The 124,955-nt window shown below is 38.1% G+C and overlaps 4 protein-coding genes across 6 annotated transcripts; 3 read left to right on the top strand and 1 right to left on the bottom strand.

Moving 5' to 3' along the window:
* Positions 1 to 3,452: 3,452 nt before the first annotated feature.
* On the bottom strand, positions 3,453 to 4,457 carry LOC114042572 (olfactory receptor 6-like). Its single transcript, XM_027861254.1, has one exon. The coding sequence runs from the start codon at positions 4,455 to 4,457 to the stop codon at positions 3,453 to 3,455; it is 1,005 nt and encodes a 334-aa protein (XP_027717055.1).
* Positions 4,458 to 27,821: 23,364 nt separating this feature from the next.
* LOC114042576 (scavenger receptor cysteine-rich domain-containing protein SCART1-like) lies at positions 27,822 to 80,892 on the top strand. 3 transcript variants are annotated; one of them, XM_027861260.1, is made up of 14 exons: positions 27,822 to 27,947; positions 39,729 to 40,049; positions 40,866 to 41,162; positions 42,771 to 43,085; positions 60,721 to 61,026; positions 67,248 to 67,556; positions 67,633 to 67,947; positions 68,468 to 68,785; positions 69,596 to 69,625; positions 69,756 to 70,070; positions 70,312 to 70,347; positions 70,834 to 70,962; positions 76,610 to 76,807; positions 80,278 to 80,892. In XM_027861260.1, exons 1-14 carry the CDS (start codon positions 27,881 to 27,883, stop codon positions 80,388 to 80,390), a joined length of 3,069 nt encoding a protein of 1,022 aa, XP_027717061.1. In that variant the 5' UTR covers positions 27,822 to 27,880; the 3' UTR covers positions 80,391 to 80,892. The 3 variants fall into 3 exon arrangements, with proteins under 3 accessions (XP_027717061.1, XP_027717060.1, XP_027717062.1); XM_027861259.1 differs by having other exon boundaries at positions 69,596 to 69,664; XM_027861261.1 differs by lacking the exon at positions 68,468 to 68,785 and having other exon boundaries at positions 69,596 to 69,664.
* A 27,354-nt stretch (positions 80,893 to 108,246) lies between these two features.
* Positions 108,247 to 109,176, top strand: LOC114042574 (olfactory receptor 13A1-like). Its single transcript, XM_027861256.1, has one exon. The coding sequence runs from the start codon at positions 108,247 to 108,249 to the stop codon at positions 109,174 to 109,176; it is 930 nt and encodes a 309-aa protein (XP_027717057.1).
* A 14,436-nt stretch (positions 109,177 to 123,612) lies between these two features.
* On the top strand, positions 123,613 to 124,542 carry LOC114042581 (olfactory receptor 13A1-like). The gene has a single exon (XM_027861266.1). The coding sequence runs from the start codon at positions 123,613 to 123,615 to the stop codon at positions 124,540 to 124,542; it is 930 nt and encodes a 309-aa protein (XP_027717067.1).
* The last annotated feature ends 413 nt before the right edge of the window (positions 124,543 to 124,955 follow it).

Genomic DNA, 124,955 nt, shown 5'->3' with positions numbered 1-124,955 from the left:
CACACACACACACACACACACACACACACACACACACACACACACACGCACACGCACACGCACACGCACACAGACACAGACACAGACACAGACACAGGCACACCCATTACTAGAATAAAAGTCAGAATGTGATAAGTGTGTAGAAGTCAGATAGAAATGAACTGAGAATCTAAGAGGGTGAGGCCATTTCTAGGGAGAAGGTCAAAGAAATTTTAGGAGGAGGTAATACCTGATCTGAGCCCTGAAGGCAAGAATTTCAAGAGGTAGAGCTCCAGGATTGTGTCTGAGCCAGGGGTCTTAGTGGGCATTCTCAAATGCATGGAGGCTGGAGAGGAGAAGCAGAAGGGAAATGAGCAAATATTTACTAAGCACCGAATATGTCCCAGGCACAGTCCTAAGCACTTTATGATTATTGTTTAATTTGATCCTTCTAACCACCCAAGGAGGTAGGTGCTGTTATGATCCCTATTTTACAGTTCAGGAACCTGAAAAAGACAGAGGTTAAGTGACCTGCACAGGGTCACATAGCTAGAAAGTGTCTGAGACTAGGTCTGGACTCTGGCCTCTTTGACTCTAGGTCCAGCACTCTATCCACTATGTAACTTAGATGAAAATAATATGATATGGATGGACTGTGGAATGCATGAAGGAGAAGTAGATAAACAGGTCTGAAAAGCTAGTTTGGAGTGCCAATGTGGAGGGCTTTGAATACCTGGATAAGGAAGTGGTATTTTATTCTGGAGGCACTGGGGAACCATTGAATGATTTTAGCAGTGGAATGATATGATCAGACTCATGCATTAATAGGAGTAGCAAGGGGAAGGATGGATTGGAAAATAAGCCAGTGGAGAAAGGGCAATCGGTAAGGAGATCATTTTAATAGTCAGACGTAGACATGCTTGCAGAAGAAGTAGAAAGGAGGGAATGAACATAAATCTACTATGGAAAGAGATAGATAGCTGATGGGATGTGGGCTTGGCCACATATTTGGTAAACACATAATCTATGTCATTGGTTTAAAAAAGTATTGAACAGCACAGATCCAAGGATAGATTTCTGGGATACTGTATTAGAGACTCTCATCAAGGGTGGTATCCGTTACATACACACACACACACACACTTTTTTTTTAAGCTTTGAGTTCCAAATTCTATCCTTCCCTCCCCTATATTTAAAATAATTTTTATTGAAGTTTTCTTTAAATGGATCAACCTAATGTTATCCTTTTAACAGTCTTAAGAGCACAAAAGAGGATTTTAGTGCTTCTATTTTTTTCCATCTAAGAATACTGTTTCTTGTCACTATCTGATTCACTTCCTTGACATGACCTCCATGTTCCCAGCTAGGGAACACTTTCAGATTCACCTATTAAAACTATCACCACAACCACCACCACCACTACCGCTACCACCAATTCTAGGTATAAAAGTTTTTTCTCATGAATGTCCTAAAACATACCCAGTAACTTGTTAAATACCATATATCTTAATTGAGTCAGGGTGGTAAAGTGGACTGAAATTATAAACTTGGGAAAGCTATTTCAATTCTCCTAAATCTTGGCTATGGGCAGCTAGGTGGCATAGTAGATAGAGTGCCTGGCCTGGAATCAGAAAGACCTGAGTTCAAATCTAGCCTCAGACACTTACTAGCTGTGTGACCCTGGGCAAGTCACTTAACCTTGTTTGCCTCAGTTTCCTCCTCTGTAAAATGAGCTGGAGAAGGAAATGGCAAACCACTCCAATATCTTTGCCAAGAAAACCCAAAATGGGATCACGAAGAGTCTGAAAAAACAACAGCAGCAAGAGCAAAATCTCAGTTTTTCTGTAAAATGGGGGTAAAAAGACTCCTAGTTCCTGCTTCTCAGGATTGTTGTGGGCATCAAATGAGATAAGGTCTGTGAAAGTGCTTTTGAAGAATAAAATACTTTTCTTTTGCCTACAGTGATACATAAAGTATGATATAGTACTGGGAGGAAACAACTAGTACAACTCTTATTTAACATTTGAGGAAACTGAGGCCTAGAGAAGTGATGTGACTTGCCTTTGGTCAGTCAAGTAGCAAGAGGCAGAGCTGGGATTTGAACCCAGGTCCTCTAACTTCAAATCCAATGCCCGCAGCTGTTTCATATATGTGTATTGAAGATCTGAGGACCACTTTCGCCTCCTCTTCTTACCATCCATGTGACCTTCAGCATGTCATTCAAATTCTCTAGCCTTAGTTACTTCATCTGTACAAAGGGGATAATAATAAAATGTGTTTCGTATTGTTAATAAAAATCCAACGACATAACGTATGTTCTTTGAAGGCAGAGACCTTGTCCGATTTATTTTTATTCTGCCTTCAGTGTCTAACATTGATCCTGGTATACAACAGGAGCACTTTAACAAGGCTTAGTCAGTTGGTAAGAAAGGGAACGAATGGGGAAGGTCCTCTGAAAACTGTAAAGCATCTACGAACACCACCATGACTAGGAACAAGTGGCTTGAGAGCTAGAAGGCACTGTGGAGGCCAGGTAGTTCAATTCCCTCATTTTATCGATGAAGAAATCGAGGCCCGGAGAGGTTTAGTTGCCCATGGTCACACAGGTAATTAGTGCCAAAGCTGTCATTTGAACAAGGATCTTCTAATTCCAAATCTAACATTCTCTCCACTGTAGTGTCCTTCTTGTCCCCTTCCTCCCTCTTTTTCTTACCCTCCTCTACCTGTTCTTTATTCCTCTCTTCCTCATTTTCTTTCTCTTTTTCCTCTATCAGCTATTCCGGCCTCTAGTCCCTTTCCTTCTCTTTCTCCTTCCTCTTCTTCTTTTCCCTCTTCTCTTCTTCCCCCTTTTCTTTCCTTTCTTCTTCCCTCCCCTCCTCCTAAAAATTGTTCATCTAGGCTAAGTATCACAAACTCAGGCCCAGACAAGTGGCGCGAAGTACTTTCTCAGTTGAGGGGAGTAGGGCGGGAGAGGTGGGAGACAGAGACCCCTGTGTGAGGTTGAACCTAGAGAGGCCATCACATGGTGGGGGAGGGGCAAGGTGGGACAGGAGAGTAGCTCATTCCAATCACCATCTGGTAGTTTCTGATTGTAACTAATTATTATTCTTGCTAACTTGGTGCTAAGCTCAGTGTTGTCTAATTGATGAAGGACTCAAAGTGCTCTATACCATGTCATTTGAGCCTCACAAGAACCCTGTGAGGTAAGAACTGCAGATATTTTGATCCCTAATTTAGAGATGGGGAGAGTGAGGATGTTAGAAGTTAAAGAGTTGGGGCAGCTAGGTGGTGCAGTGGATAAAGCACCTGCCCTGGAGTCAGGAGGACCTGAGTTCAAATTCGGCCTCAGACACATAACACTCACTAGTTATGTGATTCTGGGCAAATCACTTAACCCTGATTGCCTAGCCAAAAAAAAAAAAAAGAAGTTGAAGAGTCACTGAACTGCTTAGTGACAGAGGTGGGATTCAAACTCAGGTCATCTGGAAGTGGGATGACAACTCCCTGAGCCCTCCTGAATCCTTGGAGACAGAGTCCATCTTCTGTGACATCCTCTGCACTGTCTTCTTCAGGGCAACCTTCACCTCTGTGTTCCTCAGACAATAGATAATGGGGTTGAGGAGTGGGGTGAGCACAGTATAGACTACTGACACCAGCTTATTATAGTCAAAAGAGTAGAGGGCCCGGGGCCGGGCATAGATGAAGAGTGAGGCTGAGTAGAAGATGACCACTACAGCCAAGTGAGAGGCACACGTGGAGAAGGCCTTCTGTTGGCCTGAGGCAGAGGGGATCTTCAGGACAGTGGAGATGATGGAGACATAGGAGAAGATGGTAACTAGGAGGGGAACAATCAGGATGAGCAATGCCAGGAGAAAGTCAATGAGCTCGGCCATGGACATGTCGGTGCAGGCCAGGTTCAGCAGTGGGGACACGTCACAGAAGAAATGATTCATGAGATTGGGTCCACAGTAGCCAAGGCGTGAGATGAAAAAGACCTTTCCTAGCGATACGGTAAAACCACTGAGCCAGGAGCTGGTGGCCAGACGGAGACAGAGACCAGGGCCCATTATGGCCGGGTAGCGGAGTGGGTTACAGATAGCTACATAGCGGTCATATGCCATGACACCCAAGAGTGCACACTCAGTGCAGGCCAGTCCTAGAAAGAAGTAGAGTTGGGCCATACAACCCATGAAGGAAATGCGCCCAAATTCAGGTGCCAGGAAGGTAAGCAGCATTTTAGGCACAGTGACAGAGATGTACCACAACTCTAGGAAGGACAGGTTACTGAGGAAGAGGTACATAGGCTTGTGAAGCGAAGGGTTGACTCTGATCAGAGTGATGATAATGATATTTTCAATGATAGTCAAAGAGTAGACCAGCAGGAACAACAGAAAGAGGAACAGATGGAGCCCCACAGAGCCAGGGAAGCCCAGGAGGATAAACTCAGTTACCTGTGTGTAGTTGTCCCATGTAAACATGGCTGCCACAGAAATGTTCAATCTAAAAAAGGACCAAAGACAGCGAAGGTTAGACAAGTGGAGTATTAGGCAAAAAAGAACAGTAATGACAGTCCCCCTGGCCCACCTGAAGCCATGGGATTGGCACCTTGTATAATCTGGCTTCAACATTCATTATCTCCTTTTCTTGGAATCAGAGAGCTGGTTTCAAGACCTACAGCACAACAAGGCTTCACACACTCTTTGCTAGTAGAATGGAAGCTTCTTGAGGGCAAGGGCTATTTTAATTTTTATTTATTCTTTCTGGCATTTAACCATGGTGCCCTGCTGGCAATAGGTGCTTATTAAATCCTTGCACAATTGAATTGAGAATGCTGTGGACAGAGAATACTAGTTGTCAACTGCCCTTACGTTTCATGCATTCTGGCCTTCGTGCCTTTCCTCAAACCTTTCCATACACTTTTAATCACCCTAATCTCCCTTCCTCCAGCCAATAATTGCAATTTTATCCCTACCCATTTGAGGCAGCTAAGTGGTACAGAGGATAGAGCACTGGATCTGTAGTCAGGAAGACCTGAGTTCAATCTGACCTCAGACAGTTACTAGATTTGTGACCCTGCAGATGGCACTTAACCCGTCTGTCTAGTTTCCTTATCCGTAAAATGAGGATAATAGTATCTACCTCCAAGGGTTGTTTTGGGGATCAAATGAGATAATATTTGTGATTTGTGCAAATCTTAAAAGCTTCACTTCTCCCTTCTACTGTGCAAAAAATTGTAACCTGTGTGCTATTGTCTGTTACAGACTTTCAGACTTTGACAGCATATATGACTTGATTTATCACAAAAACACTTAGACATTCTAGAACCATAGAATTGTAAACTTGCAAGGGACCTCATAGGACAACTAGTACAAGCTCTGACTGAGCAATGGTATCCCTCAGATCACTCTGACAAGTCTCCAATTGAAGAGCTCCAGCTCTGGACATAATCCAGTGTGTCAATCATGGTTTGTCATTACTTTGCATTAACCATCATTCTGGGTCAGTAAGATATTCAAACTTCTTTATTTTGTACTGAAACTCAAGAAGACCCATGATTTAATTGTTGAGAGAATCATAGGATCATAAACCTAGAGATGGAAGGAGACCCATGGGCCATCCTTCTAGTGAAGTGATGTGCCCAGGCACTCCTATTCCTAGAATGTTCTCTCCTTAAAGTGTGCTTTCCAGTGTACTGAGCTACCTTGGTTTCCTAACAGAGGACACTCCTTCTTCTGATTTATTTTTCCCTTTTCCATAGATCACAACTCCCTCCATGAATTAGTAGATGATCATTGTGAGTTGCTGTGCATGCCCCAACCCCAAAAACTATCCTTTGGTGGCTGGCCATCTATTGATGAACCTCTCTGGACTTGGCCAAAGTGGCCCTTGAAGAATGTATGGAGTCGGACTTGTGCTTTGCTTAGCATCTGAGCTGAACTTTAAAGACGGTGAAAACTTCAATAAATCTAGAGAGGGAGGGCAGAAATTCCAGGGTTAGTAATAATAATATTTATAGCAACAATATCAATGAAAACCTTGTCTCTGGAGTTGGAGGCTCTGGATTAAAATCCCATCATTGACACTACCTGTGTGAAATTAGACAAGTCACTTTTCCTTCTTGGGTAGGTTTCAGTTTCCTCATCTATAAACTGAGAAGTTTGGCCTAGTAGGACCCTAAGACCCCTTTGTAGCTCTAAAGCTGTAATCCTCCCATTGTATGACAGTTCACATTCCTTTATTGCTTTAAGGTTATAAATCACTTTACTCACATTCCTTGAGTTACGTATCATGGGTATCATTGTTCCTCATCTGACAGATGGGGAAACTGAGGTTCAGAGACATGAAATGATTTGCCCAGCATAACAAAGGTCGTAAATGTCAGAATTGGGGCTCAATACCAGCTCTTCAGAATCCAAGAGGGGGTAAGCCTACAGGATGGGTGGAGACCAGAGAGAAGGCTAGTTTGGCTGGAGCAGAGATGCCTTGGGAGGAGGACTTGTAACACTCTCTGTTTTTTCTGGATGACTGACAAAGCCTTGGAAAATGCAGGTCCATCTCCATGAGACATTCTTGTCTGATATTCAAGGCCCTTCACAAAATTTGACACCTCTCTTCCGTGCCAGTTATATTCATTTTTCTCCCCTCTCCTGTATAGAATGCTTTAGACAAACTGGGTTGCTTTCTAACCCCCAAATATGACTTGGTATTTCTTATCTCAGGGCTTTTGCCCATGCTATGCTATATGCTTTAAATATCATCTCTTACTCTCTTTTGTTGAATTTCCACCTGTCCTTCAAAGCCCAACTCAAATGCCACCTTCCCCAGAAAGCTTTCATTGACTGTCCCATCATCCATCAGTGATGATCACCCTTTTGGACCTCATAGATTAATTTCTTTTATGCATTGATCTTTTTATTGCCTCTTTTTGTATCCCTAGTGCTTAGCAAAATACCTGGCATACAGTAAGTAGGCACTTAATCAATGCTTATTCCTTTCCTTTCCCTTTATCATTCAACATTATGTATTATAATTGTCTATGTCTGTGTCTGACTTCTTTACTACATTGGAAGTTCTATGAGGGAACCTTATCTTATCTTGATTTTGTTTTTCCCCAGCACCTTGTACTGGGCTTAGCACCATATAGGTGCTTAATAAGTGTTTTCAAATTAAATGAATACATTTTATAATCCCTGTTCCCTTTGTTCATTACATTTGCTCAAGTCCTCTTCTTTCCCTTCCTACCTTCGTCTTCCTTTTCATATTAATAAATATTGAATGGAGGAAGAAACGGTGCTTAGTAATGAAGAAAAGATCAAGGGTAGCCCACTTAGGAACTCAGGGGAGTTTTAAGGTCATTGAATGGCTATTTCTCACATCTGTATACAGATGTGTTTTGGGAGAACTTCTATTTTTCCAAAAACTGTTACTGCTGAATGTGGGGCTGAAAGTGGGGGTCTTATATTTGGATCTAGTACATGGGCAGAAATTCCTCAGGAAGTTAACCCTCAGAAACGACTAGGATTCCTTATGCTCCAAGATCATTTTACAAAGGGAATATTAAAGGAGGTAGTGGAATGTTGAGACCTTCATATCTAGCTGACCCAGACCTACCACTGATCTCTCTTGTCATCTTCATTCCATATTACTTGAGGGTACCTCTCCCTTCCCTTCCCTTGCAACTGAGGGAAGAGTAATTAAATCAATGCTACCATTGGTAGAGAGGATGTGTCAATCAATTGTCTCTTGGTTTGATTTGCCCCCCTTATGCCTTCCCAGGCCTGAAACATTGTAAATGTTCAATAAATGCTTTATCATTCATTCATTAATCCATTCATTCCATAATGACCTAAATACTCATGGATATAGAAGAATTTAAGTCATCCTGCCTAAAGATTGGGGGATGAACTGAATATCTTGGGGCCTTTTTCGCTCCCTCCCCCAAATTTTTATTAAAACATGATTTTATTAAAGCAAAGCACTGAAAGGCATGTCAGCATTTGTGTGGTTAGATACTCTTTTGACATCTAAACACACCCAACCTGTCTATCCTCTCGGCAGAACACCTGGGTTCCATGTTTTGCTCTGAAAAACAGTCACCTCATGGTACTTTGCCACTATCCAACAATCTGAAGCCAAAGGTCACAGAGCATATTGCCAGATTCATTTGTTAAGGGGAGATGAGAAGAATAAGAGAGGTCCCTTTGTGGTTATTGTTTCTAAAATGAATTTTAGGAAATGAAATATTTCAGCTTCCATCTACCTGTAGCATTTCATTGCTTTAGGGAAGGTACAGAAACAATTGAGAAAAACATGTTGAAATGCAGAGAACTTGCTATGACAACTTTAATGCCAAGGGTCAGTGGTTTCAGTTGCAGCAAGAGGTTAGACATGAAAGAGCACCCAACCCAATGTGCTGGAAGCCTTCCTTTATGTATGTTAGCATTACAGGGGGAAAGTGTCCCATGCAACATTCAGGCTGTCCAATTGTTATTCTTTATTGTTGCTGTATGACCTCTGGAAAAGTTCACAGATCCATTGATTTATTTATGAAAGAGCCCAGGACTTGGGACCAAGAGCTGAGTTCTAATGTCTCTCGTGCTTCCTACCTATGTAACCAAGAGTAATTCACTTAATCTCCCTGAGCCTTAGTGTCCCCAGTTGGGATATGGGATGTAGGATAATAACAGCAAAGAAATGTGATAATAACAGCTATGGGCATTTCTTATAGGATTTTTTTTTGTTTTTAGGATCAAAAGAAATAATGAATGAAAAAGTACTTTATAAACCTCTAAGTGCCTACCTAAATGTTAACTGTCATGCTTATTTGTGGTATGGTCATTTAGTAGGTGGATGATCTTTTGCATCACCTAGCTTTTGGGGCCTTGGTTTCTTCTTCTCTAAAATGGGGACAATAATCTCTGCTCTGCCTTCCTTACAGGACTATTTGGAGAGCAAAATAAGATAATGGGTATGAAAATGGTCTGGGAACTAGAAAATTTTGTGGAAATGAAAGGGATAGCCACATGGAAGAAGGCATCATCTAGAGAGGTCGCAGGCTATCCTCAGGAGACAGTTAAAATCTTAGAATCACAGAATGTTAGAGCTGCAAGGTATCTCTGAGATCTGTTGGCCAAGCCAGAGAAGCACAGTCACAGTCTGAGACTGGTAAGGGACTTCAAAGAGAGACAGTGTAACTCATATCTGGACACCAGCTTACTCTACAGTGTCCTCCATCAGGAAGTCACCATCCTTTGCTTGAAGACCTCCAGGATGGGAGAGGATTTCTCATTCTGCTTTTAGACACCTACAGTTTTAATAGCTGGCAACTTACTAATCCCTTTGCAACTTAGTAATGATACTTATAATGGCTCGCATTTATATAGTACTTTAGGGTTTGCAAGTGATTTACAAATATCTCATTTCATCCTCACAGTACTTCTGAAAGGCAGGTGGTATTACTGCCCCCATTTCACAGAAGAGGAAATCTCTCTCTCTCTCTCTCTCTCTCTCTCTCTCTCTCTCTCTCTCTCTCTCTCTCTCTCCCTCTCCCCCCCCCCCCCCCCCTCTCTCTGTCTTTCTGTCTCTGTCAGTCTGTCTGTCTGTCTCTCCGACTGTGTTTCTCTCTATCTCTCTCTGTCTCTCTCTCTGTCTCTGTCTCTGTCTCTCTCACTTTCTGTCTGTACCAGGCAGCCAACTATGCTATGAGACAGTATATTTTGGCCTCTGCACATAAAAAATACAGAAGAAAATTCAGAATATTGGACTTTCCAAGTTTCTCTTATGATAACTGGCAGACCATTGAGAGAGACAAGGACCACAAGGTATCTTAGGAAATTTAGTCCAATGCTGCCCAATAATTGGTAATAATAATAATAATAATAATAATAATAATAATAATAATAATAATAATAACTAGCCTTTCCATAGTAATTTAAGGTTTGCAAAGCATTTTACATACTTTACATATGTTATCTCATTTACTCCTCACGGCAACCTTGCAAGGTGTATTTCCCTTCATATTTCCTTTTTACAGATAAGGAAAGTGGGACCAAGAGAGGTTAAGTGACTTGCCCATAGACACACGACTAATAAATATTTGAGGCAGGATTTGGACCTGGGTCTTCCTGACTCAAGTCCAGCACTCTACCCGTGGTACCACCCTGATGCCTTGTGTTAAAAAGCTGGTGCTGTCTCTTTATGGAGGACCATGTAAAATGTGCCCTCTGCTCAGAGAAAGGAATTCAAAGGTTATTTGGTCTCTGCTTCTTTGTTTTTGGCAAGGCAGTTGGGGTTAAGTGACTTGCCTAGGGTCACACAGATAGTAAGTATCAAGTATCTGAGGCTGGATTTGAACTCAGGACCTCCTGACTCCAGAGCCAGTGCTTTATCCACTGTGCCATCTACCTGCCCCTGTCTGCTTATTTCAAGTCCTTGGTTTCCCTAGTTATGAAATGGTCAGCAATACTTGAATCATGAGGTCTGGCATGGTAAGGAGATACTAAGCCTAGCTCTGATCCTTCTTTTCTCCCTTGCCACCATTGATGGGGACCAGAGTGGTTCATCTGAAAAGCTACATTGAGACAAGTTGCTCATGCTTTCCCCACACTGGCTAACGGTTCTAGTGATTGCATAATAATATGTGTACTTTCTAGCTCTAGAAAAGAACTGAGGAAATGTTGGGAAGGGAGTTGGGAAGAAAGCTACTGAAGTAGCACACAGTAATATTATATTCTCCGAAGGCACTGTATTGCTCCTTTTCTCTCTTACCTTCCTCTTTCCATCCTGTTCCCCTTGAAGTACCATGTCCATCTCCTGAAGTTCATGCTAGGAGGGTGGCTGCAGTAAGGCCTGGGTGGTTATGTGTCTCTGTATGGCTTACCACTTAGAACAATGAGGCAAGAGGGTGAGAGGGAGTCTCCCTCTTCAATGCCCAGGGAAGGACATGGCTAGCACCAACCCAATGCCACAAACCTGGGAAAGAGACAAGAACCTCAAAGAAGAGCTTTGAGTACCATTACGAAAAAGGCTCAATCGCCATAAAGTTCCATTATACTTATTAATGACAATAACAAGAATAAAATAATAGCAAAAAAGAAATGCATTTATGTAGTGCTTCATATTTACAATGCACTTTAGAAGCAGTATCTCATTGGATTTTCATTTGATTACTCTCTTGTAGGTATTACTCTATTTTGTACACAAGGAAACTGAGGCTTGTAGGAGTGGAATTCCACTTTGTTCAAAGTCCCATAGTGATTAATGAAGTGAATAATGAAGTGATAATGAAGAGACTGACCATAAGCCCAGAGCTTTTTCTCTTTTCAATACACCATAGTTCTTTTCTTGAACAGCAATCCTCAAATTATTATGGAGACAGTCTCTCAAAATCTTTACCGTACTGCATGGAATGCCTATCCCTAAGTCAATCATTTAAACTTTGAGTCTCAGTTTCCCATCTATGAAGTGGGGACAATAATAGCTCTAGTATAGCTCACAGGATTATTGTGAAATCCAAATTAGTTAATGTATATAAATTATTTTGTCAACTTTAAAGTGCTACATAAATATTATCCATTATTATTGTTATGTAAATATTATTATTATTATTGAGATGCCAGTTAATATCACTAATATCACTATTATTGCCATCACGGCTTGCCCCCGTCTCTAATTTTCAATATAAATCAACTCTTTTTAGTGACTCATACAGGCATTGATATTAGTAATATATGACCCATAATAGCTGAATATATTACTGCTGATCAACTCCATTAATGAATTAGTGAAGCACATCGCATCAAATTAAGTATCCACTCATGTCCCCTCCCCCCCTCCCCCGATACATTAGGTTATAAACTAGAAATTATAGGGGAACAGGAATGGAGCTTTTAAAAACTCCCAAATAAGAGATGGGGTGAGGAAGACCACTCTACAAAGAAACATTCTAGAGGGACGTCTGGCTCGCATCACAAAGGAGCTCTCCTGAATGTTTGATTTTCTAGGAGTTAAGAGATAGGATTTAGGCACCGCTTAATGGAATCAAGAGGAGATATCTCTTTTCAGTCATTTGGGTGTCCTAAGAGATTCAAGGTCCCTTTCTAAGTCACTTCAAATCAAGAAGCTATCATTGGACGTCTCCCTAAAACATAGCTGTTTTCAGCATTAGGAGACAAGTTGGGCATTCTAATTACTTACATGAGTGATGCAGAAAGAGAAGCTTTGTGATCAGTACATAGTGTTGCTCTGTTTATTTCTAAGCATTTCATTGAGAGAGAGAGGGATAAAGAGGGTGAGAGAATGAGAAAAAAGAGAGAAAGATAGAGACAGAGAGATCGAACCCTCAAATTACTGGAAAAAATTACTGATACTCCTATTCATTCACTCTTCAAATTAAAAAAATGGAGAAGAAAAAGAACAAATTTGTTGAGAAAATGTATATGAAAAAGAAAACAGCTGTAGGAGGGGAGTTCTTAGTTACAAAATCCCCTCCCCTTAAGCTGGGGAGGAAAATGAGAGTTCCTTCACTTCCCTTTAGTCCTGAAGGCTAACTAGCAGAGGGCAGTCTTAGTCACTCCTATTTCTTGCCTTCCCAAAGGTGCTCAATGGGAGGAATGCAGGGATGGGTTCGGGAGGGAATGCTGGGGGAAGACTCCAGAGACCTTCACATCTCTGTCCAGGAACTTAGAATTCCTGTGTTGTCTGATGGGACAAAATGGAAGGAGACTAAGAGAACCCCAAATTACAAAGACAGCCCACATGAAAAAAGCGACCTTTGAAAATAACCCCCATTGGTTGGAGGGGTTTAGGTGTGTTCTGAATACCATGTGGATGTTGGAATGTGCATCATTACCTACTGAAAATGTAGGTTTCTGGAAGGCAGGTGAAGAATATAATATAGACAGATCACATGAACAGATATCATTGAGACATGAGGGGAATGGCCTCTATACTGGAAACCTACTTGTGACTGCTATTCCCTGGCTCCTTTCCCTAATCATCAGCAAATGCTTCCCTCATACCTGTATGGCTCAAATATTATGTTCATTTTCTACTTAGGAAGTAAGGTGGCACCTCCTAAGGAAAGTCTTTCCTGATCCCTCTATTTGTTAGAGGGGCAGCTAGGTGGTGCAGTGGATAAAATGCTGGGCCTCGAATCAGGAAGAACTAAGTTCAAATCTGGCTATGGACATGAGCTGTGTGACCCTGGGCAAGTCATTTAACCTGTTTGCCTCAGTTTCCTCATCTGTAAAATGAGGTGGAGAAGAAAATGTTAAACCACTCCACTATCTTTGCCAAGAAAACCCCAAGATGGGTCATGAAGAGTCAGACATGATTGAAAACAGCTAAACAACAACAAACTTGCTAGGGTTTTTTCTCTCTCCTTAAATCATCTTGAATTTACCTGCCTGCATAACGCAACAAGCATTTATTAAGTGCTTACTGTGTGGTAGATAGACACTGGGGAAACAATAATAAATGTCATAGTTTCTGCCCCCAAGGAGCTTACATTCTACACACACACACTCACACACACACACACACACACACACACACACACACACACACACACCAAAGTATTTTTTTAATAGAATGGGCAAAAGTTTTTGTTGATGGTGGGGAGAGAAGACTCAGGAAAGGCTTTGTCTCCAGTAAAATGTAAGCTCCCTCAGGGCAGATTTTTTTTTTGTCTTTGTATCTTTTTTTGCTTGGCATAGTGCTTTGCACATAGTAGGTCTTAATAAATGCTTTCATTGAACTGAAATGTAAGAGGACAGATGGCAAACAATATCTCTCCTAGGACCAGACTTACTTAGTTGAGTTCTAGCCTTTGGGGTTACACCTTCTGACAAACCTGCCCTTTCTGATTTCTGACCTTTGTTCACCTTGTTTCCTCCTTCCTATTTTTGTCTCCTCTATCTTCTGGTTTCGCTGGACCACCATGGTCTCTGGAATGCTGCTACCCTAAACTCTTCACTTTGACCTATTCATTTGTGAGCCTTATGTTATAGTGAACCTCTTCCTAACTCATGTCCAGGTCCTGACCCTTACTGCACCAGATAGGTCCTGCTATTAGCCATTTCCCCAGAAGGATGCTTTACCTGATATTGAAACTCAAGGCAACTCATAGAGGTCAAGGTTTGGTGGGAACATGGCTAGGGGAGGCACCCTTCTGATTAGGCATAGAAAACCAACAAGCCCCCCTGAAGTAGCTCGAGATCAGATCCCTGACCACTGAACACTTTCCTCTTCTGTAGAGTCAGACGGCATCTATTCAGCCTTTTGGGTAAGTCATGGTCCAATCCCTCTTGAAGCTTACAGTCTGTCAGGATGATATAGCTCACACAAGTGGCTCAATATAAAATAACACATGATTAAAGTGTAAGAAGATACAAAGTGCTATGTGAGGTCTGCCCAAGGTGGAAAAGGTCATTACTAACCTAGGGCTTGGGAGATCCAAGAAGGTTTCCTATAGGAGGTGGCATTTGAATTGGGCTTTGGTGTGACCTAGTCTAAACAACATTGGTTTGGAGTCAGAAGAACTGGGTTAAAGTCCCGGCTTTGCCAGTAAGTACTATATGACCACAAACAAGTCACTTAACCTCATCTATTTCCTCGTCTGAGACTTAAGGAGGTTAAATTAGATAAATCTAATCTCCCTTCAACAGCAACATTCTGTGAGTCAATCTGTAGGCATGAACTGAACATCTGGAAGTGGCTGACGGGCACTCCTGCTGTAAGGAATAGCATGAGCAGTCATGGAAGTGAGGAAACACAAGACGTGTGCGGGGAGGAGTGAATCAGCTAGTTTGGCTGGATTGTAGAGTAAGTGAAGACTAGTACCAAATGGAGATAAAGTACCAAAATGGTGGATCCATAATAAAGGTCTGTTCAACTGAATTAAATTAAGGTGTTCAAACAGGATCACTTCTCTTTATACTTCAATTTCCGCAGAACAAAGTTGAGGACTGAGTTATGTCACCAAATTTAATGAATAGGGCAGAATCCTTATGTTTATCTCTTGGCCTTGAAAGTCTCAGCTATCTCCCTGCACCTGCGATGACAGCGACTAGATTTTTAAAACTCTGAAGCAGATTGGGAAACCACAACTTGTGTGGTTCCTCTGCTTGGGGCCCCTAATCCCCCATCATTCTTGCTGAGCAAGTAAAAAGACTGTTTCCCCGCCCTACCTCTTTTCTCTCAATGGCACTTTGTCCTCTCTTTAGGAGGCCTTCCAGTTATCTGAGTCTTTTTAAAAAGGGAAGTGGGCACATGGTAATAGGGCCTGTATCACTATGACCTACTTTTAGTTTTACTAAGTCCCCTGTGGGCCATGGAAGTATACTAAGAGTCCTTTCCCCAATTCCTCTCAGCCATGATGAGTAGAATCATTGAATGTTAGTGCTGGAAGGAACCTAAGAGACTAGTCAAAGTGTCATAAGCTCATAGAAGTAGGGCTAATCAGAACCATGAAAATCATCTAATCATAAAATTTGAGATTCCTGTGATATTCAGACCTGAAAGGAACCTCAGAGGACATTTAGCCCAATCTCTACCTGAATAAGAATTCTCTCCATTACACTGCTGACCAGTGGTCATTGAGCCTTTGAAGACCTCTAGTTGTGGGGGAACTGACAACCTCCTAGGGATATTCCCTAGCCAATTCCCCTTTTGGATAGCTCTGAATGTTAGTAAGTTTTCCTTATTTTAAGCCTAAGCTTGCCTGTCTGCTAATTTCACCCATTATTCCTAGTTCTATGTGGGACTAAGCATAACAATCTAATTTCTCTTCTACCAGATAGATAGCCCTTCAAATACTTGCAAATAGATATCATTTCCTTGTCTCAAGTATTCTTTTTTTCTTTCTATTCCAAGTATTTTTTTCCTCCAGGCTAAATGTCTCTATTTCCTTCAATTGAGGCCTTTGTGTCATGATCTCCAAGCACTTAACCATCCATGAACACTCACTGTCCATGTTTTACCTAAAATGTGGTTCCCAGAACTGCTCTTGATGTGATCTGGTCAGTGTAGAATATAGAAGCACTTTCTGTTCCCCTAGTTCTGGGTATTAGGCCTCTCTTAATGTAGCCCAAGAGCACAGTAACTTTTGTAGCTACCATATCATAGCATTGATTCTTACTGAATTTGTCTGTCGATAAAGTATCTTTTTTATATGAATTTTACTGGTAGAGAATCTGAGGCAAAGAGAGGAGAAGTGATTTGTCCAAAGGCAGAAGTAGTAGTAAGTAGAAGACAGACTAAAATCTGGATCTTTTAACTTCAAATTTAGTGTTCTTCCTGCTAGCCAGGATAGGCAACTAGGTGGCACAGTGGATAGAGCACTGGGCTTGGACTTAGGAAGACATTTTCATGAGTTCAAATCCAGCTTCAGACACTTATTGACCAGGTGATCCTGAGCAGATAAATAATATTGCCCTATCTTCCTTATTGGGTAGTTTTAAAAGTAAAATGAAATATTATAGGTGAATGTACTTTATAAAGCATAAGGCACTATACAAATGCAAGGGATTGTTATTATAGTTTTTATTGTTCATTCCATAAGCACATACTATCTTTTTCTTCTCATTCTTTTTTGAGAGAGTTCATAGAGAGATTTCTGGGACAAAGCACTTTCCTGTTATTATTCTTCTATGTTTAATATTCTACTAGTCACATATTATGCAGGTAAATTCAATGACTGACTTTTTTGGGGAAATGAATAAATGTATTGAGATGTCAGCTCCTCAAGGATAGCCGTTCTGTAAATTCTGGTAGCAATGACTTTGTCTTGTACCTTTGTTGTAACTTCTCAGCATAGGAGACTGAGAAGGAGTTGTCATCCAGGTAGGAGGAGAATCAGGAGGAAAGAGTACCCAGGAGAAGAGGCTGATCAACAGCATCAGTCTATAGAAAAGTCAAGAAGTCTGAGGACTGAGAAGAGACCATCAGATTTGACAATTAAGAGATCATTGGAAACTTTGGGGAGTCTACTCTTCCTTGAATGATGAAGTCAGAAGCTTAAGGTTGCAGAGGGTTTAGAAGAGACTGGTAGGAAAAGAATTGGAGGCAATGAGTGTAAAGGTCCTTTTCAAAGAATTTGAGAAAGTGATGGAATGTATTATGAACCTTAGCTAATAATGTGCACGCTGGATCAAGTAAAGGCTTTTCGGGATGAGGGAGGTGGGCATGTTTGTAGGCAGCAAGGAAGGAACCAGAAGACAATGAGATATTGAAGATCAGAAAGTGGGGTGGGCTGCGGGTAATCTGCTGAATAATGCAAGGAGATAGAATCCAGAGTATATGTAGAAGAGTTGTTCTTAGTGAGGATAAGATTCACCTCTTTATTAGAGACTGGATTAAAGTCTCCGGATTAAGAGGGGGCTTACGTGCAGCCATTAAATAAGAGAAGGGAAAGCTTGGAGCAAATGGTTTTGATTTACTTGGCAAAGTATGAAATGGGATCCTTGGTTGAAAGGGTAGGGGGCGGGAGTGCCTTGCGGCATGAAGAGAGAAGAGAAGGCTTGGAATACCTATGGTAGTAAGTTTACATGATTTCATCCAGCTTCATTCAGTGTCTGAATAGAACTAAAAGAGGTGGGTTGAAGCAGAAATCCAGAGTTGGATTTAGGTGATGTGTGAGTCTTATATGTGGGTGGTTGTGAGCAATAATTTTGGTTGTAGGAATGCCATCATTTTAAAAGTTGACTAAATTCTGGGGCAGCTAAGTGGTGCAGTGGATAGAGCATTGGTCCTGGATTCAAGAGGACCTGAGTTAAAATCCGGTCTCAGACACATAACAATCACTAGCTGTGTGACTCTGGGCAAGTCACTTAACCCCAATTGCCTCACCAAAAAAAAAGTTTACTAAATTCTCAAGGATATTTTGGACTTTGTATTTTTAACAGAGAGATTGATCATCTTTTCATTTATAAAAGATAGCAAGCTTTTGGTATATAATTCTAACCATCTGACCATATCTCTCTAAGAAGCCGGGAGATGTTGAATTTTTTCAGCCTTTAGCAATGTGGCGTTCTTTTTCTTCCATTTCTTTGCATCATCTGCTTCCATCAATAAGCCAAGGGTCCTTAGGGATAACCTTTTTATAATTTCTTGTGGCAATGACCTGATCATGAATTACGGTCATAAACACCTCCATTTCTGGAAACAAATACACAAACCTCAGCCATTTGTTGAACATATCATTGCCAACACAATGTTGGTTGAATTCACATAGTTGTCATTTACCTTTTGATTGACTTCTCGGATCTTTGCCATTTCATAGCCTCTGTATAAACTGTTTTTAGTTATGTCTGACAAATTCGGTGGCACATGTCCGTTGTTGGTCTTTACTATTATTTTGTGAATTAAGGTTTGTTTGTCCTAATAGCATTTATATACATTTTGACCTATTTATTATGTTTTATGAAATATCTATGAATCATCTTTTTCTTTTCTGACAATGAGCTGTTTATCTTTCTATAGATGTCTTGGGGTGATAAACTCCACATTTTATTAACATTACATAGTTCTTTGTTTGGACACTTTCCAGATCCATTTATTTATATGTCATCATACTAAAGATACATATTAAGACTGGTATAATGGAGGTGTTACTGTTCTAAATGTGTTGTCATTATTTTTTAACTCCAAGATGCTAGTCAGTTAGGCATAGCTTCAGCTTTCTTCTTCTTGATAGCCTTATGGTCAATGTATTTTGCCTGGAAAGAACCAGGGTATTTGTAAGTATTGCCATAATCCACTGCCATAATTGAGTCCAACTGTCATTTTGATATCTAGAGGTATAAAATAGACACATCAGGAGGCTGTGAGCTCCTTGAGAACAGGGACTGTTTTTTTTTTTAACTTTCTGTATCACCAGAACTTAGAACTGGCACATAGTAGGAATTTAATAAATTATTTTTGATTTGATGTTACTGGAGAAAGTTTCCATGACAGAAATGTCTAATGTGTTGCTCAGTAAAACCATTTCACTTGAAATCACCTAGTGTTCATCAAATGATAAATATATTGTATTGGTATCAGTCCCCTTTGGCTTGGAAGCCATACTCAGTTCTATTCAAAACTTGTGATAATGAATTTAAAGGTAGGCAGAACCATGGCAGGCTTAAACGATTTTTTTTTTTAAAAAGTCACTAAGTTCAATTGCTTCTTCATTTTGTTTTATTTTAAATATAGGTTATACATGTGTAGTAATGCAAAACATATTGATAATAGTCATGTTATGAAAGAAAACATAGACCAAAAAAACCTTAAGAAAAATAAAGTTAAAAAAAGTATACTTCAATCTGTATTCAGACACCATCAGTTCTTTCTCTGGGAATGGATAGCATTTTTCATCATAAGTCCTTCAGAGTTGTCTTGGATCACTGTATCGCTGAGAATAGCTAAGTTATTCACAGCTAATCATCTTACAATATTTCTGTTACTTTGTATACAGCATATTTCACTTTGCATCAGCTCATGCAAGTCTTTCCAGGTTTTTCTGGGAGCATCCTGCTCATTATTTCTTAGAGTACAATAGTATTCCATAATAATCACATACCACAACTTGTTCAGCCATTCCCCAATTGACAGACATCCCCTCAATATCTAATTCTTTGCTTCCAAAAAAGAGCTGCTATAAATATTTTTTGCAAGTATAGGTCCTTTTCCTTTTTGTTTTCTATCTCTTTTGGGATACAGACCTAGTAGTGGTAATTGCTTGGTTTTGTAACCTTTTGGGCATAGTTCCAAATTGTTCTATAGAATGGTTGAATCGGTTCACAACTCCACCAACAGTGCATTAATGTCTCATTTTTCCCACATCCTCTCCAACATTTGTCATTTTCCTTTTCTGTCAGTTTAACCAGTTTAATAGGTATGAGGTGGTACCTCAGAATTGTTTTGATTTGCCTTTCTCCAATCAAAATGATTGTATTCTCCAATTAAACTTATTATATCTTTTGATCATTTATCAATTGGGGAATGATTTTTATTTTTATAAATTTGACTCAGTTCCCTATATGTTTGAGAAATGAGGCCTTTATCAGAGAAACTTGCTTCAAAATTTTTTTCACAGTTACTATTGCTAACTGTATTTCCTTCCTTCCTATTCTGCCACCCTCATTTATTCTATTCTCTTCTCTTTTCACCTCCTCCCTCCTCAGAAGTATTTTTCTTATGGCTACTTCCTCTCCCAATCTGTCCTCCCTTCTATCACCACCCCCACCCCTTTCTGTTATCCCCTTTCTTTCCTACTTTCCTGTAGGGTAAGATAGATTTCTATACCCAATTGAATGTATATGTTATTGTTTGAGCCAATTCTGATGAGACTGAGGTTCACTCACTTTCCTTCCTCTTCTCCTCCATTGTCAAAGCTTTTTCTTTTCTCTTTTATGTAAGGTAATTTACCCCATTCTACTTCTCCCTTTTTCTTTTTCTCAGTACTTTTCTCTCACCCCTTAATTTTATTTTTTTTAGATAACTTCCCTTTATACTCAACTCACATCTGTGCCTTCTGTCTATACATACTCCTAGCTACCTTAATAATGAGAGAGGTCTTATGAGTTACAAATATCAACTTCCTATGTAGGAGTATAAACTGTTTAAACTTATTAAGTACTTTATAGTTTTCCTTTCCTGTTTACCTTGTTATGCTTCTCTTGAGTCTTATATTTGAAAGTTAGATCTTCTATTCAGCTCTGGTCTTTTCATCAAGAATGTTTGAAAGTCCTCTATCTCATTAAATAAACATTTTCCCCCTGAAAGATTATACTCAGTTTTGCTGAGTAGGTGATTCTTGGTTGTAATCCCAGCCCCTTTGCATTTCAGAATATCATATTCCAAGCCCTCAAATCCTTTAGTGTAGTAAGTGCTAAATCTTGTGTTATCTTGACTTTGGCTCCACCTTACATGAATTGTTTCTTTCTGACTGCTTGCAGTATTTTCTCCTTAACTTGAGAACTCCGGGGTTTGTCTATAACATTCCTGGGAGTTTTCATTTTGGGATCTCTTTCAGAAGGTGATTGGTGGATTCTTTCAATTTCTATTTTAGCCTCTGGTTCTAGAATATCAAAACAGTTTTCCTTGATAATTTCTTGAAAGATGATGTCTAAGCTCTTTTTGGATCATGGCTTTCAGGTAGTCCCACAATTTAAAAATTATCTCTCCTGGATCTATTTTCTAGGTCAGGTTTTTTTCCAATGAGATATTTCACATTGTCTTCTTTTTTTCCTTTCTTTTGGTTTTGTTTTATTGTTTCTTAATTTCTTATAAAGTCATTAGCTTCCATTTGCTCCATTTTAATTTTTAAGGAATTATTTTCATCAGTGAGCTTTGGACCTCCTTTTCTATTTCGTTAATTCTTCTTTTTAAGGCATTCTTCTCCTCATTGGCTTTTTGCACTTCTTTTGCCATTTGACCTAGTCTGTTTTTTAAGGTGTTATTTTCTTCAGTAATGTTTTTATGTCTCCTTAACAAGCTGTTGACCCTTTCCTCATGATTTTCTTGCACCACTCTCATTTCTCTTCTTAATTTTTCCTCTACCTCTCTTACCTGATTTTCAAAATCCTTTTTGAGCTCTTCCATGGCCTGAGACCAATTCATATTTTTCTTGGAGGCTTTGGATGTAGGAACTTTGACTTTGTAGTCTTCTTCTGAGTGTGTGTTTTGATCTTCCTTGTCACCATGATAACTTTATATAGTGAATTTTCCCCCATTGTTTATTCATTTCCCCAGCTTAATAATTGACTTTTAAGTCTTTCTTAAGGTAGAGCTCTGCTTCCAGGTTGGAGGGTAAACTGTCTCAAGCTTCAACGATTTTGTGGAGTTGTTTTCAGAGATACTTCTAGGGACTTGTAAGGTTTCAGTTCTTCCAAGGTGGTATGATCTAAGGAGATGTTTTTATTACTCTCTTGGCCTGTGCCCTGGTCTTTGAGTGACCACAAGCCCTGGAATTGTGAGGAAGGTCCTCTTTCTACTGTGGCCACAAGCTCTGGTACGCTAATGTTCCTCCTTGCCCTGAGACTGCCACCCAGGACTGCAACCCGAATCCAAGTACGGGCAAAACAACAGAGTCCTGCCTCAATGCTAGTAAAGAGACCCTGTAATCTTCTTCTGAATTGTTCGACCCCTTTACTGTCTATGGGCTGAGCGCTCTGGAAGCCCCTGCTGTGGCTGTTGCTGGAGTGGGGCTATGCTGGTGGGGCCGGGGCTGTGCTGGTGCAGTCTGTGCTAGGCTACGTTCCACTTTCACCCTGGTGTGACGAACCTTTCCTGCTGACCTTCGAAGTTGTCTTTGGTGTCTGCAGGCTGAGAGGTCTGGAAACTGCCACTGCTGCCACTGATTCAATTGCCGTAAAGCCTGCTCCAGGTTTGCTAGGGCCCAGTTTGTGCTGGTAGCCTGTGCTGGACCATACTCCTCTCTCACCCTGATGCAACAGAACTTTCCTGCTGACCTTCCAAGTTGTCTTGGTCTGGAAACTTATTTCGGTTCATCTTTGTGTGGGTTCTGCTGCTCTAGAATTTGTTTAGAGTCATTTACAAAGGTATTTGGCGGGGTTTGGGGGAGAGCTCAGGCAAGTCTCTTGCCTTTATTCTGCCATCTTGGCTCCAATCTGTTTAAATGATTTTTCTGGAAGATCTCATGTTCTTCATCAATTATTCTTGATAATATTGTGTTGCTTGTATCTCTTAAATAGAGAACAATTTTGCATGTGATCATTAACTACTCTAACGCCATCATTAGAGTATTAACAATAACATGGTGCCTACTTTAAAATAGATTTTGCTCTTTGGTTTATTGTGTATACTGAAAGTACAGGAAAATAAAAGCCACTCAGATTGTCCAGATGATGAAGAGGGACTTTTTATATGTTCACAGCAGATGACTAAGCCGTGAATGTAGAACTGAATGAAAAATCTTTGTGCTACTCAATAAAGGAAACAAATGTTGCAATGTTTTCAGGATTATTATTCAATAATTATCAAATCAACATTGAATTGCTCTTTGCATACCAGGGACTTTTTGGTAGATTCGTTTTAGTCCTCAAACAACCTATTACTTTCTTGTATCTATAGATTTTTGAGTAATGCAAATTGTGAATACTTTCTGTAAAGTACATAAGCACCCAGTTGGTCTATTTTTCAGGGATCACTGTTGTTCTCATCTACAGTAATTATTATGTGATGCTTTCAGTTAAGGAAGATGGGATCAAGTTTTAGTGACAAGAGAAGCTGGTAAAGTGCTTTTTAAGCAATTCATGCACCATTGTGAGGCATCTGAGACAATAATTGAAGGACATTACCTCGCTCTCCTATTTTCAATATTTTTCCCAGAGAAGTTAAAGTTTTAGTCACCTCCCTTGATGTAACTTCTGTTGTTCATTATGTTGACAATCTACAAGCTTTCTGTTTCATGTTCGACCCAACTTATGATTTTGTGGTGTTAGACTTCTTTTAATCATGTGGATGGCCAGAAATTTTCTACATCCTCATTCATAGGCTCTCTTTCTTCTCTAATTTCTTTTTGCTTTTTGTGCTTCTATGATACAGTTTTTGATTGTAAATTATTTTTTTCTTCATTCTGCTTTGATTCCTCTTATTGCTTTAAACTTTTGTCTTTCATTTTAAATTATTGATGAAGAATATCAGTGATTTACAATATATCTTATTTTCTTTATTGCATTCTCTATTTTTCTTTTTCTTTTTCTAGCCTTTAATCAGTTGATATGATATTCAAGTTTTCTACTGCATGCTAGTTAGATATTAATGTCATCTCCTAATGTGTTTCCACAGGTCCTCAATAGTTTTCTCAAGTTGCTTCTCTGCTGGTAGTGTTTGACTTTCACCCCTAGAATTAATCCTGAATAGCTTGCCCATGATTAGTACCATGGCAATGGCTGCAACATATTCTGTCATATGCAAGTCCTGAAATGATTTTATACTCTCTGTCAAATATGTGTGAGAATGCCTTCATTTCATGTAGTAGTAGATAGTAGATAGTAATGTTTAAAATGTTCCTTTTTTGGTATAGTTCAAATATTCATTGGATTTGTGTCATTAAACTAAAAAAGAGGGGGCAGCTAGGTGGCACAGTGGATAGAGCACTAGCACTGAAGTCAGGAGGACCAGAGTTCAAATCTGACCTCAGACCAAACACTTGACACTAGCTATGTGACCCTGGGCAAGTCACTTAACCCCAATTGCCAAAAAAAAAAAACCAAGAAAAAAACCCCCAAAACCAACAAACAAACCCAAAAAAACAAACAAACTAAAAAAGAACTCTTTAATGTTACATTCCAAATCTGTTAATTTCATTTCTGAAACTATTTGAAACATAGGCATTATTTTTACTTTCTGTTTCACCATTATGTATTCACTTCTGGAGTTAGTATTAAGTAGAGATTTTCTATGCCTTCAGGTTCTTCATCTTTTCTCTCTTTAACTTTAAGAAACTCCTTAGTTCCTGCTCTTGTTCTATTTAATATGGATTTAGAAATGAAGTTATTTCTATGATTGTCCTACATTGATATGAAATGCGAAACTTAGAGCTGAGGTATAGCTGATAAAAATTGTATGAAGCTTTTGTCTATAACTGGGAAGAGCTGTTTCTTTTATTATAACACAATACTGGTACATAATAAAAGCATTCCATCTTCGGTACATTTCATGTATACTCCTGGTTTGCTCAACATAGTGGTCAGTGTCATATTCACCAAAATATCTCCACAAAGTCAAGTATTGGTATTTATCATTTGTTTGCATGTATCTTACCTTCTTTGGGCACTAGAATAGGAAAGAATATCACTTACTTTGCTGCTTTCCACATTAAGTTGATTATCATGATGGTTTCAAGTAGGGCCACCTTACAACCTGATGCCATTTCATCTACTTCTTAGATTCATGAGAACAGTTAAGCCAATAAAGGCAATAACCTAATAAGTGGTATTACCAGAACTCAATTGTCTTTCAAGGTTTCTTACAGGCCTTCATGACTACTACAAAGGTCTCGGAGCTCAGAGGACCTGCTATCCATTACCCTGTCTGATATTCATGTACTTTGACATTCTTCGTCCCCAAGACCTGTAACGGGTTGGACTTAGAAGAGGTTATTGTTGTTGTTGTTATTATTGTTTCATTGTAATCTTCTTTAATGAGAATCAGAAAGAATTGGCCTCAGGACAAATTGCTATCCTGCTAGCATTCTTTTTTGGGTTGTTGTTGAATGTTCCATGGCCTTTTGCACAAATGGATAAAGTACTTTTGTACCTGAATAAAATTATTAGTCTAGATCATAAACTCATCTGTTTCCATCAACAGATATGCACAATAGTCACTTTTTCTATGCTACTTTGCTGACCTAATAGTGGTTGAGTTCATGTAGATGTTTCATATTTGAGTCTTTCCTTGGATCTTAGTCATTTTTTAAAGGCTCTATCAGGAGATGAATAAATAGTGCAGTACCTTGCACATAGTAGGTGTTTAATAAATGTTCATTGACTCCCTGATTATGTATGCTCATTGACCAGCTCTTATGATTGTTTTGTAAAGTGATATCTGTTTATTTCAAAAATATTTCTGTAAGTTTTTGACCTGTTCTTCATATTCTCTAAAAATGTCTATCAATCCCCTTCCTTCTTTTGGTGAGGAAAAATTTTCATCTTATTGTAGTTGCCTTAGAAGAGTGGACTCTATGTTTTGTTAATATCGTATAAATTTTCTTTAGGATAGTTTCCATGTCTATTACAATCCATTTTACAGTCTGATAATATATGTGAAGTTGATTATTATATGAGGACTAATTATTTAAAATATATTTTCCTATTCAACTTTGATTTCAGGATGCCCAAGTCTCTCATATTCAGTAACTGCCTTTTCTTTAATGTTTTTATATTTGATATGTTTTGCCTGGAAGAAACAAAATTATTTATAGATATTGCCTTCATCCATGGATTCAATATGACCTTGCATTCTAGTCTTAAGTCTCCATCTTTCGTTGGTGTATGTCAGAGACCTTATGGTCAAGTCCAAATGACTTTTAAAGATCATTTGAAAAAAAATTCCACGAGATAAAAAACTTTTAATGTGTGTTTTTTCCCCCATATTGGAGCCATATGACTTTGTGGCTTCCATATATATTAAGTAATTAATATGATGTATTAATTTCATTTCCTCTTTACTTTGGAAGTCATACTTAGTTCTATTTAGAAAGATGATAATGGATTTAAGGCTACACAGAACCACAATGGGCTTAAACCATCTCCCTGAAAAATATCACATTTTATATTAATTATTCTTGACATTTTTGTGTTAGTGCAATAGCTTTCTCTATGGAAATCAAATACTTTATTATTCTCATTCTACTTGGACATATTTTATTTATTTACAATATATGAATAAGTCACGAGTGAGGAACTGAATCAACAGCTTTGTGATAATCAACAAAGGAAGTATAAGTATTATAGCTGCTTTTGGGTAGCTTATTCAATAATTATTGAATTCATTAGTTGTTCTTTATTCTTGGCATACCTTTTCCCCTCCTCATCCAATATATTGTTTTATTTAAATATTTATTATTTATATTGTTATTATGCATATCATAAGTAACATCATATATAATAATATTATTTAAAATAGCAACAATAATATTATAATTTTTCTCTTGTATCCTTCATAGCACCTAGGATGATACTTGGACCCAATAGACATTGAGTCAATGTCTCAAGATTGAAATTCTCTAAAATGTGCATTTTCTTGTAGAATGACAGTGTTAACGAATGAAGAAAACATGAGAACCATAGGAGGTAAAGGTAAGGTCTTAATGAATGTCACACAGGTATTCATTGGCAGAACCTGGATTTAAACACAGGTTCTTTGGTTCCAAATTTCGTATTTTCTCTAGTGATAGTATGTTCTGTAGCTAAGATGTTTGGGCAATGGATGCTTCCTTTTCCTTTTGAATGTGTTGATAGGTAGATACAACTCGTATCAACAATGTCCACTATTGGTTGGATTGTAGTTTTCTGGTTAGATATGAAAAAGAAATGATATTGACATGGTATATAGGAAATAGTTTCTGAAAAAAAGTAAAGATGAATGACCACATATCAAGGCCATTTTAGACAGGATTGATGCTTTGAATAAGTCTTGAGATAGATGAACTATAGTTCATAGAGGATCACTATATTGAGAATGGGAAAGAAACTTGGAGATCATCTAGCCTATTCCTCTCATTTTACAAATATGGAAACTAAGGTCTATTGAGAAGTGATTCCCTCACAGGTAGTAAATGTCAAAGTAAAGATATAATTAGTAGTTTTAATTGTACAATTGTGTGAATCTGTGAATAAGAGAGGGAACAAAAGATGGAGACTGAATAGAATCAAAGTAAGGGATTAGATAGTTAATTTTATTACATTATGATTAGCATGAAAAAATACTACCCTGGTTAGAGATGTGATTCAAGTTATGTGCCTTTATTTTCCCATGTGATTTTTGCCATCATTTTATAAAACATTTGCTAATAATGTTCCTTAGATAGGTATGTTTTTTTGAGAAGGATCTGTGGAGAGAACCTATAAGAATGGAATATGTGTGTAACTGTTTAGCCCCCAGTCAGTGGGTTATCAGTGTGTAGAGGAAACCCACAATAACAGGGCCTCTTTACTCATATATGGTGCTATTTGGGGCTGATGATCCCATTGGCTGTTTGGCTGCACTAATGACAGATGAAACCGTCTGATAATTTCTGTAAAGGGAATTGGGGTTTCCAATGGCCTCTACTGTGAAGCCGTTGTTAGTATTTGTATCTGTGCATTTGTTTCCCAGAATGTAATTTTCACTCATCACCCCCAGTGAAGTCTGTTAGAATCTGACAAAGTAAACAGAGTAGGTCAGGTGGGCCATGAAAGTGGTTCTCCATATGCTGGGACTTGGGCCTTTCCTCCTTGCTCTCTGGAGAGTTTCTGTTGGTAAGTGTCTTCTTTATGGAGCATGTTGTTTATACCTCTTGAATCCCTTTTTTGTGTATTTTTATGTTTTATAGCTATTTGTGTATGGAGTCTATCCCCTTACAAGTTGGGAGACTTGTTAGAGTAGGGATTCAGTCTTATTTATTGCATATCATTCTCAGACCCCCACCTCCCCACCTAATATTATCTGGTGGTAAATGCTTAATTCATATTTGTTGAATTGAATGGAATTCACTGGTTCCAGTTCTATTTCCAGCATTCTTGTTGAGATCCAAAGGATACCTTGCAGAAATCTAAAAAGCAGTCTCTGAACACATTCTGCATTTTCTTTCTTCTGAGTCTTTGATCTTGAAGTCTCTTCCCATGAAATTGATACTAAAGTTCTGCTGATCTTGTTTTGCATTGCTTTGTATGTATTTTTCCATATTTCCTTGTATTCTTCTTGTCACTCCTAAAATATTTCCTTACTTTAATATACTACTACTTACTCAACTCCTTGCCTACTCTTGGACATAAAATCTATTTCTTGTCTTTCACCATCAAAAATAAACTCTGAGTATATATAAATATATACATTTTTTTATGATATCTTTAGAATAAAATCCCACATTGGTTTCTATGATCGTAAGCTGTTACAGCTGAAATGGAACCTTATACATCATCTAGTATAACTGTACTTTATAGATAAAGAAAACAAGGCCCAGAGGAGTTAAAAGACTTGTCCAAGGTCTTGCAGGTAGTGATGGAGGTAGGATTTGAACTCAGGTCTTTGACTGCAAGAGTATTTATTTTATTATATATCTTTGTGATTCTAATTGCACACTGCCAGATTGTGCTTTAAAGAGTAAATATTAGTCTATAGTCCCACCAACAATATTATACATAATCTGTATTCCCATAGCTCCACCTACATTGGATTTTATTTTTGTTTTTAAATTTGTTCTTTTGGCTAAATTAGTGAAATATAATATCTTAATCAAGTCTTATTCCAGTGTCTCATGGTGGCTTGGAGGTGAACCTATGTTCTTGAAGATTATGATAGTGGATTTCATTTTGGCAGACCCTACCAAACTACAAAGACCTTCAGTGTGGGCTTGATGGTGGACAATATGTACATTAATTATCTGAGGATCAGAATAGCTAAGTTCTAAGAAGGTCATTACCAGTTTGCCTACAGAGTTATACATTTTTTTTCCATAACAGCAACTTATGAAGATTACCTCAGTATTGAAAAGCTGTGTTCTTTTTCAGTGAAAGGAAGACCTGATCCAACAAAATCCTTGATACTTTAAGTACTGATATATAAGGGGCATCTTAGGATTACCTTATTTTTTCTGATTATTAGAGAATTTAAACATTTTAAAAACTATTTATTACCAATTTGTACTTTATTTAAATAATTACATATTTATACCCCTTGACTATTTTTTCCCTTTCGAGGGTATGGGAATGGGAGAGAGATGCCAGGCCTTTAAATATTTTGCCAGATGCTTAATGCCAGACCATTAAATATTTTTCCCCAATATGTTTTTTCTCCTTATTTCAAATATTTTCTTTTTGTCATGGAAAATTCCATGTCTTTCCAAAAATGGAATTTAGTCGTTTTGTCATCAAGAATTTCTTCTTTTGGTCCATGATAAACATTTTTTCCATAACAAAATCAAATATATCATTCTCTTTTTTTCTTTATGTGTTATTGTTTTGTATTAGATCACTGGTTGAGTTTTAATTTGTTGTAACCTAAGTGTGAAATATAGATTTAAACCCACATTTTACTATAGAGCTATCCAATTTTCCCCTAATTTCAGTCCCCGTTGTGTTGTAGTCATGAATTTATCAAACTCTGGACTCCCATACGTTAAAGTCAATTGGCATACTTTCATTGTGCTAGTTCTCTATTTTTTTTACCCTATATAATAAAAATTTAAAAATTTACTGCTTTATGATAACATTTGGATATCTGGTCAAGAGAGTACTCCTTCAAAAATATTCTTCAGAGTCCTTGATATTCTTTCCTTTCTAATTTTCCTTTTGAATTTAGTGATGATTTTGTTCAATTGAATGAAATAGCCTATCAGTATTTTTATTGGTATTCCATTAAATTTATCAACTAACTTGGTGAGTGTTAACATATTCCCCCTATGTTTGCTTGACCTAACTATTCCCTCCATTTGTTAAGTTCTTTTTTTGGTTTTTGCCACAATTGTTTGGGAATTGTTTTTGTAGAAGTCTTGCATATCTCTTGATTAGCTAGCACCCAAATATTAAATTTTGTTGTTTTTGCAAAAAGAAAAGCTCCAGAGATCTTTCATGGATTTTTGATGGAAAATCAGAGGACTTTACATTCATAAAATTGCTTATATATGAATTAGTTTTTTCCTGAGTGCCTTGAGTTTTCTGGTTATAGAATCATGTTATTTTAAAGTGAGTGTATTTTATCTCGGCTGTCCATGTTTATTGCTTTAATTTCCTCTGATTCCTATGCCGATTCCACTTTGACCATTTCTTCTAATATGGGTGGTAGTACTGGATAGCCCTACTTTAAACTTGAATTTAGTAAAATGCTTCTAATATTTCTCACTTTTAAGTAATTTTAGCTCATAATTTTAAATGTATAATTCTTATCATATTAAGGAGAACTCTTTCTTTTCCTATTTTTTTTAAACATAAATGAGCACATATTTTATCAAGGACTTTTGTTGTATCTAATAATATTTTCATGTGCACTGTTTTTCTTCTGCTTGATTTTTTTATATCATTCCTTTTTCTGATTTTAAACAAATGCTTCCCTAGTACTTACACAGTGCTTGGGATGTAATGAATACTTAATAAATGCTTTTTTTTTGGCTGACTGACTCTTACATTACTCTTTGTCATAATTAGTATTTTGAGGGGATTGGAGTACAATTTTATGTTATTTATAAGCACTTTATTTAGTATCTTTGCATGGTTCAAATGCAAGATATTTCTACCTACATGACCTTTGGCAGCTCATTTTTTTTTCATTGCTTAGTAAAATGTCTAACACATAGTAAGGGGTTGTTATTCAGTCATTTCCAGTAATGTTCAATTCTTCACAACCCCATTTGGGGTTTAATTGGAGTGGTTTGCCATTTCCTTCTCCAGTTCATTTCACAGATGAGAAAACTGAGGTAAACAGGGTTAAATGACTTGCCCAGAGTCATACAGCTTGTAAATGTTTGAGGCTAGATTTGAACTGAGGTCTTTCTGGTTCCAGGCTGGGCACTCTATCCACTGTACCACCTACCTGCTCCAAACAAGGGTTTACCAAGTGCTTATTGAGTGATTGATTAAAACAAATAGAATCTATTTGTGGATTTATCTGATCCTGGTGCATTTTTATAGGATTGATCTTAAATAGCCTGGTATTTATCCTTCTGAGACTAGTCTATTTATGTTTTCCACTTTTTGGTTTTATAACTTTTTAAACTAACCTATAAATGATCAATCGTTTCTTTTAGATTCTAAAATTTATTAGTGGAAAATAGGTAGAAATCTTTGATAACTTTTAAAAAATGACTTTTGCCCTTGTGATCATAACTTTCTCATTCCCAAACTTGGTAATATGGATTTTATTTAATTTTAACTAGCTTTTCTTACTAGATCTTGCTTTTATTTACCACTTCAATTGTTTTCTTAATTTAAATCATATTAGTCTCAGGTATTATCTGAGGTAGAAGCAGGCAAGTGACACAATGAATAGAATGCTGAATTTGGCATTAAGCTCTTATTAATTGTGTGACTCTGGGCAAGTCATTTAACATTCTTCCTGCCTTAGTTGCTTTATTTGTAAAATGGGAATGACAATAGCCTTAGCACCCAAGGCTATAGTGAGATTATACTTGGAAGGTACTTTGCAAATCTTAAAGTGATATATGAATGTTAGCTATTATGATTATTATTTTCATCTTTTTCTCTTTTTCTGTTGTTGCTTTATTCCTTTCTTAAGTTTTTACAATGAAAAATCAAGTTATTGATTTTAAAAGACCATATAGGATTCTCTGCTGTAAAATTACCTCTAAGTATTGCCTTGATTTCATCCTACAGATTTGGAAATGTAGCTCATCTATTTTCATTGTCTTTGATTTAATCTCCTATATTTATAATTTATTTTTTCACCCAGGAATTATTTAATTAATTGTTCTTTTAGGATTTTTTTACTGGTTTTTTTCTTTTACTCATGATATTATTTACTACCAACTTTATTGATTATTATTTATAAAACTAGAATACAAAATCCATTTTTTCTATATTTACCTATGTCTTCTTCATGACCAAGGACATGATCATTTCTGCGCACATTTCATTTATCCTTGAAAAGTGTATATTTGTTTTTTTACATTAAATTCTCTCCATGTATCTATCAGATCTATGTTTAAAAATACTCTTTCAAGCTCTGTAATTTCACTAATCTTTTGTTGGGTTTATCTTATTTTTGTAATAATGTGTTAGTTTCCCACTAATATTGTTTTTGATGTATTTAGTTTTGTAAGTTCTTGAGCTTTTCACTGGTTAATATCACTACAGAATTATTAGTTGCATATTTTAATACTCCAAAGGATCTCTGTTCTTATCTCTATGCACATTCCCTCCATTTGTGAGTACTATGGGCATCCCCTTTCCATTTGTGATGAAGATCATGACAACCTATCATATGAAACTCTCATCTATGCCATAGATGATATTTCCAATCCAATGTTCAATGTCTTGAAATCTCTTGACATCAAAAGGATGCTAAAAGAATACATGAACTATTCTCTTTTCCCGACTATATGATTGCCTCATTTTCTTTTTTATGGCACATTTCTTTAATGATATCCTTTATACCACTATTTTGCATAATTTTTGCAGTATTTTGCAGGAATTAGAGGGCCTGGCTTAACATCCTTGGTTTGCCACTTGCTACCTCTGTGCACCGGGGCAATTTAGAATCTTTGTGAGTCTCAATTTATAAAATAAGGGGGCTAAACTAGATGACCTTTTAAGGGGCTTTCCAGTTCTAAATCTATGATCCCATGATTATTCTATAATTTCCATTGCTCTCAGAGTGAGACTAAACTTTAATGATCAGGAGGCAATACTATTCCATGACTTGTGCCATCTAATGTTATCCAAAAATTTGGTGTCAAAGTGATAGGTCAAATTAGTGGTTTAATTCATTTGTTATTAATAATCAAGAGGTCATCAAAGAAGGTTATTTCTTTTCTTAAATCTTTCAAGGGACATTATTTAGCTAGATACTTGGGTTCATTAAAATAATGGTGTAATTTTCCAAACTTGATTTCCTTTTCTGATGTGAAAGACTCAGGTGATTATTTATTTTGAGTGTGTATCTAAAATATACATACTAACACATAATGTAGTTTTTTATCCAACTACATATCACTGTCTTGATAATTCTTCATCCACTTAGTTTTTCTTGTGTGGATGATAGAATTAAACTTTTGAATGATTATGATTTTATGTGAGTTGGGTGCTGAATGTAATTCTCAAACAAGAATTTCTGAAAGTCCCTGTCATCTATATGGAATTCCTCTTTGACTCAGGCTCTGTATTAGATCTTTTCTGTGACAGTGGCTAATGTCTATGGCAAGCATAGATATTCCTATTTATTTATTATTAATAATCACAAGGTCATCAAACAAGATTATTTCTATATATCTTTCAAGAGACCTTGTATATTTATCTAACTTTCAGGAACATTGTTGATTAATTGCTTAATTCCATTCAGTAATTAGGGGAAAAGGTAAGGTTGTGGGGAGGCACCAGGAAAGGCCTCTGTGCAAGGCTCTGAAAATATAAATAGAAAAAGTGAGGATAGTTCCTGCAGTTCCCACATACAAGTTCATAGACTCCAGATTAAGAACACCTGCGGGCTAACAAAATACTAACTAAACTGCTCTCTTCCAACAAGATTTCTTCCATGAATATGTCAAATTTATGTATTATTCTTTGAAAAATATAAAAGCAGAAATAATTTTCTTTGGTGACCCTCAGATAATTCATAGCAAGTGAGGCATAAAACAGGGTAATATATGCTCACTTATATTGTGAGTCTTGCACTCAAGGGTTTCACATGATACTTAGAGGAAAAAACATAAAAGAGAGTTCAGTTGGCAACTGTAGGACAGATGACAAGGCCCACAGCTTCCTAGGTCAGATGACCATGATGGAGTACTGCAGGGTGGAGAGGCAAGTTACATGGAAAGGTTTGGATGACCTTAGGAGGCAGTGGCAGGGTAGATGGCAAAGTCTGATGTTCCTCCACCCAATTGGAAGGAATAGAGCTATTGACTCCAATCTCATCCAAGTTCTGGGACCAGTCAAGTAGCCCTATAGAAAGCAACAAGTGAGAGTGCCTCCAATAGGGATGAGTCTTCCCACTGTCTGGCCAACCCAGATAGGTTCTGTGATGACCAGGAGCCAGGACATGGGTAAGGGGAGAAAACAAGGGTACTCCTGGGGTGGCCAGTATTCCTGCAGCCTGGACCATCCTGAACTTGTCACAGAAAGTCTTGGGGTTAAGGCAGGGTGAGTCCCTGCCCCTAAGAAACTAAGATTCTCTTGAGTGGAAGATCATTTACACAGAGAAGCAAATGCAATATATATATATATAGCATATAATTTATATATAATTTATTATATATAAATATAATATAATATAAATGTATATAATTTATTTTGTATATATGAAATATGTGTGTTTGTATACCTATATATACCTATACATACATATATACATATACATATACATAAAGAGAAAGAGTCTGGCATAGTGGATAAAGAGCTAGCCTTGGAACCAGGATGGATGTAGATTCAAATCTTGCCTTTGATACTATTGCCTGTTTGACCCTGGGCAAATCACTTAACTTTTCATTGCCCCAGGTATCTCTTTAAGATTATAAGTTTTAGAAAAGGTGTTGACTTGCTTTTGTAGAAAATGTTTCCTCATTATTGTTCAATCATTTCAGTCTGTGTCTGATTCTTTATGACCCCATTTGGGGTTTTTGTGGCAAAGATATGGGAGCAGTTTGCCATTTCCTTCTCTAACTAATTTGACAGATGAGGAAACTGAGGCAAAGAGAGTCAGGTGACTGGCCCAGGGTCACACAGCTAGTAAGTACCTGAGGCCAGATTTGAACTCAGGAAGATGAATCTTCCTAACTTTCGTCTTGGCATTCTATAGGATGCATCACCTAGCTGCTGTTTCCTCATTAGACATTCTTCATTATCAATGAGTTCTGATCTCATCCATCTCAAATCCAGGTGACAGTTGATCTGGGTCTTAATGGGAGTCAGACATTCCAGAAGAGATAAGGAACAAGAACTTTCCTGGCATGGGGAATAGATTGTTCAAAGGCATGGAGATGGGAGAGAGAGCACTATGTCTCTTGAACTAAAGTAGTCTAGTTTGGCTAGATGTCTATGAGATGGAATGGTTTAGAGCCATATTGGGAAGGGTATTAAGTGCCAGAGATATTTCTATTTTTTTATTTTATCCTAGAAAAAAATAACACATAATAGACTGGATGATGACTCGTTGGGGATGTTGTCAGAGAATTCTTATTCATGTATTTTAGAAGACATAGCATCTGAAGTCTACTCTAACTCTGAGATTCTGTGATTTCATGAAGGGGAGGGAGGGAAAGGATAGGAGGAAAACATAAGAGGAGGACAGGAATATATTGAGTTATGGACAGAGGAGATGAAGTCAAATGAGAGGAAGACCAAGTCACAGAAATAGGAGATGGGGTCAGACAGACAAGAGATTACATTATAGTAGAAGGTGGAGGAGGCAATAGGGTCATAGGAGAAAAGGCTAGGGAGACCAAGGGGACTGGGCAGCAGAGGTTCTTGTGACTAGGTCATAGTTCTAGCTACCCTTTCCTCTTGCTGTTGCATGGGTGTTATCAGCTCTAGGAGGCAGCATGCTAAATTTGACAGAATAATAGGGGGAGTACTCGTGTAATTGTCTGGCTCTTTTCTAAAAGGATGATCTCAGAATCCGGGAGCCTGAGGCTTAATCCTTTTCACCACTTTACCCCGCCCTCATCTGTAGGAATATAACTTGGTCCCCTTCAGTCTCTTCACTGATCTGGCCTAGACCTGGAGCTTGGATTTCACTAAAGGCTGAATGGAACTAAGACAGCTCTTGGTCTCACCATATGCATGGAAACCCTTTTTCATTGGTACTCTGAGTTAGATCTGCTCCTTGACAGTGGTGAGGTTTTACAACTATGGTGAACATATATTGCCTTGTGTTATGCTTCATTTACTATTGCTAATCAGAGTATCACCAAAGAAAATTGCTTCTGCTTTTACATCTTTTAAAGAATATTGCATGAATTTGACATATTCATGGAAGAGATGTTGTTGGAAGAGAGCAGTTTGGTTGGTATTTTGTTTGCCTTCAGGTGTTCTTAACCTGGGGTCTGTGAACTTGTTTTTAAAAATATTTATTTTATGTCTTTAAAAACATTATTCTGAGAAGATGTTCATAGGCTTCTCCAGACTTCCATTAAGCAAATAAAAATAATAAAGCCCTTAGCATAGAAAATCATAGTTATATGTTATATATTATACATACATATATATATACACACACACATACATATAAGATACTTTTAAGTTAATCCGTCCCACCTACTACTTTCTCTATCTTGCCATTGAGCAAATTAAAAAAAAATGCCCTTAATACAGAACTGCAAAACAAATTCTCACATTAACCACATCTGAAAATGTTTATCTCTTTCTGCATTTAGAGCTCCTCGTCTTTCTATCTAGAGGTGAGTGGCATTTTAAGCATCATTTTTTTGGACTCTTGCTTTATTATTGCTTTGCTATGGACTTTAAAAGTTGTTTTTCTCTATAATGTTACCATATAAATTGTTCTCCCAAGGGTGCTCACTTTGCTCTGCCTCTTTTCACAGAGGTTTTCCCAGTTTCTTCTGAAATTTATAACCTTCTGGAATTATTTCCAAATGCTTTCCAGAATGGCTGAATCAATTCACAGTTCCATCAGTAGTATACTAGTGTGCTTGTTTTCCTACAGATCCTTCAGTATTTGTCATTCTACTCTCTTGTTATCTTTGCCAGTCTAATGGGTCTGTGGTAGAACCTCACAGGTGGTTTATTTGAATTTCTCCAATTAGTCATGATTTAGAACATTATTTGGTATGGTTGTTGATAGCTTGTATCTTTTCACTTGAAAATTGACTATTCTTGATATTACCACATTGATTCTTTTTTTTAAGGTTTAACCTGCTTTATTAACATTTTCTCCATCATTTTCTTAAATCTAGACCATCAACAAAACAACAAATCAAGCTCTTGAGTTATAGTATCAGATTTCTTAGATGTAAATGTGCACACTGAAAATTTAACTACGAGCACACCCCTGCCCGTTCCTTTTTTTGGGGGTAATTTTATTTTTTAAAATTAATTTATTTTGAATTATCAACAATCACTTCCATAAGCTTTTGAGTTTTAAATTTTTCTCTCCCTCCCTTCCCACCTCCCTCCCCAAGACAGCATGCAATCTGATATAGGCTATACACATACATTCCTATTAAACATATTTTCACATTAGTGATGTTGTAAGGAAGAATTAGAACCAATAGGAGGAACCACCAGAAAGAGGAAACAAAACACAACAGAAGAAAAATAATAGCAAATAGTATGCTTCGATCTGCATTCAAACTCCATAGTTCTTTCTTTGGATGTGGATAGCATTTTCTGTCATGAGGTCTTTAGAGATGTCTTAGATCCTTCCATTGCTGAGAAGGGCTAAGTCTATCAATATTAGTCATCGCACAACATGGCTGTTACTATGTACAAAGTTCTCCCGGTTCTGCTCACTCCACTCAGCATCAGAGCATAGAAGTCTTTCCAGGTTTTTCTGAAGTCAGCCTGTTCATCATTTCTCATAGCACAATAGTATTCCATTACATTCATATTCCACAACTTGTTCAGTCATTCCCCAATTGATGGGCATCCTTTCAATTTCCAACTCTTGGCCACCACAAAAAGAGCTGCTGTAAATATTTTTGTACTTGTGGGTCATGTTAGCTCTTGATGACCACCACATCCCTTTCTAAATGATTGTGAAATATGCCCTTAGTAATGACTAGAACTTTGCTGGAAATTGAAGTCAAGTTCTTTGGTCTATCTTCTAAAGATTTCACCTTGTTCTCTTTTTTGAAATGTAAAACGGCATATGTCTATCTCCAGTACTGTGGATTCTTCATGATTTTTCAAAGATCGTTGATATTTGCTCAGTAATCACCTCTGCCAAAAACTGTAGAAAAAGTCATTAGTAAAATTTAACTCTTTGTCTCTAATAATATTACTCAAAAACATCCCAGAATGACAAGCAGTTGATCGGGTTTATAACATAGAAACTCTAAATATTTGAGATATTCTGCACAAAATAAAAGAAACAAAATATGACCCAATGATTATCATGGGGCAGAAGCCAATGACCTGGCATGCAGTATCCTGTGAAATAATTTTTGACCCAAAATAATATTTCTCCATATTAGTCATTTCCTCCTTAATATATTTTCTGGATCTTTCTCAGTATCTTTAAATTCTAGCTTCAGTTCTTTACACAATTAAAACAAATCTACATGCTTCTATTTTTTCAACATTTTTGATCACGATTAATAATTGGTCAAATTCTTTAAGTGCCTCTCTCATCCATTTAAGGGTGTCTCTGGATGTCTTACATCATCCTTTCTCCTTCTGTATTGTTACTGATGCTTTAGCTGTCTCACACCACAGTATTTTTATTTTATTGTATTAGTGCTCTTTCATTTTGCTTATTTTCCTTCTTTGTGATTTTTAGTGATCATTTTTGGTTTCAATTCAGTTTTCTTCTATTTGTCTTTAAAAAAAAAGATTAGGAGGTGACCAACTCCTGTAGCCTCTAAACCTAACTCTGTGCCTGCTAACAATTCATTTTACAGATATGGTAAGTGATGGGGTTCTGACTTTTGCACAGCCTTTTGCTCAGCAACAGTAGATGCTCCAGCAACAAGATAGGAGGCGTGAGCCCCTCTTCTAGGTAATAGCTTACTAAGCTTGCGGTTCAACGTATGCAATGATTAGATCTTGTGCAAACAGCTTTTATGATTCCTGAAATTGTTTTTCTTGCTAAAAGACCCTTGCCTCCAACAGTATGTGAAACCCACATCCACGCTCATGTTCCTAACGCTATCCCCCGCCAGGAAATTGTACAAGAATTTGCACGATCTGCACCATCAGCTCCTGGCAAACTCCTCAAATCCATTTATAAATATGCCTCTTTTAGCTCTGCATGCTGCAGGTCCTGTAACGACTAAGCCCGCCCTGCTGTGCGGAATAAATCTTGCTCTGACAAAGAGACAAACTTACTCTCTGAAATTCTTTTCCGAGCGACCCCGAATCCAACCAACATACCCGTCCCTCCTCGTCAGTAACTAAGGTTTAGAGAAGTTGTGACTTCTAGGTTATACAGTTAATAAGTGACAGAATCCTGGTCTCCTGACTCTAAGCTCAATTCTCTTTCCTTTTTTCATCTCTGTCTCTCCCCGCCACCCCCTTAACACACACTCTTGACCACTTGAAGAGCAGGTTCTGGTCTGAGGACATGGCCCTATTTTAACAGAAGTATTATCATTTGGTAATATGAAAGGGGAGATTCCAGAAAAGATGATTTTACTTCAGATTTTTCATGCTATGGATATTCTATTTTAATTAATGTCTCTTTATTTCCAAAAGGAGAAGCTGTGATGGAATTGAAACTGGCATTCAGGCCAAACCCCTGTGATGGAGTAGTGCTGGTTAAGCACCAAGGGTCATGGGGTTTTGTGTGTAATGAAGTCTGGACTCTGGCGGAGGCCTCTGTGATCTGTCGGCAGCTGGGCTGTGGGTCTGCAGTCGGCGCTCCCAAGTATGTTCCTTTGCCTGGAGAGAGTCTCCAGCCACGGCTTCATGGTGTTTCCTGTAAAGGCAATGAATCAACTCTCTGGGATTGTGATCTTGAGGAATGGAGTCAGAAAAATTGCTCCTATGAATGGGTTGTTGTAGTTCTTTGTTCAAGTAAGTCAGCATATTATTCACTTTTGTAAGAAAAAAACCTCTTTGGGTAAAAAAAATCAATCTAGTTGTTCTTGGGTTATCTATCTGTCTATTTATCTATGTATCTATCTATCTATGTATCTATCTATCATCTATCACTAAGCCATTTTTACCACTTCCTTGCAGCACATGGGAAAATCCAGTGGGGACTGTCCTAAAGAAAAAGAAACTGAAAGCCCTTAGATCCACTTGCTCATCAATTGGACTCAATCATCCCTTCCCTTGATCCCAGTGAATGCAGAGCAGAGTAGGAGTAAGAATGGGGATGAAAAGAGTAGGCTCAGAAACCCTAATGTTGAACAAGCAGAGGTCATGTGAGGTAGAACTTGTACTAAACAAATATTTGTTGAATAAATTAAGAAAATAATGAACAAATAAATGAGTCAAAGTAACTCCATTTTAATTGAAATTCACCATGAAGCCTTTCACTCTCCACATTCCCCCCCCCCCCCACAAAAGCAGAAACCACAGTAATAAATCAATTTGCACAGTGTTGTTTGGGGTTTGCCAGCACCACCTACTGCCTAAAAGTGACCCATCATTGAACCACTCAACTAGGTTTTCTTCAGAGTTTGTAAACAATATTCCAATGGTAACTTCTTGATGGATGCTGAAGATGTTAGCACTAGAGGTTCTGTGACAATCGGGTTCCCAATATTTGGTTGACCAAAGCAGATAAATGCAGAGCCCCAAAATACTCATATGAGAACATGGTTTTAGACTAGGCAGTTGCTCTGTGCTGTCTGCTCTCTCTTACCTGGATTGGTGCTTTTACAGATGGAACCTTTCGGGAAATCAGACTGCTGAAGGGGAACAGTCCCTGTGCTGGGCTTCCAGAGATAAGAAATGAGAAGGGCTTAGATAGATTGTGTGGCCTCCACATGGAAGAGGCAACTGTATTTTGCCAGGAGCTACAATGTGGCCCAGCTGTTCAAGCTTCCAGAAAAGGTTTGGGTGAAACCCAGAAATACATGACTTGTAATGGGACAGAGTCAACAATTCGAAATTGTAGGTTGAACAATAAGTTCCGGAGTGGCTGCCAACTCCAGCTGGATGATGAAGTGATCTGTGCGGGTAAGTTCAACCAATTATTCTCAGTGATTGTTTTCCCTCTCCCCCCATTATGAAATATGGTTCTAGCAGTGTGTGCCATTTAAGAACAGAATAAAAAAAGGCAAGGAATAATAGAATAGCCTTTCATATTAAGATTACATGCTCATGTTAAGAAATCTGGTTGTTCGTCCTTCGTTCTTGAAGAAGACCAATGACATCATGAGAGTTGTGTATGGATTGGATTTAAGTGAAGCAGCCTCACTCTCTCCTCCAGAGTCATCAAATCCAGTGACAAGACAAAAGTGAAGATGACTGCCCTGTTAGGAAATCTGTGAACCTAATCAACAGAAGCATGATGACATATTGGGGTGAGAATCAATGGAGGGAAGATAGGAAAGTGACATTGTGCACTGCAGACCATCCGGACAGAAAGTAGAAATAGATGGGGACTTTAGGAAACAGGTCACTTACTTGGTACACAGAGGCATGAGATACACACATGTACATATATGTATAAATACACATATACATATATATGTGTATATGTATATATATATTAAGGAAAGACCACTTTTTTTCAATATCTGTCCAAACTTACAGTTTTTTACAGTTATTTAGTTCTTCAAAAGATGGAGACAATGACAAAGGAAATGGCTATTACAGATCTGATTCTGATCAACAAAGGCAAATTAACTATGTTCAGCGATTTCAAGTTGCCCAGATCAGATGAACTTGATCCTACTCTACTTTTGTGCAGTTCTAATTGTTAGGAACTTTCTCTTTACATCCAGCTGTGATCTATTCTCTGCATCTTCTACTCCTTGCCCCTCATTCTGCTGCCTGGGACCAAGGAGAAGGCAAATCTTTTCTCCCCACTGCTTTTCAAATATGGAAGATGACTAATATCTCCCACAGGGCTGGGGTCCCTATTTCCTTCAAGTAGTCCCCACATTTTCACACCATAGAAGTTTCTGGTTCGCTCACCATTTTTGTCACCTTTCTCCAAATTGTTCCAATTTGTTAAATGATACATTTGGAAGAAGGCTCAGCAAAGATTAAAGTAATTCTGTCTTCCTCCCATTTTCCTGAGGCACTTAGCGTGTCACCTTTCCCCCTCTTTCATTCTGTTTTCCCGTTATACTTTGAGTAGAAGCTTTATTGTCCTTTTAGAGTATATAATGCTGAATGACAGCACAGTGCCTTGTACTTGTCAGGTACTTAATAGATACTTGTTGAATTGAATCAAAGAGGGAGGAAAATAAGCATTTCTATAGTAGCTCCTATGTGCCAGGCACCATGCTAAGGGTTTTTTTTTGTTTAAACAAATATCTCATTTGCTCCTCACAATAACTCTGCCAGGTAGTAGCTGTTATCCTCATTTTACAATTGAGGAAACTAAAGCAAATGAAGGTTAAGTGACTTGCCTAAGGTCACACAGCCAATTGGTATATATGAAACCAGGTTCGAACTGGTCTTCCTGACTCCAGATCCAGCACTCCTATTCACTTCACCACCTAGCTTCCCAGACATGACTCCTAGACAATGCATTGCTGGGAAAGGGAAACACCACTTAGAAATAACTACGAGGCAGGTGGGTTTCCTTATTAATGGGGCTGCTTCTCTGCCCAGAACACACAGAAGTTCGGCTCGTTGGAGGTGAACATCACTGTGCGGGGCGCCTGGAGGTGAGACGAGGCCTGACGTGGGGTACGGTCTGTGACTCAGACCTTGACCTCCAAACAGCCCATGTGGTCTGCCGGGAATTAAAGTGTGGAGCAGCTGCTTCTATCCCAGGAGGAGCACATTTTGGAGAAGGCTCTGGCCAGACATGGAGGGAAGTCTTCCAGTGTGTAGGGAATGAATCCCTGCTTTTTCATTGTCCTCGAAAGTTGCAGCAGAAGGAGTTGTGTGTACACAGTCAGGATGCTGGGATCAGGTGCTCAGGTGAGGTGGCAGGAAAAACCTGCTTCATATCTGTTTATACTGTGTCTTCATGCACTGACTGGCCTTTGTACTTGTATTGTTCTAGGGTTGTATCTGCATTTTGTCACCTCCACAAACTTCTTTTGCATGTTGCTTAGCTGGGGCTGGGCAGTACAGTGAACAGTGTGTAGCATTCAGTGTCCGAAAGATTCCAGTTCAAATCCTGCCTCGGGACACTTACTACCTATGCAACTGTGGGGAAGTCATTTACTTGTCATAGCCCCAGTTCCCTCATTTGTAAAATGAAGATGAAAATAGCACATACCTTCCAGGATTATTGTAGGATCAAATGAGATAACAGATGGGAAAGTGCCTTGCAAACCTTCAAATACTATATAAATGCTAACTATAAAAATTAAATTATGTAAGCATTATATAAATGTTATTGTTAGTTTTCAAACATGGGTTCTGTGCAAGGCTCTGTACTAGGTACTGAGGATTGGCAAGGGTAATGCTGTCTCCTGCCGTCTCAACTGTGGCAATTAAAAAAGGTTTGAGAGACATAGTTTCCAGGTAATTTCATCATTTTTATTAATAAGACCAGCATGTTTATTAATAAAAGGATGGTCATTTGGCTCTCTTAGACCAAAGACCCCTCATGGGGGTAGGCTCACAGTTTATATGCCCTTCAAAGAATACCTGTCCCTGAAGGGTACCAATCAGCCTCTGGTTAACACAATGGGAGGTGGGTTATATTAAAAATGAGGGTCTTGGGTGTTAACCTGAAAGCTGGTTAAAGAGACAACAAGCTAGATGATAAGTAAATCCATATTGTTTATTCCCTTAAATTAATGACATGTACAAGGAGCCAGAGCTTTAACTCTGACGGAATCAAACAATTTTAGGAGAACATTTAAACCCTGACTCAGGATGTCTGTGTTACTCAAAAAAATATAGCCTCCATATTTTTTTTTAACATATAGCATGGGAAAGGAAATTTCTTAGTTGAATAGGTTGTAAATACAATAAAATAGGTGAATGTCAGAGTGTCAATTGAAATTATAGATCCAGGATATCTGTATTTCCCTTATATAACATATGTCCATAGGATTCCAAGATAAGAAAAGTCCCACTATTTAAGAGAGTGTCTGGTCCCAGGTATCCTGTCCTTAGTGATCACAAACAGGAAGAATGCTGGTCAGCTTCATCTGGTCCTGTAGTTGCCGACAAAGGAAGGGGCATTTTTAGTTCACTCAGAGAGAAAAGATTAATTCAGGTTTTTGACCCTTATTGGGGCTCAATTGATCTTAAATGATTATTATTTTCTCCTTTTGGTCAAAGATAAACTGAAGGCTTCACCTGTAGACCAAGGAAGGTGTAGGACAAACCTTCCTCCTCTTCCTCAGGGTGTGGAAAGAGATGTCTACTTGGAGCAGGGTCTTCAGATGATGTCGGAGAACACATCCAGAAGTTGGCAGCTGTGGGAGTAGTCAGTAGAACTGATAGGGGCTCTTAGAAGACGTATGAGTAGATAACTGAAATAAAACAGCGTAACATAGGTCCTTATTTAAATACACATAGAGATGGTTCAGGGCTAAATTCAAACAATACAACAGTTTTCTCATAATTCACAAAATTGCATTAAGTCCAGGTACAGATTAAACTACTTAGAGAACTCACAATGGACTAGTTTTGAGAAGGGAGATTTACTTGTCACCAAGATAACCAAGAAAACCTTAAATATGAACCATAAAAATCAATGCAATCATTATTACCAATGTTAATTAACATTAAGTTCCTTGTATACCAGTAATCTATTCCCCAATGTCTATTTTAACAGCACCTTTTGAATCCCAGATGTCTCATGTACAATAGGTTTTATTCTTAGGCAGTTCAAAAAGGGAGTTCTGCTTCTCTGGTTTAGATCTCAAAGTTCCCAGATTATTCTTACTTATTATAAATTAGTACAATTGCTTATATTTGTTCTCCATTTTTGAAACTTCAGTTTATATATTGTTTGCTGCTTCTGTTCTTACCTAAATCCTTTACCTGGTATAAGAATCTTTTGAAATGTTAAGGTCCAACCATAAAATGAGCTCTCCCGCCTTTTAAAATTATCAGACAGATATCTTAATAAAGGAAAAATAACTTCACTTACTTTTACCACTATCCTGTACAATTTTTTGTGTAAAAATCCAAATTTGAGATCTTATTACCAAAACATGCTTAAAGCTTGGATTTTCATGATAGATACCTTTTGGAAGCCAATCATATACATCTGTATATAATTCTTAAAGGAATCAGTCTAATCCTGTTGCTTTTCTCAAAATTTGCTATTCTTTTTAATTAGACAGCTATCATATTACATCTTTGTCTTATTACTTTGCCTAATCATTTCCTCCTTAGGAGGATGTTACCCCTATATTATTATTATTTGGCCACGAATGTAAGTTAAAATTGTAAGCTATTCATACTTGCATACTATTATGGTAACTCAGAGATGTTCCAGTTTCCATCTATTATTTAATAAATTTAGTATTGTACTTACAGAATTTCTTGATTACAGAAATTTGCTATAAAAGAAAAAGAGGGACAATGTCATATATCATAACAGAAGGAAAGAATTCCCTTAGCTCCGTTTGATTCCAGGCACGAATCATATCTGATAGCCAATCATGTAGTCATTTGATGTTAGAAGCAGGGCTCAAGATTAATCAGGTGGGGAATTTTCCTTTTCAGAAAGGAAATAGCACAATTGGGAAATAGAGTCAGGAAGATTCTACCTATGCTGTATCCAAGGTCCTCCTCAAAATTCTTCCCAGGCACAGACATCCACCTTTATCAGTTCTCAGCCTATAGCACATGCCATTCTACTATTGGCTTCATGACAATTCAGATAATTGTCCCTGTAATCAAAGCTCAAAACAATAGTAAATTGCTGTCACATAAAGTCACATATTCTAGATAGTAAGAATTTATCTCACACTGGTAACAGTAAGAGATTGATCACAGAAAAATACTACTGCTCTCGTAATTCCTTTAAACAATGGGAACATCTTAAGGTGAACCTTGAGCAGTTTGCATAAATTTCTGTGCATGTTCTAATTCCAGATTAAAAGTAATATTAGATTTCTCATTAAATTTACACAAAAGAACTCATAAGTTACTACTCTTCACTAACATGACTGTCTGTACTGGAATCCTATTTTTTAAAACAAAACAAAGAGGTTCCTGACTAACCTTACAAGTTGATGGATTCATGTCCTTGTTCACAAGCTTGTTTATTCTTCTCTAATTGTACTCACTCTGGAAGAATGAGATACTTCAGGATTTGAATCTTATACATATAAGTTCAAACACTAATTTAACTCTTGGTGAGGCCGTGGAATGACTACAGATTCAGATCAAAACAGCAAGATCTCTTCTGTTTTACAAGTCATTACAATAACTTAGCTATAAATTATCTTGCAAATGAAAATTTAGTAGGCTTTCAAAAAAAATCAAACAAGACATTTCTTCTAAAAGTATTTCCCTTCTTTAAAAACAGTTTAAAATTTATTCCGATGTTAAGAAGAATAATCACTAAACTTTTATGAAGAACATTAGTTGGAAACTTTTAAAATGTTAGATATCTCTCTTTTCCACCTTAAAGTAAAAATAAACCTTTAAAATTGGAATTCATTAAAACTAAGTTGGTGTAAGATGTCCTTAAGTAACATAAATAAACTCCCAAAGTATTATAACAAACTAAATTCCTAGTTATTACAGAATTTCTAGATATCACAAAGTTCCTTAGTCAAAAGGTGTTTGCAATGGAAAAGAAATTCAGTTTTTATAATGCATGAAGAATATAACCGATTAAATTAGCCTTATCACAATAACAAATATTATCAAGCATTTAAAAAATATTTACTCAGTATCTTTCAGGCTTGAAAATCACAGCCCTATATTTGCCTCCAGGATTCTCATTTACTCAGGAATTCCACAACACAGGAAACTTTTGCACAGAACTGATAAGAATTTTAGGTGAAACTTCCTCTTACATATAGATAAAACTTGGAAGTTTATTCTAACCCATTTATTCTCCTTTATTTTTTTTTTGGAGGGGGGTACTATTCTTGATCTAACATCTCTAGATCATAGGAGAAATTGCTTTTTCAACAACATAGCTGATACAATTTGTTTAACAGATTACACCACATAAGAAAATTCAGAAATATAATTGTGCCGTAAGCAATTATCATGTATTTAAAACTTGAAACAGAACTAATTAATTACTGTCAGGTGACCTTAATTAGCAGGATGAGCAAATCAGATTTGGATTCATAATCACTAATGGTAACATTTTAATTTCTAAGGCCCAATACTCTTAGCACTTTAAAGGAAAAGATTATTATCCATAAATTCACACATTTTTTATATGGGAGAATACCTAATTAATTCCAAAACAGTGCATATCAATAAGTTGTTCACAATAAAATATGTTTGTACCACAGGACACACAATATAAACAGGTATTACTTGCACAACAGTAATAAATTTTGAAAGAACCCATTATCAATTTGGATGAATGCACTTCCAAATCACTTTGCACAGAGAATGTTATTATTAGTATGTTGAAGCTATAACTTTAAACCACCATATATTTTTATAATAGTCAAGATTTCAAATGAAAAATCTGCTATTATAGTAAATAGCAGTATTATTATTACTTATATTATTATTTGCTTATAACCAAATATACCTCATTAAATATTAACAGTTTTCAAATTATCTCATTTTTATTACATCCTTTCAAAAGACCAATCCATATGCACTATTTCTAAATCACAATGATCTTTCAAATTTTAAAACTAAGAGAGTTTTAGAAATACAATACAATTTAAAAATATAGTAATAACACAAACAATAAATTTCAGATGGCATAAATTGCATTTCTAGATTATCACATGTAGAAATTATTGATCTTATTACTTTTGGCATTTAAAAACCACTTCAAAGTTATCAGGTATGGGACAACTACATTAAATTAGAGAAATAATAATAATGTTGTCTAACATATGCCACTATGTTAAGCACTTTACAATCATTATATCATTTTGATCCCATAACAACAACCATTATTATTTTTCCCTTTACAAATCAGGAAATAGAGCAAACAGAGATAAAATAACTTGCCATAAATTAGAAAGTTAACACATTTCTGCAACTGGAACAGAGAAGTATGGGGCTTACCAAGAGCAGAAGTTGGCTTTTCACTTCATAATGCTATTGCCAGACCTTACAAGGGTTTGGAATGATACCAGGGCATTCCCAGTGGTGATAATTCTTGGTGGCAGGGCTTAGGGAATCCTATCGTAGTTTCAACCTGTCCACATCTTTCCCCCCACAGTTGCAGAATTTACTGAAACTGGTGCCATTTGCAGCTGCTGGGGCTGGGTGGGCAGAATGTATTGAACCTGGGTGTTACTCCCAGGCCTTGCCTAGAGGGGTGGGCTGCAAGGTGCCCAGGGGCACAGGGCTGTTAGGACCACTGCTAGTTTGTGATAGCTGCCTTTCCCCTCCTTTTGCCAGATGGGGAAGGCTGATTTAAGTTTTCCCTACAATTCGTCAGAATTCTCTTCTCTTTCACAATCCCCATATTGAGATACTTATCTCTGGGGAGGTAGTGGGGAATGAGGAATCAGGATCGGGAGGAGGTGTTTTATCAGAGGGTGAGCTCCTAGAATTACCCCCATTCTCAGGAGTTTTTTCCAACAATATCAAAATGATCAATTTCCAAACTTCTTAATGATTAATCTCAACATCTCCAGAATCTGCTAAGATGTCTTTAGCTGTTTCTAACTTTTTATTGTAGGTCTAGGCTGGCCAGGCCTGAAACCACAAGAAAAGGAGTATTACAGGTTTGTTGTTTCCTAGCTGCAGCCCTTAGAAGTCTCTGGCTGCATTTAAAATCTTATAAGGTACAGCACACATGATACAGATACAGAGACATACACTGACAGACAAATTGACAGAACAAATACAATACAAACATAGTGTGCACTCAATGATAGAGAGGGAGTTAGAGGCTTGTTAGAAAATGTCCAATACGAATTGACTATTTATTATTATTCTGAGGGAGGTGGGTTGGGGAATTTTGCAAGGATCCAAGACCTGATAGGGCAATTGGATTTTGTGAGCCTTCCTCAAAGGTTGGACATTTAAAGGGGCAAGTCCCAATGAAGTTAAGTTCGGGGATCTGAGTCCCCGTCAGGACCATAGCCTTTAAGGGAAAGGGAAGGGGATTATTCAGAGCCTGAGAAAGAGTGCTGAAGTGACTTTGCGAGCCTTAAGGGAAGAGGCTTCTGCTTTTCCTTTTCCCTCAGCCATCTCAGCAACCCAACAATGAATACATTCCCACTCCTGGCTAGATGTTTTGTTGACGTGTAAGCTTAACTTGGTTTTAAGATAAAGTAACTTTGACCAGTCAAAAGAACCCCTATTGTGGCCAACATAATTTGGGGTTCTCTTTAGTTAACTGACATCAGCGCTGGCAAATATTTGTAATCACCAGATTGGCAATGGCTTGACATACAAGAGGGGGTGGTCTTGTTAGCTGGATTTCTAGTTTTAGTTTCTGACTGAACCATAGCTAATTTCTCCAGATTGATATCTACCAGAGGGGACCTAAATGATACAGTAACCTGAGTTTCTAAACTTCGATTTGATCCCCAACCCCATAGCTAGCTTAGAGGGAATTTTTTCAGACTTCAACCAAACTAGTGGGAGGTCCATGGAAGCTAGGAATAGGACAACTTACCCGACCCCGTCAAAGTTAAAGCTCCAGGAAAACTGGATCCTGAGGCTCCCAAACCACTAGCGTTGCTGGGGTGGGGTGTTGTTTCCACCTACTCCTTCAGTTCCATCTCAGTCATGGCACCATTACTGTCAACCTGAAAGTTGGTTAAAGAGACAAGAAGCTAGGTGATAAGTAAACCCGCATTGTTTATTCCCTTAAGTTAGCGACATGTAGCCAGAGCTTTAACTCTGATTGAATCAAGCAATTTTAGGAGGATGTTTAAACCCTTGACTCAGGATGTCTGTGTTACTCAAAAAATATAGCTTCCATATGTTTTTTTTTTTTTTAACATGTAGCATGGGAAAGGAAGTTTCTTAGTTGAATAGGTTGTAAATACAATAAAATAGGAGGATGTCAAAGTGTCAATTGAAACTATAGATCCAGGATATCTGTGTTTGCCCTACATAACATATGCCCATAGGATGCTAAGATAAGAAAAGTCCCACTATTTAAGAGAGTGTCTGGTCCCAGGTATCCTGTACTTAGTGATCACAAACAAGAAGAATGATGGTCAGTTTCATCTGGTCCTGTAGTTGCCGACACAGGAAGGGGCATTTTTAGTTCACTCAGAGAGAAAAAAAATTAATTCAGGTTTTTGACCCTTATTGGGGCTCAATTGATCCTAAATGATTATTATGGGGTATGTGACTTGGGTCACCCAAGTCTTGGTCAAAGAGACATCAATTTCCCTATCACCACTCTTGACAAAAGGGAGAATCAACACTTCCCCAGACCTTCTGAGCAAACACAGTGATCAAGAATACACCCATTAGCCCAAAACTTAGAATTTCTTTTACTGACTGATTAGATCTTGGCCTGGGTAGATCTTTTAAGAAAAATTTCCCACACGGTTGGTTTCTGGACAAGGAAGTAGAAAAGGGGAAAAACCTTGGTCCTGATTCAATAATTAGTTATTAAATACAAAAGATAAATATTCATTTCTCACGCCCCCATAGTATAGACTACAGAAGCTAACAAGAGGCAGCAAATGAGAAGCAGCCTTGGAGGCAGGAAAACCTGGTTTCAAGTTTTGTCTTTGATGCTTAATAGTAGAACGATCATGGGTTAATCACTTAATCCTTTAGTGTCCTGGGAAATGCTGACTATATATAAGGTACAGCCATGGTGAAGATGTACCCTCTGAAGGAAGCTGAGCTGGTCCTGATGAGATTGGGATCTGAACCTGTAAAAGGAAAGAACCACGTCTTTGGAATCTGGACCCCAAAAAGGAAAATCACCTGGATTTTCCCACATAGCTTAGATCCCTGATGTTTGCCTGATGCATCTCCCATCCCAGTAATCAGTTCAACTGTCCTTTCATTGCAGGGAAGGGGGAGTGGAGGGGGGCCCCACCTAGCCCAACCCTCAGTTTTCTGTTAACTTCAACCTAGCTCAACCCTTCATTCTCTGTTACCTCCAGACCACCTCAGGCTACTTCCCACTCCTTAATCCCATCCAAATCTTCCCACAATCTTTTTCCTTATAAAAACATCAATCTTATCCCTATCAAATGAGCAGACTCACTAGCAATCTCTCTTACCCCAACAGGTGTTTTAATAAACTCTCTACTTGGACTGAAAGGAGGCTTGAGTGGTCAAATTCTTTTGAGGCAAACCTGCACCCTTTGCCCTTTAGGAATGCCATTTTGGGGTTCCTAAAACCCCTAAACTATAACAGTCCCACTGATGGAATCTTAGGTCCAAACTCCCCCAATATAATGCAATGCCTTCTGTGGAGTGGGCATCCACTAAATAGAAACTAATTAAGTATGCTTTGCACATTTTAGAAGGTTAAAAAATATTCATTGGGAATAATTGTTGAGTGAATGAAATGGCTTTCCAAGTAAGTTCAGAGAATCAATCGCTTGATCAATCAAAAAAGCATTTATTAGGTTGTTTCCCATCTAGGTGTTATATTAGATGCTTGGGATACAAAGAAAGGTTAAAATATTTCCTAGCCTTCCAGGATTCATATTCTGTTGGGGGAGATGTGTAAATCAAGTGTAATTACATCCTTTTCTTGTGAGTACTGGTCTGAGCAAAGTGTATGTATGCCCATTTCCAAGTATTGTTAAGAAAACCAACTTTGTTATTCCTGATAATTCTAGGCAAGAACATTAGGAGTGATAATAATGATAGCTAGCAATTATAAAGAGGTTTGCAAAAGGTTTCCTGTCTCCACCTGCAATTGGTGCAAGGATTAAAGAATAGAAACAAAGTCAGACTCTTGCTTTTTAAATTTACAAAAAATATTCTTTTTTTTTCACATTAGTGATGTTGTAAGTAAGAATTAGAACTAATAGGAGGAACCACCAGAAAGAGGAAACAAAACACAACAAAAGAAAAAAAAATAGCAAATAGTATGCTTCAATCAGCATTCAAACTCCATAGTTCTTTGGATGTGGATAGCATTTTCCACCACGAGGCTTTTGGAGATGTCTTAGATCCCTGTATTTCTGAGAAGGATTAAGTCTATCAATATTAGTCATCACATAATGTGGCTGTTACTGTGTACAACTTTCTTCTGGTTCTGCTCACTTCACTCAGCATCAGAGCATACAAGTCTTTCCTGGTTTTTCTGAAGTCAGCTTGTTCATCATTTCTTATAGCACAATAGTATTCCATTACATTCATATATCACATTCACAGTTATGATTACTATCTGTGCCTTTCTCTCCATCCTTCCCCTCCTTTATGCTTCTCTTTCTCCTTTCTCCTTTTCCCTCCTTACTAACGTTTTTCTTTTGACCACCGCCTCCCTCAGTCCCACCTCCCTTCTATTATCCCCCTCCCTTTCCTTCCCCTTTACCCTTACTACTTCTTCCCTCCTTTCTATCCTCCCTCCCTTTTCTTTCCCTTTTCCCCTCCTACTGCCTATAGGGCATGTTAGATTTCTGTTAGTAACTGATTATATTATTTTCTTCTTGAGCCAAATCTGATGAGAGTAAGGTTCAGACAATACTCATCTCCCTCCCTTCTTTCCCTCTGTTGTAATAGGTTTTTGTGCCTTTTCCTGTGATGTAATTTACCCTTGTCTGCCTCCTCCTTTCCTTTTCTCTCAGTACATTTTCTTATTTAGATCAGATTAATCTACTTACTTGGATCCATTTAACACACTTGATTGGATTTTTTTTCATCATTACATCAAAGTCAATTTATACCCACCCCCTTTATGTATACCCCTTTAACATGGTGTAATAACAATACTGTTCTCAAGGGTTACAACTTGTAGGGATGTAAACAGTTTGCCCTTATTAATAATATGTTGTTTCTTTCTGTCCCATTTACCTTTTTATGTCTCTCTTGAGTCTAATATTTGAAGATCAAATTTTCTGTTGAGCTCTGGTTTTTTTATCAGGAAGGTATGAAAGTCCCCTATTTCATTAAATATCCATCTCCTCACCTGAAAGATTATGCTCATTTTCACTGGGTAGTTGATCCTTGGTTGTAATCCAAGCTTCTTTGTCTTAGGGAATATCATATTCCATGCCTTATGGTCTTTTAATGTAGAAGCTGCAAGGTCCTGACTGTGGTTCCATGATATTTAAATTGTTTCTTTCTGACTGCTTGCAGTATTTTCTCTTTGATCCGGTAATTTTGGAATTTGGCTACTATATTCCTTGGTGTTTTCAATTTGGGATGTCTTTCAGGACGTGATCAGTTCTAGGACCTCAGGGCAGTTTTCTTTTATGATTTCCTGAAAGATACTGTCCAGGCTCTTTTTTCATCATGATTTTCAGTACTGCAATTTTCCAATACTGGCAGTTGGAGGCTGTAGGGTTCTGGCAGCGCACCTGGTGTTGGACTGGAATCAGCAACACTGAAACTCTAGGAGTAGGATTGGGTAGTGTGGTTCCTAGAGATTTCTTGCTCACCCGGGCCTTTCTTTCCTTTTGCTTTCTTCACCTCTTTTCAGATGGATGTTGTAGGGTGTTTATCCACCTGGCCCCCCTTGGAGCTCTGCTTCCCTTAGTTTTGCTGAGGCACTGGGAGAGCCAGTTGCTGTAAAATGCTCAGGCACCTGGTGGTTTTCTGAGCTGATTTCCACCTGCTCCCCCGCCCTCACTGAGGCACTTGGGGGTCCAGGTGTTGGTATTTGCCTGCTCCACCACCTGGGCTTCAGGATCTCCTCCTGGTATGCTGAGGTGGGCTCTCCACTAGCTTGCTGGGATGTCTCCTGTTCTGTACTGCTCTCCTTTCCCCAGGGTAAGAGGGGTCTTTCCCGTTAATCCCTCAAGCTACCTGGGCTACTGGACTGCTGCACCCCATCTTTCTGCTGGTTCAGCTGTTCCAGGGTTTTTCTTGGGGTGATATTTTCTGGGCTTTTAGAGGTTAATAAGGGAGGGTAAGAGTGACTCACCTCTTATTCCGCCATCTTGGCTCCCGGAAGTGGAAGTCTCCAAAAATATTCTTTATATATGTATTTAAAGTGGGACAGAAATCTGTTGATGTTTTCTTCTCCCTTCTCTGCCTTCTTTTAGCTAACATGACATAGAGTTTTGGTTTTTTCTAAACCCTTTATAAATATAGCTATTCCTTTCCACACTGAGGTTTCTGTATATTTCAGGTTGGCATAAGAAATTACCCCCATTGTGCTGGTGACTGTACTTCCATCACTCCTGCCTCCTACCACTAGGGGTGTAGGTCTGCACTTCTTCCTCCTCCTCCTCCAGAGCACTTTTAACTTTTGTATTTATTTTGTATTTTAAATTTCTTTTTCATACACTATTTTTCACTTAACATTGATCTCTATATAGCCTATAACCAAATACTTGATCCAAATTTTACAAGAAGGTATCATAAATACTCCATAAAAGAAAAAGAAAAAAAAATTAGATTTCTTCTCTGGTATGAAGAGATGGCCAAAAATTTCTATGTGGATTTTCCAGATTGGGGGTGGGGGGGGGTGCTGCCTCTACCTCCACCCCCACGATGCAATGTGGAAGGGATAGCTGTATCTCATTTTGCCCTCACAACTACCCACAGAGGTAGGTGCTATTATTATTCCCATCTTACAAATGAGGAAACTGAAGGTGATAGAATTAAATGATTTGCTCAATGTCACGTAGTGAGTAAGCACCTAAAGCAGGATTTGAATTCAAATCTTCCTGACCCCAGGTCTATTGTTCTATGCACTTTGCCACATGTGTTAGTGTGTAAATTAAAATATGCCTAGGGCTAAGTACTATATTTTTAAACTCCTTTGTTAATCCTGCCTACAATCAGACTGCCCAGAACAACAAAGGTCCAATCCTTTTGTTTTGACAACTTTACTACTGACATTCATCAGGCACTTCCCTAGAGCTCACTTGATATTTAGGTTAGGGTTAATAAGTTCCTTTTATTTCTCATGCCCAGATACCTAATGTCAAGGCTATGCATATCTTTTAGCTTCACTTGCTACAAACCTGGAGAGAGCTAGTCCCTTTATTCCCGCATTTCTGTTGCTACCCCAAGCTCGCTGTCTGTCTTACACTTTCTTCATCTTTTATAACATTTTGGCCTTTTCTTTTCCCTTATTTTCCCTTTCCCACACTTCCCATGCTAGGAAAGATGAATGGGTAGAATCGGCAGTGATCCAATTCCTATATCTGTTGGAGATACAGGCTGTTGAATTATATTTTGTTCTTCTAGGGCCACGGGAATGCCTGCATAGATTTTCCCTGTCTCTGAACCTACAAAAAGTTTTCTCACCTCTCTTTTCCTATATTGGCTTCTACAAGTTGGTTTACATCAAACATACAAACTGATACAGGTGTGCCGACGTTTAAAACCTGGATAAATATAAATTTAGACTTACAACATCAATAAGTTAGGGTTTGATTATTTGCTTTACTAAATGTTCTGTGCTTTATGAAAGCATTTGCCATAAGATTCCTCTGAATAGAATGATTCTCATAATGCATTTAAAATATGCTTCAGTTTTCCAAAATCCATTCTATGCATATCTTTGCAGTGACATGCCTATTGCATAGATTAAGGTATACCTGTGTTTTGGAAATATAGCAATGAACAATCTCATTTTGAAACATGCTTAGTTCTGTTTGCCCCAATCCAGAAATCATTCTCTGATGCTTAGGGGAGGGCATAATTCCTGTAAGCCTGTAGTGCCCCAACTAGAGTAGATGATTAATAAGAGCAATTTGTCCAGTGGCATTGCATCAGATTGTATGTTATACTTCCTATCTATTATGAACCCCACTTTATTACCAAGTCTGTTCTAAGAAAGAGACAAATGAGATTAGGGTGCATGTGTCTATGGTTTAATTTCTCTCAAACTGGCTTGACATGCACTGCATGGGAGTTCAGCCCAAAACTGGGCCCTCCCCAGGGGAGCCAGTTCAGAACTGGCTCAATTTGGGATTTGGGGGTACAAGGTTATATACCTTTGGAAGAGTAGGTGTTCCCAAGGGTGTCAATCAACCGTGATTGGTCTACATATTAGGAGGTGGGTTATATTAAAATGAGGTGTTGGATGTGTGACTTAGGTCCGTTAGCCTACAGGGGCCAATAATACCCACTGTCGAAGGAAATACCAGCCCCAGCTTGGAAATCTATCTCCATCTGAATCTGAGTAGGATGAAATCAATTCAGGCCTGGGTTGGAGTTTGATCAAGATAAGAAGATTCAATGCAATCTCATTATCTGTAATGTATTTCTGAAGAACTTTGGACAGAAGGCTGGCAGTGGGGTGGGGTGGGGTAGGAGCTCTGAGTCTCCAAAACACAGATTACCTGGAGAAATCATTTTTCACAATCCCTCATCTGATTCTAAAGAGAGGTGTAACCTTCTCAATGAATCACTAACTGATATGGTCAATACTTCATCAAGGGGTTTTGGGGACTTATAACAATATAGGAGAGGGGAGAGAGAAATTGATTGTCACATTGATAAATCAAGGAGGCAGTCCTCTTAGTAAGTAAATAGCAAAAGGAAAAAGTAAACAATAAATTGTCCATTTAAGGGGCTCAGAAGTCTCATCTCATACAGCTGTCTGCAGGGGCACATCATCTGATGAAGTTTTCTGGTCTAAGTTCTGTTCAAGCAGTGTCCGGCAGACTGTCTTCTTGCAGAGATCCTCTTTCTTGTGTCCACTCTCCTACAAGATTGATCTTAACACAATTTTAAATTACTTTGCCAATAACCGGATCAAATAATGAAAGTTAACTCAACTGTTGTGTCTCTATTATTATAAAATCAAAAGTGGAACCTTGACCAATTGTCATGTTTAAGAAGCTCAAATTCGAAAAAAAGTAACAAAAAAATAGAACCCAGTTTTTATACTTTGCATTAATTCTAGTTTTTATATTTTGCCTTTATATTTTGCATTAATTCATTATTCATTCCCCTATCAGGAGGATGAGATTCCACTAAGGAATTAATAACAGACTCCAATACATTTATAAATACATTGAGTAATCAATTTTAAAACGGTACATATCAAGTAATAAAACACATCCAACTTCCGGTCATGTACAAATAAATAACCCTTAATTAAAGTGGATGCTTCTTTTAAGGCATTTACAAGATATACCACAAGTCATTCTTTTAATATTAACTAATTGTAACAAACTGAATCAGGTGTGATATTAACCAAGTGACAGAATAATATCCTGGTTTCATAAGTCCTTGACCTAATTATTCCCATACCATTATGAGGAATTGAAGGAACCTAACTTATACAAAAATATATACTAGTAACAGATGTCAAGGTTAAATACTTAATACTAAAATTCTAGGCCAAAAAGCTTAATCTTATACTTGCATCATACTATAGTAACCTCAGATGTTCCTGCATCAATCTATTATTTAATAGATTTAATATTGTGCTTACAAAACTTTTTGATTTTAGAAATTTGCCATAAAAGAACAGGAACATAACTTAACTAAGGAACAGTGTTTCCCTAACTTCATGGTAATTCCAAGAAAAAGTGATGCAGATGGCCAGCTGCATTGAGCCAGGCTTAAAGTCTGCCAGGTGGGATATTCATATTGGGGAAATTGAGTCAGGAGAATCCTCTCTCAGCTCTTGCAGAAATTGTTTTCTCAACTTTCCCATGAAAACACCCTCTGCAGTTCACAGAGACCCCCATAGGGTTGTTGGCACCATGGATCAGTGACTCAATAGCATTCTTTGATAACCACACCTGGAATCAGACTCAGAATAAGTCAGTTCATGGTCCCATAAGGTCTTGAATAGCAAGTTCCAATAATCAGTTTCAGATATGTGACTATAATCTCACATTTGTTAGGGAACATCTTTAAAGTGAGACTTAAGTAGTTTGCATGCATTCCTATACATGTTCTAGTTCCTGATTAAATAATAACATAAAATACGTCAGGAATTGAATCTTATGCATATGATAAGTTTAAACACTAACATAATTGTCATCATTGTCAAATTATTGCTGCAACAAATTAGCTTGCAAATGGAGATATAGTAGGCCTTATAAAAATCACACAAAAGATTTTGCAAAACATTTCTTCATAAAAGTATTTCCCTTTCTTAAAAACAGCTTACAATTTATCCCGTTCTATAACTAACTAAATTAATTACAAGGACATTCTATAAGGTCCTTTCTTTACATAATTACCAAGTTTCTTTTCACAAAAATACTTTTGTAAATACTTGATTTGAACAATAACTCCAAATAACTTAGTTAACAATCTTAATTTTCATAAATGAGAACTAAATAATTTTAGCTGAAACTTCCTTTTAAATATAGACAAAACTTGGAAGTTTATGATTTCTTAAATTATAGTACTTCAAAATGGTCAGAGAATGACCTAATAGCTCCCTAAACCATTCATTTTTCTTTTTCTCTGACAGTACAATTCTTAATCTAACAACATCTAGATTATAAGAGAAATTGCTTTTCTAACAACATAGGTGATAAAATTATTTGCCAAATTGCACAATTTAGAAATGTAATAATGCCCTATGCTTTGTAATGTATTTAAAATTTAAAACAACCCATTTTCAATTTAGGTAAATGCATTTCTAAATCTCCTGTTAGAATCTGGGGGAAGTTAATGCCTAGCAATTTGCAAATCAAGAGAGCTGTATTTCTCCCACACCCTTCACAAACAGTTTTTTATAATGTTAATGCTTAAAAGACAGAAAAAACCCTTATTTTTGCAGTTTTAAACACATTTCCATGATATCAGATAAATTGGCAGAAGGGGGTGCAAAGACAGTTTTCTAGGTTGAATTTAAAGATAAAGTACAAACTTTAGCTTTGGGATCTGATTAAACCTGAATTCAAACCCTCATCTTTCCCTCCCTAACCCTTGCTATTTGGGCTGTCTGCTCTAGATCCTTATCAGTAAAATGACTGCTTCCTGCACCTTCCGCTAACTTCTGACAGAGTCTCTCCCTACTTTTTGATTCCATTACTCATTATCTAACTTTATTCTGGTATCCCAACTTGACCGGTGTTGGGACTCCCCCCCCCCCCAAAAAATCTTAATCTCCCATTGAAAGCCTAAGGTGGGAGTTCTTTCCCAATGTTCTCTCTCTAATTAAAGACCTTAGAAGTTCCTTAGAAGTTTTTTTTTCCTGGATGAATTTTAAATCCTTCACCACAAACAAGAAACAATTTACAAACACACAAAGAGAAAGAAACAGCTTGACAAGGCAAAGTGCACATGAATCTAATTTTATTCTGAGTTATCCTTTAGTTCCACATCCTTCTAAAAGCAATCAGTTTAGATTACAATACAATTTACTGCTCAAAATTCAGAGTTGTCACATGCCAATTTACTCTGATTGACTTCTAGCCAATTACAAAGGATATCCTTCCAAGAAGACCTGTCTGGATCTCTTCCCCTAGAGCCACTTGGAGAAAAAAGAAAATGGACTGCAACCTAAAATGAGAAGTCATAGATAAAGAGCAGGGATTTTTGGGGATAAGACTTACCCACACTTCAGGGCTGGAACTTCAGGAGAAAGTCCTGTGGATACCCAGTCCCAACTCTGTTGGGGTAAAAAAAGTTTACCCCAAAAATCTTAATCCAAATCCAAGTCATGACAACATTAATGTGAACCCCAATTTATTACCAAGTCTGTTCTAAGAAAGAGACAAACAAGATTAGGATATGTGTGTCCACAGTTTAATTTCTCTCAAGCTGGCTTGACATTCATTGCATGGGAGCTCAGTCCAAAACTGGAACCCCCACTAAGGGGGCCCGTTCAGAACTGGCTCAATTTGGGATTTGGGAGTACAGGGTCATATACCTTTGGAAGAGTAGGTGTTACCAAGGGGTGCCAATCAACCATGATTGGTCTACATACTTAGGAGGTGGGTTATATTAAAATGAGGTGTTGGGTACATGACTTATGTCACTTAGTGCACAGGGGCCAATATCATCCACCATCAAAAGAAACATCACCCTCAGTCTTGTAAATCTGTCTCCATCTAAACCTGAGTAGGATAAAATCAATTCACTCATGGGTTGAAGTTTGACCAAGATAAGAAGATTCAATGCAATCTCATTATTTGTAATGTGTTTCTGAAGAACTTTGGACAGAAGGCTGGTGGGGGGAGGTGGAACTCTGAGTCTCCAAGAGACTGGAGATATCATTTTTCACAATATTTAATGTCTACTGCCTTTGGATTATAAACCCAGAGGACAGCAAATATGTCTATGCCATTTTGCTTAGTGTGTATCTGGCATGTTTTCTGTGGTTAGTAGGTATTGATACTTCACCATATCAGAAATGCAATCCTTTGCTGAAGTTCAATCAGCTGTCGGCATCTCTTGTCACTTGTGACTAGGATCCCCTCATGAGAATCCCCATTTTTTGTTTTCCCAGAATACAGGCTGGTGAATGGCAGCAACAGATGTTCAGGAAGAGTGGAATTCCAGACACCTGGGTCCTGGGCTCCTCTCTGTGCCACTCACTGGGATTTGCAAGATGCCAATGTCCTCTGCCATCAGCTCGATTGTGGCCATGCCATAGCAGCCCCAGGAGGAGGCTACTTTGGGGAAGGAGATGGTTGGATTTTGCCTGATGAATTTCATTGCATAGGGACAGAGTCCCACTTATGGAACTGCCCAGTGAGCACACTGGGGGCATCCAAGTGTGCCCTGGGGAATGTGGCTGGGGCCATCTGCTCAGGTGAGTGCCAACACAGAGACAGAGACAGAGACAGAGACAGACAGATGGGATTGTTGATAGGGGAAATTGACAAGGCTTATTAGGGGTGAGATCAGCAAACTGGCTTCTATAGGTAAGTGAAGGGATAGTGATGTGTGGTCCAAAGAACACTGGATTTGAAGTCAGAAAACGAGGTCTGAATTTTGACTTTATTACCTGTGTGACCATGGGCAAATCTTCCCTAATCAAAGAGATTAAGAGTTGGAAGGTGATTCCTCAATTGATAAATGGTCAGAGGACATGAATAGGCAGTTTTCAGATGAAGGAACTAAAGTTATCTATAATTATATGAAAAAATGCTTTAAATCACTATTGAGTAGAGAAACGCGAATCAAAACAACTCTTAGGTACTACATCACACCTATCAGATTGGCTAATATGACAAAACAGGAAAATTGGTAATGCTGGAGAAGATATGGGAAAATTGAAACTCTAATGCATTATTGGTGGAGTTGTGAACTGATCCAACCATTCTGGAGAGCAATTTGGAACTGTGCCCAAAGAGCTATAAAAATGTGCATACCCTTTGACTCAGCAATACCATTTCTAGGTCTGTATCCCAAAGAGATCATAAAAACAGGAAAAGGACTCATATGTACAAAAATATATATAGTAACTCTCTTTGTGGTGGCCAAGAATTGGAAATTGAGGGGATGCCCATCAATTGGGGAATAGCTAAATAAGTTTTGGTACATGAATGTAATGGAATAATATTGTACTATAAGAAATGATGATCAGGCGGACTTCAGAAAACCCTGGAAGGTCTTATATGAATTGATGCTGAGTGAAGTGAGTAGAACCAGGAGAACATTGTACACAGTAACAGCCACGTTGTGTGATGACTAATATTGACAGACTTAGCTCTTCTCAGCAATGGAAGGATCTAAGACAACTCCGAAAGACTCATGATGGAAGATGCTGTCCACATCCAGAGAAAGAACTTTGGAGTCTGAATGCAGATTGAAGCATACTATTTGCAATCTCTCTTACTCTCTCTGTCTCTCTCTCTCATTTGTTCTGATTCTTCTTTGCAACATGACTAATTTGAAAATATGTATAATAACAATGTATATGATTGCATGCCATCTTGGGGAAGAGGGAGGTGGAGAAAACTTAAAACTCAAAAGCTTATGGAAGTAAATTTTGAAAACTAAAAATAGGTAAACTAATTTAAAAAGTAAAAAAAAAGTTGGCGTGAAAAATACATTAAAAAAGAAAAGCAAAAAAAAAAAAAGTTGGAAGTACCATCTCAGTGGCCATCTCATCTAAAACATACTAGACAAACATTATAGCTTAGCTACAATAAACCTCTGTTTGTATATTTCTAGTGGGAGATGGGAGGAAGGACATACTACCTCACAGGATAGCCCCATGCCTTTAGGGATAGTTCTAATTATTAGGAAGCTTTTTCTTCTCTTTTAAATTTGTACCCATAATTCCTTCACCACTGCTCCTAATTCCGCCCTCTGGTACCTCAAAGAGGGGGAGACAACTTGTAAAAAAACTAGGTACCAACAAGAAACATATGTGTTAATAGGAGGTAATATACACATATACATACATGCATATTATATATACATACACATACATAAACATATGCAAATATATTTATATATACTATATATTTCCCTATTAGAATATGACCCTCTTGCTGGCAGAGACTGTTTTCCCCCCTTTTTATATCCTCAGCACTTAGCACAGTGCCTGGCTAATAAATAATAAATAAATAATAAATATAGTCAGCCCTTAAGAAATGCTTGTTAACTGAAAAAGAGGAATCCAGAGCCTTTTCCCATAAGACAGCCTTTAAATAATTGAAAATTATTGCCATGTCTCCCTTGAGCCTTCCTTTCTGCAGGCTAACCATCTTTCTTTAACTTCTTCAACTGAGCCTTATATGGTATGGATTCTAGTATCTTTGCCATCCTGTTCATCCTTCTCTTTAGGCTCATCAACTTATTGATGTTCTTTCTAAAAGGTGTCACCCAGAACTGAACACTCCAGACATAGGGGATAATGGCTGAGTACAGTGGGATTATGATTTCCTTATTCCTGGAGGCTTCTCTGAATGCAGCCCAAGGTTATGGCTTAAAAAATTTGGCTGTCTAATTATATTGTTGAGTTATTTTGAGTTTTTGATTTACTTAGACTCTTACGTTTTTTCCCCCAATTTTTTAAAACATTTTTATTTAAAGTTTTGAATGATAAATTCTATCCCTCCCTCTCTCTCTCCTTCCTTCCCCTCCCCTCCCCACTCCCTGAGATAGTAAGGAATCAGATATAAGCAATACATGTGCAATTGTGTAAAACATTTCCATATTAGTCATTTTGTGTGAGAAAACTCAAAGAAAAAAATGAAATAAAGTGAAAAATGGCATGCTTCAGTCTCTATTCAATTAACATCAGTTCTTTCTCTGGAGGTGGATAGTATGCTTCATCATTAGTCATTGGGGATCATTGTATTGCTGAGAATAGCTAAGTCATTCACAATTCTTCATCAAACAATATTGCTGATACTGTATACAACATTCTCCTGGTTCTGTTCACTTCCCTATGCATCAGTTCATGTCAGTCTTTCCAGGATTTTCTGAAATCACCCTGCTTGTCATTTCTTATAGCACAATAATATTCCATTACAATCATATACCACAGCTTGGTTAGCCATTCCCCAAGTGATGGGCATCCTTTTGATTTCCAATTCTTAGCCACCATAAAAAGAGCTGCTATAATATTTTTGCACAAATAGGTCCTTCCCCCTTTTTTTGGATCTCTTTGGGATATTGACCTAGCAGCATTATTGCTGGGTCAAAAGGGTATGCAATTTTATAGCCCTTTAGGCGTAGTTCCAAATTGCTCTCCAGAATGGTTGGATCATTTCACAACTCTACCAATAGTGCATCAGTGTCCCAGTTTTCCCACAACCCCTCCGGTATCCAACATTTTACTTTTTACTTTTTTCTTGTTATCATATTAGCCATTTTGATAAGTATGAGGTGGTACCTCAGAGTTGTTTTAATTTATATACCTCTGATCAATAGTGATTTAGATCCTTTATTCATATGACTATAGATAACTTCAATTTCTTCATCTGAAAACTGCCTGTTCGTATCCTTTAACCATTTATCAATTGGGGAATAACTTGTATTTTTATGAATTTGAGTTAACTCTCTATATATTTGAGAAATGAGGCCTTTATCAGGGACACTTGTTGCAAATTTCCCCTCACCCAGTTTTCTGCTTTCCTTATAATTTTGGTTGCATTGGTTTTGTTTGTGCAAAAACTTATTAATTTTATGTCATCAAAGTGATCCATTTTACATTTTGTAATGCTCTCTATGTCTTCTTTGATTCTAAATTTTTCCCTTATCCATCAATCTGACAGATAAACTTTTCCATGCTTTCTTAATTTACTTATAGTTTCACCCTTTATATGTAAATCATGTACCCATTTTGACCTTATCTTGGTATATGGTATGAAATGTTATCTATACCTAGTTTCTGTCACACTGTTTTCTAGTTTTCCAGCAGTTTTTGTCAACTTCTGTGCAATAATTCCTCCTCACTTTTGTATTTGTGGGATCAAATTTTTGAACCCAGGTGTAATTCTTTACATGTATCAGAAGGATCCAAAAACAAGTTCAGAAGGAGACACAAATAAGACAATTTTGTTATTGTACCATTAAATTTAATATATATTTAAAAAACCCCTAAAACTATGTAACAGAATTCTAGTTTAATAGACAATACTCTTGTTCTTTGTATGTTAAAATATTTGAGCTTATGTAGATTATTAAATTCATGATGAAATTAGAAATAGAAATACCTTACACATATTAAATTTCATCTCATTGGATTTGGTCCAATATTCTGGCCTCTCAAGGTCCTCACTCTCTCTTACATTTTGCTAACTTCTCCTTCCAGTTTTGTGTTATGTATAAAGTTAATAACCATGCCATCTATGCTTTTATTCAAGATATTGTTAAAAAATGTTATACAGCTCAGAGTCAAGCACTATTAGGAATCTGGTTCGTACCATCTAGGATTCTATAAAATATTTTCTTTTCTCCTCTTTTTATTTAATAATAGTATTACACTACATTTGTACCCCACAATTTGTTCAGCTATTTCTAAATTGTCTGGGTCAATCTAAGTTATTCCTTTAGATTCTTGTTATTTGTTTTTTCTCCCCTTATTAGAATGTTGGAATCATGTCATTATATGCTCTTTCCAATTACTCTGATATATTTACTTTTTTAGATTTTTCTCAACTCTTGTGTTTATATTTCAAAGTTGCTACTCAGCTCTGGTCTTTGTATCAGAAGTATTTGTAAATCCTCTATTCCATTAAAGATCCATCACTTCCTCCTTGTATCATTATATTTAACTTTTGAGGGTAAGTTATTCTTGATTGTAAGTCTATCTCTTTTGTAATATTGTATTTCATGTCTTCCTCTCATTTATAGCTGCCAGATCTTGTATAATCCTGACCATAGTTCTTTGGTACATGAATCATTTCTTTCTGGATACTTATAGTGTGTGTGTGTGTGTGTGTGTGTGTGTGTTTATGTATGTGTGTTTTGGTAGAAGCTCTGGATTTTGGCTATGACATTCCTGGGATCTTTCCTTTGGGAGTTTCTTTCAGCAGATGATTAATGCATTCTTTTCATCATTAAAACCACTGATTCTAACAGATCTGGGCAGTTTTTATGTATGATTTCTTGAAATATAGTCCAGCCTTTAAAAAAATTCATTGAGAAATTGAGAAAGTCCAGTGATTCTTAAATGATCTCTCCTTGACTTCCTTTTCCATGTCAGTTGTTGTGATGTCATATATTTTATAGCTTCTTCTATTTTTCAATATTTTGTTTTTTTTTTGCTGTCTAATGAAGTCATTGATTTCTGTTTGGTCTATTTTAGTTTTTATTTGAGTAAAGTTTACCTCTTTTTCTATTATGTTATTTATTCTCCCTTTATTTAATTTTTTTATTTCTTAATTCTTTTCTTCTAGGTATCATACTGTCCTTGTGAAAAATATTATTTCTTTTGAGTTTCTGCTTGTAGTTACTTTATTCTTTTTGAAGATCTCTAGATTTGGTACTGGTTTGTATTTTCTTTGATTTATTTGTCTCTCCAGCTTTCCTTCTTGAACTGGGGCTTTGTGCCAAGGCTCAGGCTCTGTCTGTTGCTGTGTTTTGCATGGGGTGATGAGTCCTGATAGTCTTTCCCTGGGTTCATGTATTGAACTCTATCTCCTGGGATTAAGTCCTTCTAGATTTTTGAGTTTCAGAACACTAGATCTTCAGTACTTTCTGTGGCATCTCAGGACAGAATATTGGTGACCTCACAGTCCTTGAGGCCTTGGGTGTCCAGGTCTGTGGCCTGTAGTAAAGTGCTGGTTTTTTGCCTAATGCTTGTCCCTGAGACTTCTACAGTCCCTACCCTGGGGCTGACAACCATGGGACTTTCTCAGGAGGAGCCCTCCACTCTTGCTTCTGGACAGAGAACCTTGGAGGCTGCATAGGTCCCCGGTCAATCTCTGGTTGGATTTGTAGGTTATACTGTGCTGGCATTGATTTTTTGATAGCCTTTTTTCCTATTTTCTATGGGCTTCTGGCTGATCTCTTATACGGTTATGGAGTGGGAAATATCACTCTAGTTTTTCACTGAATTTCTTGATTATTATTTGGTATGATGTGAATTTCAGGCTTTTGCTGGAGTAGGGATGTGGGAGGGGGTGGTCTGCTTCTTGCTCAAGTGATATCTTGACTGGATGTCACTCTCTGCCTCCATCCTCACCCCTCACCCCAGTGCTCTTTCTACCACCTTGGCTATATTTGGTTATCATAATCCTTGTCTAACAAAGTTCATTGACACTGAGGTCAAGACTCCCTGGATGGCCTGTGACTATATGAGTATCACAAAAAGGAGAAATTATCCAAAGGAGCTTATTCTTCAATGTGATCTTTGTCTCTTCTATTTTGTCTCCAATTAATTTTGTTCTCATTTATTACCTTCTCTACTCAAAACCTCTCATGATCCTTGGCAGACTCAGTATCTTCAGTCAAAACCAGTTAATTTGCTTCTTATTCCCTGGGGTGTGTCTCCATTCCACTCAAACCCAGATAACAGATGGAAACTCTTTTAAATGTTTGCTTCTTTTTTCCCCCTCTCCCTGAACTTAGATTTTCTCCGTTTGAAGGATGGACAGAGCCGATGTGATGGAAAAGTGGAGATTTTTCTGCATGGAGTTTGGGGCCCAGTTCTGGATGGTGCTTGGGACCTTAATGGTGCCCAGGTGTTGTGTAGACAGCTCCAATGTGGAAAGGCAGAGAGAGTCTATACCTCTCTTACCTCAGGCCCAGGGGTGGGCTCTGTGGGTTTGAGCAGTATGAAGTGCATGGGCAATGAGACCCAGCTGGGCCAGTGTAACATGTCCACGTCTGCCTTGGCTCCAGTGGGGATCACTCAGGAAGTTGGTGTCATCTGCTCAGGTGAGTATCTGCCAAGTCTTTCAGAATCCTTCCTGGCCTCTCATTTTCATGTTTAATGATGAACCTTGTCCCTCAGGGAGCAAAAGGATCCGCCTGGTGAATGGCACTGGCCGCTGTGCTGGGCGAGTGGAGATCTACCACAATGGCACCTGGGGCACAGTATGTGATGATGCCTGGGACCTCTCTGATGCCAGTGTGGTCTGCAGACAGCTGGGCTGTGGTGTGGCCCTCAGTGCCATGGGATCTGCTCACTATGGGGCAGGGGCTGGGCCCATCTGGCTGGATGAGCTAAGTTGCTCTGGCAATGAGTCTGAGCTCTGGCAGTGCCCATTCCAAGGCTGGGGCCAGCATGACTGCAGACATAAGGAAGATGCTGGCATTCTCTGCTCAGGTCAGTCCTTTGGCTCTGACTAGAGTCGCTTCATCTTCAACTATTCCATTCCTTCTTTGACTACTCCTTTCGAGGATTGTAAAATCTCCCTTCTCTCAATATCGCAAGAAGAGGGCACTGGAGCAGTTTGTCATTTCCTTCTCCAGATCATTTTATAGGTGAGGAAACTGAGGCAAGCAAGGTTAAGTGACTTGCCCAAGGTCACACATCTAGTAAGTGTCTGAGGCCAGATTTGAATTCATGAAGGGAATCTTACTGATGCCAGGTCTGGCATTCTATCCACTGGGCCACCTAGCTTCAGTGCGGTTTAGCATTTAATTACTGGGGAGTCAGGAGACTTGGGTTCTGGTCCTAGCATTATCATTAATGAGTTGTGGAATCTTGTTTTTAAAACTTCTGTTTTTAAAAAAAGAGGATGGATTCCGTAGTTGATAAAGTTCTTTCTGCCTTCATAAATATGTGAAACTATGAATTTATAATGATGAAACCAGTGCAGGATTGATTTATGTTTTTCTCCTAGACTTTACAGCCATGAGGCTGGCCAGTGAGGCCCACAACTGTGCTGGGTGGCTGGAAGTTTTCTACAATGGAACATGGGGAGCCGTGTGTAGTAACTCCCTGAAAGAACTCTCCTTGGCAGTTATATGCAAGCAGTTGAAATGTGGACAACAGGGTTGGCTGGAGAATAAACAGATGGCTTACAGAGGCTCAGAAGTTAGCTGGCTGGACAAAATTGAATGCCGCAGCCTATATACTAAATCTTTGTGGCAGTGCCCATCGACCTCCTGGCATCCACACTCATGTTCCCGAGGAGATGAGGCCTGGATCACGTGTGATGGTCTGATTTCTTATCCCTTTGATTTCTAATGCTGGTGGCTTAGTTACCATTCAGTTTCTGACTTCCTTTTTATACCTGTAAAGTTGCTGAAACTGACCTGTCATAGGTCATAGAAGAGTAGTAGAAAGGGACCTGAGATCTGATTCCAGAACAGTAATCCCTTTCCCCAAATCCCTGATAAATGGTCATCCAGCCTGTGCTTGAAGGCCTCTGGTAATAGTAAATTCCCTATATGCCATTGTAGCTCATTCCAATGTTGGGTAATCCTAACTGTTGGAAAGTTTTCTTATATTATTGAGAGAAACCCTGCTTCTCAGAAACTTTTACCCATTCTCCTGGTGTTGCCTTCTGATGTTAAACAACATAAAGCTAATCCCTCTGCCACGATCTAGCCTTGAAATGTTTGTGAAGTCACCTGCCATTTCTTTCTCAACCTATTGATCTTCACATGGAATACTTTTCAGTCCCTTCGCTATACTGATTACCTCTCACAAGATAGGCTCCAGCTTCTTAATGCCCTTCCTACAATGTGGAACCCAGAACACAATACCTCAAATATGGTTTGACCATGGCACATACAGTGAGGATGTTTACCTTTTAGTATGTCAAAGAGGATGTGTCTCTGAGACTGTGATTCTCAGAATGTAGCTTAAGATTGCATTACCTTTTTGTGCTCCATGGTCTCGGATGCTAATCCCCTTTTGAGATTTTAGTTTAGAAATCCTATTCTTTACTATAGCAGGAATGACTCATTCTCACAACGCTGTAATATCATTTCTTCTGATATTTCCCAATACTTTATCTTTATAGAATGGACAGAGAAAACCTCAGAGGGTCCAGGTAAGAGGCTTAATTGTTCAGCAGACCAGGACTGCACAGGTATTTGTTTGGTCACTTTTTACTACATGTCACTAAGGAAAGGCCTGGTCTGTCTGCCTCTGTCAGTAACTCCTAGTGGCTGCATTTTCAGGGACAAACAGGCTGCGTGTCAGGGATGGAGGGGACAGCTGCTCTGGGCGAGTGGAGGTCTGGCATGGCGGCTCCTGGGGAACAGTGTGCGATGATTCCTGGGACCTGGTAGATGCTGAAGTGGTGTGTCGGCAGCTGGGCTGTGGCTCAGCTGTATCAGCTTTGGGAGAGGCTGCCTTTGGACCAGGGACAGGGGCTGTTTGGCTGGATGAGGTGCAGTGCAAGGGGACTGAACTATCTCTATGGGACTGCCCTGCAGAGCCCTGGGGACGCAGTGACTGTGGTCACAAGGAAGATGCAGCTGTGAATTGCTCTGGTGAGTAATGGGCCCCGAGCGGAGTGTGGGTTGTATAGAAGAAGACTGTCCCAGTGTGGCTGTGGGCATCATCAACCATGTTCAGGACTATGAACTCTAAGGCAAAAAGGACAAGCAAGGAATACCTTGACGTGTGTCATTAATGACAGTTTGGATGATGTAGGAGAATATAGCAGCTTTCCATATGATTCCATATGACTTTCTTTTTTGCCTTTGATTTAATTTCTCTATCTCTCTTCAGGTAGGAAAGAGAAGACAGCATTACTGCCTGGAAGAGGTGAGCCTTCTCCCCTTTATAGCTCCAAATTTCCTGTTTGTTCTTTCCTTAAAGCAGATGTTGGCACATGAGCCAGAAGATCTAGATTCCACTTCCTATTCCAACATCTGTACCTCAGTTTCCTCGTCTCGACAATGAAGATGAGAATACTTGCTCATCTTCTTAGGGTTGTTGCTGTTGGTGGTAGTGGTGGTGGGGGTGGTGTGTGTGTGTGTGGGGGGAAGAAGAATGTTTTGAAAATTATAAATGACTTTAAAATGTGAGTGTAATATAAATTTAAGCCAGTGTTGCTAAGAGAACTTTTGTTTTGAATTGGTGACCCAGCAGGACAAGAACACCCTGGGAACATCTGGAGGAAGCAAGCCTTTCAACCTTGACTTCCTCATAGAGAGTGGGAAAACAGTTGAGGATGTATAGGCCTGTGGGGGTGAGGAGGAGGAACATACTTGACTCATGGATTTTTTTGGAATCTCTGCTTCTGTTAAGGTTCCCTGTCCCCAGCCCAGGAAGGGGATAATCTACTGAGGATCATCTGTTTTGTCCTTGGGACACTTCTCTGCTTTGTTTTAATATTGCTGGGGGCTCAGATGTGGAACAAGAAAGGAACCTGCCACGGTAAGGGGTTAGAGGACGTAGCCAGTATTAGAGAGTATCAATTAGTTAAAAAAGGCTTCTCATGGAGAAACATCTGGAATATTTGGGATATTGCTCTCCTTTGTTCTATATGAGAATAGCTTTCTGCTGTATCGGGACTACTGCTTGGAGCCTTTGATCGACGGTGTGAAGCATTTAAAAATGACCTCATTGGCCCTCTGTAGCCTATGACTATTTCTCTTGTGAATAGTTGTGATTGCCTTAGAAGTCTGTGAAGGTATATTTTCTATTTCTAGCACTATGACAGGTATTTGGGAAATACACTTACTCTTTTGTTCCCCAATTAAGCCTTCTTTGCCTTGACAATATTTGCTTTAAAGTCAGGTCAGAAGGATCACTTATAATTTTGGTATATGTGGATATCAATAGTGTCTTGCTAAGTGCCATGGACATAGTATGTTTTTAACGCCCTCTTTGGACTCTTCTTGGATGAGTACTCATTTAGGCCTTAGTTTATTGCGCGTCCATTGGGCTGGTTGAGCGTGACCCTCCCTTGCTTTGATAAGATCCTTTTTGTCCTCTATGTTCCATAGGTCTTGGCAGTTTAATGCCATTTTTAGTGTGGTGCAATGTTCAGTTCAATTCTATAAGCACTTAGTGTGTACCTAATACAGGCCAATAACTGTTCTAGGTGCTGTGGTAGGCTGATGGAACAAAGACTTAAGTGAAGACAGTCTCTGTTTTCAAAAAGCTTATATTCTACTGGGGAGATACTTTATGCACATCATGGATCAGCAGAATTGTAGCTACATTGAATAGTCAGCATCAGTCAGTCAACAGGCATTTATTATTATTTTCAATAGTTAGCACTTATATGTAGTATTTTTAGACTTGCAAAGTACTTTAAATTTTATTTAATTTGATAATGACAATAATAATAATAATAATGATAATAATAATAATAACTAACAATTATATAACACTTATTACATGCTAGGCACTGTGCTAAGCACTTTACAACTATTACCTCATTTGATCTTCACAATAACCCTTGGGAGTAGGGACTATTATTTTTCCAATTCTGCAGATAAGGAGATGGACAGAGGGTAAGTGACTTGCCCAGAGTCACACAGATAGTGAGTATCTGAGGCCAGATTTGAACTCAGGTCTTCCTGACTCCAGGAAGAAATTTGGGGCATAAACATAGGTAAAGTGGAGCAAAGTTATCTCTATTTACAACTAATATTATGACTTACTTAGAGAATTTCAGACGTTCATTAATAATAAAAAAATAATAGCTTCACCAAAGTACTAAGATAAAAAACAAATTTACAAAATCAGGTACCTTTCTAAATATTACTGACAAATCCAAGATGAATAGAGGGAAGAAAGAATTACTTAAGTACAACTCTGAATTTTTCTTTACAGTAATATAGCAAGACTTTAATTATTGGAAAATACATAGGGTTCATTGTTGGGCCGTTTCAATGTAGTAATAATTACTTTTATATATGTATAGATGTATTATATATACACACACACATATAATCAGTCAAATTATTGAATGTTGAAAGGTTGCTTTGTAGAGCTAGACAAAATTAAATGATATTCATTGGAAGAATAGAAGGCCAAAATTTTTAAGGGAAATGAGATAATCATTACCTGATGCATTGTGAGCATCAGTTTCCACATGTTTAAAATGAAAGAGTTTAATTCAGCGATATAGGCTCCTTCCAGCTCAATAGCCCATAATCTTTTGATAACTTGTCAGCTGTTTCAAATATTAGACGAAAACATAGTGTATTCCCACATGATAATAACTGGACTGTCATCTGGTGGTAGTGAAAATCCTTCATGACAAGACTACTATGAACTAAGTAACTGCTTAACTTAATTTGTATTTTGTTAATTTCTATAACATTTATATACATTTGAGAGATGTATATAATTATCTATAATATACCATGGATTGAGCAACAGGTTAAATTAATTTATATCTTGTTAACCTCTGTAATATGTATACATTTGAAAAAGAATACATATAAATGAAAAACATCCAGGTATTGAAAGCATTTACTTATTTATTACATTCAATCTTGATGTATACTTAGCTGGAGTTAAATAAAGATCAAAAAAATAATACTTTGTGTGCTTCTGGGTTCCAAGCCCCCTTGAAATAACTCCCAGGAGTCAGCGGCTCATAGATTGAGAGACACTGATTGAAAATATTTTCAACAACATACTTTTTCAGTGCGGTCCCTCTGCAGAATCTATACCTCATAGTCTTTATTCTGCATGTAAATCATTGATCTCACTCTCCCCAATCTAAGGCAGGGTTAGCATGTCTGACATAATCTGTAGATGCTGTGGAATACACATTCCTCGCGTTCTGGGTGGTTTCATTAAATAGAACCTTCTTTTAGGGTGCTGTCCCCTTTATTAGGTGTAGTTCCCAGAGAGCACTGGTAGGGGAAACATGAGAGCCAGACACAGCCAAAAGCTTTGTCAGTCAATTTTGAGACTCATGCTCAGCTGAGTCTGCTGACTTTAAGCAATCGAAGGTGCTCATGGTAGTTCCCTGTTCTTTCTTGCTGCCCAAATACAGACGGAGATGAGCAGACCAGAAGTCTCCACTCTCTGAGGTAGCAAAGACAAGACATGCCTCCTCAAGGCAATCCCAGCTTGATAGATCTCAAAGGAAGACACAAAAACTCATATAGCAGGTCAAGAAGGGAAGACTTTTAACACAACACATGTGGAGAATACCTTGGATCACAAGATCTTGTTAAATTACACATCTCATCATGCAACAATTAATATTTGGCAAACAGAGGTTGAGAGAAATGTGTAGAGATCACATCACCTGTATCAGAGGAATCTAATGATGGCTTTACTTTTTGTTCTTATTGTTCAGTTGTTTCCCACTCTTCATGAATCCATTTGGGGTTTTCTCAGCAAAGATACTGGAATGGTTTGCCATTTCCTTCTCCAGCTCATTTTACAGATGAGGAAACGGAGGCAAACAGGGTTAAGTGACTTACCCAAGGTCATACATCTAGTAAGTGTCTGAGGCCAAATTTGAACTCAGGAAAAGGAGTCTTTCTGACTCCAGGCTTGGCACTCTAACTACTGCACTACCTAGCTCAATGGCTACTGACAAGTTCCTTCAGCTTTGTTTATGTAAATGTTTACTTTTGTTTGTTTACATCTCTGTACTCATTGTCTTTCTGTTTTTGGAAGGTACCTCCCATAGATTGTGAATGCATAGCAATGTGACTTTGGCTAAGTGCAGATGGCCTTATTTATTTCCTGTCTGCTATCTTCCTCATGGCAGTAAAGAATTCAAGTCACTAGCCCCCTGTGTCTGTGTTGTGAACACCATTAATATGAAGAATCAGTTCTCTAATTTCAGTTACATGAGATGACTCAGTTTCACTAGCTAGGGTCTTATGTTATAAATAGAAAATGACATTATTATAAAGCTTCATCATGAGTTCTATATCCAGACAATTCTACCAAGTATCTGATAAATTATCAGAATTTTAGTTCTTTCAATATCTAAATCTTAAGGAAAGTAATGGCCAGGGGCAAACAATCTCTAAGTAAATATATGCTCCAAGGTGTTTGTAGGCTGGATACAATTACTCACCAAATATATTTGGGAGTGTATTTATACTGTGTGTAGTATTTAGCATGGTCCTAGGTAGCATTGTGGATTACGTGCTGAGGCTGGAGTCAGGAAGACATGAGTTTAAAAATGGCCTCAGACAATTACTACCTGTGTGACCCATGGCAAGCCACTTTAACCTATTTGCTTCAGTTTCCTCAACTGTAAAATAAGGATAACAACATCACCCACCTTGAACCAGGCCACATTTTTTCAGAAGAGGAAATAGTTCATCTCCCAGGATTTTTTCTTAGTCAACCCATCTTGTCACTTAGTGATCATGCATTTTTTTTTTACATGTTCACAGTGTATTGTTTTGCTTTGCTTTCTAAAATGCATCATGCTTATTAGCTTGGAATCTGTCCTTTTCAAAATAGACATTTGTCCATTTCCTGTCAATTTGGCATCTCCTGCACTTTTCTAGATTTTTCAAAGATTATTTAAAGTGGTTCTGCAGATATAATTCCCCATATTTGTAGTTATTTGTGTTGTATCCTGTGCTGGTCAGAAAATATAAAATGTATTGTTTTCAGTTCTGGGCACCGTATTTTAGGAAATAGCACACTCTGATGGACTAAAATGAATCTGGAAAGAGCGTGATCAGGATGGAAAGAAAAGGGGCTGGAAACTATGCCCTATGAGGGATGATTGAAAGAACTGGGTTGTTTACCCTGGAGAAGAGAGGAATTATGAGAAACATAACTGTCTTCAACTATTTGAAGGATGATACTATGAAAGCAGGATTAGATCTATTCTTTTTGGTTCAGGAGAGAAGTAGGACCAGTCAGTAAAATTGAAGGAAAGTGGATTTCAGTTTAACTACATTGGAAAACTTTCTACCAGTGGAATCAGTCAACAGCAAAATGAATCACCTCCCGGAGGAATGAATTCTATGTTACTACAAGTGAACAAGTAATACTGATTCTATAGTGTCAATTATGTGCCATGTTAAGAGACTATGTTAAGCAATTTACAAATATTATTTATGTGATTCTCATAATAGCCCCTGGAGGCAGGTGTTATTATTATCCCCATTTTACAATTAAGGAAACTGAGGCAAACAGGGATTAAGTGACTTGCCCAAGTTTTCACAGCTAGCAAGCGTCTGATGCTGGACATAAAATCAGTTCTTCCGGACTCCAAGCCCAGTGCTTTATCCACTGTGCCACATAGCTACCTTGTAATCAAATGAAAGTTGGGTGGCCATCTCTCAGGAACATTGGAGAACGTATTCCTGTATTTGCTGGAATTATTAATCTGAGGTTGATGAGCTCTTTCTTTTATATTCTGATAGCTTGATTTCAGTATATTTGGTCCCGATCTATAATCCTATGCATCTAAAAACATTTTTCTGAGAAAGGAGTCCATAGGCTTCTTTAAACTACCAACAGATTCCATGATGCACAAAAAGTTAACAACAGGGGTGGGGAACCTGTGGCCCTGAGGCCACATGTGGCTTTCTAGGTCCTCAGCTATGGCCCTTTGACTGAATCCAAACTTCACAGAACAAATCCCCTGAATAAAAGGATTTCTTCTGTGAAGTTTGGATTCAGTCAAAGGGCCACACTTGAGGACCTATTGGGCCACATGTGGCCTCGAGGCCTCAGGTTCCTCACTCCTGGTTGAGAATCTTTCTTCTTTGGGTGCTAGATCGTACAGGTGAACGTGTGGTCCCTTCTAATATTTATGTTTCTAGATATACTAAAACTTTTTTTTTTAACCTTCTTGTAGATGAATGTAGTCCACCTCATTAGGTGTACGAAGTTTCATGTAGAGTAGGGTCATAGTATATCATGAGACATTCTTGACTCATTCTTGTATTTGAATAGCAGGGATAGGCTTAATCTGAAGAAAAATAATTTATATTGATGTGAGAAATAACTTTTTGTTTCACAAGTCAATGAACCCAGAACAGAGTAGGTATGGAAATTATTTTTAAATAAAACTAACATACGGTGAAGATTAATCAGTTCCATTTTCACTCATGTCTTCCCTTTCCAGTTTCCAGGACAAGTCAGAATCATTTCACTGAAGGCATCTATGAGGACCTTGAAGTGGGGGACAAATATGAAGAGGTAGAAGAGGAAGATATCAGTCTGTCAGGAGAAGAATATGATGATATTGAAGAAAGTGAGAAATATCTGACTGAGAAAGAAGATGATGGAGACGAGGAAGAGGAGAAAGCTGTCACTTCCTCAGGTCTTCATATTTCAGCTCTTATTCCCATTTTCCTTTCTTGCATATATAAGGAAGTTCTGATACCTGCTTAGATCCATAGAGAGTGGGGAAACCATAGACTCACTCTTTTAACAGTCAAAACTCCCACTGCCATTTATTTTGAGGATGCTCTATCACTACAAACCTTTTAGTAAAGGATGAATTTGGAGGGTTTTTAAAAAAAATGATAATATACCTGTTCATATTTCCAGCCTTTTCTCATTATTACATGAAAGCCACCTTTTTTTCACCTCGGATGAGATTGTCTTCCACTCATTTCACCTTTTAAGTTGATAGCTTTTGTCCTTAGGTTTTCTATCATTGTGCCTTTCTGTCCTAGATTGCCCTAGGAAAGGAAACCCGGACAATCTGGTCCCAGAAAGTCTATATCATACACATCTCTTTAAAATGAGGCAACCTGGGGTCTTACTCAGCAGGCTTTCTTACTTCATATCAGTCAGCATTGACTACAACACTCCAGCAACAGTGTTGAAAGAACGTAAAGGTGGCATTGATCTTGTGCTGGAGTATTCCCACGTGGGAGAGTGGAATTCATTGCTAATGACTGAGGAAATAGGACCACCCCAAACTATGTCTCCTTCATCAAACAAAATATTTAATTGGGGATGCTACAAAGAATCAAGTTTCATTGAACCCCACCAACATATTCTTTGATGCCAAATGTCTGATTGGTCACAGATTGGATGATGCAGTTTTATGGTCAGACATGAAACAATGGCTTTTCATGGTGGTGAATTATGCAGGCAGGCCCAAGTTCCCAGTGTAGTACAAAGAAGAGATAAAAATTTCTCTCCAGAAGAAGTATCTTCTATGGCCTTGACAAAAATAAAAGAAATGGCTAAAGCTTCCCTTAGGAAGACTACTACAATTGCTATCATCACAATACCTGCCTACTTTAGTGATTCCCAACACCAGGTCACCAAATATGCTGGAACAATCACTGTTGTCAAAGTGTTCCAAATCATCAGTGAGCCAATTGCTGCTGCTGCTTCTTATGACTTGGACAAAAATGTTGGCGTTGAGAGAAATGTGCTGATCTTTGACTTTGGAGATGGCACCTTAGATGTATTCATTCCAAATCATTGAAGATGGGGTATCTTTGAAGTCAAGACCATGGGTGAGGACACTCACTTGGGTGGGGAGCACTTTGACAACTTCATAGTCAATCATTTCATTGCTGAGTGTAAGCAAAAGCACAATAAGGCTATCAGTGAGAAAAAAGAGAGCTGTCCACTGACTGAGCACCACTTGTGAACATGTAAATCATATCCTGTTTTCTAGTACCCAGGCCTATATTGAGATACTCCCTTTATGAACGGATATAATGCTATACTTCCATCACCATGCTTACTTTGAAGAACTGAATGCTGACCTCTTCCATGGTACGTTGGATCCAGGAAAAAGGCCCCGAGGATGCCAAACTTGATAAATCATAGATTCATGACCCAGGGTGGGAGGTCCCACTCATATCCCCAAGACTGAGAAACTTCTACAAAATTTCTTGAATGACAAGGAACTCAACAATAATATCAATCCTGATAGGACTGTTGTCCACAGTGCAGTTGTCCAGGCTGCAATCTTGTTTGGGGCTTAATCTGAGAAAGTTTAGGATTTGCTGTTTTTGGATGTTTTCTTTTGGTTTTGAAACTGGTGGTGGAGTAATGACAGTTGTGATCAAATGCAATACCACTATCCCTACCAAGCAGACACAAACATTACCACCTACTCAGACAGCAAGCCTAGTGTGCTTATTCAGGTTTATGAAGGTGAGAGAGGCAGTGATAAAGGATGACAACATGCTTGGCGAGTTTGAACTAATAGGAATTCTCCTTACCTCAAGGGGGTAATTGTCAAATGCAAAAGGCATCCTTAATGTGTCTTCCAATGATAAGCTCACAGACAAAAAGAATAAGATCACCATCATGAATGACATTGGAGGAAGGAAGACATTGAGTATGGTTCAAGAAGCTGAGAGACACAAGACTGAAGATGAGAAGCAGAGAAACAAGGTGCTTTCCTAGAATTCACTTGAATCTTGTGCTTTCCACATGAAGGCTACATTAAAAGATGAGAAACTTCAAGGCAGAACTAATGATGAAGACAAACAGATGATCCTTGACAAATGTAATGAAATAATCAACTTGCTGGATAAGGACCAGACTGCTGAGAAGGAAGAATTTGACCATCAGCAGTAGAAATTGGAGAACGGTCAGCAACCTCATTATTACTAAGCTGTCCCAGAGTTCAAGGGACATGCTTAGTGTGTTCCCAAGTTGTGGGGCAGCCTCGTCAAGATGTATTTCTTCTGGCCTCACCTTTGAAGAGGTCAACTGACTACATCAGAAGAAACAGCATTCCACACAGCTTTCCAAAAAGTTGTTTTGCGTCCTGCACCCAAGCTTGTGTCCCCTTCCTATAGCCCACTCTCTTTTGATGATCTCATCAGTAATCTCTGACACTGGCAGTCAGAGGGAGGAACAGGAATGGGTTAGCAAAGACTTGAAAAGGATATAGATGAAGGGAAATTGAGCAAAGTGAAAAGAGAAGGGTGGGGGAAAGGATATAGGTGTCACAGAAATGGAATGGGGAAATGGAGAAATCAAATTATAGAAGGGAAGGAAAGAAAAATGGGTGGAGAGAATAAGAAGAATAAAAGAACTAAAAACTAAGAGAAAAGAAAAGAGGGAAATGGGAAAAGGAAGGGAAGAGAATGAAGAACAAAAGCATTAACGTATGCAATTTCTGGAAATCATGAGATCATGGAGAAAAATAACTTGGAGCAGAGGGATTGACTAGAAAGAGAAAAAAGGAAATATGTACAATATACATGCTAGCATATATATACATATATATGTGTGTGTGTGTATACATAGTTTATGTGTAATATATGTATATATTTGTAAAACACCAATTGTGATCAGCAGTAATTTTTCTAGTCTAGGAATATTTTTTTTTTTAGACAATTGGGGTTAAGTGACTTGCCCAGGGTCACACAGCTAGTAAGTGTCAAATGTTTGGTCTGAGGCTAGATTTGAACTCAGGTCCTCCTGACTTCAGGGCTAGTGCTCTATCCACTGTGCCACCTACCTGCCTCCTAGTCTAGGAATATTAAAAAAAAAATCATAAGATCATCTTTAGTTTGTTATACTTGGAGATGAAAGGCCTAAAAAATGTGGGATATTCACACTCAGGTTTCTCCCACTGCAAATCTAGCCTTCTTTCCACTGTACCATAGCTCCTGAAAATCTTTTCAAAGCAAATTCTTTTCTTGTTCTAGAATAGTTTTATTTTTTCACTAGTGTGGTACCAGTATTTGTTTAGAACCAAGGGAAGTTATTGACTACCTGGAAGAATAGAGGCAGTTTCCTCTTCTTAGTTATTCTTATTGTGAAGAGTATCATAGGGTAATCAATCTCTCGTTAAAATTTCAGGCTTGGTGCCTCATCTTGTGGACATCAATGAGCTTCCTGTGGAAGAAAGTGACCTATCTTTGCCTTCTGGATATGATGATGTTGAACTGGATATTTTAGGGATGTCATTGTAACAAGAGAATTTTAAATAAAACATCTCATGAAACTAGAAATATATTCTCATCCTCCCTTGAATCTGACACTTCGGAGAACATTGACATTGTTTATATTTCTAATTTCACCAAAAACGTCTTTACTGGCCCTAGTTTTTCTTTCCTTTCATAACTGGTCCTTGGATTTTTTATCAAATGATGCCTGGATTGTCTAAGTAGTTATTGCCATCATGGAGACTGAAAAGGATTAGCAATCGGCCTGACTTTGCTCTTGGAGACATTTTAACTCCTAAAACAGTGCCCCACACATCCAATCCTCTCATTTCACTGATGAAAAAAGTTGAAACCCAGATAAATTAAGAAATATGTCAAAGGTCACACTGCTAGTGATTGTCTGGGGTAGAGTTTGAACCTAGTTATTTCTGAATTCAAGTCTCGTGTTCCATTCAGCACTCCATGTTTCTTGATGGTGACTGAGATGGATAATATCTTAACCAAATATAGTAAATACACCATACAATGCCCTGGGTATCCAGTAGAATGTAAAATTATTGAGTCAGAGACTATTTCATTTTTGTCTTTGTATTCTCAGACCCTTTCAGTGTCTTGCATATAGCAGCTTCTTAATAAATAGTTATTAAAATGATTGATTTCTCTTATCTTTAGTGGGGTATAAATATTTCAATAAGAAAGTTTGGCTTCAATTAAAAGGATAATGGGATAGGTGAGAACACCTGAAACCCACATGGAAATAAAATCTTGTTCACAAGTCAATTAAAAAAAATTAATAGTGTTTTGCTTTTTTCCAATAACACATAAAGATAGTTTTCAACATTCATCTTTGTAAGATTTTGAGCTCCAAATTTTATTTCCTTCCCTCTCCTTTCCCCAAGACAGCAATCTGATATAGGTTATACATCTATAATCATGTTAAACATATTTCCACATTAGTCATGTGGTGAAAGAAGAATCAGAACTAAAGGGGGAAAACCATGAAAAAGAAAAAAAAAACAAAAAACAAAAACAGGTGAAAATAGTATGCTTCGATCTGCATTTGGACTCCATAGTTCTTTCTCTGGATGTTGATAGCATTTTCCATCATGAGTCTCTTGGAATCATCTTGGATCATTGCATTGCTGAGAAGAACAAAGTCTATTATAGTTGATCATCGCACAATGTTACTGTTACTGTGTACAATGTTCTGGTTCTGCTCACTTCACTCAACATCAGTCCCTGTAAGTCTTTCTAGGTTTGTCTGAAATCCTGCTCATCATTTCTTATAGAACAATAGTATTCCATTGTATTCATATACCACAACTCTTTTAGCCATTCCCCAATTGATGGACATCCCCTTGATTTCCAATTCTTTGACACCACAAAAAGAGCTGCTATAAATATTTTTATACATGTAGGTCCTTTCCCCTTTTTATGATCTCTTTGGGGCACAGATGAAGCAGTATGTTAGTAGATCAAAGGGTATGCACCATTTTATGGTCCTTTGGCACAGTTCCAAATTGCTCTGCAGCATGTTTGGATCAGTTCACAATTTCACCAACAATGCATTAGTGTTTCAATTTTACCACATCTTCTCCAACATTTATAATTTTCCTGTTTTGTCATGTTAGCCAATCTGAAAGGTGTAATGTGGTATCTAAGAGTTGTTTTGATTTGTTTTTCTCTAATAAAGTGATTTAGAACATTTTTTTTCACGTGACTATAGGTAGCTTTAATTTCTTCATTTGGAAACTGCTTGTTCATATTCTTTGACCACTTATCAACTGGGGAATGACTTGCATTCTCACAAATTTGACTCAGTTCTCTATATATTTTAGAAGTGAGACCTTTATTAGAGACACTAGGTGTGAAAATTATTTTCCAGCTTTCTGCTTCCCTTCTAGTCGTGGTTGCATTGACTTTGTGCAAAACCCTTTTAAATATTATATATTATAAATATTATATGTGTATATATAATATAACATATATTCAAAATTATCCATATTGCATTTCATAATGTTCTCTATCTACTATTTGGTCACAAATTCATCCCTTTTCTATAGCTCTGACAGATAAACTATTCCTTGCTCTCCTAATTTGCTTATGGTATCACCCTTCATGTCTAAATCACATATTCATTTTGGCCTTATCTTGGTATAGAGTGTAAGATGTTGGTCTATGTTTAGTTTCTGCTCTAGTTTTCCCAGCAGTTTTTGTCAAATAGTGATTTCTTATCCCTGAATTTAGAGTCTTTGAGTTTATCAAACAGTAGATTACTATAATCATTGACTACTGTGTCTTGTGTCCCTAACTTATTCCACTGATCCACCACTCTATTTACTAGCCAGTACCAAATAGTTTTGATGATTGCTGCTTTATAATACAATTTAAGACCTTATATGGCTAGGCTACCTTCCCTTGTATTTCTTTTCATTAATTCCCTTTATATTCTTGACCTTTCGTTCTTCCAGATGAATTTTGTTATTATTTTTTCTAGCTCTATAAAATAAGTTTTGGCAGTTTGATTGGTATGGCACTGAATAAGTAAATTAATTTAGGTCAAATTGTCATTTTTATTATATTATCTCAGTCTACCTATGAGCAACTGATATTTTCCAATTATTTAGATCTGACTTTATTTGTGTGAAAAGTGTTTTGTAATTATGTTCATATAGTTCCCGGGTTTCTCTTGGCAGGTAGACTCCCAAATGTTTTATATTGTTCCTGCTTTCCTTCTAATCTTGGTTGCATTGGTTTTGTTTTCACAAGCCAATTTTAAAGATATTCTAGGAGGCTAATGGAATGTGTTTCTGAAATTACACAGATGAACTATTTCTCCTCGTAGTGTCTTACTGGGGTGAAGTACATCAAATCTGAACATCACTCTTGTTCTCCCTTACTCTCTATTCTTCTGAATAAACTCAAAGACTGACTAGATCTAGTGGAATCAAATGAATTTAGACCCATTAAGTGAAAAAAGAAGCATTGCCTCTCAAACTCCGGCAGAATAGTTCCAATATTAATGGAGTAAGGGGAAAAATGTGTGCTGCCTTAGACAGTCAAATAATCACTCAAAAAACATTTACTGTGTGTTTTATATGTATATATATATATATATATATATATATATATATATATACACAGAGAGAGGGGGAGAGAGAGATAGAGAGAGAGAGAGAGAGAGAGAGAGAGAGAGAGAGAGAGAGAGAGGGAGAGGGAGATTAGTGGCTTTTTTGCAAGATGCTATAGGCACCTCTTGGCAAAGATGAGAGGAATTAGATGGGAAATTACATGTAATGTTGAATTTGGTTGGCTTGTACTGCTGACCACTTCCCTTCCCCCCTCTTTTATTACTTGTTTTAAAGTTTTCTGAAAGGAGAGTAGAGGAAGGATCACTAGAAAAAGTGGGTGGTAAAAAAACAAAAGATTCAATAATGTTAAAAAATAAAATATAATATACCTGGTTCATTCTACTTACCTTGTGGCTCTTGCAAAGATCAAATAAGATATCTGTGAAAGCACTTCATAAAGTGGGAGGTACATGTTATTATTTCTGTCACATACTCCAGAATTTTTAATATGCACTCTTATACACAATAAGCATTGAAAGACTGTCATGAAGCTCAGAAATTTCCTGACTTTTACGGCTAATTGAGAGCGCTCACACATTCTAGGCAAAGATACTTTTCAAAAAATCTTGCTTTGACTAATATCTGATATTATCATTTTTATTTCTGAATATAGCTGTACTCCCTTACCCAAGGAGCCATCCCTTATAATAAAGATTAAATTTAAAGAGGAGAAAAAAGCCAGTCAACAGACTCACCCAATATATCCACCATTGCTTATAGTTTAGACAGTTTTTCATAGCCATATACTCTCTGTAAAGAAGGAGAAGGAATTCTATTTCCTCATCCCTTCTCTGACACCAATCTTGGTCACTCATGGCATTAAAAAAATTCTCTTTGCCCTGTTATAGTCATTGTATACGTTGTTTTCCTATTTGACTTATTTACTCTTTACTACGTCATACATGTTTTCCCCATGACAAATTTCCCCCTTTTTCTCCAAATTCTTCACATTCATCATTTCTTATTACTTAGTAATATTATGTCGGGGGAGCTGGATGGTGCAGTGAATAGAGTGCTAGGCTTGGAGTCAGGAAGACCTGAGTTTAAATCCAGCCTTAGAAACTTCCTAACTGCCCGACCTTGGGCAAGTCCCTTACTCACTTTTGCCACTGAAGAAGGCAAAGTCCAACCACTCTGGTATCTTTGCTAAGAAAACCCCTGGGTTAGGAGTCCACGGGATCATGAAGAGTTGGATGTAACCGAGATGACCGAACAATGACAATATTACATTACATTCAATTACTGCCCTATAATTTGTTTAGCTAATCTCCTAGATGATGGGCATCTCTGTTTCCAGTTCTTTTATACTACAAAAATCACTGCTACGATTATTTTGGTGTTTATGGGGATTTCTTTTTTTGTCACAAGCTGCTTAAGGTATATGCTTAGCAGTGGCACTTCTGTGTCAAAAATATGGACATTTTAGTCACTTTTTAAAAAAATAGCAAAACTCCAAATTGCTTTCTAGAATATTTGGACTGATTCACAACTCCACCAACCACGTATTAGTCAAATATTGATACTTATGGATAAATTGATAAAAATCTCAAGGTACCATTGTCTTGAGGGCCTGTATCTACCTGATTTTTTTAAAAAAAGATGATGTGTCCTTATCATACCCTAGCTGGAAGTACAGTGGTTACTCATGGGTTGATCCCACCCTGATTAGCAAGTGAGACTTACTGTTTTTGACTTGGGCTGTCTCACCCCTTTTTAGGCATCCTGGTGGACCCCTGACCACCATTTTAATGCTGAACTTCGTGTAGATACCGAACTAGTTTAGCCCACTGAACCTCAGAACTGCCCAGCTTAAGAAATCCATCAGTCTCAGCCTCTCTAGTTACTATGACTACAGTTGTATTCCACTATACCTGGTTCAATATTTACATGGTACCAAGCATCTAGATGGAAATATGAAAACATTAATTATATCATAGAATCTCAGAGATAGAAGGCGACTTATCTATCTGGTTCAGTGCATAAGGAAATACTGAATCCACTCTAAAGTTCTCTGATAGGTGGTCAGCATCTCTTTGAAGACCTACATTGATAAGGAGTTCACTACCTCTCAAAGGCTTAGTCCACTTGACTTCTAGACAAATCCATTTGTAAGTAGATTTTTTTTTTGCTTCTGTAGATCTCAAAGCTATTTGTGACTTCCACTTATGCAATTAGTTCTGCTATTCTCTTAGATGTTCCCAATAATCTAGTGCTGTGAAGATAAAACATTTGGGTGCTAAAGTGCCTCCTTTTTCCTACATATTTTTTGATAAGGAAGTACAACCCGTATGTCTGTTGGCAGCTTTTATGTTTTCTGTTGAGATATGAATGAGGAAATTCTATGGGCATGGTCAACAGGAAAAATGGTCCTGAAATAAAGTAAACATGGATAACTCCTTTGTTTAGAGTATTGCAGGGGATTCCTGTTTTGTTAAAGTGTTAGAATAGTTGACTATTTGGGTCATAAAGGATCATAAGACATAGTGTTAGAATGGACTATAGAGATCATTGAATGAGACTTACTCATTAAAAAATAAAGAAACACATACCCAGAGAGGTGAAGGTCACAGAGGCAGTAAGTATCAGAGCCAGGATAAAATTTACTAGTTCTTTCTAACCAATATGATTCTATGACTTTATTAGTAAGTGGTGGGGGAACTAAGGTAGCAACCTCATGAAAGCTTAAGAAAAAAGAATCAAGAAGGAGGGATTGGTGAGTTGTTTATTTATGTCATGACTGGTGGCACTTACAAATTACTACCATAATTAGAAACTGTCTCAAAGGAGAATAAATTCCATGGTCCCTGTTCTGTGGAGTTGTATACTTTTATTTTCTTGGGGAATTGTTGCTATTGTACATTGCTGGTAATGTACATAGAAAGGCATGTTTGTGGAGAAGCAGGCTTAGAGAGGAGAACTTATAAGAATGGAACCTATGTGTAACTGTTTAGACTCCAGGCAGCGGGTATTAGTGTCTGGAGGAAACCCACAATAACAGAACCTCCTTGCTCATATATGATGCTCTTTGGGGCTGTCAACCCCATTGACTGTACCAATGGCAGATGAAGCTTCTGATAATTTCTGAAAAGGGATATAGGGTTTCCATTGGTCCCCAATTTGGTGTCATTGGTGTCTTCATTTACATATTTGTTTCACAGAATGTTATTTTTACCCATTACTTCAAGAAAAACCAACTTGACTCTGAAGGTGCAGTAAGAGATGGTGAAACAGGCCATGAAAGTGGTTTTTTGTATTCTGGGAGCTGGGTTTCTTCTCCTTGCTCTCTGGATGGTCCCTGTTGGTAAGTATCTTATTCTTAATGCACTTCGTATTTCTCCAATGCCTAGCTCATAAATTATTTCCTAACATAGTTATTTGCATATTTTTTGTATCTGTCCACTAGACCATAAGCTATATGAAGGCAAGGGCCATTATCTTTATATCTATTCCAGATCCTTACAACTTTTTTCAACATTCAGTAAGTAATTAGTTCATGTGTGTTGAATTGAATATGTTCCTTCCAGATCATCTCGGTGTACCTGTTGAGATCCCATGACCCTTCATACATTTATACTACAACCAAAGGAAACATTTCCTGAGTCTTAACTTTTCCCCATATCTGTGTTTTTCCTTATGAAGTTCCATACACCTAGAACGCATCCCCTCCAGATATTTGTCTAATTACACGTCCTTTCAACTCAAATGTTACCTATCCATAAAGTCTTCCATGATTCTTCTTCCCATGATTCAAGATGCAAGTGATCTTTTTTTTTCGACTCCAAAGCACTTTATTCACCCCCTCTTACTGTCCATTCATTTAATATTACATTATAACTCTTTGTACCCATCTTCTCCTTCCTTACCTGAAGGAACTCATGAGTAGGGATACATCTTACTCATCTTTTTCTCTATGGTGCCTATAGCACATACTAATCCTTTAATAATTTGTTAAGTGGGTTAATGAAAATACTAATAGCGATGAGTTCCTGAGAAAAATCTCATGTTTTTGATGCTGTTCTGACTCTTACTACTACCACTGCTGCTAGTAACTTAGAGGTTTGCAAAGAATTTAAAAATATTATTTCATTTAATCCTTACAACACCCCTGAGGAGTAGGTGCTATTTCTAATCCTCATTTTACTTATGACGAAACTGAGACAGAGGTTAAGAGACTTGACCAGGGTCATATAAGAAGTGTCTTGAGACAGATATGACCTTATGTCTTCTTGACTTCAAATTCAATACTGTGCTGCCTAGTTGTTTCCCAAGAGAGTTCGTTATTGAGAATGTTTCTGAACACAGGTTCTGCACTTGTTCCTGAACTTTTTCTTCTTCTTTTTTTTTTAGGCAATTGGGGTTAAGTGACTTGCCCAGGTTCACACAACTAGTGAGTGTCAAGTGTTTGATCTGAGGCTGAATTTGAACTCAGGTCCTCCTGACTTTAGGGCTGGTGCTTTATCCATTGTGCCACCTACCTGCCCCCTGTTCCTGAACTTTTTGACCAAGTATTTTGACTGCTGTACTTTTTTTTATCAAATATTTTCATCTACTTCTGTACTTAAAAGGACCTTTGATCTCAACAAAGTGCATATTCCATCAATATCAATCACAAGTCATTCATATGGTTTTGTGCTATGTATATATTCAACCTTAAATTCTTCATGGTGGATATGCCCAATGTTTTAGCTGCCATTCTCTAGGATTTTTCACATTTTATGGGTACTAGGTCAGCCTTCAGGCAGTCCATCTCTGAAACTCTTGCTCTTACAATATAATTAATCCACATCCTTTTCTGATTGTAAATTGCCTTTAGATAGCTCAGATGACAGAGATTTAATGCTAACATTATCCTTTATTGGATGGTTCAGTGATCACTATATAGTTACTTAAATCAAAGCACTAACTGGTGAGTTGGCTGTTTCAAATCTCAGTAATTTTTGTAGGTTTCATGATCCTCACAATCTTTATGCTTTTCATGGCTCTATTCCCTTGATACACAATATACTATGCCAAAAGGAGCCAGGAGTGGGGTCAGAACTGTGCAAGGCCCTAGGTGATATTTTTCTGTTTCTATCCATCAATCTAGTGCAATTAATCCAATGGCTTAAGAGAGGTTAGCTAGACAGTTAGCTAGAAAAGGCTGGCTATGTTTTCCTTTTCTCTTGGGCATGCGGCTAGACCAAAAGAGGCACAGGAGTGGAAGAAGACTTTTCTATAGCATGTATGCTGAATATATATATATATATATATATATATATATATATATATACACACACACACACACATGTATATGTACACATATATGTCCATATATAGTATTCACTTTGCCTCTAGTTCTGTTTTGTTTGCATCCCATACATTTTGCTATGTAGTATCTAAATTATTATTATCATTGATTTGATATATTGTTATAATTTTCTCTTTCGCCCAGGTTTGATTTAATAAATTGGCTTTTTAGTTTCTACAATGACATGCAGCTTTTATTCATAGCACCATTTTTTACAGATAATTGATTGAATTCTGATTCATAAATGTAACATACAAAAGCTTTCCCCCTATATTTGGCTTTATATTCTAGTTGACCTAGTATATGTTCATTTTTATACATTTATCGAGTGCTCGAAAAAATGCATAAATTGCTTTCCCCATTGTATTGTTGCTGTGTTGCTATTAGATTTCATTTGTTTAATTCTGTATTCATCTAGACAATTGCTTTCTTATCTTTCTGTTATTTTATATCCAGATAGCAGATTTTTAAAATGTTCAACTGGTATTGTCATTATTTTTTTTCTATTTTCCTTGTGATAGCAGAGGTTCCCAAACTTATTTGGCCTACCACCCCCTTTAACAAAAATTACTCAGTGCCCCCTTGAAAATCTACTTTCTTTAACCCCTTAAGTTTTTTAAAAATTTGTGTCATTTAAAAAAAAATGCTACCCCCTTGGATTGTTCCAGTGGCCCCCAGGGGGCAGTATCACCCACTTTAGGAACCTATGCACTAATGTGTAGTTTTCCTCAGATTTAGTTGGATCACTCTAAACAAAATTCCTGTGTTTTAGACTATTAACTAGATAGGTTTTTTTTTTTTTTAATTTCTCTCAGCTATAAGGAAAACTAAGTGCCGCAGAATTTATGCTTTTGAGCTGTGGTGCTGGAGAAAACTTTTGAGAATCCCTTGGACAGCAAGGAAGTTAAATTGGTCAATCCTCAAAGAAATTAATTCAGGCTATTCACTAGAAGGTCAAATACTGACACTGAAGCTTAAATACTTTGGCCACATAATGAAGAAGAAGGGACTCATTGGAAAAGAACCTGATGTTGGGAAAGACTGAAGGAAAAAGGAAAGGAGATGGCCGAGGCTGAGATGGTTAGATACTGTCACGGAAACAATGAACGTGAACCCGGACAGACTTTGAGAGATAGTAGAGGATAGAAGGGCCTGGCATGCTGTGGTCTATACGGTCATGAAGAGTCAGACATGGCTGAACTACCGAACAACCACAAAACATTCTTTAAATTTGGACTTCCCCTTTATCAAACATAGTTGCTTTGCTTCGGTATTACCTTTATACTCCCCGTATGATGCTCCTTTTTTCTTTTTCATTTGTTTATCTGAAAGTAGTTAGCCAATACAGTATGTGAAAGTTTTCACATTTAATTAGCAACTGGCATATCTTGATTAGAGAGGTGGAAGTATTTAAAATAATTTTTACTTGATTGTTTTAAAAAATATTCGAAGTGAATATATGTCTTTTTAAACTCTTGTGCCCGCAAGCTTTGCAAAGGCATGCTAGGTGGCATGATAAATAGAGCCCTAGACTTGAAGCCTGTAAATATCTGAGTTCAAATCCAGCCTCAGACAATTTCTAGTTGTGTAAATATGGGAGAGTCAGTTACTGCCTCCTGCCTCAGTTTCCTCAACTGTAAAATGGAGACAATATCACTTATCACTTAGAATTTTTGCAAATATAAAATAAATGAATATTTAATAAACTGCTTTGAAAACAGTAAAACTTTATGTAAATGTTAGATGTTTATTGCAACAAAAAATCAGGGTCTAAGCTGTGTACCGATTTCTACCTTCATTCCCAGAGTTCCTATCACTGAGACTGGTCAGTGATATCCACCAATGTGCTGGGAGGCTGGAGGTTTTTCACAATGGTACATGGGGAAGTGTCTGTGACACAACTCTGAGTGACACGTCCCTGGCCATCATATGCAAACACGTGGAATGCGGAGACTGAGGACGGCAGGTGTGGAAACAAGCCGCCGCCGCCAACTTCCAAATGTCTTGGCTGGGTCACATTCAGTGTCGGAAGCAGCTCGATGTCTCTCTCTGGCATCGCCCATCTGGACTTTGGCAGCAGCGTCCCTGGATCACTTGTGAAGGCGATTGCTCTGCACAAGAGGCTCTGAGCTGGGGTAGCCAGAATAGGGGAGGGGGAGAAGAGGGATGAAATACTCCTCCGAGGCTTGTTCTTTGTAGGAAGTTCAGAGGAAATACTCAAGAGGCCGGCAAACACACACAACCGCTCAGCTTCCCACAGTTGCACAGGTATCGATAGTCCCAAGCTTTGCCCTTTCTCTCTGCTGCCTCCTATTCTCTCAGTAACAGCCGGTGGATGCGTTTTCAGAGGACAGGCTGCGGGTCAAGGGTGGGAAGGACGGCTGCTCTCGGCGAGTGGAGGTCTGGCATGGCGGCTCCTGGGGAACAGTGTGTGATGATGCGTGGCACCTGGCAGATGCTGGGGTGGTGTGCCGGCAGCTGGGCTGTGGCTCAGCTATATCTGCTCCAGGAGAAGCTGCCTTTGCACCAGGGTTGGGGACTGTTTGGTTGGATGAGGTGCAGTGCAAGGGGAGCGAATTGTCTCTATGGGGCTGTCCTGCAGAACGTTGGGGGCGCAGTGACTGTGGCCACAAGGATGCGGCTGTGGAGTGCTCGGGTGAGTGAGGGGTCCCTGAGCAGGATGTGGGATTGGCTGGGGGCGACTGCCAACAGCAGCATACGCACTATCTCTTCTGAGATGGTCAAGGACCGTAACTGCCTGATCACCCTGGCACCTTCTCGTTTTTCGCTGTAGGTGAGAGACAATTTACTGCATCACCACCTGAAACAGGTAAACCTCTGCCCTTCTCTCTCCTCATGGGCTTCATTCACTGTGTCATCTGCAAAGAGAATTCCCCTGTGACACAGAATATCTGCTAAAGCAAAAGTCAACTCACTGGTGGTACCCTGGGCAATGTGGGTACAAATAAATCCTGTGTTCTCTGCAGATATAAGTGGAAGATTCAGACTTTTCTTAACCAGCCGTCAGTCAGACCCCTCAGTCTAGAGTATTTTGGGGTCTGGATAACAAGTTGGTGAGGATGATCCTCATTGGGGTGACCAATTGTCTTTTAAGGTTCTTACTACTCCAGCCTGTCTCCCCCAACTGCCTCAGAGAGATTCATGGTGCCTGTAATTGTCTCCATCGTCCAGGGAACTCTTGTCTGTCTGCTCCTCATATTCATGGCAATTAGGCTGGGATGCAAGAAGAGTCAGTGCAAAGGTAAGTGACCAAGGACATAGAGTATACAGTAGTCATTGCACTATTTAAATGAGGAATGAGATCTGTGGGTAAAAGAAAGGGAAAAGTAAACAAAATGTCTAACTGAAAACTTTCCTGTGGTCGTTGCAACAATTGATTTGGAAGAAATAGCCCAGGCAGGAGCCTACTTTCTAAACAATACTGTGATTTACTTTCATTCATAATTGATTCATGATTTAGGAGGTTGTACCCAATTAATTTCTACTATCACTAGCACTTCTGGGGATTATTATACCCTGCCAGGGATGAGGAACCTGTGGCTTTGAGGCCACATGTGGCCCTCTAGGTCCTCAAGTGTGGCCCTTTAACTGAATACAAACTTCACAGAATGTTCTGGATTCAGTGAAAGGGCCTCACTTGAGGACCTGGAGGGCCACATGTGGCCTTGGGGCTGCAGGTTCCCCACCCTTGCCCTGGTCCCTTCTTACTCTTTGTTGATGTGATGCCTGTTCATCATTAAGAAATGTGCTATTCTTATAGCACAATAGTATTCCATTACATTCATATATCACACACAGCTTGTTCAGTCATTCCCCAATTGATGGGCATCCCCTCAATTTCCAATATTTTGCCACCATGAAAAGAGCTGCTATAAATATTTTCGCACATGTGGGTCCTTTCCCCTTTTTTATGATCTCTTTGGGATGCAGACCTAGTAGTGGTATTGCTGGATCAAAGGATATGTACAGTTTGGTTGCCCTTTGGACATAGTTCTAAATTACTCTCCAGAATGGTCGGATCAGTTCAAAACTCCACCAACAGTGCATCAGTGTCCCAATTTTTGCACATCCTCTCTAACATGTATCATTTTCCTTTTTCTGTCATATTAGCCAATCTGATAGGTGTGAAGTGGTACATCAGAGTTGTTTTAATTTGCATTGCTCTAATCAAAAGTGATTTAGAGCACTTCTTCATATGCCTATCTATAGCTTTGATTTCTTTATCTGAAAACTGCCTGTTCATATCCTTTGGTCATTTATCAATTGGAGAATGGTTTGTATTCTTATAAATTTGATTCAGATTTCTATATATTTGAGAAATGAGGCCTTTATCAGAGACACTTGATGTAAAGATTGTTTCTCAGTTTTTGGCTTTCCTTCTAATCTTGGTTGCATTGGTTTTATTTGTGTGAAAACTTTTCAATTTAATATAATCAAATGATCTATTTTATATTTTATAATGCTCTCTTTATCTTGTTTTGTCATGAACCTGTAACTCACTTAACTTCTCCTTTAATAATTTGAATTCTATGCCACTTGGTGCATATATGTTTAGTATTGATATTACTTCATTGTCTATGCTACGTCTTAGCAAGATACAGTTTTCTTCCTTATCTCTTTTACTTAGGTCTGTATTTGCTTTTGCTTTGTCTGAGATCAGGCTTGCTACCCCCTCCTTTTTTTTTAAACTTTAGCTGAAGCATAATAGATTCTACTTTGGCCCCTTACCTTTACTCTGTGTGTGTCTCTCTGCTTCAAGTGTGTTTCTTGTAAACGACATATTGTAGCATTCTGGTTTTTGATCCATTCTGCTATCTGCTTCCATTTTATGGGAGAGTTCATCCCATTCACATTCATAGTTATGATTACTGTGTATTTCCCTCCATCCTATTTTTCCTCCTGTTTGTCCTCTCTCTCCTTTCACCTTTTCCCTCTCTGACAGTGTTTTGCTTCTGTCTACCGACTCCCCAGCTCTGTCATCTCCCCCCTTTATACTTAATCTCCTCCCCTCCTACTTTCCTGTTGGGTAAGATAGATTTCTATATTCAACTGATTGTGTATGTTAATGCCTCTTTGAGCCAACACTGATGAGAGTAAGGTTCAAATGATTCCAATCACTTACCCTCCCATCTTTCCCTCCACTGTAATAGTTTTTTCAAGCCTCTTCATGTGAAATAATTTATCCCATTCTACCTCTCCCTTCCTTCTGCACCCAGTGTACTCCACTTTCTCATCCCTTAATTATTTTTGTATGTAATTCCCTCAAATCCATCTTATACTCATACCCTCTGTCTATGTATATACCTTCTGGCTGTAATATTATTGGTACAATTTTAAAGAATTACATGTGTCATCTTCCCATGTAAACAGTTCAGTTCCATTGAGTCCTTTCTATTTTCTTTTCCCTTTTTCCTTTTTTAGACTTCTCTTGGGGCTTAATTTGGAGATAAAAAAAAAATTGTTCAATTCTGGTCTTCTTATGAAAGCTTGAAATACTTCTATTTCATTGAATGACTATTTTCCTCTTGAAGTATCATGCTTAATTTCACCAGGTGGGTGATTCTTGGTTGTCATCCTAGCTCCTTTGCCTTCTGGAATATCATGTTCCATGACCTCTGATCTTTTGCTGTGGCAGCTGCTAAGTCCTGTGTAATCCTGATTGTGGCTCCCTGATATTTGAATTGTTTCTTTCTGGCTACTTGCAGTCTTTTTTCCTTGACCTGATAGTTCTGTAATTTGGCTATAATGTTACTTGGAGTTTTTATTTTGAGGTCTCTTTCCTGAGGTGACTGGTAGATTCTTTTGATGCTTATTCTGCCCTCTGGTTCAAGGATATTAGGGCAGTTTTCCTTGATAATTTCTTAAAAGATGCTGTCCAGGTCCTCCTTTTGATTATGACTTTCAGGTAGTCCAGTGATTCTGACGTTGTCTCTCCTGGATCTATTTTCCAGGTCAGTTGTTTTTCCAGTGAGGTATTTTAAATTTTCTTCTGTTTTTTTTTTTTATTCTTCTGAATTTGTTTGATGGATTCTTGTTGTCTCATAGAGTCATTCACTTCCACTTGCCCAATTCTAATTTTTAAGGACTTATTTTCCTCAGTCAGCTTTTGTACCTCTTTTTCCATTTGACCAATTGTACTTTTTAAGCAGTTGGTTTTTTTTCCAAGCTGTTGACTCTTTTTCCCCCATAATTCTTTTACATCACTTTCATCACTTTTCTCAATTTTTCTTCTACCTCTCTTATATGATATTTAAGTTCCTTTTTGAGCTCTTCCATGAATTCTTTCTGGGCTTGAGACTACTTTCCATTTTACTACTGTGGTCTTTAGACTGCTATATTTAAGCAATGCAATAAAGTTTTTTTCACAATCCCCATATGATTGAATACATTTTCTCACAAGACAGAAATTGGACTAGGCCCATAATTGAATATAAATGGAGCTGACCAAGCTCTAGAACTGAATCACAAGATGGAGTCAGTGTGGTTCACTTAACTCCCACAGCTCCCACAATAGGTAGAAGAAAGATGGTGGTTGAGGTTTTGTTTTTGAGACTGAGATATAGGCTTTACTTGTAGCACAGTTTACCTATTTGGCTGGACTATAGAAACCTTAGTGAGAAATCATATGAAATAAATCTGGAAATGTCATATAACACAGATTGCAAAAGGGCTTTGAATATGAGTAATCTTTAAAAATAGATTCTTATAAGTAAGGAATTGTTTCTCATTTCAGCCTCCACAAAGAAACAGAAAACTGCCTGTGAAGTTGTCTATAATGTCATTGGTGACAATTCACCAGATGATAATTAAGAGGAAATTGAGGAGACTGAGCTGAAGATTGCTGATAGTGCCCAGGAGGCAATGTATGACGATGCTGCTGAAATCAAGGAAGCAGATAAAGGAGAAGAGGGGTTGACCTCTTGCTCAGGTTTGTATAGTAATAATAACAGTGTCCTTCATTTGCAGCACACAAGGTATTTTTCTAAGCAGGGAGTTAGGAAGAATTGTCTTTGTGAATTCAAATCTGGCCTCAGACACACCAGCTGTGTGACCCTCGGCAGTCACCTAACCCTGTTTGCCTCAGTTTCCTTATCTGCAAAAGGAGAAAGAAATGACAAACTACTCTAGTATTTTTGCCAAGAAAAGTGACTGAAAATTGTCACATCCAACCAAAATCTGTGTACCATTAACTTCCACCCAGCGATCCTAGTTCTGAAGCTCATTGCAGATTGTCTGTGAAGAAAGTGTTCAAATGCACTGATTATATCCCCCTAAGATTTCTCATGGAGTCAGGTAGACTAGAGTTTAAGTCCTGCCATAGACAGTAGCTATGTTACTATGGGCAAAACACTTAATGTCTCTCAGACTCTATTTTCTCATCTGTAAAATGGGGATAATAATAGCATGTGCCTCGCAGGGTGGTTGTGAGCATCCAGTGAGATAACTAGCGCTAAGTGCCTCACAAACTTTTGAGTGCCATATAAATGCTACTGTAGGCTTTTAAATATACCTATTTCCCTGACTAATTTTGAACTGCATGATTTTGAATATAATTCAATGTCTTTATTACATTTTTTTGGAGGGCATAGATGAAGAGGTCCTAACTTCCTATTCATTTTAACAAAAGATTCCATTCTTTACAAGGCCAGAATCAGTCTCTGGGATAGAAAATGACATCCAGTCTTTGGCAGCCTCAGAACCTGGTTATGATGATGTGGACACTCCCTGATACTGTGCTCTCTGTGTGCATGGCAGATTTTGCATTGGGAGAAAACCAGCTTCAGTCGCTTGTTCTATTTTTCTCTATCTTCTCATCATATGCATTTCATGCTTTTCCTTAAATACTTTTGGAAAATCCCTCCTTTAGCATTTAAGTAGGCTTTCTGATTTTCACAGTTATTTCTTGATTCTTCCCCTCCCCATCGCTCCCAATAACTTTTAAATTATTTTGTATACAGTATGTTCTGTACTTGCTTCTCTATGGAAATGTTGTATCCTTAATAGAATGAATGCTACTTAAAGGCAGGGGCCATCATGCTTTTTTATTTCAATCTCCAATCTATAGCAAAGTGCCTGCCATATAGTACGTGTTAAGAAAATGATGTTGATTTGTTTATTATTTTGTTCAGTTTGAGCCACTGCCTCCCCAGGCATCTCTTGGGAGAAGAAAGGAGTTGACTTGGCTCCTATATACCATGACGTCCCACTATGGGTGAAATGGAGTGAGCTACAAAGGGTTCTAGCCAATGAAAAAGTAAGATTTGTGAGCAAAACAGGACCATTACGGTGTCAGTCAGAGGGCCTTCACCTTCTATCAGGATGTGTAGATGAACTCACCATTGGTAGGAAGAGGGACATTAGGGGTTGTTTTTTTCCCAGGTTTGCAGGCAGGAGCAATGTTTAGGCATACCAGCAAGTCCTATATCCTTGGTCAAATTCAGGGACTTGCTCCTTACTTCACTGTTTGTGGTAATAGGCAAGATAAGGAGAGGGAGGGAGGAGAGAGACAGAGAAAGAGAGAGAGAGAGAGAGAGAGAGAGAGAGAGAGAGAGAGAGAGAGAATGAATCTCTATCCAGGTATTGATAGTAAAATCAAGCCAGAGTAATTGTGAGGTGGAACAGGCTGCTAGGACTTTAATCTGAAGTTATTAATATATTATAGAGCAACCCAAATGGAACCTTCTGATACTCATTGAATGATTGGCTAGTGATGATAAGGAGAAGAATTTGCATAGCAGAGAGCTTGTAAACTTTCAGAGGGCATGGCCTAGGACTTTCTTTCTTTCTTTCTTTTTCTTTCTTTCTTTCTTTCTTTCTTTCTTTCTTTCTTTCTTTCTTTCTTTCTTTCTTTCTTTCCCTCAGTGTCTACCAATTCATCAGGGACACCTGGATTTAAATCTTGCTTCAGACACTGGGTAAATCACTTCATGTTTAGTCTCTGTTTCCTCAACTGTAAAATGGGAATAATAACACCTACCTCCCAGGGTTATTGAGGATCATATGGGATAATACTTGTAAAGGCAGATAGGTGGTATAGTGGATAGAGCATTAGGCATGGAGTCAGGAAGACCTGGGTTCAAATCTGACCTTAGACACTTATTAGCTGTATGATCCTGGGTAAATCACTTAACCTCTACCTCAGTTTTCTCATTTGTAAAATGTGAACAATAATAGCATCTAACTCCCAGGGTTGTTGTGAGGTAATGAGATAGTGTTTGTGAAGTGCTTACCGCAATGTTTTTCCCATAGTAGGTGCTCAATAAATGCTCATTCCCTTCCCCTCTCTCAGTTATTTCTGGACAAATTAGTGGGAGTTTCTTTTAGAGACAACTTGTTGCTGTGAAGTTTGATTGTAATGGCATGTTCTGCTCCAAGATTTACCCTGTTTTATGAATGAGGGAGGAAGAACTGAGCTGCTTACCCTTGTCACCCAGATCATAACCTGAAGCAAACACCCATACTAGGTGCTTGGCCATATGCTATCTCTGATCTAATTTCTGATAAGGTCTGAAACTATCCCCCTACAACAACAGAAGCTTCATATTTCCCCACAGTTCTTCTCTCCTCACTGGTCAGTAGCAGAGGGGATGTCAGCAGGTAGTGGGGTACAGTCAGAGAAACACCAAAAAGGTAGGAAGTGGGCTTGAGGGAGCCCACTGGGGCCTCCCTCCTCTCCTCTTTCTCTTCATGTTACCCTTGTAGATGAGTCTTGTGTATTCAGGGTCTGAGTCTCTTGGGGCCAACCCATTATAGGGCTCTCAGAGAAGAGACTCTGGTGAGGATAGTTTTGTTTTTGGTGATGAGGAAAGTATCTATCCACACATCATGAATATTTGTTTCCCAAGGGAGTGAGTTACCAAAGAAAAATCAAGTTTCCAGTTAATTGTCATCTGCTGCTTCCAGGTACCATTTCATCTCTTTCCAAAAAGCAGTACATGATGAGGCTTTTCTTTTCTCATCTCTTCTTTTCTTTTCCTTTCTTTTCTCTCCTTTTTAAAACACTGCTTCAAGAGACATGATCATTTTATCCTCTCCAGACTCCACTCCTACTTTCCAGACTTTTTCTACCATACCACTGCAGCCTTCTCACCCCGGCCATTAGTTCGCTCTGCCCCTGGCCTTCACACACTAGAAGTACAATCCATCCTGCAATCCCATCCTCTGATTGGTTGGTTTCTCCCAGAGCCTTCTTTAAAAAAGCTTCCTGGCCAGCCTTGTATTCATTCTTTTCCATGCTCTACCATACTTTCCCTTTCCTTCCTTCAGAACATTCTTTAGTGTATTGTTTTCCTGGATTTGAATGTAAGCTCCTTAAGGTGAGAGACTGACTTTCTTTCTGCTTCCATTTATATCCTTCAAACTTAGTACAGTGCCTGGAACACTGAAAGCAATTCTGAGATTATGAATGTAGAGGCCTGGAGACAAAGCAGTACACAATGGGCTAGAGGACTGGGAAGATGACACCTAGTCAGGTAGATCCAAGTCAAAATACTGGCTCAGACACATATTAGGTATGTGATCCTAGGAAACTCATTTAACCTCCTTCAGCCTCAGTTTCCTCATATGTAAAATTTCTTATATTTGAGCAAGATAGATGGCTTAGTAGACAGAGCATTGAGCCTGGAGTCAAGAAGACCTGTGTTCAAACCTAGTCTCAAATAGCTATGTGACCTTGGGCAAGTCACTCAGTCTCTGTTTGCCACAGTTTCCTCAATTTTAAAATGGGGATTATAATAGTACTTACTTCCCAGGGTTGTTGTAAGGATCAAATGAGATAATATTTGTAAAGTGCACATTACCTGGCACATAGTAGGAGTTACATAACTGCTATAATTGTAAATCATAATAATATAGTTTTTAGTTAAAATGTCAGTATAAGTTCAAGGATAATATAAATGAAATCAGTTGCATAATGGACTGTTCTCTTGATCACACTTTATTCTGTAATGGCCTAAAAAATCATCAGTCCCTTTAATATTTGTATAAAGTAAGAAATTACATGAAAAATTATTTATTACTAATATTTTTGGTATGTCATTATTGAATGTATAAAGAAACCTTAGGGATTTACATGTCGCTATTACAGTTTGAGGGACTGAGCTGGTGAGACAGGAGTTGATTTCTCTGAAAGGTTCATTCCCACGTTATGTTATGCATTTCGTTATATAATATTTTGTTTTCTTATGTGTAGAAGAGGACGTTGTGGTCCATATTAGCTTAGTATTTTTATATCTTTTGGATTTCTCTTAGGTCTGTATCTTGTTGATTTCTTGTAGTTGTATCCTGTAGTGGTTTCTAGGCTAGGACTTACCCAGAAGAGTTTTGCAACAGTAAAGTGTTCTCATGTAACGCCTGACTCAATCTTGGGTGGTTACTACCATATTTCATAGGAGACACAGTTCAGCAAGTAGCTGGATTCTCCATTCTGATGAGAAATATAAAAACCCTAGGTAAAGAATGGAATGTTCTCTTTAATGCCATGGGATCTTAACATCCTAAGAACTGGAAAGGATCTTTGGGGTCATCTAATCCATCACCTGTATAAATCATCCCTGAGAAATGATCACTCATATCCTATTTGAAGAGCTCCAGGGACAGAGATCTAGCTACTCCATCTAGACTCAGAACTTCATCTGGGGAGATCTTCAATTGTTAGGAAGTCTTCCCCTTATGTAGGTCAGCTTAAAACTTGGGAGATTTGGTATTGCTCAGATTTATATGTGAAGGGCAGCTAGGTGGTACAGTGGGTAGAGCACCACCCCTGGAGTCAGGAGGGCCTGAGTTCAAATCCAGCCTCATACATAATACTCACTAGCTGTGTGACTCTGGGCAAGTCACTTAACCCCAATTGCCTCACCAGAAAAAAAACAAACAAACAAGACTTACATGTGAAAGTCAGAAATTTTTTAAAAATGGAATTGGGTTGAAGGGTAATAGCTTCCCAAGATCCTCATTTTCATTTTTCATTCTTGCCTTCGTGACTCCTTCTGCATGGGAAGACCTGGAGGATATTGAATGGGAGGGTTTGAGACAGGGGTCTGTTGATAAATGCTTAACATCTAGTTCTCTGGGAAAAAGGCTAGCTTCACACACTTTTAAATTTAATCTAGAACATTAACCTTTTTTTAATCACTTTTTAAAGACTAGGAAATCAACAAAACAATAAATCAAGCTCTGATTTATAACATTTGCTAATTTCTAAGGTGTAAACATCTGAAAATTTTTGAGCTAGCTCCAACAGACTTTTGGTAAAGTAACAGATGGTACCTCAGACCCACAGCATCTTTTGTGGATCGTTGGAAGGTAGCTCCCCAAAATGCTTTGACGGGAAGGTAAGCTTACAATCATTGGAATCTAAATGAGATATTCTGACTTTAATCTGATAAGAAATTTGAGGCATGGACTTTAACCCTCCTAGCAGAGGGAAGTGAGTTCAAAAAACAGACTAGATACCTGTGAGCTCTCATTAGCTGCTGGGTTGTTCAGTGTTCTTAGGAAAAAAAAAAGAAAAAGAAAAGCTTAGCCCTTGGGGCCCGTGGCTATTGGAGCTGATAGTTGTTTTTCTTCTTTTGGGGGAAAAATAGGTGAAAAATATTTTTTATAGTCTGATGATTAGGTGTGTGAGGTCCTATCTTTTTCTCTAAACAAAATAAAACAGCTTCTGAACTATTAACTAAGAAAAGAAATGACAGAATCAACTCTTCCTTTTATGGGGAACAGCTAGGGGACCTCACCTAGAGCCATTAGGAGATGTCACAGAAGCTATTAAATCATGACTGTGACGTTTACATTTCTAGTACCTTGTTTGTACTTGCTATGATCCTTTTTTCCCCTGGGAAATACTTACTGTATTGAATACTTATGAGTATTGAAATGCTTAAACTACCCTGAATCTCACCACCACCCTCCCCTCGCATGAAAAGTAAAGGCAGATCCCTATCATGGGCATTTTCCCATTAAAAAAAAGGAAACCTGGGAAGATATCATTGGAGCTACCACCCTCCTACTCTACTCTAGATGCAGGCTTAGAGGATTATAACATCTCTCCAATCTTATAGCCAGGCTATAAAGAATATCCTTTAATAAAATCTAATTTGGATATGCAAATCTTGCCAATGGGTCTTTTCCCTCCCTAGTTTGTATGCTGATTTACCACCTAACCACTCATTTGGAAATACCTTTGCTACTAAACTTAGGAAATGTGTCCCCATTTTAAGACTTCTAGAGCTCATACAAATAGTTCTCATTCAAATTGTTGACATGCCTAGCCCTAATTTAGTTGGCTATAATGAGAATAGGCCAGTGGGAAGGTGTGGAAATGGAGAGGTAACACTTCTGTCGAATAGCAGTTAGACAGAGCTTCATGGGAAATAGAGGTGATGTAGTACCCAGCAGAAAACAGATCCAATAAAAACAGTGCAATGACATCACCAGAAGATACCAGAAGTCCTGACAAAACAGGTGAATTTCCCTTCTGTGTACATGTCCTAGTCATACATGTTCCACACAGGTATCCTGACACACATGATCCCTAAGTATGCACCCTATACATGTCCTCTAGGCACGTCCACTCTTCCCACTGATACCATGTAAATTTGTAGAAGAGTTTGCCCCAGATTTATGACAGAAATCCTCTATGGCTTACTTTTCTTTTTTCTTTAAGTAATTTTACTTGGAATTAATTATTTTTCTGGCTGGTCATTAAATCAAATTCATTAGTAGGGCTATGGTTTTGAGTAGATAAATATCTTCAAAGTATCCCTGAAACTTTCTGGGCTTCATGTATGAGAGGAGATTCTAAATGTGCTGAGCACAGTCTTAATACTACCCATGTTTCCACGTTAGCACTAGTTCTTCTCTCTCTCTCATATTTTCTCCTAGAGCACTCTGTTACATTTGGCAATTTTAAATCTGCCATTGGCTCAGACATTTTGTGTGTCTGTGTGTATGTGTATGTGTGTGTGTGACTATATGTGAAATGTTCTATGATAACTTTTTGATGGAGGCAAGAGAGTGTTCTTGTGTTCTTGTGATATGATCAAGTGTCCTTGATCATATCACGTTTTATGAGGATTCTCATCATTACAAGCCTATGGGCTTTATGGGTGGGTTGAATCAAGGTACAGGGTTGACATTTATTACCTCTTCCTTTCCTGATCCTCTGGAAAAGAGTGAAGATGGGGTTATACCTGAAAGATTGAAATTGAAGTAGAATGCTGTGTACATGTTCTTTTGACTTTTCTTTGGAGAGGGGGTTTCCCTTATTCAAATCTGAAGGCTAGTTGGATTAGATTAGATTTCAGGTCCAATTTTCTGTAGCTTTAGACTATCAAATTTGGAATAGTTCTCTACTACCATTGTCTATGAGTAACTTTTCCTTAGTCATGATCATAATTCCTAAAAAGTATGCATATGTAGAGGGGTTGTTATTGAAATTGTCTAGTTTTCACTTTGTATTATAAGTTCTTTGAGGGTAGGACCACATCTTTACAGTGCTCAAGACAAAAAACTTATCTTCCAACCACTAGTTACTTTAAAACCAAATATATGAAGAAACCAGACTGTTCCTCTAGAGAGAGACTGCAATAACAGATTGGTTTTTGGCTCGAAAGTCAATTATATAAACAAAATTATATAAAATTATACAAATGATATAAATTTTACAAATTATATAAAATTATATAGAGAATTTTTGACATTAAAAGATTTTCTTTAAATTTTTTCTTTCAAAGATTGACTTCAAAGGATTTTCCAGTCAATTCTCTAAGAAGTACTTCTACTTGTCAAGGATATTTAGCCAGTGTTTCTGGGTTAGACCCAAAGTGTCAAAGACAGAAAAACTTGCCTACCCAGTGTTCTTAGTCCCAGTTCTCAAACCTAATCCAATTATGCAGAGTTGATGAGTTCCACCCTTGATCACCATGATTTTTCTACCTTTTGACATTCTATGATATCAGTTTCATATCCTTGAACTCACGAAGAAATTCTCTAAACATAGAACCTTGTTTATTTCATGAGGATAAAGCAGCCAAGTTTAAACTTAATTGATCCTTCAGGAGTTTTTAGGGGAAGCTCTTTGGGGAATATTTCCCAGATGACCTCACTAAAAATACAAAGAGTTGGCCATTCTGTGATAAATTCAGCTCTTTTTATTTTAAAGGCCAAAATAAGAAAGGAAAAAGGTGGAGGCAAAGCCATTTTATTCATATCACATCTCAACATTTCCAACAGAGTGAGAAGGTTGTTTGTTTTTCTTTTGAGAAGGTAAGTTTCTCATTTGTAGAGAAGAAAGGATTGGGAAAAATCTGCCATGTTAATAGTAAATGACAGGAACACTTGATTTGGAATAGGGAGACCTGAGTTCAAATCCTGATCTTGCTGTTTATGACCTGTGTTATCTTGGGCTGATCCTTTGGCCTCTCAGGGCATCACTTTCCTCGTCTATAAAAAGAATGAAAGGGTTGAACTGGATGGCTTCCAAGGTCCCTTTCAGCTTGAGATCTATGACCATTCACTTATGTTTCTGTTTTATGGTTGAAGAACAATAAAAAACAGCAATAACCCATTGGGTTTATTATTTTTTTTTGCAGAATTATATGAAAAAATGTTGCTGGTGTCTAAGTGATTTTTAAAGCTCCTGTTCTCTAATTAATTATAGTCCTCCTCTTCTCACATACCATAAAGTAGCCAAAGAATAATCTCTCCTCACATCTGTTACACATTGTACAACAAATATCTGCATGTAATCACAGGAGGAAATGAGAGGGACCCCAGTACAATGTGGTTTGGGTTTTTAATATAGGCCATAGAGGCCGTAATAAACAGCAGCTCCCATACCCATCTTTTGGTCTGCTGTTTCAGCGAGGAAACCTCCATGTTATATTTCCTGTAAAAATCTGGTGCAACTCCGATTTGAGCTCTTTTTTTACTCAGCAGCTGCTATTCTAAGTAGTCACAGTTACTTTACTCAGCATTTCTGAGATACAAGTGGAAGGATGATATCTCAGGGATATGGGTCCAGGGGTAGAAGGGACCTCAAAGACCCTCTAATTCAATTACCTTCATTTTACAGTTTAGGGAAATGAGGCCCAGGGAGACAATTGTCATACAGATAGGAAGTGTCAGAGGTGGGATTTGAACCCAGGGCCTCTGACCCCAGGGTTAGTGTGTTGCTTACTGTACCACAATAAGAATGGAAGAGTAATAATAAGCAAGCACAAGAGCGATCTTAGACGCTTTATTTCCTCTTGATGGTGGTGGTTTATTCCACTTTGAAGAGAGGAGATTATCATTAGCAGTATGATACTGGCATTCTCTAGCTTACAGATTCACTGTTTCCCAAAAGTTCAGATCATTTAGAACTTGGGCCAATACTTTCTTATGGAAGTGATGTTAGCCATAGTGATCAGATTCCCAGATCAGTTCACAGAAGCTTATTTAATCTGTCATGCATTATAATGTATATCTCTATCTCTATCTATCTATCTGTCTATCTATCTATCTAAACTTATAGTCAAAGGACTATAGAACCAAGTCACCTTTTGTAACCATGTTTCCATGGATTGTTCAGGGTTCTAATACCAGGAACATATGCCCTTTCTGCCCTTCCCTAAATGGAATTGGGGGTAACACCAGTTCAAAACTTGTTTGTTGTGGTGGAAATAACACTAGAGTCAAAGTTTGAAGACTGGAATTCACATAACAATCTTGTTAGTTTAACCTCAAGCAAATCTTTTCCCTTCTTTAGGCCTCAGTTTCCTCATCTGTAAAATGAAAAAGACTATTGGGAGTTTCTTATCCTACAGTTAATGAACTTTAAGAAAATATCTTGATAACTGTATTTAATAAAATTGACTCCTTTCACTACCCTGTGTATTTTATTTTATGCATTGAAAAATATTATTTCAAAAAGGGGGTCCTTAGATTCTACCAGACATAGCCAAAGAGGCCCATGTCCTAAAAATGGTTATAGTCCAAGAGATTTCTATGATCCCTTTCAGCTCAAAGTTCTACTATAGCCCTGATGAAGGTATTTAAGGTAGGAGTTTCAGCTAATTGGGGGTTGATTGATGAGGGTAGGAAATAGGAAGGGAAGGGGCATGGGTCTTTGGTGATTTTGACTTATCCACAATTTATAGTCCCAGAGAAATTCCAGGGGACTCAGAGATTAACTGACTTGTCCATTGTCCTATAATTAGTATATGGCAGAAACAAGACTCTAGCCCAGGTTTTTAGGACTCAAATCTGGCACTTTATTTAGCATGATATGCTCTGTTTGAGGTCCTCTTCTATCCTTTTATTTATTCTAGGGCTTCAGGGATGGATCTCCCTACTTTTCTTTCCATGGGTGCCGCATATTGCTTCTGACTAGGTTTTCCTTTTCATCTTCCCAGGCCCAGGCCCATGAATTCTTTTGAAGGTTTTCTAAGAATTTTTTGTGGGTATTAGAGGAAGGGGAAATCGATAAGGAAGGAAAAGGCCCTTTGGATAAATTGGAGAAAATCAACAGAGGGAAACATGTAGTAGGAAGGGGACTGCATGGGGGAATCAGAAATACCAGGTTCTAGCCTTGACTCTGCTACTCTCTAGTTAGAAAACTTTGAGCAAGTCATTTAATGTAGATCTCCATTTTTCCATCTATAAAATGTGGACAATAATAGTACCTACCTCCCAGAGTTCTTGTGAAGATCAAATGAAATCATAGAACAGCTGATGAGATCTGAAGTAAGATGGTTAACAGCTGTGTGTGGATGTTATTCTTTGGCAGCTTTATGGTATGTTGGGGGTTGTATTTAACCAAAGAAAGGGAGTTTTAAAAAAAACCACTTAAAATTATACTCTACAGCATTTAAAGTGTATTGCAAATGTCAGCTATTATAATGCATTGAGGCTTCTTGGAGTCTGGCCTCCTTAGGCTTCTGAATGGGCTCATTCACACTGAATATTTTGGGTGGGGCTTTGCAGAAGTCTCAGAGGCAGCTAGGTGGTGTGGTGGTTAGAGAGCTAGGCCTGGAGTCAGGAGGACTTGTCTTCATAATTTCAAAGCTGGCCTCAGACACTTACTAGCTGTGTGATCCTGGGCAAGTTACTTAACCCTGTTTGCCTCAGTTTCCTCATCTGCAAAATGAGCTAGAAAAGGAAATGGCAAACCCCTCCAGTATCTTTGCTAGGAAAACCCCAGAGTTCACAATGAGTCAGAAATGACTGAACTGAACTTACAGACATCTCAAATTCCATGCCTTTTTTGAATTTAGTTCATCATTCCTTGGTAAAATGGAAAGAACTTAAAATACAATTTTGACTTAGGGTTGCTATGGTTATCTTAAACCTTGAAAGGCAATACAATTTTTCCCTAACTTCCATTTTCTTTTGGGGGGGCATTGGAAGTGGAAGGAGAAGGACAATAGTTGTCTTGTTTTTTTTTGTGGGGGTTTTTCTTTGGTAGCTTACAGAATAGCAGAATGTCTTCTGAGCAAAAACCAAAAGAAGTTTATATCAAATCTTTAGCAACAGTGACCTGGATTTATATAGTATTTTAAGGTATATAAAACACTTTGTTCCAGATAATCATATGAGGCACATATTACAATTATCATGATCTTTGTTTTGCTGATGGGAAACCAAAGCTCAGAGAGGCAAAAAATCCTTGCCCAAGGCCACTTAGCTAGTATGAGTCAGAGCTTAAACTCAGACTCCAGACTTTGGATTCTACAGCCTACTTTCCACTATACCATAATAGAAAGGGAACCACCAAGATAGTGAAGACACAGTCCCTTCCCTTAAACAGCATCATCATCATCATCATCATCATCATCATAACTCTTCTATAGTACTTTAAGATTTATAAAGCGCTTTACAAATAGTATCTCATTGATCCTCAAAACTAACCCTGGGAGATGCCCCATTTTACAGTCGGGGAAAGTGAGGCAGACAGAGGTTACATGATTTGCCCAGAGTTGCAAAGCTAGAAAGTGTATAAGTCTGGATTTGAACTCAAATCTTACTGACTTCAGGCTCAGTGCTCTATCTAGTGCACTACCTAGCTGCCTTCTGAGGAATAAAATATAAAACAACAGAAGCAAACAAATTAAACTAAAGCAATGGGACAGAAGAAAAGTGGGAAGACAAAGAAAAGAATTTGGGGAAGAAAAGTGAGTGTGGACAGTGCTAGTGAAGCGACTGAACCTCCTGATATATGGCCTTCCATATATCACTGCCAGTATTTTTATTAGGTGATTTATGAGCTGAATTTCTGACAATTACAATTTCTAATTTGAACATGATAACCATTCTATATATCTAAAATTAAAATATTTTTCAGCTTTCATTCAAACCTCTGCCTCGTGTCTCTGCTAAAGCTCAGCTGAATTATCCAGTACTCTATGAGGGAGCCTCCACTGTGTCAGACTTCCTCTGGCTGATTCAAAAGGAATCTCTGGGTCAAATGGAACTGAGTAATCAAACCCTCGTTACAGAGTTTGTTCTACAGGGATTTTCAGAGACACCTCAACTCCAGCTATTCCTATTTATCTCTTTCCTCTTTCTTTACATCATGGCCCTCACTGGCAATGCGCTCATTGTCATGGCCATCTGTCTAGACTCAAATCTCCATACAGCCATGTATTTTTTCCTTGCCAACTTGGCCATCATTGACATAGGCTGCACATCCACAGTTCTGCCCAAATTGCTGGAGAACCTTGTTGTGGAGAAGAAATCCATTTCATACAACGGCTGCATGACTCAATTATATTTCTTCTCTTGTTTTTTGGGGACTGAGCTTCTGCTCTTCGCAGCCATGGCTTACGATAGGTATGTGGCCATCTGCCACCCCTTACGTTATAGTACCATGATGAACAGGATGGTTTGCCTGCTCTTAGTGGGCAGCGTATGGGCCACTGGCACCCTCAGCTCATCACTACAAACTGGCCTGATGGTACGATTAACCTTCTGTGGTCCCAATCAAATTAATCATTTCCTGTGTGAAGTCCCGACTTTGCTACTGCTCTCTTGCAGCTCCACATATGTAAACAACATCGTGATAGTCATTGCAGATGTGTACTTTGGAGTTGTCAGTTTTGTGCTCACTCAGGTGTCCTATGGCTTCATCATCTCCAATATCCTGAAGATTCACACCATGGAGGGGAAGAAGAAAGCCTTCTCTACCTGTTCCTCCCACCTCATCGTGGTCACCATCTATTATACCACAATCACATACACTTACATGCTCCCAGGCTCCAGTTCTTCAATGGATAATGGCAAAGTGGTGGCTCTTTTGTACACCACAGTCAGTCCCACCTTAAACCCTCTTATCTATACACTGAGGAATAAGGATTTTAAAGCAGCCCTCAAAAAATTGTTTTTGTCTATTTGGTAAATAATTAGAATCAACCAAGATGGCTTCCTTGGGATATTATTTCTAGATAATACTATGAAATCTAGATATGAGAGAAAATTTTTTTGAGAATGTCTTTATTCAGATTTACATAATGCTTTTTCTTGTAAATCCTTTGTCATTGAAGCCCTTCATAACCTAGTCCCTTCTCTTCCCTACCTTTCTAGGCTCCTTATAACTTGTTATTGTATAATTGTTCAGTTGTGTCCCATGCTTCATGAATCGATGGACCATACTGCCCATGGGGTTTTCTTGGAAAAGATACTGGAGAGGTTTGCCATTTTCTTTTCCAGTGGATTAAAGCAAACAGAGGGAAAAGGATTTGCCCAGGGTCACACGCTAATGACACTTGTCTGACGTTGGATTAGAACTCAAATCTTCCTGACTGCAGGTCCAACATTTTATCTACTGAGCCACCTAACTGCTTTCTAGGCAAACAGAGGTTAAGCAATTTGCCCAGGGTCACACAGCTAGTGAGTACTTGAGGCTGGGTTTGAATTCAGGTCTTCCTTACTCCAGGACCAGGATTCTATCAGCTTATACATCTGGCTGTCCCTTATACCTTAACTCCTCATCAAATATTCTTTGTTCCAGTGACATTGGCTCCTTGCTGTTCCATGAATAAGCACTCAATCTCTTTGGCTGACACCCATTACTGGAATGTGCTCTTCCCTCTTCTCTACCTCCTGATTTCTCTGGGTTCTTTCAAGTCTCAACTAAAATTCCACCTTCTCCAGGATGTCTTCCCAACCCCTCTTAATTCTAATGCCTTTCTTCTATCAATTATTTTGATTTATCCTGCAGGCAGCTAGGTGAAGGTAGTAGATAAAGTGCCAAGCCTGGAGTCAGGAAGACTCATTTTTCTCAGTTCAAATATGGCCTTAGACACTAGCTGTGTGACTCTGGGCAAGTCACTTAACCTTGTTTGCCTTGATGACCTCATCTGTAAAATGAGCTGAAGAAGAGAACGGCATATCATTCCGGTATCTTAGCCAAGAAAACCCTAAATGGGGTCACAGAGAGTTGGACACAACTGACATGACTGAAAAACATTTTTCCATTTATCCTATACATAGCTTATTTATTCATATTTATTTGCTTGTTTTCTACCCTGCCCCCATTAAATTGTGAACTCTTTGAGGGCAGCAACTGTCATTTGCCTTTTTTTTTTTGGTATCCTTAGTGCTTAATACAATGACTGGAACATAGTAGGTGCTTAGTAAATGTTTGTTGACTAATAAGAGGTATAATACTTGAATATTTAGCCAAATGCCTGCAAATGACACTTCATTCACTAGCTACCTCTAGGAAATCATAGGAAAATATATTATGGCTGTCTAGAAGTTAAATGTGTTGCCTTGAAAGGTAATGAACTCCTGATCTCTGGGGGTCTTTGAGTATAAGCTTGATGACCATTTGTGAGAGATGTTGCATAGTGGGTTCTGGCCTCAGGGATGAGTTGGAGGGAATAGCCTCTGATTTCATAAACTTTCTTTCCAAATCCATCTTTTCTTTACCATACTCAAAGAGTCATTCTTTGAAAATGTATTTTATAATGACTTTTTGTTTTTCATTATCTACATTTTCTAATGTATCCCTTTTTTTTCCACCTCCCAAAGTGTAATCTTTTATAAGAAAGAATAAGAAAGAAAGAAAAAACACCCTACCAGCATTTTGAAAAACTCTGACATATATGGTTTCACATTTCTAACCCAGCTCCATCTTTGCAAAGTTGGGGATGGAATGCTTTTCTATATCTTTTGTTCAGGTTCAGGATTGGTCAGTAAATTTTCTCTTCAAAATATTTTAATTGATGTTTCTATTTTACGTTACCAAAATTTCCTCCAGTATGCCTACCCCTTCCTCTCCCAGACAGCCATCTCATATAACAAATGATATTTTTAAAAACAAAAAAGAAAAAAAAAGATGAGAAAATTAAAATAACTGATCATCAAAAATATCTGAAAATATGTACAAACCACACTTATGACCTCCCACCTCTGCAAATGGTTGGGACTTGGTTGACTTCTCATATCTCTTCTTTTGAACTATGTTTATTGTTTGTCATTTTATACTAACTTTTTTTTGGTGTGGTCATTCCATGTTCATTGTTTCATTTATATTGCATATATTGTTTTCTTGGTGTGGCTCATTTCACTCTGCCTCCAGGTGATTTTGCTCTTTCTATGTCTTTTTTTTTGTATTAATATTTCTTTCTGTTTCTGTAGGCAGTAATATTTTGGTGTATATGGGACTTTCTTCTCATCAATGGCCTTTGGTCATTACTTCACAATATTCAGCTGCAATCATGTGCTGTTATTCTTACTTGTTGTAGTCATTGGGTATATATGTTGTTTCCCTGAATATGCTTTCCTTATATCACAATGGTTCATATGTCTTCCCATGCTTTTCGGTATTCCTCGTATTTATTGTCTCTTAAAACAGGATAATTCATTTGTGTACCACAACTTGTTTAACAATTGCTTAATAGGTGGCCATCTACCTTGCTTCCGGTTTTTTTTTTGGTATTATAGAAAGTGCTGCTGTAAACATGGGTGTTTATTTTAAGGGGGGAGCGGGACATATGAAACCTTTATAAAAATAATTGATTTTTTTTGGTTTTATATCTAGCAGCGGGACCTCCAAATCAAAGCATATGGATATTTTATTCTTTTTCTCAACATTATTCTAAATTACTTTCCAGAATGATTGGGTCAATTAAAATTCCATCAGCATTAGTGTGTGCTGCTCTTCCAACATGCTTCTCCTCCCATGAATGGGAGGTGAAATCTCAGGTTTGTTTTTACTACTAGAAGGACTGGAATTTGAGAATACCTGGAAGGACCAAACACATTTTTGTTTCGATTGATGCACCTGGTCCTTTGCAGTTCTGTTATTGTAAGTGTTGGAGCATTTCTTTCATTTAGCTGTTAATAATGTGTGGGTCTTCTTTTGAGAACTATTGGGGAATGGCTTTTGGCCTCATGTGTTTCTGTCAATTACCTATAAAACTTGGATATCTGACTCATCAGAGACAAATGATAAAATATTTTTTTCCAATTTCCCTTCTTTTCATTACACTAATATTCTTGGTATAAAGGCTTTCAATTTCATATAGTCAATTAAAAATTTATCTCTTGTGAAAATTGGATCTATTTTAATGACCTTCAGTAAAGGAGTTACTTTTCTTCTCCTCACAAGGACACCACAATCCTTCCCAAACTCCAATGCCTTTGTTTAGTAGGAAATAAGTTTAATTGGATTCCAAAGTGTATACAAAATCCCCTATAAAATAGAAATATGTAGGAGATGGATCAGTGCTGTTCTGGAGAGCAAATGTTTTCATACATTTGCATAACTCCATTTACACATCTGGAGAGCAACAAATTGTTATTTTTCTATGATAATAAAGTTTGTTATTGCATATACATACATTACAGGAAAATGATTTAAAATATTTGGGAGGAATAGCCAAAAGACAGAATTGTAGTCAAATATAACTGTTGTCCCCTAATTGCCAATTCAAATGAATCAAAATGGGTAGCTCCACAGTCTATCGTCTGATGAATTATGGTTGTGAGCCATGTCAAATATTATGCCCAAATGATGGCATAATGAATGGTAATTTATTATGACTGAGGAGAGGTACTGAGTTTCCTACCACTGACAAGAGGTCTTTAATCACAGATTTTATGGTGGTTTGTGTACTGATGTTGTGAAGAAGACTTGTGCTTTAGATATGGCAGGATTTGACCTTTGAGGTCTCCTCCAACTCTGAGCTTCTATGATTCAGCCTTGACCTCAAGGCCCATTTATGCCCACAGACATATAGAGGGTGATTTCCAGTTATGATGGCATAACCAGTGATTTCTTTTAGGCTTCTCTCTCCCTTTCCACATCAAAAGAGGAAAAAAGTACATTAAATCATGTAAATGGTAACTATTTTAAGAAGAATAAGAAAGAGGTCCCTCTCAAGGCAAATACTACCAAACGCCATTAAAAGTATGAACTATTGGATTGCCTATTTCTATTCCCTAAGCTTATTCCAAAGACTCCAAGCCTGGGATACTATATAATGCTAGGTCTCAATTTTAACACAAAGGCTGTCCCTATATCAGAGATCCAAGTGTGAAAATACATACTTTCTAGATCCCAAGTGTAATCCCATGTCACATATCCTCTTTAGCTAGGGTCTCTGAGCCAGGGGAAACTATTTAGTATACCCCTGCAGCCCCAGGTCTAACTACATGCAGTGTGAAGTCTTGTGTTACTCCCTGGCTAAGACCTTCCCCATCAGGGGAAGGCCTGTACATCCAATACAGTCCTACCCATACCCAGACTCCATGTGTCAGAGTTACCTGCTAATACCTCTGATCTGGTACTGAGCCCACTCCCTCCCTCAATCCAAATTTCCAACCTGTGCCTTGAATACCACACAGTGCTTGAAGTAAACATCCAGTCCAAAACTGAAGGGCTGAAGGAGGATATCAATAGGGATTAACCTATTTTGTTCTAAACTAAAACAGAAAGGAACATGTTTTTTACTAACAGGGTTGATCACAGGAAGGGATGCACAGGAAAATCAACAAAAGAACTGATAAAATTGTGAGAGATAAATAAGCAATCAAGAAAAGAAACCAAAATAATGAAGAAGTATTCTTGTGGAAAGGAAAAAATTTGAAATTCCACAACAAAGGGGAAAATTATGCACTAAATCCACTTCCCAGAAATGACAGTGGATCAGGTAAAAGAAAGTCCAGCAAGAATTAAGTCAGAAGTAAGGATGGAAATCTGAATTGAAATTAGAGCTCTCAAAAAAGAAACTGGTAAGCTAAACAACCATGTCAAGAATTTAGAAAACAGAAGAAAATATCTTTGCAACAGTATATTTTTTGACAAAGAGATCAGCAGATTCAGAATGCAGATATTTTTGGATAAAATCAAAAGACAAGAAGATTGGAAAAATACACGACATTTCCACATGCTAAGAAAACTGAACAGGGAGAGTGCAAAAATGTATTATAACTCTATGAGTCTACACAATCTCTGCCCTACTCCAGTTCTATGATGCCTAACTCATTATCCATAATCTTTCAGAGATGGCTGACAGTCCCTCAGAAACCAGTTATATGAGAGGGTTTTTTTCAACACCTAAAGATGAAGTTTATCTAGACCAGGTGACCTGACTTCATTAGGACACTTAAGTGTTCTTCTATTATATCCTTATGTACCTTGTGATTCAAGTCCCTATTAATAGTCTTTCTTCCCACTCAGTCCTTTCCAGTCCAAATATCATCTTCCATGTTAAAGAAAACCAATGTAAAATATGAGCTCAGTAGCTCTACCTTTATTCACTATTGGTTACAGTATCCTATCCACTCTAACCCATAGACATGTCCCTTAGCCAATCTCTTCTTTCCCCTAATATAACTAACAAACAGAACCCCTCTTTTTTCATTTCCTTTGCTTTTCTTGAAACTTCGGCTCATTCTGAGCTCTTGCTATTATTCTGTCAGGCCTATGCCTCTAAGTGTCTTCTCTCACCTTCTTTCCTTTTTCTTTACATATCTTTTTTAAAAGCCAGTGTTGGTTGGTAAAGTCCCTGTTCATTCATCCCGGGAAGTCTCTATCAACAATACTCTTTTACTCACCTCATAAAATGTCCTAGATTCATTTTGAGATAGGACTCTAACATTAGAAATCAGTCATTTCCTGTTTTTTTAAAGTCACAGGCAGTTTTATTTTCTTTGTGATATTGTTTAGTGATCACGTGGTCCAGTGCCTTCCGTCTGTCTTCTATAAGAAATTATTAACAAAATACAGGTAAGATGCTTTTGAGTAGTTTATAAAGTTTTGGGGTCTTTCATTTCACAAAACTGAATCATATTTTCTAACATATGTTATGTTCATTTCCCTTGTGCCTACCTTCATATTGAACTTATTGATGACCAAATATGTTGGTGTGTTCGAGAAGAACTTTTCAATCTCTTTCCTCAGGACATGATGGCTCATAATTTGCAGTTACCTATGTAGGAATATTTTAGTTTACACTCACAAATATTGTATAAGATATCCAAGTGTCATATGAAATACTACTTCATGTTGACTTTATGACATTTCACATTGACAACATGAAATATTTCACATTGACTTGTTTTTGATACAATAAAACTAAGTTTGATGTATTTTGTTTGCCTCTCCATGGAAAACTTATGAGCCATCCTTCCCTTTGGTAGTAATTTCCTTTTTTTTAAGTTTCATTTATTGTGAGGATAAATATTTTGGAATTTGGCTACTATATTCCTTGGTGTTTTCAATTTGGGATCTCTTTCAGGACATGATCAGTGGATTCTTTGTATGACTGTTGTATCCTCTGGTTCTAGGACCTCAGGGCAGTCTTCCCTGATGATTTCCTGAAAGATGCTGTGCAGGCTTTTTTTTTTTGTAACGATTTTCAGGTAGAAAAATATTTTTAAAATTGTCTCTTCTGGATCTATTTTCCAGGTCAGTTGTTTTACCAATGAAGTATTTTACATTTTCATCTATTTTTTCATTCTTTTGTTTCTGTTTGACTGATTCTTGTTCTCTCATAGAGTCATTAGCTTCCATTTACCCAATTCTAATTTTTAACAAATTGTTTTCTTCTATTAGATTTTGTACCTCCTTTTCCATTCGGCCCATTTTATTTTTTAAGGAACTCTTTTCCTCTGTGAGTTTTTGTGTCTCCTTTTCTGTTTGGCCAATTCTGCTTTTTAAGGAGTTGTTTTCTTCAGTTAATTTTTGTCCTTCCTTTTCCAAGGTATTGACTCTCTCTTACATACCTCTCATTTCTTTTCCCAATTTTTCTTCTACCTCTCTTATTTGACTTTTTAAGTCCTTCTTGAGCTATTTTAAGATGGCTTTTTGGGCTTCAGACCAGTTCATATTCCCTTTTGAAGTTCAAAATGTGGGTTTGTTGACAATGTTGTCCTCTTCAGAATTTCTGCCTCAATCTTTACTGTTCCCAGAAATTTCCTGGCCTTTAGAAAGACTGAGCTTTCCTTCTGGGGAGCAGGGCGCACTGAGCCAAGCTTCTTGTGTTGGGAGCTTTGTCCCTGGTCACTGTCTTTGTGTGCTGGGGCCTCCAATGCTGGCAGGTTGGAGGCCATAGGGTTCTGGTAGCTTACCTGGCTTTGGGCTGGAGTCAGCAACACTGGAACTCTAGGGGTAGGATTGGGTAGTCTGGCGCCTGGAGGTTGCCTGCTCACCTGGGCCTTTCCTTTCCCTCATTTTACTTTCTTTGGCTCCTTTCAGATAGATGTTTTGATGCTTTGGGATGTTTCTTCACCTGGGGCTTTCCCCCATAGCCTTCCCAGAGTTTTGCTGAGGCAGTGGGAGACTTGGCTTCCATAGAATGATGAGGCATGTTGTGGTTTTCTGAGCCAGTTTCCACTGGTTCCCCTTCCTGTACTGAGGCACTCAGGGGTCCTGGTGTTAGTGTTTGCCTGCTCCACCATCTGTGGTTCAGGATTTCCCCCTGGTTTGCTGAGGTGGGACTTTCCTCTAGCTTGCTGGGGTGCCTCCCATTCTGTACTGCTCCCCCTCACCCAGGGCAAAAGAGGCCTTTCCTGTTAATCCCTCAAGCTACCTGGGCTACTGGACTGCTGCACCCCATCTTTCTACTGGTTCAGCTATTTCAGGTTTTTTCCTGGGGAAATATTTTCTGGGCTTTCAGGGGTTAATGAGGGATGGTGAGAGCGACTTACTTCTTACTCCACCATCTTGGCTCCCAGAAGCAGAACAAAGATAAACATTCTGATGTAGTTTAGTTCTCCCAAAGGTAAATCAATTCAATGCAATTAGAAAGAGATCTACTGGTTTAAGTAATCTGTCCAAAAGGGAAATGAGATCAGTTTGCCATGATTTGCTCTATCTCATTGTGATCACTGCTTCCATTTACAATTGCTCATAAATCATACATATAATAACATGTACTAGATTTTTGTCTAGAATAAAGGTCAAGTAGATCACTCTTGAATTTTTAGTCAATCAACAAATGTATATTAGACACCTACTATGTGCTAGCCATTGTCCTAGGTGCTGGGGGTATGAAGACAAAAATAATGCCTGCCATCAAGGAACTTGTTAGTGCAAGACAATAGTGTATGTGTGTGTGTGTGTGTGTGTACACATATACATATATGCACACATACATATACACACATATATTCTTATACATACACATGCATACATATATAATAGTGTTTATGTAGTGCTTTAATGTTTGCAAAATATTTTTACAATATTACAAATATCAGGTAGTTAGTGAGGGAAGGCATAGCAGCTGGAGGGAAGAGGAAGTGATTTGTATTAAAGGTGGTGTTGGAGGTGTATTTTGATGGAACTGAAGCATTCTATGAGGCAGAGTTGAAGATGGAGTGCATTCCAGACATTTGTGATGCCCAGTGCAAAGGCATAGATAGTCATGTCATGTTTGAGGAAAAGAGAGAAAGCTAGTTTGGCTCGCGGGTAAATGCAGGAAAGAGAATAATAGATGATGAGGCCAGAAAGGTAGATTGGGGCCAAGTTTTGAAAGGCCTTAAAAACAAAACAGAGGAATTATATTTTATCTTAGCAGCAATAGGGAGCCATTGTAGGTTGTTGAGCAGGACACTGATGTTGTCCGTCCTGTGTGCTTTGGAAAGATCACTATAGCAGCTCTGTGGAGATCAGTTGGAATGGAGAGAAAATTGAGACAGGGACACTATTTAGGAAGGCATTGGAATAGTTCAGGTAATGAGTGATGAGGCTCTGGAGGAAAGAAAGGCATGGTGTGAAAGATTTTGTGGAGGTAATGTGAGTTGAGAAAGAGTGAGGGGTAGAAGATAATACTGAGACTTTGATCTTGGAAGCCTGGAAGAATAATAGTGTGGAGGGATTGGTTAGGTGGGGGAAGAAACAATGTTTTGTTTCAGACATGCTGAATTTTAGATGTTTCTGGAACATCTATATTAACATGTCTAATAGGTAGTCAGTGATGTGGGACCATAGCTCAACTCAAGAGAGTGACTGCTGGGAAGGAGAGAGGGCAGGGTCTGATACACAGATTGGGGAATCATCTACATAGACATGATAGTTAAAGAGCTGCTAAGGATGGTAAGAGGAGAGACAAGGGTTCGAGAAATCTAAGACAGACACTTTGGGCACATTCACAGTCTGAGGATCGTAAGGATGACAGTCCAGAAAAGTAGACAATGAAGAAGCATTTAGAAAGTAGGAGAAAGAGAAAAGAGAATAGTAGGAGAGAGTGGTCACTGGTGTCCAAAGAATTGGAGAGGCCAGGAAGACAGAGAAAAGGCCATCAGATTGGCAATTAAGTGATCATTAGTGATTTTGAAGAGAGAAGTTTCAGTTGAATGATGTTAGCAAAGGGTTGAGGAATGAGTGAGAGGAGAGAAAGTAGATGCAAAGAGTAAAGAAAGTTTTTTTTTTTCTGGTAGTTGCTGAGAAAAGGAAGAGAGATATAAGTTGGCTCATCTGATGAATCATTAAGCTACAACAACCCACCATGACCATTTATGAAATCTGAGTGTGGGCTGTGGTATGTGCCACTGAAGTAATGGAGAAGCAAGATTTGTAAACAGCACATCAATTACTTGCATGTACTCTGGGACTTCTAAAAGGCTTAAAGAGGTTTCTGGAATTTTTCTTTCCTAGGTTGAATGTTCCCTCCCTCTCTCTGCTCCTGTCTACATTTTTCATGTTCTCTTTCTATATCTGATAGAAGGACGCAATTGGACTACATAGGCTCTAAGTTTTCTTCCAGTTCTCAATCTATGATCCAATGAAGATGCAACAATAAAAAGACTAGGATTAATATCAGAAGACTGGGCTTTGAAGTCAGTTCTGCTACTAATTTATTTTATGACTTTGGACCAATTACTTCACTTTCCTGAATGTTTTTCTTCCTCTATAATATGAGACAGTTAGACTTTATGATTCTCAAGATACTCATCTTAAGTTTGATGAATGCCTATGTGAATTTTCCCCAAGAGCTCTGCCCTGGAAGTAACTTCCCTGTCCCTGTAGTAGTGATGGTACAAATACTACCATCTAATTACTCCTTCATTTACTTCCTGTGGAACCAGGCCTGACAGAATCCCATGAGAAAACTCTCAATCCAACTCCTTCAGAGCCTTGCTGTCTTTCTTCTTAAAAACTGGCTCATTGTTTACTTCTTTGAAGACTACTGTGAAGGTGGTAAGAATTCTATTTATCATTATATGCTTAGATGTCATCCAGAATGGCTGCACTAATGTCTTTCCACCAACTTTCCCAAGAGGAGAGCCCAATGTTGGCATCTAGGATACTGTAAGAGAAATTTGTGCACTTGAAAGCATTTTTATAAGAGTAGTTGAGCATCAATCTTCATGGATATCGGACTTCATGGAATTTACTGCTTAAAAATAAATGTTGGTAAAAGATATAGAATTAGATGTGGACTGAAATTTAGGAGATCTGGGTTTTAGTCTTAAGTCTGGCACTAACTCTCTAAATGTCTTTGAGAAAGTCACTTGACCTTTGTTAGCTTCAGTTTCCTCCTTTCTAAAACACATCAGTTGGGGGTAGATGACCTCTAAGATTCCTCCCAACTCTGATATTCTTTGGGTAAATATATGGTGTTTTTTCGTGGATAGTGGAGGTAGTGACTAAGGAAAAATCATTGTGCAGGATCCTTATGTTTCTTGTCAGGTAGATATTTATCTGGTGATTGCCATAAACTGATGGAAAACTCCTATCTAACCATTCTCCTTTCACTGTCTGTCACTGTGTATACACATACTAAGGTATGTGATCCTAGGTAAGACAATGCCTTCAGTCTTCTCATATGTAAAATGAAGGAATTAGATGAGATGGCATCTAGCATCTTTTCTAGCTCCTATGTTTTATGATTGCCCCTGCTGGGATAGCAGTGTCTAGTTATCTGGGCTGTTATGGAGCAACTGCCCCAGAGGGTCCTCTCACAAAGATGAGGCACAAGGGGGACTAGGGAGATAGTGATTATCTAAGTGGAGACCTATCCCTACTCCTGGGGGGGAGCTTAAGCCATGCTGATAATAAACTCATTTTCCTACGTGAAGATGTCATGTAAAGAATATTTATTGGAAGGATGTTACATATACCTTGTTCTAGTTCTGATGCCCTGCTCAAACTATTCTGTGGATAAACTAGACTTTCTCTTTCAAAACATATCCATAATTTTCCCACTGCGGGGCCTTTGTTTATACTATGTCCTCCATTTTAAAGGCTAGATCACATGATTCCTTTTCCATGAAGTCTTCTCTAGTCCACTCAGGTATAATCTATCTCTCCATGGAACTCATATCAATTTGTTTCTCTTCCAAGCAGTATTTTGTTGTAGATTAAAAAAAAAATTGAACGTAATCACTTTGTACATCTCTCTACTACTATTGAAAGTTCCATGGGGTCAGTAACTGAAGTTTATTCATCTTTGCATCAGACCTTAGCATGAGATCATGGTGCTGCTTTTCAGAAGCGTTTTAGAGTTGTGTGAATGAAGTCTGTTGACTTCACATACAGTATCTAGATGGGCTCATTCTTCTATCTGTTCATATCAATCAGCACATCTTGACTCAATGGTGGTGAAGAGCCCATAAAGTAGTCAGGAGGTTACATTCAGCCTCTTCTACAGAGGAGCACAAGGAGGCTCGGAGAAGTGATTTGGCAGAGTACTCTAGCAAACAAGGGCCAAGGAGGTTCCAGAGGTAAGAATCTCCCACTTCAATTATGCACTAGAGCTCTCTGCTTCTTTCTGTGGTCTCCCAGCAGCTTCTCAGTGCTCTCCTGGGAAGTGTCGGCTTCTTCGATAATAATATCTAAGTCTTAAACAAAATAATTTTTTCTTCAAAACACTTGAATTTAGGTCACTGGGGTAGCAATTCCTGGTCCCAGAGCAGAGGGGTCAATATGAATGTGCTGAGGATTCTCTAGGTCTGGATGCCTTAGGCTTCAGAGTGGGCACACTCACATTGGCATATTTGAGGTGGAACCTTACAGGGATCTCATATCCCATATTGTTTTTGTGTTAAATGCATTTTTCTTCAGCAAAGAAAGAAGATTCTGAGAAGTGCCATTTTGGTTCAGGAATTGCTATGGTTACCCTGAACTACTAATAGCAATGTGGCTTTTCCTTAGATTTGGAATATAGCATCAAAAGGGGAGTAGTCTTTTGATGTGAGCAGTCATCAACCTTGCCTCCTTGGGAAGGCTAGTGAAAAAATGATGCTGGTAACCTGGTTAAATGATCTCCTTTGTTACAAGGGAGGTGAGACCTGAATGTGAGCGTAGGATTCATAAAGATTCCCAAATAACCCCTTTATATTTTCCGTGACTGGAGAAATAATGATCGTTAGCTAACTATCATTGATTAATAATTACTGATAAAAGAAGAGAGATTATTGCTGTTAGGTATTTTGAGTAACCAGGAAAACCAAATCTGACTTGTTTATGATTATTTGTTACAAATATTTATGTCTATTTAAATTGAAATATTAATAATGATAAAACATTTATTTCACATTTTCTGGTTTAGAGCTTTTGTTGCAACAACTCTGTGTGAAGAGGGAAATCCTGGAATTCTCCATGTGGTCTGTCTGACAGTCAAGGGCTAAGGTTTTGCCTTTGGTGAGTGGGGAAAAATTACTCCCTCTTGAATGGGATAAAATGTTTTTGCCAAATCTAGTGACCAATTTTCCAGTGTAGTTGGAGAATCATACTTTGACCACATGAACTGACATTGGTAATAACTAGGAATAGAAGGTATGTCTTACTTATGATTTAAAGGTCACATATGGTGAGTTTCCTTGTATGATTATAAGCTAGTTCTTTATGTTGTTTAAAGGAATTGGAAAATATAGATGATATTAAAAGTAAAGGTAAAAATTCAAATGAACGTTAAATAACAATAATTGACATTTACAGAGTAGTTTAGGGTTTATAAGCAGTTACCCTCACAAGGACCTTGAGAAGTAGGGATACTAGTAGTATCACTTGCATTTTATAAAAGGGAATACTGAGATTAAGAGACATGTGTGACAAATATGTATGTAAATATGAAAAGGCTGTGGGATTATTTTAGCATAACCTATTCCTAGTAGAAAAGTCCAAGAAAATTGCCTTATGAATCTGTGGTTTTGCCTATAGTTACTCGGTTTATAATTGTCAGAGGAAGGATTAGAACTGAAGGATTCCTGACTCTAAGAACAGAAATTTATCAACTTTCCCACACATCCTTAACGTTTTAGTGCCAAAGAAAAAATATTCATACTGTACTCTACAATTTAGACCTAAATCTACCAGTAACAATTTTTAATTAATTTAATGTTATTCTATATTTAAGCCACTTGTAGCTTAAAGAGAAAGATGTCCAAACTGGTTTAGTTCCCCTATGCCTTCCTACATGCCTCTATCCCAAGACAGTTTGAGGTAACACTTATAGGAATCTTGAAGAAAGAAAACCACAATATGTGTAAATACGGTTTTGGGATAACCTTCCAAATAGTTAAGTAATGAAAGTTATCATCCAATTCCTCCCTGCAACATTCACTTCAAGGATTCAAAGCAACTCCTTCTCAGAGATCAATATTGAGACTATAGTCTGGATAATAAAGAATTTTCCTTTGAATGGAATAGAGGGCACCTCTCCTGGGTGGGTCATAGGCCAGTCCCTTCAAAGGATAGGGAGGGCAAGAACTAAAAGAAGACAAGAGGTCTTCTTTGTTCAACCCTCAGTTTTTGTCCTTAATCTATCATTCATCTTTCCTGGGATTGGAGGAAAGTCTAGAAAGAGCTTTTAGAACATAGAAAATATTATATCTTCACAATTTTAGATTTACTAAAAAGGGAGCTTTAAATATACTTTCACAATGGATATAAGGCATATATTAGGGGAAGAAGGCACAATCCCTGCCTTCATATAGGAAAAAGAGGCAAAGCCAAAATTAATGAAAAAAATGTGCACTATAAAATAGAAGAAGGTAAAGAGGATGGAAAAAAAGAAATGACTATTATTGGGAAGGGATGATGTGGATGAAGGGAACTGGTGAATGGACTGAATTTTCTATCATCTCATTTTCAACTGATGCCACTGTTGTTATTTTTATTATGTGATTCTTGGTCAATCGATAAACATTTATTAAGTATCTACTGTACCAGATGCTGGGCTAATTGCTGGGGGCATTTACAATTTAGGATCCTCTCATAACAAACATTTTATGTATGGTTGAAATATATTTTGAACTTTAATGTAATCTGTGCATTTTTCCTCTGCTAAGACTCAACTGATTTGTCTACAAATTCCATGAAGGGGACTATGCTGTGTAAAACTTCCTCCAAGTGATACAAGAGACATTGTCTTGAATGGCATTGACTAATCAAACCCTGGTGACAGAGTTTGTTCTAAAAGGTTTCTCAGAGACACCTCAACTCCGGATATTCTTGTTTAGCACCTTCCTTTTTCTTTATATCACGGCCCTCACGGGCAATATTCTCATTGTCATGGCCATCAGTCTAGACTCAGGTCTCCATACAGCCATGTATTTTTTCCTTGCCAACTTGGCCATTTTAGATATTGGCTGCACAACCACAGTTCTGCCCAAATTGCTAGAAAACTTTATTGTGGAGAAGAAATCCATCTCCTATGATGGCTGCATGACCCAGTTGTATTTTCTCACCTGTCTTTTGGGGACTGAGCTTCTACTTTTCACAGCCATGGCTTATGACAGATATGTGGCCATCTGCCATCCCCTACATTACAGTACTATGATGAGTAGGATGGTTTGTATGTTTTTAGTGAGCAGCGTGTGGGCCATTGGTGCTCTCAGCTCATTATTACATACTGGTCTAATGCTACGATTAACCTTTTGTGGTCCTAATGAAATTAAACACTTTCTGTGTGAAATCCCCTCTTTGCTGCTGCTTTCCTGCAGCTCCACATATGTGAATAACATCATGATCGTCGTTGCAGATATGTACTTTGGGGTGATCAATTTTGTGCTCACTATGGTGTCCTATGGCTTTATCATCTCCAGCATCCTGAAGATCCGCACCACAGAGGGGAAGAAGAAAGCCTTCTCTACCTGTTCCTCTCACCTCCTGGTTGTCAGCATGTATTATACCACAATTGTATGTACTTACATTTTTCCAGGCTCTGGCTCTTCAATGGATAATGGTAAAGTGGTGGCTCTCTTGTACACCACAGTTGGCCCCACCTTAAACCCTCTTATATATACTCTGAGGAATAAGGATTTTAAAACTGCCCTCAAGAAAATGTTTCCATTCATTCATTAAATAATTGGAATTGGCACAGATAAATTACTTAGAATGTTATTCCTGTAGTGACATTTTGAGTATCTGAATGTAAGGGATAATATAAATTTTTAAATTTCTTTAATTTAATTCATAGAATTATCTTTCCCCTATATTTAGGATGTTATACTTGGATGGAATAACTAGGTGGCATAGTGGATAGAGTGCCAGGTCTTCAAATCTGGCCTCAGACACTTACAAGCTATGTGACCCTGAGCGAATCACTTAGCCCTGTTTGCCTCAGTTTCCTTATCTTTAAAATGACCCAGAGAAGAAAATGTCAAACCGCTCCAATATCTTTGCCAAGAAAACCCCAAAATGGGTCATGAAGAGTTGGACATGACTGAAAATATCTAAACAACAATAGATACTTAGATGCCTTCCAAAGACACACT

This window comes from Vombatus ursinus, unplaced genomic scaffold (genome assembly GCF_900497805.2).
Source record: "Vombatus ursinus unplaced genomic scaffold, bare-nosed wombat genome assembly UNPS02014601.1, whole genome shotgun sequence".
In the NCBI taxonomy this organism is placed as follows: domain Eukaryota; kingdom Metazoa; phylum Chordata; class Mammalia; order Diprotodontia; family Vombatidae; genus Vombatus; species Vombatus ursinus.
This window is presented reverse-complemented; position numbering and strand designations above follow the sequence as displayed.

Excerpts from the sequence above, each read along its gene's own strand:
- LOC114042574 (XM_027861256.1), top strand. The coding sequence starts at position 108,247 with ATGGAACTGAGTAATCAAACCCTCGTTACAGAGTTTGTTCTACAGGGA.
- LOC114042572 (XM_027861254.1), bottom strand. The coding sequence starts at position 4,457 with ATGTTTACATGGGACAACTACACACAGGTAACTGAGTTTATCCTCCTG.
- LOC114042576 (XM_027861259.1), top strand. The coding sequence starts at position 27,881 with ATGAAAGTGGTTCTCCATATGCTGGGACTTGGGCCTTTCCTCCTTGCT. Across the intron at positions 70,071-70,311 it reads TGCAGCTGTGAATTGCTCTG|GTAGGAAAGAGAAGACAGCA; the intron begins GTGAGTAATGGG and ends ATCTCTCTTCAG. Across the intron at positions 70,348-70,833 it reads AGCATTACTGCCTGGAAGAG|GTTCCCTGTCCCCAGCCCAG; the intron begins GTGAGCCTTCTC and ends GCTTCTGTTAAG.
- LOC114042581 (XM_027861266.1), top strand. The coding sequence starts at position 123,613 with ATGGCATTGACTAATCAAACCCTGGTGACAGAGTTTGTTCTAAAAGGT.